This window comes from Alosa sapidissima, chromosome 3, assembly GCF_018492685.1.
Source record: "Alosa sapidissima isolate fAloSap1 chromosome 3, fAloSap1.pri, whole genome shotgun sequence".
NCBI classification, from domain to species: Eukaryota; Metazoa; Chordata; class Actinopteri; order Clupeiformes; family Clupeidae; genus Alosa; species Alosa sapidissima.
Window position 1 is genome coordinate 147,850 of NC_055959.1, and position 144,179 is coordinate 292,028.

Sequence of the window (144,179 nt, forward strand, 5' to 3'; positions counted from 1 at the left end):
TTTGTAAAAAAAAAACTTTCTCTCATCCTGACCACGAAAATTAAAAAAATCGGAAAAGTACGAAAAAATCAGACCAATTTTTTTTTCACTTTTTTTGCCATAGTTCATACATTTCACATGTCTAGATGTGAAATAAAAATAATTTGGACAATAATTGACAGATTTTTAAATTTTTCAAAAATCTGTCTTTTTTCCTGACCACGGACCTTAAATGAAAACTAAGAAAATCTGAAAAGTACGAAAAAATCAAACCAAATTTCTTTCACTTTTTTTGGCATAGTTCATACATTTCACATGTCTAGATGTGAAATATAAATATAATTTGGACAATAATTGACAGATTTTGAAATTTGTAAAAAAAAAACTTTCTCTCATCCTGACCGCGGAAATTAAAAAAATCTGAAAAGTACGAAAAAATCAGACCAATTTTTTTTCCCCTTTTTTTTCCATAGTTCATACATTTCACACGTCTAGATGTGAAATAAAAATAATTTGGACAATAATTGACAGATTTTGAAATTTTTCAAAAATCTGTCTTTTTTCCTGACCACGGACCTTAAATGAAAACTAAGAAAATCTGAAAAGTACGAAAAAATCAAACCAAATTTCTTTCACTTTTTTTGGCATAGTTCATACATTTCACATGTCTAGATGTGAAATATAAATATAATTTGGACAATAATTGACAGATTTTGAAATTTGTAAAAAAAAAACTTTCTCTCATCCTGACCGCGGAAATTAAAAAAATCTGAAAAGTACGAAAAAATCAGACCAATTTTTTTTCCCCTTTTTTTTCCATAGTTCATACATTTCACATGTCTAGATGTGAAATAAAAATAATTTGGACAATAATTGACAGATTTTGAAATTTTTCAAAAATCTGTCTTTTTTCCTGACCACGGACCTTAAATGAAAACTAAGAAAATGTGAAAAGTACGAAAAAATCAAACCAATTTTGTTTTTCACTTTTTTGCCATAGTTCATACATTTCACATGTCTAGATGTGAAATATAAATATAATTTGGACAATAATTGACAGATTTTGAAATTTTTGAAAAATCTGTCTTTTTTCCTGACCACGGACCTTAAATGAAAACTAAGAAAATCTGAAAAGTACGAAAAAATCAAACCAAATTTCTTTCACTTTTTTTTGTTCATACATTTCACATGTCTAGATGTGAAATATAAATATAATTTGGACAATAATTGACAGATTTTGAAATTTGTAAAAAAAAAAACTTTCATCCTGAACACGAAAATTAAAAAAATCGGAAAAGTACGAAAAAATCAGACCAATTTTTTTTTCACTTTTTTTGCCATAGTTCATACATTTCACATGTCTAGATGTGAAATAAAAATAATTTGGACAATAATTGACAGATTTTTAAATTTGTAAAAAAAAAAATTTCTCTCATCCTGACCACGAAAATTAAAAAAATCGGAAAAGTACGAAAAAATCAGACCAATTTTTTTTTCACTTTTTTTGCCATAGTTCATACATTTCACATGTCTAGATGTGAAATAAAAATAATTTGGACAATAATTGACAGATTTTTAAATTTTTCAAAAATCTGTCTTTTTTCCTGACCACGGACCTTAAATGAATACTAAGAAAATCTGAAAAGTACGAAAAAATCAAACCAATTTTTTTTTTCACTTTTTTACCATAGTTCATACATTTCACATGTCTAGATGTGAAATATAAATATAATTTGGACAATAATTGACAGATTTTGAAATTTGTAAAAAAAAAAACTTTCATCCTGAACACGAAAATTAAAAAAATCGGAAAAGTACGAAAAAATCAGACCAATTTTTTTTTCACTTTTTTTGCCATAGTTCATACATTTCACATGTCTAGATGTGAAATATAAATATAATTTGGACAATAATTGACAGCTTTTGAAATTTGTAAAAAAAAAACTTTCTCTCATCCTGACCACGAAAATTAAAAAAATCGGAAAAGTACGAAAAAATCAGACCAATTTTTTTTTCACTTTTTTTGCCATAGTTCATACATTTCACATGTCTAGATGTGAAATAAAAATAATTTGGACAATAATTGACAGATTTTTAAATTTTTCAAAAATCTGTCTTTTTTCCTGACCACGGACCTTAAATGAAAACTAAGAAAATCTGAAAAGTACGAAAAAATCAAACCAAATTTTTTTCACTTTTTTTGCCATAGTTCATACATTTCACATGTCTAGATGTGAAATATAAATATAATTTGGACAATAATTGACAGCTTTTGAAATTTGTAAAAAAAAAACTTTCTCTCATCCTGACCACGAAAATTAAAAAAATCGGAAAAGTACGAAAAAATCAGACCAATTTTTTTTTCACTTTTTTTGCCATAGTTCATACATTTCACATGTCTAGATGTGAAATAAAAATAATTTGGACAATAATTGACAGATTTTTAAATTTTTCAAAAATCTGTCTTTTTTCCTGACCACGGACCTTAAATGAAAACTAAGAAAATCTGAAAAGTACGAAAAAATCAAACCAAATTTCTTTCACTTTTTTTGGCATAGTTCATACATTTCACATGTCTAGATGTGAAATATAAATATAATTTGGACAATAATTGACAGATTTTGAAATTTGTAAAAAAAAAAATTTCTCTCATCCTGACCACGAAAATTAAAAAAATCGGAAAAGTACGAAAAAATCAGACCAATTTTTTTTTCACTTTTTTTGCCATAGTTCATACATTTCACATGTCTAGATGTGAAATAAAAATAATTTGGACAATAATTGACAGATTTTTAAATTTTTCAAAAATCTGTCTTTTTTCCTGACCACGGACCTTAAATGAATACTAAGAAAATCTGAAAAGTACGAAAAAATCAAACCAATTTTTTTTTTCACTTTTTTACCATAGTTCATACATTTCACATGTCTAGATGTGAAATATAAATATAATTTGGACAATAATTGACAGATTTTGAAATTTGTAAAAAAAAAAACTTTCATCCTGAACACGAAAATTAAAAAAATCGGAAAAGTACGAAAAAATCAGACCAATTTTTTTTTCACTTTTTTTGCCATAGTTCATACATTTCACATGTCTAGATGTGAAATATAAATATAATTTGGACAATAATTGACAGCTTTTGAAATTTGTAAAAAAAAAACTTTCTCTCATCCTGACCACGAAAATTAAAAAAATCGGAAAAGTACGAAAAAATCAGACCAATTTTTTTTTCACTTTTTTTGCCATAGTTCATACATTTCACATGTCTAGATGTGAAATAAAAATAATTTGGACAATAATTGACAGATTTTGAAATTTTTCAAAAATCTGTCTTTTTTCCTGACCACGGACCTTAAATGAAAACTAAGAAAATGTGAAAAGTACGAAAAAATCAAACCAATTTTGTTTTTCACTTTTTTGCCATAGTTCATACATTTCACATGTCTAGATGTGAAATATAAATATAATTTGGACAATAATTGACAGATTTTGAAATTTTTCAAAAATCTGTCTTTTTTCCTGACCACGGACCTTAAATGAAAACTAAGAAAATCTGAAAAGTACGAAAAAATCAAACCAAATTTCTTTCACTTTTTTTTGTTCATACATTTCACATGTCTAGATGTGAAATATAAATATAATTTGGACAATAATTGACAGATTTTGAAATTTGTAAAAAAAAAAACTTTCTCTCATCCTGAACACGAAAATTAAAAAAATCGGAAAAGTACGAAAAAATCAGACCAATTTTTTTTTCACTTTTTTTGCCATAGTTCATACATTTCACATGTCTAGATGTGAAATAAAAATAATTTGGACAATAATTGACAGATTTTTAAATTTGTAAAAAAAAAAAATTCTCTCATCCTGACCACGAAAATTAAAAAAATCGGAAAAGTACGAAAAAATCAGACCAATTTTTTTTTCACTTTTTTTGCCATAGTTCATACATTTCACATGTCTAGATGTGAAATAAAAATAATTTGGACAATAATTGACAGATTTTTAAATTTTTCAAAAATCTGTCTTTTTTCCTGACCACGGACCTTAAATGAAAACTAAGAAAATCTGAAAAGTACGAAAAAATCAAACCAAATTTCTTTCACTTTTTTTGGCATAGTTCATACATTTCACATGTCTAGATGTGAAATATAAATATAATTTGGACAATAATTGACAGATTTTGAAATTTGTAAAAAAAAAACTTTCTCTCATCCTGACCGCGGAAATTAAAAAAATCTGAAAAGTACGAAAAAATCAGACCAATTTTTTTTCCCCTTTTTTTTCCATAGTTCATACATTTCACATGTCTAGATGTGAAATAAAAATAATTTGGACAATAATTGACAGATTTTTAAATTTTTCAAAAATCTGTCTTTTTTCCTGACCACGGACCTTAAATGAAAACTAAGAAAATCTGAAAAGTACGAAAAAATGAAACCAAATTTCTTTCACTTTTTTTGGCATAGTTCATACATTTCACATTTCTAGATGTGAAATATAAATATAATTTGGACAATAATTGACAGATTTTGAAATTTGTAAAAAAAAAAACTTTCTCTCATCCTGAACACGAAAATTAAAAAAATCGGAAAAGTACGAAAAAATCAGACCAATTTTTTTTTCACTTTTTTTGCCATAGTTCATACATTTCACATGTCTAGATGTGAAATAAAAATAATTTGGACAATAATTGACAGATTTTTAAATTTGTAAAAAAAAACATTTCTCTCATCCTGACCACGAAAATTAAAAAAATCGGAAAAGTACGAAAAAATCAGACCAATTTTTTTTTCACTTTTTTTGCCATAGTTCATACATTTCACATGTCTAGATGTGAAATAAAAATAGGACAGATTTTTAAATTTGTCAAAAATCGGTCTATTTTCCTGACCCCTGACCTAATGTGAAAACTACGAAAATCTGAAAAGTACGAAAAAAATCATACCAATTTTTTTCACTTTTTTTGCCCTAGTTCATGCATTTCACATGTCTAGATGTGAAATAAAAATAATTTGGACAATAATTGACAGATTTTTAAATTTGTCAAAAATCGATCTTTTTTCCTGACCCCTGACCTTATGTGAAAACTACGAAAATCTGAAAAGTACAAAAAATATGACCAATATTTTTTCACTTTTTTCGACCTAGTTCATGCATTTCACATGTCTAGATGTGAAATAAAAATAATTTGGACAATAATTGACAGATTTTGAAATTTGTCAAAAATCGGTCTTTTTTCCTGACCCCTGACCTTATGTGAAAACTACGAAAATCTGAAAAGTCCGAAAATAATCAGACCAATTTTTTTTCCACTTTTTTGCCATAGTTAAGGCATTTCACATGTCTAGATATGAAATAAAAAATAATTTGGACAACATATGACAGATTTTTAAATTTGTTAAAAAATCTGCCTCTCATCATGACCGCGAAAACTGAGAAAATCTGAAAAGTACGAAAAAAATCAGACCAATTTTTTTCACTTTTTTTGCCCTAGTTCATGCATTTCACATGTCTAGACGTGAAATAAAAAGTAATTTGGACAATATTTGACAGATTTTTAAATTTGTCAAAAATCGGTCTTTTTTCCTGACCCCTGACCTTATGTGAAAACTACGAAAATCTGAAAAGTACAAAAAATAGGACCAATTTTTTTTCACTTTTTTTGCCCTAGTTCATGCATTTCACATGTCTAGATGTGAAATAAAAATAATTTGGACAATAATTGACAGATTTTGAAATTTGTCAAAAATCGGTCTTTTTTCCTGACCCCTGACCTTATGTGAAAACTACGAAAATCTGAAAAGTCCGAAAAAAATCAGACCAATTTTTTTTCCACTTTTTTGCCATAGTTCAGGCATTTCACATGTCTAGATATGAAATAAAAAATAATTTGGACAACATATGAAAGATTTTTAAATTTGTTAAAAAATCTGCCTCTCATTATGACCGCGAAAACTGAGAAAATCTCAAAAGTACGGAAAAAATCAGACCAATTTTTTATCACTTTTTTTGCCCTAGTTCATGCATTTCACATGTCTAGATGTGAAATAAAAATAATTTGGACAATATATATGACAGATTTTTAAATTTGTTAAAAAATCTGCCTCTCATTATGACCGCGAAAACTGAGAAAATCTCAAAAGTACGGAAAAAATCAAACCAATTTTTTTTTCACTTTTTTTGCCCTAGTTCATGCATTTCACGTGTCTAGATGTGAAATAAAAATAATTTCGACAATAATTGACAGAATTTTAAATTTTTCAAAAATCTGTCTTTTTTCCTGACCCCCGGACCTTATGCGAAAACTAAAAAAATCTGAAAAGTACGAAAAAAACAGACAATTTTTTTTTTCACTTTTTTTGCCCTAGTTCATGCATTTCACGTGTCTAGATGTGAAATAAAAATAGTTTCGACAATAATTGACAGATTTTTAAATTTTTCAAAAATCTGTCTTTTTTCCTGACCCCCCGACCTTATGCGAAAACTCCGAAAATCTGAAAAGTACAAAATAAATCAGACCAATTTTTTTTCACTTTTTTGCCATAGTTCATGCATTTTACATGTCTAGATGTGAAATAAAAATAATTTGGACAATAATTGACAGATTTTGAAATTTGTCAGAAATCTGTCTTTTTTCCTGACCCCCGGACCTTATGCGAAAACTAAAAAAATCTGAAAAGTACAAAATAAATCAGACCAATTTTTTTTCACTTTTTTTGCCATAGTTCATGCATTTCACATGTCTAGATATGAAATAAAATTAATTTGGACAATATATATGACAGATTTTTAAATTTGTTAAAAAATCTGCCTCTCATCATGACCGCGAAAACTAAGAAAATCTAAAAAGTACGGAAAAAATCAAACCAATTTTTTTTTCACTTTTTTTGCCCTAGTTCATGCATTTCACATGTCTAGATGTGAAATAAAAATAATTTGGACAATAATTGACAGATTTTGAAATTTTTCAAAAATCGGTCTTTTTTCCTGACCCCCGGACCTTATGCGAAAACTAAAAAAATCTGAAAAGTACAAAATAAATCAGACCAATTTTTTTTCAATTTTTTTGCCCTAGTTCATGCATTTCACGTGTCTAGATGTGAAATAAAAATAATTTCGACAATAATTGACAGAATTTTAAATTTTTCAAAAATCTGTCTTTTTTCCTGACCCCCGGACCTTATGCGAAAACTAAAAAAATCTGAAAAGTACGAAAAAAACAGAAAATGTTTTTTTTTCACTTTTCTTGCCCTAGTTCATGCATTTCACGTGTCTAGATATGAAATAAAATTAATTTGGACAATATATATGACAGATTTTTAAATTTGTTAAAAAATCTGCCGCTCATCATGACCGCGAAAACTGAGAAAATCTAAAAAGTACGGAAAAAATCAAAACAATTTTTTTTCAAAAATCTGTCTTTTTTCCTGACCCCCGGACCTTATGCGAAAACTACGAAAATTTGAAAAGTACAAAATAAATCAGACCAATTTTTTTTCACTTTTTTGCCATAGTTCATGCATTTTACATGTCTAGATGTGAAATAAAAATAATTTGGACAATAATTGACAGATTTTGAAATTTGTCAAAAAATCTGTCTCATCCGGACTTTATGCGAAAACTAAAAAAATCTGAAAAGTACGAAAAAAATCAGACCAATTTTTTTTCACTTTTTTTGCCCTAGTTCATGCATTTCAGATGTCTAGATGTGAAATAAAAATAATTTCGACAATAATTGACAGATTTTTAAATTTGTCAAAAATCTGTCTTTTTTCCTGACCCCCGGACCTTTTGCGAAAACTAAAAAAATCTGAAAAGTACGAAAAAAACAGACAATTTTTTTTTTTTCACTTTTTTTGCCCTAGTTCATGCATTTCACATGTCTAGATATGAAATAAAATTAATTTGGACAATATATATGACGGATTTTTAAATTTGTTAAAAAATCTGCCTCTCATCCTGACCGCGAAAACTGAGAAAATCTGAAAAATACGGAAAAAAACAAACCAATTTCCCCCCCCCCCCCTTTTTGCCCTAGTTCATGCATTTCACATGTGAAATAAAAATAGTTTGGACAATAATTGACAGATTTTTAAATTTTTCAAAAATCTGTCTTTTTTCCTGACCCCCGGACCTTATGCGAAAACTACGAAAATCTGAAAAGTACAAAATGAATCAGACCAATTTTTTTTCACTTTTTTTGCCATAGTTCATGCATTTCACATGTCTAGATATGATATAAAATTAATTTGGACAATATATATGACAGATTTTTAAATTTGTTAAAAAATCTGCCTCTCATCATGACTGCGAAAACTGAGAAAATCTCAAAAGTACGGAAAAAATCAAACCAATTTTTTTTCACTTTTTTTGCCCTAGTTCATGCATTTCACGTGTCTAGATGTGAAATAAAAATAATTTCGACAATAATTGACAGAATTTTAAATTTTTAAAAAATCTGTCTTTTTTCCTGACCCCCGGACCTTATGCGAAAACTAAAAAAATCTGAAAAGTACGAAAAAAACAGACAATGTTTTTTTTTCACTTTTCTTGCCCTAGTTCATGCATTTCACGTGTCTAGATGTGAAATAAAAATAATTTGGACAATAATTGACAGATTTTGAAATTTGTCAAAAAATCTGTCTCTCATCCGGACCTTATGCGAAAACTAAAAAAAATCTGAAAAGTACGAAAAAAATTAGACCAATTTTTTTTCACTTTTTTTGCCCTAGTTCATGCATTTCACATGTCTAGATATGAAATAAAATTAATTTGGACAATATATATGACAGATTTTTAAATTTGTTAAAAAATCTGCCGCTCATCATGACCGCAAAAACTGAGAAAATCTAAAAAGTACGGAAAAAATCAAACCAATTTTTTTTCAAAAATCTGTCTTTTTTCCTGACCCCCCGACCTTATGCGAAAACTCCGAAAATCTGAAAAGTACAAAATAAATCAGACCAATTTTTTTTCACTTTTTTGCCATAGTTCATGCATTTTACATGTCTAGATGTGAAATAAAAATAATTTGGACAATAATTGACAGATTTTGAAATTTGTCAAAAAATCTGTCTCTCATCTGGACCTTATGCGAAAACTAAAAAAATCTGAAAAGTACGAAAAAAATCAGACCAATTTTTTTTTTCACTTTTTTTGCCATAGTTCATGCATTTCACATGTCTAGATATGAAATAAAATTAATTTGGACAATATATATGACAGATTTTTAAATTTGTTAAAAAATTTGCCTCTCATCATGACCGCGAAAACTAAGAAAATCTAAAAAGTACGGAAAAAATAAAACCAATTTTTTTTTCACTTTTTTTGCCCTAGTTCATGCATTTCACATGTCTAGATGTGAAATAAAAATAATTTGGACAATAATTGACATATTTTGAAATTTTGAAAACTGAGAAAATCTGAAAAGTACGGAAAAAATCAAACCAATTTATTTTTCACTTTTTTTGCCCTAGTTCATGCATTTCACATGTCTAGATATGAAATAAAATTAATTTGGACAATATATATGACAGATTTTTAAATTTGTTAAAAAATCTGCCTCTCATCCTGACCGCGAAAACTGAGAAAATCTGAAAAATACGGAAAAAAACAAACCAATTCCCCCCCCCCCCCCTTTTTGCCCTAGTTCATGCATTTCACATGTGAAATAAAAATAGTTTGGACAATAATTGACAGATTTTTTAAATTTTTCAAAAATCTGTCTTTTTTCCTGACCCCCGGACCTTATGCGAAAACTACGAAAATCTGAAAAGTACAAAATGAATCAGACCAATTTTTTTTCACTTTTTTTGCCATAGTTCATGCATTTCACATGTCTAGATATGATATAAAATTAATTTGGACAATATATATGACAGATTTTTAAATTTGTTAAAAAATCTGCCTCTCATCATGACCGCGAAAACTGAGAAAATCTCAAAAGTACGGAAAAAATCAAACCAATTTTTTTTTCACTTTTTTTGCCCTAGTTCATGCATTTCACGTGTCTAGATGTGAAATAAAAATAATTTGGACAATAATTGACAGATTTTTAAATTTTTCAAAAATCTGTCTTTTTTCCTGACCCCCGGACCTTATGAGAAAACTACGAAAATCTGAAAAGTACGAAAAAAATCAGACCAATTTTTTTTCACTTCTTTTGCCCTAGTTCATGCATTTCACATGTGAAATAAAAATAGTTTGGAGAATAATTGACAGATTTTGAAATTTTTCAAAAATCTGTCTTTTTTCCTGACCCCCGGACCTTATGTGAAACCTATGAAAATCTGAAAAGTACAAAATAAATCAGACCAATTTTTTTTCACTTTTTTTGCCATAGTTCATGCATTTCACATGTCTAGATGTGAAATAAAAATAATTTCGACAATAATTGACAGAATTTTACATTTTTCAAAAATCTGTATTTTTTCCTGACCCCCCCGACCTTATGCGAAAACTAAAAAAATCTGAAAAGTACGAAAAAAACAGACAATGTTTTTTTTCACTTTTTTTGCCATAGTTCATGCATTTCACATGTCTAGACGTGAAATGTAAAATAATTTGGACAACATCTGACAGATTTTGAAATTTGTCAAAAGAATTTCTCTCATCCTGACCGTGAAAACTAAAAAAAAATCTGAAAAGTGTGAAAAAAATCAAACCAATTTTTTTCATTTTTTTGCCCTAGTTCATGCATTTCACATGTCTAGACATGAAATAAAAAATAATTTGGACAATATCTGACAGATTTTGAAATTTGTCAAAAAATCTGTCTCTCATCCCGACCGTGAAAACTGAGAAAATCTGAAAAGTACGAAAAAATCAGACCAATTTTTTTTCCACTTTTTTTGCCATAGTTCATACATTTCATATGTCTAGATGTGAAATAAAAATAATTTGGACAATAATTGACAGATTTTGAAATTTGTAAAAAAATATTTCTCTCATCCTGATCGCGAAAACTAAGAAAATCTGAAAAGTAATAAAAAAATCAGACCAATTTTTTTTTCACTTTTTTTGCCCTGGTTCATGCATTTCACGTCTAGACGTGAAATAAAAAATAATTTGGACAATATCTTGAGAGATTTTGAAATTTGTCAAAAATCTGTCTTTTTTTCCTGACCGTGAAAACTGAAAAAATCTGAAAGTGTGAAAAAAATCAAACCAATTTTTTTCACTTTTTTGCCCTAGTTCATGCATTTCACATGTCTAGACGTGAAATAAAAAATAATTCGGACAATATCTGACAGATTTTGAAATTTGTCAAAAATCTGTCCCTCGTCCTGACCGCAGGCCGTATGCGAAAACTAAGAAAATCTGAAAAGTATGGAAAAAATTAGACCAATTTCTGAAAATAATTTTGCCCTAGTTAATGTATTTCACATGTCTAGATTTTGAAATTGGTCAAAAATCTGTCTCTCTGTTAACCAAATATTTCTTTATTAGGGTATGGCAGGCAAAAAATATTTCTCTCATCCTTACCGTGAGAACTAAAAAAATCTGAAAAGTACGAAAAAAATCAAACCAATTTTTTTCAATTTTTTTGCCCTAGCTCATGCATTTCACATGTCTAGACATGAAATAAAAAATAATTTGGACAATATCTGACACATATTTCTGGCTATTAACCCTCTAGGCGCCACTGTCGAGTTTACTCGACAAGATGCGGTACTGAATAAAACGGCCGATTTAGTCAAATAGGGTGTCATATTTCGTTCGACATCCACTCCACTAGGTGGCAAACATGTCATACGTCATCCCCGAGTCCGAAAAAGGTCATGGTTTAAACAAAAGTTTTGAGCTACAGCGTATTGAATCAGTGCGTGCAATACCGGAGCTAGTGTGCGTGTGAGCCACTTAGTCAGAGCGATATTGTCAACGTTAGCGAGTATTTGCATTAGATTATCGTCTAATGGCATCAAAAAAGTTTACCTGAAATGAAGTGTTGGGTCTTCTATTCGCGGACCCTGATTCTGAAGGGGAATATCTGCCTTCAGGAAATGACGGTGATTCGTTTAGTGAGGCTTCAGATGCGTCCCTGCCTTCAATGATGCAGCTGGACAAAGTGAGAGTTTACTCCATAGTTTAGCTTACACCAAGCACAAACGTTGAATCGTTTGCCCAATGTCACTGGTGGGAATAATGTTTCACGGGTTCGGAGTGTTCATCGGGAAGTTAGCAGGGTGTTAGTGGTGTGGCGAACAAGGCTGGAGGTAGCCTAATAGCGCTAGCTTCTGTCTTTTGCCTCTCCACAATCGCGGCGACAGTAACGTGGTGGAGCCTTTGTCTAATGCGACTGGGTATGTTAGACGAGGTCGAAGTGCTCATAGGAGAGTTAGGGGGGAACGTAGTGGCAGTGTGGGGAGTCGCAATGAGAATGACAGTAGGCCTAGTCCGAGCTGCGCAAATTCTCTCCACTCGACGCGCGCGAGGCAGATCTGGCCATGCTGCTCGCATGGTGGAGGTGGTGACACGCTCTCTCCCTCTCCCTCTCCCCCCCACACACACACACACACACACATTAGGTCATGCATAGTCTATCACAAGATGATGGGAATGCCGGCCCTGTATGGATAGGGAGTCATTATCTCTACAACAAAAGGCCTGCTACATAAAAAAAAAAAATGTCAGCCATTTATTAGTAATGATTTACACTGTTGATTTGCTATCTATTTCCCTGATCATTTAGGACATACACTATGTGTTCCTTTTTGTGTGTTCATGTCCTTGTGATGTGTGTGTCTTTGTCAGCTAAGAAAAAAAAACATCAACAAAAACAACAAAAAGAAAAAAAATACTAACATTGTCTCTTGTCTTGTCTCGTCATCTCACTCCTGATCTGTGCCTTGCCGTGGCAAATGAGCTTTTGAACTAAACAGGTCTTGTCTACTTGTGTTTGTGTGTCATCTGAATAATCTATATGTGCCCCATACATGGAATCAGAGTGCCTACTGTATGTAGTAAATGGAAAATCTCTACAGCAAAAGGCCAGTCTACTGCTACATGCATTTGGTTTGTTTCGGCCATTTATTAGTAATGATTTACACAGTTTGTTCACTACTTACTATTTACCTGAGCATTCAGTATTGTGCAATATAGCATACAGAAGGTGAGGGACATTTTGGGGGGAAAGAAGTGGTGCATTTTATCATTCAAACATGCGACTTTTCATGAAAATTCTATAATCCAAGATGGCCGCCACCATATGACGTCATAATATGCAAATTAGATATAAACATTTAATCTCTACATAAACTTTGGGTCATCCTTAATATTTCTCTAATTTACAGAAAGTCTCTATCTCTTATCACTTTTAAGATATAGCCTTTTGAAATGAAGATGTCAAAATTGATCGTTTCGGAAAAAAACCTCTGGCGCCTAAAGGGTTAAATTATTTCTAAACCAGTCTGCTAAAGTGAGGGGCAGTTGCTCTGACCTAAAAAAAAGGGCAATTTCTTCCCTCCCTCCATTTCTTTTCATGAGACACCCTGCTCACAAGAGCCATCTGGTGGTTGTTTGGGTTGTTGCAGCGTCACTGGGGAAATACAAATTAAAGTTGTGTGATCGCGCGTGAGGTCACGTGGGAATCACGCGTGAAGCCGGCCAATTTGAAGTAGTGCCCACTGTAGCCTACACAGTAAGAAAACAGGTAGCCTAGGTCAATCTAGCCTGGATACTAGACTCTCTGACTTCGCAGTGAAGTGACCTATGCAGTGCCCTTGGACAGTCTGAAACTGGAGGCTAGTGGTCCCAATATGGCGGCAGTGTTCCGATTCCATTGGCTTCATTGTTGCTGGGGCGGCAACAATGGGATAGTCTATCCAGTGTTCTTTTTAGATCAGTGGGAACATAGGACCCTTTTTAAAGGTGCGATTTGTAGGATTGTTACCGAACGTTCTGTTGGCCAAAATCAAAACACTGGTGAACGTTCTCAAGACTACCAGACGCGAGCCTCTTCTGGGTTGCCAGATGTAATGAAGACTTAGCTAACGTTAGTTGACCTGCAGCTGCTTTAACGTTTCTCCAACCATGACCCAGCTACACATTACGGAAACAGTGAAAACAAAAATACCTCTCTAACCAACGTAACATATGTAGCTGAAGTTAGCGATGCAGATGAAGTTTAGCATAGGCTACCTGTTGTGGAGAAATATGGCCAGCTCTGCGTCAGACTTGATATTCTTCGTTTGACGAAGACGTCACCATCTCAGGAAGCTCCTCCGATGTCCACTTAATTTGTTTCTTGTTTTAATTTTGAAAATTTGCCTGCCTCTTATAGGCGTTCATGACTACAACTGACAGCTGTTGACAGTTGGCCTTTGCTAATTTGGCAACCCAAATAGGAGGACGCGCTAGCCCATTATTAATACGCTATTCTAGAATTAATCGTTCAAAACATAAACGAAAATTCCAAGAGATTCCGCCCCGTAACTGATTTTTTTTCATGGGTTTTACAGGGTTTCACGGGTTAGAGTAATGTTGTCAAATAGGCCATTACTTCAATTCATCGTGTTTCCTCACTCTCTGACAACATATGGTGATCATTTTTGGAATGGTTACAGTTTATTTTCCATTATTTCCTACATACTGGACCTTTAATGTTCCCATTATCTACCATATTAATCTGGGGAACATACAGTAGGACCCTGGGAACATAGGGGTGCCCCCATAGTATCAATACTGGAGTAAATACAGTAATGTTATTGGCCACTCTCCTTGAGCATATCTGTACCAGAATTGAACTATGAAGTAAACAGCCCTTACCTTGGCTCCGTGTCTCTGTGTGCAATTTGAATGGGCCCACCTCAGTGAGACCATTCCGATGGTTAAAAATGGGGCAGCGTGTTTGGTCTTTACAGGTGCTATATGGATTTATTTTTAAAACATAAAAATTACCTAGAAATAGCAACAGAATGTAAAACAGAAGACTACCTCAACAAACAACTGGAATGCTGACAATGTGCAACGCTATAAATACTGTAAATACAGGATTTTTAGAAGAAAACACATTCAAGCAACTTATCTGATGGATAATATATAACTTCATGGAAATTATGACATGTTTCCACACTTTTCAATAATGGTGTACAGAAGACTCAAGTCATTCATTTAATAGCAGATCTGTGTTTATTGAGTATATAGCATGGTTTAAAAACACAATTTATATGTTGGGAGCTTACACCTTAAATAAACTCAGCCATGGCAAAGCCAATATCACAATTCCGTCATACGATATTTTTCTCCAATAAGGGCTCTTCATAAAAAATCCTCTTAACGTCCAGGGCACTGAGATTCAGAGTTTGGTAGCTTCCATCTAAAATAAGCTCAGCCATGGCACGACCAATGGCAGGAGATTGTTGCAGCCCATGTCCACTAAATCCAGTGGCAAAATACATATTTCGCACCTGATGATGGATTCCCAATAAGCCATTCTGATCAAAGGTGTTGTAGTCATAAAAACCAGCCCATGCACTTGTAACCTGCCACAAAAACAAAGTAGTCCATTAGTCAGAGGCATAGAACATTTTAAACTGGCTACCATCTATCTGTCTATCTGTTGTCTGTTTTACTTATACCCTTTTCCATTTTGGACAGCCATGGGTAACCAGGTTTACCTGTCACTACTAGTTGTATACTGTAACACTGTGTATGAAACAAATAAATCTTTCTCAATCTGAATCATTTGTGTCCTTGAAGGCACGCTTTGTTCATTAAGGCACCTCATCACAGTTTTTAGATTTAAGATTCAGAGAGACATAATGACCAATTTATTGGTCAAATTCCACAAGTCTCCCATTGACATTAGTGCAGCAAGGGCTTACTCTGGTCTGCATAAATGGGGATTTCCCCCCTCCCCCTTGCAATAATAGAATGCGGAAGTTGTCGAATGTTTGCACCTCTCGCTCCGCTTTAACCCTCTCTGGTCAAGCGGAGGAAACTTTTTGTGAATAATCATAGTAGCCTATTTTTCAACCAGGCAAAAGATTCTGAGCCGCTGTATGCTTGTTGGCTGATGACGTTCCGTGAGAAAAAAAAACATACATGTTCTCACAGCTTATGTTGAAATATTGGGCATCTATTGACTTTTGACTTGCAAGTTAATCCATTCAATTTTCCAATACAATAAAGAGTTTTTACAAGCCCGACCGTTCTAATTTCGTTAAAATTTTAACGATGACCAATCATCTAATATCTCAACTGTCCAATGACTGATTTTATTTCTGAAATCTTCCCCCTAATGCTGACAACAGAAGCTTAAATTTGATATGATTGGTTAAGGGGTTTATGGCGCGAAATGTTTTGGATACTTGAAGATGAGTCGTGAAAAAAACTTTTCACTTCTAGTCCATGGGCCAGAGCAGAAGTTGGTATCACCAAAGGTGGCAAAATCTAGCAATGATTTTCGTAATCCTCTATGTCTGAGAGATATGTTTTGGTATGATAACCTTTTCTAAGTGGTAGCTTAGTTGTATTTTTACTAGCTTTTATACCCATACCCAGTACAATTCACAATACATGCCTATGTGTAGGTATAGCTGTATGCAAGTGTGTGGGATGATGCGATATGTCTTAATCTATGTTATATCATATGTAGATGGCATAGGCTTTTAGAAAATATACAGTTTAGATGGATAATTTAGCTTTTAATGAATTACATAAGCTAAAATGTATCCGTCATACACTTTTTCACCTATATAGGATTAGATAGAGGCAAAAGACTAAAAGTGGGTGGGTCAAATCCAAACTCTTGCTATATCACATCTAGAGAGTATAGGCTTTTAGAAAATATATGGGTTAGATAGCTGTGTAAAGTGTATTCAGCTATTTTAGACCCATAACTATTAGCTGTCCATCGAAAATCAATGCATTTCAATGTAATGCAAAATACATTACAGAACTAAGGTATAGTGGTATGGAGGAAGTTGTGAGATGTCTCAATGCACATTATATCACATCTAGAATATATAGACTTCTCAGAAAAACATGCCATGATATTTCAATTCTAAAGAGAATGCATGTAGATCCTGCATAACTATTAGGCCTAAATTCTGCTTTTTCAATTTGTCTGGAACTAGATTTCTTTTCTGAACATTCTACAGTACAAATATAAACTGCCAACTTTAGAGTGTGTTTATCAGAGTTGCCAGATTGGGCGGGTTTTTGAGCGTGAATGGGCGGAAATCACTCAACTCACCTCTGGCAACACTGGTGTTGGTGTTTGTTGGGCCACAGGGCCAGTATGTGGATGGAAGCAGTTTAGTTAGGCTACAGAACAACAATGGCTGTTGTAGTGTTAAAAACAGATTACAAGGTCCTGTTTATTTTTATTTGTGTTATGATTCAGATGTGTGAGAATGAGTAAGGATATGACCAATGACTAGGCTACTTGTGAAAGACTAGATATAATAACCCAACCGGCCCAAGTAAGGTACTAACATCATTATCAAGCAATGATGTATGCTGTAAACCGTACTGTAGACTTCCCCAATTTGTGTGTGAACAAAAGAAAGGACAAAAATTAGGGGCAGCCGTGGCCTACTGGTTAGCGCTTCGGACTTGTAACCGGAGGGTTCGAACACCGACCAGTAGGCACGGCTGAAGTTCCCTTGAGCAAGGCACCTAACCCTTCACTGCTCCCCGAGCGCCGCTGTTTTTGCAGGCAGCTCACTGCGCCGGGATTAGTGTGTGCTTCACTTCACTGTGTGCTGAGTGTGTTTCACTAATTCACAGATTGGGATAAATGCAGAGACCAAATTTCCCTCACGGGATCAAAAGAGTATATATACTTACTTAAATAACATACAGAGATGTAGCCTATGTGTGAGAGAGCAGTTTCAGTTGGTAAGCTAGAATACTGTAGCCTAGAAATCTAGACGCGCCCCTAGCGGCAGCAAATTATATTTGCTGCCAGGGCTAGTCTAGCAACTCTCCGTTGGCTTGTGAGCTCCAGAAATCAAAACTCAATCAGGCCAATGAAATTGTGTATAGAGTCGTTAAGTGGGCTTAACATAATGATTGATGGCAGAGTTGCAATGGTTTGGCTTGAATTCCCTGCTACTTGAAAACAAATAAGATAGATGTTGCTGTTGGCGAACAGTGTAACACGAGTTAAGCTTTTATTAAGTTGGCAAACGTTTGAACTAGCCAATTAGCTCCGCTGGTGGGAAAGGCATGGGACTCATAGCGCTGCCGCTGTCCTATTGCGTGCAGAGGGAATTTGAAAGACAACTGATTATCCCGTCCCTCGGACTGAGCACTGCGAACGGTGAGTGCCCAGACCCTACATTTTAATGTGGGTCTGGCTCGTCAGGCTAAGAATACTGATGAGAGTGGCAGAATACTGATGATGCACAGTCAAGCCACAGCTCAAGCCACTGCACTCTCACTCTCTTTCTCTTCCTCACATACACACACACATACTTCACATACACAAACATGTTCTCTCCCTCACATACACACACACTTTTTCAGGGCCGGCGCTAGCCATTTGGGTGCCCTAAGCACAAATGCTTGGTGGTGCCCGTGGTGTGGTGTGTTCCAAAGTTAACCTTACCAAGAGTTGTTCCCAATCATCATTTCATTACGTTGTGAAAGTGTCCCTTGTAGCGTTACTTTTTCACTACACAATTAGATCGTTTGATCATAATTGATAACAAACGCCAAAAAAGCGTGCTGAAATGCAAAGCAAACTAGGCTAATAGGCTAAAGTTACCTGACTATATCTCTGATGGCTCAAAGAAATAGCAAACCCAGATTAAGCATAATCAGAAATAGCATTGCTAGCTAGCAACCTGAGGATGGATTGCTAGTCTTATGCACCGATTGCTAACGTTAAAGGAAAGTGTTGAATTGCATTCAAAAACCCATAATCCATATCCATATCCACAACGTAAAATAACTAGCTAGCCAGCATCAAATCATTTGCAATGTAGGCCTAACACTTGAACATGAACATGGCTAGTAGGAGCTTACGTTACAAAGTGTATTGACGGTAGTAGTATTACCTGGCATAAGCATAGGCATGCATACACGCAAGGGCTACAAACCCTTTTTTTATTTATTTAAAACATTGTCTTAGCTGCAAGCGCGAGCATCATCCCGCTGTCTCTTCTTTTTCCTTTTTTCCGCCCCCGACTCTTAGTGCCTTTTCAAGGCGATGTCTACTCTCTGCCAAAATTTGGGATTGAGGAATAATCGAACAGACCACTGGGAGGTGGGGGAGGGGGGCACCAGAGGGAGACTGGAGAGAGGGCTGCACAGGAGATTCACCTTTTTCTCGACTAATTTGATCTAGGCCTATATTACTTTTGTATTGCTTTTGCATATTAACATGCTTTAGACATATTTTATTTGTTATTAACACTAGTAGCCTATTGTGGTGATTTTTCACGACCCAGATTTTTTGGTGCCCCCCCAGGCACTTGGTGCCCTACGCGCAGTGCGTGATGTGCGTGTGCGGAGCGCCGGCACTGCACTTTTTCACTCTCTCTCACTCACACACACACACACTTCATATATTCCCTCTGTCTCTCCCTCTCTCGCACACACACAGTCACACACACTGTTGCTGAGTAGGAAAAGGCCTAATTTTAGCACATCATTCCTGATATATCTCTGTTGCTTTTAAATTGTTGTACATCCCAGAATAGAGAAGCATGGCAGAAGGAAGTAGTGGTATTCAGGAGGAGTGTTTAATACATTGTTCAGATGATAAACCTTGTGGCACCTACTGTATGAACATAAAGTCATGGAACACACTACTGAGAGCAGCTGAAATAAGAGCCTATCGCCCCATCCTTGATCTTGCTAAAGATCTCCCTGAGGGTAGAATACCATCCATATTGTATCACAGAAAATGGCGTAGCATCTTTACTATAAGGAAACTGCTTGACAAGATCCTTGCAAAAGACATATCTGCAGAACTGTCTGTCACAGAGGACCGAAAGGGAAGGTCCAACGACTTTAAGAGTTTATGAGGCCAAATGTATACAGGTGCTGGTCATATAATTAGAATATCATCAAAAAGTTCAATCATGTCAGTAATTCCATTCAAAAAGTGAAACTTGTATGTTATATTCATTCATTCATTTATTATAATTAGAATATCTTCAAAAAGTTCAATCATGTCAGTAAATCCATTCAAAAAGTGAAACTTGTATGTTATATTCATTCATTACACACAGACTGATATTTCAAATGTTTAATTATTTTCATTTTGATGATTATAACTGACAACTAATGAAAATCCCAAATTCAGTATCTTAGAAAATTAGAATATTACTTAAGACCAATACAAAAAAGTTTTTTTTAGAAATGTTGGCTAACTGAAAAATATGAACATGAAAAGTATGAGCATACAGCACTCAATATTTAGTTGGGGCTCATTTTGCCTGAATTACAATCCGGCATGGCATGGAGTCGATCAGTCTGTGGCACTGCTCAGGTGTTATGAGAGCCCAGGTTGCTCTGATAGTGGCCTTCAGCTCTTCTGCATTGTTGGGTATGGCGTATCACATCTTCCTCTTCACAATACCCCATAGATTTTCTATGGGGTTAAGGTCAGGCGAGTTTGCTGGCCAATTAAGTACAGGGATACCATGGTCCTTCAACCAGGTACTGGTAGCTTTGGCACTGTGTGCAGGTGCCAAGTCCTGTTGGAAAATGAAATCTGCATCTCCATAAAGTTGGTCAGCATCAGGAAGCATGAAGTGCTCTAAAACTTCCTGGTAGACGGCTGCGTTGACCTTGGACCTCAGAAAACACAATGGACCAACACCAGCAGATGACTGTGGAAACTTTATACTGGACTTCAAACAACGTGGATTCTGTGCCTCTCCTCTCTTCCTCCAGACTCTGGGACCTTGATTTCCAAAGGAAATGCAAAATTTACTTTCATCAGAGAACATGACTTTGGACCACTCAGCAGCAGTCCAGTCCTTTTTGTCTTTAGCCCAGACGCTTCTGATGCTGTCCACTCTTTGTGAATCTCCCCCACAGTTTTGAATGGGTGTCTATTAATGTGCTTGGACACAGAGCTCTGTGAACAGCCAGCCTCTTTAGCAATGACCTTTTGTGTCTTGGGGTTTTCATTAGTTGTCAGTTATAATCATCAAAATGAAAAGAAATACTGTAAACACTTGAAAAATATCAGTATGTGTGGAAGAAATGTATACATTATACAAGTTTCACTTTTTGAATGGAATTACTTAAATAAATAAACTTTTTCATGATAATCTAATTATATGACCAGCACCTGTATTTTGTGACAAATGTAGCAAGTATTTGAAAGGTCAAAGGACAAAAGAGAGTCTAACAAAATGAGTTAAGACCAGTGTTGGGAACGTTACTGTTACAAAAAAAAAGTTGATATATGTCAAAGATTTTGGATTTTTTGAGCAGTTTTGAGCAGCCAGTTGAAATGAGTAGAACAGGTGTTTGAAGCAATATTTATTAGATAGATAGATAGATAGATACTTTATTGATCCCCAAGGGGAAATTCAAGATATATTGCACATAGACAGACCTAGTTGACTTCAGCCTGTGTCATAGGTTTTTGTTATGAGGCAGAAAGATCTAGCTTTTGCTGCTTGGAGGACTTTGCTCCGAGTCCTTCTTTGCTAGTGGATGGCGAGCTATCATCTGTGGTGGAGGTATCGGTGTTTTTGGCCACTAGCTTTAGATGCGTGTGTGAGATGCTTCATTAAATTAGAGTTGCTTACAACGGATGTCGACAAAGTCTTCGCTCCTGGACATAATGTACACATTACATGCACGTTCTTGCCTTGATGAATTTGAAGTAGTGCTTATATCTCCACCTTGAAAAGGCCAACTTTTCGGATTGCTCCTGACCTCTGCTGTTTCTTGAATCTCTATTTTAGCGGTTGCGTGTGTGTGTGTGGCACGTGTGCTGGCAAGTGTGTACAAACACTGGCTCTGATTGGCTATCATGAAACATGACTCTGCCTTAGCCAATCATAATCGCTTACGTCGTTATTAACCCACCTCCTCACTAGCTGTGAGCCAGGGTGCATGGATTACACCAGAGCCTGTTTACGGAGAGCCGGATCACTCCCTATTAACGCCATTGTACCTGCAATATGTTGCAGTTCCGCTAGGGGCGATCACGAATAAGTGCAAAAACAATGGGGGTCTATGGAGCTAGACGGCTAAATTTGTCTCTTTCACCTGGTTGTCGTTGAGAAATTGAAGATTCGATTGTGGTTTCTGCAAGCTCAATATGGATTATAGGTCAAAAGTTGAATGGACGAGTAGTCACGTCCTTTCGATTTCTTACAGGTTGGGTCGTTGTTGCCCACAACACACTAGCTTTCTGCTAATGAATGAAGTCATTGACACATTTGAAAGGCTTTTTAGAACAAATAAGTGACTCAAAAAATATAATACTCAGCGGTTTGTATTTTCTCTGCCCCCTCTTTTGACTGCAACATTCGAATTTCTGGGCAACAAATTATATCCCGAGAAAAGTAGATTTGAGGGGTACAGCTCCATAGGCCTCCATTCATTCTGCACTTATTCGTGAGCGCCCTCATGTGGAACCAGAAAAGGAACTGCAACCAGTTCAGAAACCGGAAGTTTCCCGAGAGTGGCGGTTCTCCCCTTATTAGACATTCTCTGATTACACACAGTTTATTCAATCAATGCATAGTAACGCACCGCATGTAACGTCCAGTAACGTTAACGGCGTTGTAACGACGGGAAAAGTAATTAGTTAGATTACCCCATTAGTGAAAAAATAACGTCGTTACCTAACGCCGTTCTTTTAAACGGCGTTATTCCAAACACTGGTTAAGACCTGATGACAAAATCAGAAGAGCAGCCGTCAGGAAAGGTTACAAAAGAGTACTATCCATAGCCAGTCGTGACTTAGTAGCAGCAGAAGGCCATTACCATAGATCCTGCTACAGGGCGTACACAAAGGGAGATTCAGACATAGACAAAGATGAAACTAACTTGACCTGCAAATGTGTACGGACCTGCAAACTTCCAGACTGCTCCTGTCTTTCAAACAAATTAAAGTGCACGGAATTGTGTAGGTTACAAACTTGTAGCAATCAGATGGAGGAAGAGGATGATGAGGAGAACATAAATGCCAGTCTGGATGAATATGATGATAGTAATGAAGATTAAAAATATATTTTTGAGTCCTCATTAATCTTGTCTTCAAACGTTTGAGCACATCAACCTATAAATTCCACTGTAGCCTAAAGTTGAGCCATTTTTGCAGCCAAGACATTATGGTCTCTAAGCCAAACATGCCTATTCAGCCATTTAATCCATATATTTTCTAAAAGCCCATACTCTCTAGATGTCACAAAACATGAGTTTGGACTTGATCCACCCTTTTCCATCCTTTTGCATGTATATATTAATGTATTATATAGGCGAAAATGTGTACTTTTATAATGAGTAATTTTATTTAATTTAGCCTGCATCATTAATGAAAAACTAAATCATCCATCTAAATTTTATATTTTCTACAAGCCTATGTCATCTAGATGTGATATAACATGGATTAAGACATGTCCCACCTTCCTCCAGACTTTGAGGCACCCATATCTGTACATAGGCTTGTATTGTATAATTTACTCTGTGCAGGTATAAAAGCTAGGAAAAATACCACTAAGCTACCACTTAGAGAGGGTTATCATACCAAATAATGTCCCTCAGGCATGGAGGATTACAAAAATCATTGGTAGATTTTGCCACCTCAGGTGATACCGATATGTGATTTTTTAGGTCCTGGCCCATGGACTATTCAATCGTACATGTTGACATGCACCGCCAGATGCCACCTGCACTTCGTTGGAGTTTACCTCGACTGGAAACCACACAGCTGGATAAACTGAGGTAATATGTTTTTACATCGTTTCTAGTTATGGTTAATCTTAATTTGTAGTCATAAAATCATGTTATTTGACAGTAATATGCTTTCTCATCAGCGTCAACATTATGGCATAGCGGTGGCTAAGTGCATCGTCATGTAACTTTAGCTAGCTGCATTACTCTGAACTGCTTGCAGTATTCTCGTTTGCTTTTGATATCAGTTATTTTCATTTGACAATTTTATTTAAAAACCTGTTAGTATATAACCTGTAAGTAAGTTTGTTTTCTAGTACCAATTTGCTTGTTAGGTAAGCATTATATTGGCAAGTCAGTATAGCATACCAAGGCTGAATAAATCAATGGGCGCCCTGTTTCTAAGTTGAACATGACATAACATGACATAACATGAAATAATTTGAGCGATATTTTTACTCCTCTCAATATGTAGTTATAGAAAACAAGATGTGAAATCGCGGATTCTGTCAGAAATGTAGTGCTAATTAACTTATTGCCTCTCCTCAGGTTGTTACCTCACTAGGCAGTTTGTAGTGAACTGTTTTACCTTGCTTCTAAATGACAAAATCAGACGTGCTTGTCTCAACATTTTCTAAGATGGCATGACTTGATATTCTACTCTTCTCAATATGTAGTTATAGAAAATATGATGTGAAATCACATATTATGTCAGAAATGTCATTATTGCATTTCAGCAGTTAGTTACTAGGTGAAATGTAATCTGTCTTTATCTTAATGCCAGCCAGGCAATCAGATTTAGGGTAGCTAAACCCATGTGTAAAAAAATGACTTTTCATACTTCTAAATATGTTTGAGTTACTCAGAATGCTTCAATAGTTTAGGCTACCTCTACTTGTGTATGAATGTGTCCAAATGCGTCCTTCTCCACTGTGTTAAAATAAACAATTTCTTTCGTTATCGTTATAGGATCAGAAGATATCTGTCTTTCACTGTAAGGCTTGTATTTCATGATTTGCATTTAGCAAAAGCCCCAGACAGCAGCAGAGAGGTAATCAGGATTCGTTATTTGTAAAAGTTGTTTAGCCTACTTCGTTGGACTGTGCGATCGCAACCCCTTACTTTCACTTTCCGCTGCACTCGGCAAGCCGGTAGCCTAATAACGTGGGATGAGCAGTGTATGAGGTTGCGGAAAAACATGAGGTGGAGAAAAACATTAAATATTTAAATATCGCAAGTTATATCGTTATCGCAGTACTCAATAAATATCGCATATGTAACCCCTTCTACTTGTCTGCGTTGTGTTTTCCCAAGAAATGGCAAGGAGACGTGGAACCAGTTCGTCATTTATTGACCTGGCATGAGAGATAACACTTGAGGGATTCCGTAGCAAGGCAGCAGCATGTATTTTAACACAGTATGCGCTGGCTCTAATCCTCAAACTATATAGTATTTATGAATAAAGTAAAAATGCAATACAGATATACTAACAAATTGTATAACATGTACCTGGCATGAGAGATAACACTTGAGGATTCCGTAGCAAGGCATTTTAACACAGTATGCTAATATGAGAGGGAGAAGAAATATTAGCTATCCACACGTGTGATTTGAAACTTCGACGTAAAATGTCTTCTATTGTACAAAAACACTACACAAAATACACAGGTTACATTGGCAAAGGAAGTGCATAACACCTCGAGACCATTGGTGTTGATTTGGAATGTTTAGTAATGAATTCTAATCTAATTATGTGGGAGTTCTGTTTACATACAACTTACCGCTGGCTCTAATCCTCAAACTATGAGGAAAGCCACGCAGTTTTACGTGTATGACCACTAGAGGCCAGTACTCAACCAAGTGTTACCAGTATGTAAGAAAACAACTCAAAAATGAGTACAAGTGGAAGAAACCAAATAATCACTGTTACACATATCGAATGTTTTCCTAATATCGTGCAGCCCTAATTTCAAGTTTGGCAATGCAGAATCTGATGTTGAACCTAGGTTTGGTAGCTACAGCCAGAAAGACTTTGCCGAAATTGTGTGTATATGTGTGTATGTGTTTATTCTCAACAGGCTTGTTCTATGTCAGGGGTGGGCAACTAATTCCCCCAAGGGGCCACATGACAAACTGGGACTGTTGAGGAGGGCCGGACCCAAAATACCGAACTCAAGTCTGAACTCAATTCTGTCCAATTCTATTCTGTTCTTGTATAACATTAAGTAAATTATATGGTTTTGTTTACTACTCGTAAGAACAGATGAAAATGTGAGGGAGCAAGGAAAAACAGCAATAGGCTATTTAACCTATGTCCAGTATTTAATCCTCATTCTCGAAAATGATTTTTTGACATTTTTTTTTTTTTCAGTTTTCAAAGACTGATATAAAAAAGTACTACAATATCTATATAATTAGGCTAGGCCATGAAAATGTGAAGGAGTCACACAACCATAGGCCTGTACCACCATTTCATCAACACTCAGCAATATTTCATCATTAAATCATTACCATCATTAAATTAACTCTATGCCGAATTAGACTATGAAAATGTGGAGCAGACAATAGTAGGCTGTCATTAGTTAATCAACATGCACAAAGAAAACTATTTTAAAAATGTAGGCTATGTTTTTGCTTTAACTTATGCACAAAACTGTGATTGGTCAACTCGCCCTGTGTGTTGAGCCGGCTGCTTCAAGCAACCTGTGGGTAGTAGCATCATACTAGTTCGCTAACATAAGCTTTGCAAATAAACTCAGACATATTTTGGTTACAGTGACGGGGTTATCCGAATGTAAACTGTCTATCTGCCAGTAACGTTTTAAAATTAACACTTCGTATCGCCAACAAACAGCAGGAGTTCGTTCTGACAACCTTTGCGGTGGTGAGCGACGCAGTAAGAGACACAAAACTTTGAAAGGTTTACGCCGACTTAAAGGCAACTGCATTGTGTCGACGCAGAAGCATAAATTCTATTCACCAGCACATCAGTGAGGGTGTTTACATCGTATGCATCCACGCACAAATGTATGGGCGTACAAATAGCAGTCACTTTCAAAATAAAAGCAACGATATTGATTTGCGTGCATTATCTCGATTCTAGGCTCTTGACTATTGTTCTTTCACGGACCTTACGCGGGCCGGTCAGGGAAAGCCCACGGGCCGGATGTGGCCCGCGGGCCGTATGTTGCCCATGTATGTTCTATGTAAATCCACTTACAAATGTTTAGAACACATTGATTTTTGAGTGATGTTGAAGTTGATTGTATTCCTAGCTTTTCATAAATAATACAGTTTATAGATGTATATCATTTTCATGTCTCTATTTTCTATGTCTCTATTCAGAATTGATCTTCAATAAATATACAGTATACTTACTTCCTGTATTACTGGTAAGGTACATGTTTTTCTTTTATACATCATTATTATTGACTGTAGCATTTGCTTATATACAAATAAATGGTTTATTCTTATGGACCAAATAAATCTAAACCATTGTGTCTGACTTCATTATTAGTTTTTATGCATACTTTTATGTTTTTGGTGAGAAAGAGAATGTGAATTCTGTCAACATTCTAAATCCCGTTTCCTGCATTTTTTACACTGATCACTACATTTATCATAACTTTTGAAAGGTTAATGATATTCCAATTCAGTCTTTTTTGTTAAATAGCCCACAACTTGCTGAACATATCATACACTCTATATTGTTCTCTATCTCGTATAGAAATATGATGAAAATTCATTTTTATGTGAATGAAATTCAATTTTAACGAATTTCAGTATACATTTGGAGAGGATTTTCAAAGACTGTTCATTTCTATATCAACATTACCATATGTATTTTACATCATTCGATAGAACTGACCCTTCTGATTACAATGGTATGTATATCCCATTGATGGTATGTATTATACTCAAGAAATACGTTTTTTTGTGTAAGGAGGTCATCCAGCACCAAAAAGGGAATGTTCGACACGGGCACGAAAGGGTTAAAATAACTTTTTCTTAGTTTTACATTGGTTATACCACTTGATATGTAAACTGTATGAAACTGTAAACTATGAAAGTCCAACTAAGTAGCTATTTGTTTTATCAATATTTGAGGAAGATTTACACTCAGCTGTAACTTTTCACTCAGCAGACTCTCAAGGTCACTTGGGGATGAGGCACTATCCTGTTTACTCTTTTCCCTCTTCACTTCAACATAAACGTTCTATGAATGCAGTTGTACCACCCTGACATTTCAGATATGCAAATTTCCAGACCCAAGTTTGGTAACATTTTATTTTAAGGTCCACATGTTAGCCACTGATACATACCTAATTAATTCCTGTATTAGTGACCTCTAAGGCATGTGTTAGGCAACATTAATCATTTGTTAGGCGTGTATTCACAAATGTCTTGTTCATGACAAATTAGGCCTTTGTTCTTGATATAATCTTAATAATGACCTAGTAAGCCTTGATCTTTACTTACTAATTAGTAGTAAATACCAAAAGAGAATATGTATAACCAAAGTCCTTATAGGCAAGTCCCTCCACTCGGCGGCCATATTGCAACGCTTTTTGGGCACTTATCGGGCATCTATTTTGGTAGAAATGCGCCTGCGCAAGGCTTCACGACATCAATCTTGCTCCAGCGGCGAGATCACAACACATGATTGGCACGATGTCTTCACAACACACCACATTATTGGATCAATGTATTCACAACACAGCACGATTGGCTCAATGTATTCACATGTCGACGTTTTGCCGCAGAAGGGGTGTGATATGCGTAGACAACTGCCATATTGTTGTTACAAGCTAACCCAATGCATTTCTATGGAGGACTTTTGGAGTGCTGTGTCTCCTCATAAGAAAGTCTCTGGTATAACCCACTAGTATACTGTCTAAATAAATTCCAAATAATGGGAGAACAATTGTAGAATAAGCAAGTATATGGCTCAACCTCCCTGCACTTCACTGCCCAGGTTGCTGTGTCAAACAGCACTTAACAACTTAGTGATTGGTTCCCATTCTAAAGTGGAAACTGGTCCCTTAGCAGCAAGCACATTATCATCAGTAATATCTATGCAGTATGTACTTACTAGTCATGAATTGGTTCCATATTCTGAAGTCAGGCATTACTCTCCCTCTGATAAAAATGACATGATGGGAACAGTCTAGAGACTATACAAGGAGATGCTTTGAAATTTTAATACTAAAACGGGTAAAGCAAGACAATTGTTCCTCTCTAACATCATAAACCGGAACATGAACAATGCTTGAGTCCTAAGATAAGATAAGATAAGATAAGATAAGATAAGATAAGATAATCCTTTAATTGTATCCCAAAGGAGAAATTTGCTTTGTTACAGCATCCAAGACAGTGAAGGAAAAAAACTTACAGACAAACGCCCCCCCCCCCATACATTATCAGTAAGACATGCAACAATACACATTCCTTGGACATGCTCCCCTGCACTATACCTGTTTGAGCACATGTGGGGAAAGCACAACCACTGTGTACAGCCATATATCACAGTAACAGACAATCTCATCATCCTAGTCCTGCACTAATGCTAAAATACATAATAAATAAATAAATAAATAAATACAACAAGTGTATAAATAAATACAACAAGTGTAGTGTAGTGGGCGGTGGTAGTGTAATGGTTAAGGAGCTAGGCTAGCATGCAGTAGCCTGAAAGTTGTCGGTTCAATTCCCGGCTTCCACTGTTGTGCCCTTGAGCAAGGCACTTAACCCCAAGTTGCTCCGGGGACAGTGTGATCCCTTTTAATATAGCTGACATATGTAAGTCACTTTGGTCAAGAAGTGTCTGCTAAATGTAATGTAATGTAACAATCCTGTTCTCGACAGTGGAAAAACTGACCCCCCCTCCCCCCAACTAGGACCCAAGCTCATCTCCACCATCAAATCAGACTGAACATAATATCTCAAACACATATCACTCAGCAACCACAACCAATAACTACAGAAGCATTAAACCTGATGTCTAACTTCAGTTTTATCAATACTGAAACTCTTAATAAAACAGTACAAAGTCTCACCTCCTCCACTTGCACACTAGATACTCTACCCACCGCCTTTTTAAAATGCCACACGATAGCTTTAGTTCATGTGCAAGACACTTTGCTTATGGAGTAACTTTGCACTTTACCCGTTATTTTAGTTTAGGGCCCTATGTATGTTAATGGTAAAGACTTGATTAAACCAAAATACTTTCATAAGCATGGGCATAGGTTTAGATGGGGACCATGGTAACTAGTGCCAATCAATATTTGACAAAATTGTCCCCACCAATATTTTTGGCTGAAACCAAAGGGGGTTTATCTATCTACCTTACAGTTTTTCTCAGTCACTTTGCTGCTTTTCTCAGATCAGAATGAAAATTCTCATAACTATTAGTTCAACCTCCACAACGTTTAGTCATTTGTGCACATCATAGTAGCAATTTCTCCTTCCTCTGAACAAATTGCAAATGCTTTTGGACATGTATCAGTTGCTTTGTCATGTCAGTCAAAATGAACTATACTTATGGATGCTGAATCTTCTGAATCAGCAGTTAAACTTCTAAAAAGAGAGTGTAGGAAGACTGAAAGAAAATGGCGTAAATACAAACTTCAGATCCACTATGAAATCCATAAAGAGATGCTCCGCACATATAACTCTGAAATATGCAAAGCAAGACAGTCTTTCTTTTCTAACATTATCAATAGAAGTTCAAATAACACTCATATTCTATTTTCAACTGTTGATAAGTTAACAAATCCCCCCTCACAATTAGCGCCTGAACTTCTCTCAACTAATAAATGCAATGAGTTTTCATCTTTTTTTAAAGGTAAAATTGACAAAATCAGACTCAACATATCTGATCAATTACAAATTCAACAACCTGAACTTCCAGCAACAAACAGAGGGAAACTAAACTTGATGTCAGAGTTCAGCTTGATAGACTACGAAACACTTGAAAAAACGGTACAGAATCTCAGCTCTTCCACATGTGTCTTAGACACTCTGCCTACCAATTTCTTCAAAACTGTTTTTCACCTCATAGCGGCGGACGTCCTTCAAATTGTACATGTATCACTGCTGTCTGGCACTTTTCCTAAGTCACTGAAAACAGCTGTTGTAAAGCCACTTCTCAAGAAGAATAACCTGGATGCCTCCATGCTAAACAATTACAGGCCCATATCCAATCTACCTTTTATTGGCAAAATTATTGAAAAAGTAATCTTTAATCAATTAACCACCTTCCTAACATCAAATGGGTATTTTGATTACTTTCAGTCTGGTTTTCGGGCAAATCACAGCACTGAAACAGCTCTCATTAAAGTTTCCAATGACATACGCCTCAACACAGATTCAGGTAAAACATCAGTCCTAGTGCTACTGGACCTTAAGTGCAGCATTTGACACTGTTGATCACAATATTTTACTACACAGACTAGAACACTGGGTTGGATTTACAGGCATAGTTATCAGCTGGCTAAAATCATATCTACAAGAAAGGAGCTTCTTTGTTGCCATCGGAAACTGTACCTCAACACCAACGTCCTTGACCTGTGGTGTTCCCCAGGGGTCGATCTTGGGGCCACTATTATTCAACCTCTATATGCTCCCACTTGGACAAATCATTCAATAATTTGATTTCATATCATAGCTATGCAGATGACACACAAATTTACTTAGCTCTATCACCAAACGACTATGGTCCTCTTGAATCTATGTGTCAGTGTATAGAACAAATCAACACCTGGATGTCTCAAAATTTTCTTCAGCTGAACAAAGAAAAAACTGAAGTAATTATATTTGGTAAAAATGAGGAAAGACTTAGGGTTGCCACTCTCCTTGACACAAAAGGGTTGAAGGCAAAGGATACTGTTAAAAATCTTGGTGTATTAATTGACAGTGATCTAAATTTCAACAGCCATATGAAAGCGATAACTAAATCAGCTTTTTACCACCTCAAAAATATTGCCAAACTCAGAGGGCTGATGTCAAAACATGACTTAGAAAAACTCATTCATGCATTTATCTCCAGCAGGGTTGATTACTGCAATGGACTGTTCACAGGCCTTCCTAAAAAGACTATTAAACAGCTTCAGGTGATACAAAATGCAGCAGCTAGGACTCTAACAAAAACTAAAAGAACTGACCACATTACTCCAATTCTTAAGTCCTTGCACTGGCTTCCAGTAAGTCACAGAATTGACTTTAAAGCACTATTGCTTGTTTATAAATCAGTAAATGGAGCAGGACCTAAATACTTGTCAGACATGCTTCAGCAGTACACACCTTCTCGTCCTCTCAGGTCCCAGGTGAAAAACCTGCTAGTAAAACCTACAGTTAGAACTAAACATGGTGAAGCAGCTTTTAGCTGCTATGCGGCTCAGCTGTGGAACCAACTTTCGGATGACATTAAAAAGGCCCCAACTGTAGCCAGTTTTAAATCTAGACTTAAGACCAAACTGTTCTCAGATGCTTTCTGCTAACTGTGCCAAGTTACAAATTCTGAATCTGCCTTGATAATTATTCTACTTTGTCTTTTATTACTTTTTTTTACTACTTTTGCCTTTGTTTTTGCTTACTAATTATTCTTTATTTTTAAATGATTTTACCTTGTGTTTTATGTTTTCTTTTTATTATGATCTTTACCTTTTAACTATTCTTTGACTATATTGCCCTTCTATGCTTTTATTTGTTATTATTGTTTGGTTTTGTTTATGTAAAGCACATTGAATGACCTCTGTGTATGAAATGTGCTATATAAATAAACTTGACTTGACTTGACTTGAATAGTCATTCCCAATAAAACTAATAGTCTTCATTGCTTGAGTCATTACATACAAAATTGGTGAACTAGTTATCAAATTCTGTCACAATGCTGTAGAATGGTGTAATGGTGTGTAGTGTGTGTGTGTCTGGGAGCGGGGGTTGTTATGGTGTGTGTGTGTGAGGAGGGGGTACCTGCAGGGGCAGTGTGTTCATTAGGGTGATATGGGCGACACACTGCCAAACGGGAAAAGGAGGGATTTTTTTTCTAACCAATTCTATCACGGCAACAGTCATTATCAGTGCTCTAGACATGTGATCTGCCATTAAATGGCACTGTCCAATCAGGCTAAAGTCGTGCTTCAAATGGTCCCATCCCTTTTGGGGCGATTTCAGTCAGGTTGAAAATCGCACAGAAGTCTCTCATAGACCATTTTTTTCAAATATCAGAGCTTTCAATACAATCTCTATGGGTTCCAGGAGAGCTTGCACTAATGCACTTTCTTCATACGTATGTAACTAAGAAAAGAGCAGGTAGCAGCTTCAATCAAGTCACATATTGTCAAGATGGCTAGCGTTCAGTGCAACTCGATTGTCTCTTTGAAAGAACTTCCTTTTAATCGGTGAACGAATCACAATAAATTGGCAACAAAACATTTAAGACCTCCCAGACCTAATTTAAACATTCAACAGGTTTCTATTAAGGAGAGAAAGTCCTACACCCGAGGATTTTCCATAAATTGGTGCAGACGAAAAACCTGGCTAGCAGGCTGCAGCGTAGCTAATGTAGTCTTCTGCTACCCCTGCCTACTCTTTCACCCTGAAGGCGGTTCGGCAGATAGCACTGTTTGGACAGCGACTGGTGTAACAGAAGCACCATCTCTCTGAAAAGATGAACTGTCGAAGACCCATATGGATAGCTGTTGGAGATTTTCTGCTTTCGGTAGAGTGAACATTTCCCCTCAACTGGATGAGGGATACTGGCTAGCTGTCTGTCGCCATAATAATGAGGTGAGCAAGAACCGCTACATCTTCAACCGGCTAATCCAGTGGGTGGATCGAAAAATTGCCTTCCCTGAGAATTTTTTCAGGAGCCGTCACTGAGTACCTGTATGTGTGTGTGCTACAGTGAGAGTGTGCGATTCTCTCTGTATGTGTGTGTGTGTGTGTGTGTGTGCGTGCGTGCGTGTGTGTGTTTGCTCCTGAGTGTGTGCGTGTGTTCGCTCCTGAGTATGTGCGCATGTTCATACGCGTGTGTGTGTGTTTGGGGGTATAGTGAAATGGTGTGTGTATGTGAGAGGGGAGAGGGGTGTACCTGTGTGTGGTGTGAGTGGGGGTGCAAAGTGGCAAGTGGAAAAAAGGGGGGTGGGGGGGGGGCGGTGGACGGTTAGACCAAACTTACTTTTTTGTAAAATGGGCAAAAAAGGCTTACCTTTAAACATTCAAAAGCAGGAACACGATGGGCCAAGTTTGGCCAGATTTTTTCATGGAAGAAATCATGGTCAACATCAAGGTTTGTAGAGTTTGGCTCTTCTACCTGAAAGAGCAAGATTATTTACATCTAACCAACACCACACACACCTACAAAATTAGAACTATTTATTCACCTCATCGGGAGACAGTCCAGTGATGTAGTTCCCTCCAAGTCCCTCCCTTCTGAGGTATACTCCTGAGTAATCAACTAAGAAAGGGGTGTCCATTCCTGGTCCGTGTGGACAGTGTACTACATAGATGTATCTAAAAACACAATAGCAAACATTAGACAGGAGCATATACAGTACAACCTCAAAGATATTAAATATTTTCATTGTATGTAATTATAAAATTAATCATACATGCATGAAGAATTTGTGGCACTGACCACACTTGTACAAATGGTCATTAACATATTCACAAAACATCTTAAGGCTAAGATTTAGGAGAAACATCTAAAACATCTTTCACATTGTGAAATCACTCATCAAGATCACTCAAGATGACTCATCACTTTCAATCATAGCATCATAATGGACGTAGACTTTGCGTTAACTTTGAAATCCAGCCTAACCAATCGCATTGTTCAGGGATTACTAACGTTACTTTGACACTAGCCTTTGCAAACTGATAATACACCACATTGTCAGTAAGAAAACAATGTATGGATGATTCCCCAGTTATAGTACTTTTCTTGTGTCTGGAAGAAAAACTAACACACATTTCTTCTTCCTTTGTTTTTATCACACTTACCACATACTAAGGGTAACTTTTAAGAAAATGACTCAATCATTGTTTTTAGTATACTAGTGCAGTGCTCATTCAAACATGCTATTCCTGTAGAAAAAAAAAACAATTACATGCCTTCATAGCAGAGAAAAACACCATTCCAGCTTATAAATAAACATGCAGTAAGCATAATTTGCAGCCTAATTTAATAACTTGATAGAGAAGGCAACCCATGTACATGCCCCCAGAGTGTAGCGCTGTAGCTGCCAGGCTGCATTTGCTGCTGGCTGTAGTAACTTGAGCTAGTTTTTGTAACTTGAGCAATTTTTTCCGTACCGACAGTATTCAGTGATCTTGAGAAACGGAGATCTATGTGAAAACCCGCCGGATAATTGGGGGCCTGCAAAGGCACCCCGTTGAGTTACTAGCTTTTCCTATTATTATTCTGCCATTGGAGTGTATGGCAGCCAATAGAACACCTTGGTAAAAAGTGCTGAAATTTGGCAGAAAGTTTCGGGACTCTCCACTGACCACTCACGCTCATTTGCGGATCTCTAAACCCAGCCGTCTAGCGCCACCAACGGGTCAAAATTAGGCCGAAAATTGAACCGCTGGGTTGAAAGTTATGAAATTCGGCGCACTGATTCAGGACCGTCCCATGATCACTTTCACCAATTTACAGAACTCTATGCCCAACACTCTAACGCCACCAATGGGTCAAAACTAGATTGCATTCATGCATGAGACCATTGAACGGTGCATCCGATTATCAGAAATCAGGCACTGCTGGAATCCATGGACCAACCTGAGTTCAATGACTCCTATTACGTCACTTTCCACCGTATTGGACCTCCGCCATATTGGATTTAGTCCAAACTCTACGAAAAGTTTCAGTGGTCACAAATTTCATCTGATTTTCACGGAACTTGGCGGAGATGATCTTCTGCCCGAGCCGCACAAATGATACTTGCCAGATTTTTCAATTTCATTTTTGTTTGCCATTGGCAGCCAATCAAATATGGCGACGAAGCCGCCAAACAGGAAGTGGACTAATATCTCCGTGACGCTTTGAGTTAACACAGCAAAACTCGATAACATTAGTCAGGACACTTTCTCAATCACTCACAGCAATTTTTATGTATATATATTGAACGCTCTAGCGCCACCACCAGTTCAATGTTGGACATGCAGTCATGCGTGTGATCCTTGACTCTTTTGTCTGATTTTCACAATTGAGGTAGCATCTGAATCCTTGGACCATCCCGAGTTCATCGACCCCTATCCCATCACTTTCCGCCATATTGGACCTCCGCCATATTGGGTTTAATACAAACTCTATGAAAAGTTTCAGCAGTTACAAATTTCATCCGATTTTCAAGGAACTTGGCGGAGATGATTTTCTGACCGAGCCACACAAACGATACTTGCCAGATTTTTCAATTTCAAGTTTGTTTGCCCGTGACAGCCAATCAAATATGGTGACGAAGCTGCCAAACAGGAAGTGGACTAACATATCGAAGACGCTTTGAGTTAATATACAAAACTCGATACTATTAGTCAGGACACTGTCCCAATCACTCACAGCAATTCTTATGCATATACATTGAATGCTCTAGCGCCACCTGCAGTTCAATGTTGGACATGCGTTCATGCGCGTGATCCTTGACTCTTTTGTCTGATTTTCACAATTGAGGTAGCGTCTGAATCCTTGGACCATCCCGAGTTCATCGACCCCTATCCCGTCACTTTCCATCATATTGGACCTCCGCCATATTGGATTTAGTCCAAACTCTACGAAACTCTACTCTTCTGATTTTCACGGAACTTGGCGGAGATGATCTTCAGACCGAGCCGCACAAACCATACTTGTCAGATTTTTCAAATTCCACTTAATTGGCCCATGACAGCCAATCAAATATGGCGATGAAGCCGCAAAACAGGAAGTGGGCTAACATCTCGGAGACGCTTTAATGTATGAAGTCCAAACTTGGTACAGGGACTTCGTATCTGATTGTGAGGACACAGTAGGAAATTGGCATCATTTGGCCACTATAGGGGGCACTGTAATACAGGAAGTGGGCTCGTATCTCAGCAACTCTTCGATGTATGAAGTCCAAACTTGGTACAGTGACATATTAGCTGATTGTGAGGACATGCAAGGAAAGTGGTCTCATTTAGCCTCTAGAGGTGCTGTAATAAAGAAAGTGAGCTCACATCACATATGGTATGATGCTTGCATGAGAAAAATACAAAACATCAGCAATTATATGGGTGCCATTGTTTTGGGATGTTTCCTTCATGTAAACATCATATACTGGTAGGCAAATAGAGAAAATATTGGTAACACTTTATAATAAGGTGCCATAATAAATAGCATTACCTAACCCTTTGTTAATATTTGTTAATTGTTACTAAAATATCTATTTGGCACAAGTTAATAGTTTTTTCATCATTAATTAAATAATAGTTGTTTGCATAAACATGTATGTCTGTATGTTAATGTTTTAACAAATAGAAAACAATCTATTAACTTTAAAAATATTGTATTAATATTTGTTAATAGTTAACTAAATGTCTTTTTGTCACTAATTAACAGTTATTTCTTACATCATTTAAATGTTAAATGTTTATTTACAAACTATTTGTTAGCATACAAGTTAATGACATATTATTTAACTAATAGTTATTAAACTGTGCTTCTGCCAATCACAATATGAACCAATCCTCATAGGACCCTTACAATAAAGTTGGTTAAGCTTAATTAATATATTAGTAATGTATAGCTACAGTACTCTCCAGAATTATTGGCACCTCTGCTAAAGTTGACTAAAAACCGGTATAAAAAACAATCTGTTGGTGATATATTGTAATCTCACAATGAAAAAAATGTGTGGCATTGCAACAATGTTTACATGTTTACAGAGATATACTGTAAGGTTGGTTGCAAAGATTAACATGCAGTATGCTGTTACGACTGACTGACACACGCGCACACACACACATTTTTGAAATCATACGCACTTTAGGCTATAGTCTTTATACATGGGTTTAGTTAATGATCGGGTTAATGATCGGGCTATAATAAGACCACACTTTAATAGTGATTGGTGTAAACCGGGACATTTTAGCATTCCAACAGGCTTTTGACTCAGGACACGCAACTCAAAATCGGAGCTGTCCCGGTTAAACCAGGACGTTTGGTCAGATTCTGTGTGAGTTGAATAACTTGCCTTTTCAGATTAAATGTGCATACTGTCTAATGTTTTGCGCATAGCCTAGTTGCTGTTGCCTACTAAAATGCCTACTAGCGCTGGGAATCAAAATACTTCCAGCGCTAGTAGGCATTTAAGGCATTTAGGCTAGTAGCACCATAGTAGGCTAGTAACACCAGAATATATAACATGTTAATTAAGGGGAAGACATAAAATGTACTGAAGCATTTGAGAGCACATTGTATTAAGTTGAAAGCTAGATAAGAGTTAGATAGATAATATAGATAAGATTACCGGGCAGTTCCAAGGCAAGGCATTTTAACTTTTAAAGTTTAGGCAAGCCATCTGCAATTAGAATTATGCCTAGAAGTAATGAAACTACAGATATTGATAATAAACTAAATTAGTGTTGTCACGATACCAAAATGATGACTTTGATACGATACCTGCCATAAATATCACGATGCTCGATACTGAAAAGATACTATTGCGAAATCCTAAGATATCTGGAAAAGAAAAGACTTGTACCTCCTCCAAGTCTATTGAGTCATTTGTGTTGAATTCGGTGCACTTTTGTAGTGTGCAGGTCAATTCTGGGTTCTAAACTTCTAAACTTCCTACATAAGTATTATTTTTTAGTCAGTAAAATAGTAGGCCTACTTTGTGTGATTAAGTCCTTTATTGTTTGTTATAGTTCATTTACATTGTGTTGTGTTTTGGCAATAAAGTAGCTTTAAATAGCCAAACTAGGCTAGGTCAGTGTTGAAATTACTGCATGCAAATCACTGAATACTATGCAGAGGGGCCTAATCTTTAGGCCATCTGATGTACAGTAAAGGCTACCCTAGACCTTCCCGTGTTCATGGAATTTCTTTGACAGTTGCAAAGGGAAAAATTTGAGGATAGTCTTCTTTGCGCCCAGTGTACAAGTACGACGTTCCAACCACTCAGGTCTTCGTCAGATAGGCCTACACCATTACCTGTTGGAATATATCTGTGTGCATTCCTACATTAAGTCTATTTCTTTGATTAATTATTGTTTTCATTACGGCTGTCTGTTTAATTGCGCTTAGATTTTTTAGAGGGGGTGGTGTTTTTAAGTGTAGCTGGACTAAGTAGATTCTTAACGTTAGCTTTACTGAACTCAACTCGTTTTTTTTCTGGAGCTGCGTCCGTACTTGCTGTAAGTTTTATAGTAATTGTATGGGAGTCTTGTGTTGTTAAGGGATTTGTTTATGTAGTTGTCATAGTTACAAGTTGGTAAACTAGTTATTAGCCGTAGTGGGTAGCAAAGATTCTAGAGCGCTACGGGTCTCACGTCGCTCTCAAGATCAGTCGCGTGCTGCCCTCTTTTGAGCTTGCGAGAGGCTTAAGATGCACAATTGCGCAGCCTATAATAAAAAGTAAATAATGCTTAATTAAATAAAGGCATGTGCGTACGCAGCCTATAAGTAAAGAAAAGACCCCTGCCATAATTTGAGGATTTACAATAGGCCTAGATGAGTAGGCCTAAATAATAGGACTACAGCTATTTTATAACTCAAGCAAATTGTTTTAACATATAATTGCACAAATTAAGTCCAACGGTAAGATTCATCTGGACGTGTTTTAAGTTGGCTGCAGCCTGTAAATAGGCTAATGATTTTTGAAAACGAACTTCTGTGGTCATATGCATTTTACATAGGCAAGCAGGACAATTTGGGAGTTTTTTACTGCATGGAAACGATACAATAGCCTAGTGTCAAGCACGGTTGTGTTTAGCCTAGGCCTACCATTTGCATTTATTTAAGTATCTATTTACCAGTGCAATAGCTACTTCTGTCTAAATAATAGGCCTATTTACCTCTCCTTATTTAGTGTAACCTTGGAAAAAGATCAATCGGGCCTTTCACACTGTCAGTTCTTGCAGTTCATTACTGAGAAAGAAAAAAAAAAACAGCTGGTAACGTTAAAAACAGCTGTTCAGGTGGGCTCATAATTGGAACTGTATATGAAATTTTGCGCTGAGCTTATTAAAATGGCGCCCTGTCAGGCTCAGAACGTACTTCATACCTATGACGTAACTGATCTATCTTCCTCCGCTCTAGAATCTTTGGTGGGTAGTGGTAGTTGATATTGTTTTCATTACGGCTGTCTGTTTAATTGCGCTTAGACTGGCCTTGGTGGCGTGAGTTTTTAGAGGGGGTGGTTTTCCGCGTGATCAGTTAGGACTAGCATTTAAAGTGGCTGTGCTGGAGCGCCAGCGCTCGTGTGCAGCCGTCCTCGTGTGAAGACTTACTCGTGTCAAGACGAATCGAGTCTACCTGCGACGGACACAAGCAAGGCACCTCTCAGATAAGTTTCACTCTTATCTCACCTTGTCTTGTTAGCTGACAATCCTTCTAATAATGTGCCTTCAACATATCCCTGTATCCAGTCAGGTTAATAAGCGCACTGATGTTGAAAGGCAACAATCCGTTCAGCAGGCTTGTCCTACTTTTTCTGTAGGGTTGTGGAATTGCCAATCTGCAGTGAATAAAGCGGACTTCATTCCTGCTCTGGCCTCACAGTTATCGCTTCAATTGCTTGCGCTTACAGAGACATGGATTAGGCCAGAGAATACTGCCACACCTGCAGCGTTGTCGACCAATTATGCTTTTTCGCATACCAGTCGTTTGTAGAGGAGGCGAGACAGGCTTTCTCGTCTCTGATGATTGGAGGTTTACACAGTTGCTGCCTGCTCAGGTCCACAACTCGTTTGAATATCATGCCATCATGATAACTGAGCCATACCAATTATACTTGGTGGTTATTTATCGCCCTCCAGGACAACTTGGGAACTTTGTGAATGAGTTGGACATTCTGTCTGCTATTCCAATGGATGCATGCCCATTATTAATCCTTGGCGATTTTAATATTCATTTGGATAACTCGTCTTCAATTGACTTCCTTTCCTTACTCTCCTCATTTAATATCACACATGTCCACAGTCCTCCTACTCACAAGGCTGGTAAAGATCTTGATTTAATTCTGGTACGTAACTGTAATACAGACAACGTTTTGGTTAATCCATTACATATCGGATCATCACTTTATCAGATTCTCTGTGCGTCTCCTGGATAACTCAGCAGCTCCTCCTCTGACAATTTCGTTCCGGCGTAATCTCAGAAGCCTCTCAAGCGACCATTTTGCAACATTAGTAATATCTGCTTTACCTACTCCTAGCTCATTCTTGGCACTTGAGGTTAATGACGCTACAGAGACTCTCTGCTCTACACTGGCATCTTGTCTGAATGCAGCATGTCATCTTTCCTCAAGACCTACTCGTTCTAAACCTCGTCATCCATGGCTGATGAACAGTATAGTCTCAGTACGAAAAGAACTTAGAGCTGCTGGGTGGAAATGGCGTAAATCCAGAGATGGAAATTATCTTAGTAACTACCAGTCTTTGCTGTCATCCTTTTCATCCACTGTTACACTTGCAAAAAAGGCATTCTATCAAAGCAAGATTGAGAGCGCCACTGACAGTAGAAAACTCTTTTCTACTTTCAAATCTCTTCTCAATCCTTCACCACCACCATCAACTACTTCACTGTCAGCAGATGACTTTGCAACATTTTTCACTGAAAAAGTTGCTAAATAAAAATAAGTACTCAGTTTGATGCTCCTATAAGGAGGGATTTGCCTTGTGTTAGTATGACCGCATCATTGGACTCTTTCTCTCCTCTTGATGAGGAAGCAGTCTCTCAGCGAAGTCGTCCAACAACATGCCCATTAGATCCTGTCCCGTCCACTCTTCTACAGTCTATCTCACCCGTATTTAATGCTTCACTCAGTTCTGGAATAGTTCCTTATTCTTTTAAACAGGCTAGGGTTACACCTCTGCTAAAGAAAAGTACACTTAATCCAACTGAGGTGAAGAACTACAGACCTGTCTCCCTTCTTCCTTTCATGTCAAAGGTTTTGGAGAAAGTGGTCTTCAACCAAGTTTGTGACTTTCTTCATCAGAATAATCTACTAGACCCTATGCAGTCTGGTTTCAAGAGTGGTCATTCTACTGAAACTGCTCTTCTGTCTGTGACTGAAGCATTGAGAGTAGCTAAGTCCTCTGCTCAGTCATCAGTATTAATTCTACTAGATTTATATGCAGCCTTTGATACTGTTAACCATGACATTCTCCTACAGTGGGCATCGCTTTCAAATGGCCACTTCAGTCGCGCATTACGGGGCGTGAAGCTGCGTGAAGCTTTAGTACCACTTTCATTGACTGCTTGACATGTCATTTTTATTTTTCTGTACAATAGACAAATACATCTGCTTTATGCCACAGAATTACATTCATATTTGGCTGACTGCAGACGCGCCACTTACCTCCCCATATTCCAAGATTAAGATAGTAGCCTATACAAAAAGCACTTCATACTATCATAAATTTTTTTTTAAAACGAATAGCTATTTGCAATTTGACAAAACACTGGTCCTCATTTTGCGAATGCGAGGACGATATGAGCCTGTTGCATTTAGTTAGATGTCCGAGTCACGCATAATGTTTGAAAACCACTGGCTCGTAATCACAATAATTTTGCCTACATTTTTGTGAGTAGCATAGAGATCGTTAAAAACAATAAAGTATGGCTCTCCGTTTGGGACATCGAAAACGTATATTTTTAATAGACTACCGTCGAAGATGCTGACTTGCAAAAGCCTCGGGATAACACGTTATCTCCACTATCATCAGTAATGCCCCTTGATCAAAGTGGGGAATGAAATAAAAGTTTGAGAACCACTGGCTTAACAAGTTACCTGCAGTCCAGAACACAGAATCTGTTGCAATATTCTGATGATCGGCGATGATATCGGCAAATGTTTGTTTTCCAAAGTAAGAATTTCAATTCACCATGCACCTTCGACAATGAATAGCTCATTACACTTGTTACTGTTAAACGTAGGCCTACCTGGTATCATTACAAACATTATTCTGTGTCCTAAAACTGGCATATTTTATGGCATTGTGTCATGTAAGTTCGTTGCAAAATCTAGAGAAATGTGTGAGGTGGTCAGCGGGGGACAATTGAGACACACATTGGATTGTGTTATTACTTGAACATTCCACACTATCCACAGCTGTGGTAGGCCTATCAGGGGCAGGAGGATTACTGTTAGCGCAGGCTTTATATAAAATTCTTCAACAGAAGGCCTCGAATGTTGTCTTGTTTGTGGAGCGCTTTGCTTCGCTTCTGTAATCTCGGCCTCATTGAAAATGAGGGCTTCCCTCAATGACCCTGAGAGAATAAATAAAGGTTGAATGAATGAATGAATGAATGATTCTGTGGTTTGCTCAGTCTACAGTAAATAACAGACCCGCCAGAATGTGCGTTATGATGCTTTTTTACGAGCAAGATGTTTTTGGTACCCTACGCACACTGCATGTTCTTAAATAACAATGATCATCAGTAATATTCGACCATTAATTTGGGTAAATGGGCAAGCGTGACCACCTTGATTGGCTGATGATTGTAACACGGGCATGATTCCAAACACCTCCCTTACGATGATGAGTGACAGGTGACAGGTCTTGGAGTTTTCTCTTAAAAGTTATTCACAAAGCCTTTCAGACAACTCCTAAACTAGGAGTGAGTCTTCGTGGCTATGGATGACGTCATTACTCATGCACGAGCTTGACTGAAGTGACCACCTTGATTGGCTGACGATTGTAACGCGGGAATTCCAAACACCTCTCTTCCGATGATGAGTGACAGGTGACAGGTCGGAGAATGCGTGCGCTACACAAGTAGTGCGAAGGACGGAAGATGATTAATAACTGAATAAAAAGGCCTAGCCTAAATGAATAAAGAGTAAGGCCAAACAAATAGCCTAGTAGCCTAATGAAACATAGGCCTATGGATTGATGCAGTAGCCTACCTTTGCAACATTATTAAATTAATCTGTCACCATATGCCTAGGCTACGTTTGCAAAGAGGAGAACATTTTAATTTGATTCACAATGAAAGTTTACATTTCATTTACATGTGAACAATGAGTAGTTTTGGTTGTTGTTGGTGGCGTTATTGCATCCCTTTTATGAATGAAAAATTGTTCCCTCGCGATTGGAAGCTCCTGTTGCGCATAGGCTACGCATTTCAAAACATCGCAACGTAAAATGCCACAAAAAAGCTGTTTATGAATAGGTCTTAGTGAGTTAGGAGTCCTCTCGACTTAAGCTGTCCCAGAGGTGCTACTTTTAGGTCTAAAATGCTTTGTGAACTACTTTTTGTGAAAGTTTAGGTTTACTTTAGTTTAGGTTTAAACTTAAACTAAAGAGTCCTAAAGTTAGGAGTGAAACGCCCATTATTTTTAGGAGTTGCTCCTAAATTCGCCAGGTAGGAGCTACATTTAGCCTTAAAATTCTTTGTGAATACGGCCCTGAATAAAAAGGCCTAGCCTAAATGAATCAAGGCAAAACAGCCTAGTAGCCTAATGAAACATACGGATTGATGTAGTATCTTTGTAACATTATTAAATTATTCTGTTACTATGCCTATGTTTGCAAAAGAGAACATTTTAATTTGATTCACAATAATGTTACATTTAATTTACATGCTGACAATGATTAGCCTTTTGGTTGTTGTTGGCGGCGTTATTGCATGTTAGTTATGCCTACAATGCAAAGTTGCTTCCTCACGATTGGAAGCTCCTAGCTGCATAGGATTTCAAAACACGGCAAAATGCTGCAGGTTTGTGAATAGGTCTGTGAGTAAGGAGTCCTCTTGACTTCTTTTAAGCTGTCAGAGGTGGGAAGGTGTGATTTGTTGGGGGCAGGGCCGGATGGGCACAAATGTCTGGTCCCAGCCAACGTGAATCGGGTGGTTAATAGGCCTATCGTGAAGATTTTTCCTGCCATCTAAGAGGCACGAGCGCATCTGTGAGGCCAAGCCTCACCAAGTAGCTTGTTTGTTTACAACTAACATTCCATTTAATTAAACTGCTTTATAGGCTATGCCGAAATAGTTTAATTATTAATTATTATTATATATTATATATATATTATATATTAGTGTCGGGTGAATTGAAATGTTCTCAAAGTAGATGGCTGAAAGCTGCTTGGGATCCCCCCCGTCAAGCAATATAACCATACAAACGCGCTTCCTGCACTCATTGTTTCAAAAGGAGTAATTTTGGCTTTGTCAGAACTGAAGAGCTGTGGACAGCACGGCACGGTATGCCCAATGAAAATAAATTAACGCAACGCAACACAACACAGACCCCGCTTCTCTCGCGTCAGTCACTGACAGTAACCTAGAATAAATGCATGGGGGACTTTTCAACACTTCCCCATGACAAAGACATCGTAAAACACTGAAAGTTAATATTTTGTCACTAGCAACATACATCTGTCCTTTGTTAAATGTATTATGTTCCAAGTAGCCTATGCGTAATTCTGCTTCATAAAGTTGAACAAATACATTTGCTTATTTCACAGAAAAATATAAATAGCCAGTTAGGGTCTACAGTGCAGAGTTGGTAAGTTATGGTAGGCCAACTTGCAGTGAACATACAAACAGGGGAAATTCTTTCTCTTGTAGCTGAGTAGCCTCAGGTGCGCACGTAGACATAAGGCCGAACATGCAAGTGCCAATGAATCGTGCTCTCACGACAATCACGCCGTTAAACTTAAATAGGTTAACAACAGGGCAACACAGAGACAGGCCCGATGGCAGGGCTGTTATGAGAGTATTAAAATATGGGATATTCTACGGGAAAACATTAAAACGGCAAGACAGCGGGGGAAAGTTAAAATATGTGATAAACACGGAAAAAGTTGGCATGCATTGTTTCGGTCTTATTTGGGATTATTTGTCATATTATTAATCACATATGATTATTTGTGAAATTGTGCAAACAGGCGCAAAACATTTGAAAAGGAAGGACTGGTAGCATGCAAGCTCACGGGAAAGATTGATGTAAGAACGTTATCACAGTGTGTGGCTGTGGCGCGGGCGGAAGACAGCGACAATTGGCAGGGGAGGGTCATGTCTTTTTTAACAATTCTGTCGGAGGGTCATTGAACAATTTCTAGCAGGCAAGAGAGGGTCATGCTTGCAACTGAAGCACTCAAAATTCCTCCGGTGCCCCCTTCAATAAATAACGAACAGTCCCTAGATTGCTGCTGGGCTAATATGTCTTGGTTCATGTCTGTTAACAACTCATTGCCATCAAACGCATAGCCTCTCGCGGTTGCACCCATTACAAACAAACATGCAATGTGAACGTCTGGGATTGGGGAGAGCACTAAATGCTCTACTGAATAAGCACGAAGTCAAACCTTTAAATGAAAAACACTCTTTAATAATCAAAAAAAAAAATAAACCGCTAATGAAGTAAACTTTGTTGTGACCATCAAAAATCGTTTATCGCCTGTAACTCCGTGATAACAGGACGTAACAGGAAGGCATTTGGCTGAGCAACGGAGGTTAATATGCTCTATATTTTGTCCAAATGATGTCTGTCTATTATCGTTGCACTCTGAGAAAACCAGAATGTTTAATTTGTCCTGCGTTTTTTCTACGGCTGCAAACGGGATTCACTCGCAGTTAACCAAATATTTCTTTATTAGGGCAGGGCAGGCATATTTCTGGCTATTAAATTATTTCTAAACCAGTCTGCTAAAGTCTGTAGTGAAGTCTGTGTAGGGTTTTCCAGGCTCCATTTCTTTTTACGAGACACCCTGCTCACTTGAGACATCTACCGGTTGTTTGGGTTGTTGCTGCGTCTCACTGGAAAAATACAAATTAAAGTCGCGTGATACCGCGTGATCCCGCGTGATCCCACGCGCGGACTGCGAGTGAAGCTGGCCAAGTCAAAGCACTGCCCACTGTATCTATACTATCTGAACTAGGAATTTCTGGAAAAGCTCTTGACTGGTTTAAATCTTACCTTAAGGCGAGACACGGCAGGTGAAAACATCGTTTTTTCATGCACTGGTCAATTTCGAGATTTTGAGCTAGTATGTTACCTTGGCATGTATTCTATCACACTACTACAACAAAAAAGTCCGATTTACACATTTAGTTGTTTATTTCATTATATTGTGTCTACTCGCGCCTGTATATTTCTCCTAAATTCAGCAAAAGTTAGCATTCTAACCTTGCATGCACTCCCGCGACCGTGGTCCAAAACATAACATGTTTGAAGAATGAACAATGAAGATTTCTACAGAGGGGTTTGTTGATATATTATTCCTAGCCTGACTTACATGACATTTTATGCCTAAAAACATGGAAAAAAGCAATTTTTTTAGGGCTAGTGACATAATTTTCTGATTTACAGGATAACAAAAGTAGATATTCATAAATCCCTCTGTAAATGTTTTCCCATCTAATATCTGAACACAATGAAAACATAATTTTGAACTTGGCTGTATCCAATGCTCAGGTTTCGTGCCTTGTATGTATGCAAATTAGCGCATATTTAATTAGATAATGCCTAATTTTCATATGTAAACATTAAATTACAGCAAACTTGTAATACATTTTTTTCTCATATTAATGTAAGTAATCAACTGGGGAAGTTTCATAGTGATATGTGCTTGTTAAAAATGTTACCCTATTCACCTGTAGTGTCTCGCCTTAAAGGGCGTTCTTTCAACGTGTCTTGGCAGGGACAGGTGTCTAAGTCTCTTGACCTCACCACAGGTGTGCCTCAGGGATCAGTATTAGGACCCTTACATGGATTTGACTATCACTGTTATGCAGACGACACTCAACTTTACCTGTCTTTCCCACCGGATTTCTAAGGATATTTCAGCCTGGATGAAAGATCGGCACCTTCAGCTTAATCTCTCAGCTAAAACAGCTATTCCCCAACAGATTAACATCCAGCTTGACTCAACTTCTCTGACCCCAACTAGATCGGCACGAAACTTGGGCGTTGTAATTGATGACCGACTTAACTTCTCTGAGCATATAGTAGGGCTGCACGATTATGGCCAAAATGATCATCACGATTATTTTGATCAATATTGAGATCACGATTATTTATCACGATTATTAATTAATTTTAGTGACAAAAATATTTTTTCCCTAAACATATTGGACTTGCTATCTGGCTCACCCAAATTCTTCCCCTCACATTTACTCCCCTAAATTACTGCAAATATAGATTTGACTGCGACTTCCAAACTTCCAAACAACTTCCAAACAAATGTTTTGTGCGTGCTACTTTGTTAATATTTGGGAAAACGTTAACAGCCCACCTGGAATCCTCCCAACGCTCCCCATTAGCCACTTAAGCTCTGCTTCTTGTTCATGAGTTTACTGTAATCGTTTAGTCCAGGGGTGTCCAAACTTTTTGACTGAAGGGCCACATTGGGTTTTGAAAATTGGCCAGCGGGCCACACACAAATAATAATAATAACTAGATGTACCGCCGAGCGGTACAAAATATGACCGCCGCCCAGTCCAGCACATTTTTTCCACAAAAATAAATCACGCTGAAAGGCCTATATGATTCTAACTGTCTCACTAAATTGCATTATCCACACTCAATTCTCACTGGTATCTGCTAGACAACAAGTACCAAAACATGATTAGTTCATAGATTTCACATGTAAAATTCATTTTATACAACCCCACCCCCATCTTGCCTGTTCATAATTCTGAGAAATTCTTGAATTGTGTGCATGTGTGCGTGTACATGTTTATGTGTGTGTGTGTGTGTGTGTGTGTGTGCGTGCTTGTGTGTTTGCCTGCGTATGTGTGTTTGTGCATGTGCATGCATGCGTACATATGTCTACTGTGTGAGTATGTGTCATACGTATGATTACTGTGAATGTATGTGTGTGCATGTGTATCTGTTTATGCACATGTGTGCACATGGAATGGGTTAAAATTACCCCTGGAGGCAAACATACAGAAAAAATTGGTCATCCTAGGCCCTATGGTTCTCAAGATATTCACAGAAAACTGTGTCTGCCCTACCCTCCTTTCGGGGGGTCCAGTACAGCGGGGGGGCTACAGATCAAAACAAAAAATGATGGTTCCATGCTATCCATGTGGGGTTACATGCCCACCAAGTTTCGTGTACCCCGGTCTTTCAGTGTCCCGGGAATCCTTGTTGGTGTACGGTCACTAAATGTACACATAAATTATTTTATTGTAAGGCCCCCCATGAACGAAAGTTCACAAAACTTGGCATGCATTCGGAGGGTGTCATAATGATCCTAAACTTTCAATTTCGTGCAGTTTTGACCATGTCAGCCAGAGATATTGTGATGAAAACACCTCATTTTTTGCTTTTTAATTTTTAACTAGGGTGGGCTATACATGAAATAAGTGGTAATGGGATGGGTTGACATGCCCCCTTAAGACCAACATACAAAAAAAGGTGGACCTCCTAAGCCCTACGGTTCTCGAGATATTCACAGAAAACTGTCTACGGCCACCTACAGGCCAGTTGGTGTATAGTAACATAAATTAATTTATTGTGTGGCCCCCCATGAACGGAATTCCACGGACGGCTTGGCGTGCATTCAAAGGGTGTCATAATGATCCTACACTTCCAATTTCGTGCAGTTTTGACTATGTTAGGTCACAGATATCTGCGATTACATCACCTCATTTTTTTTACTTTTTTGTGTTTAACTAGGTGGCGCTATACATGAAATGAGTGGTTATGGAATGGGTTGACATGGCCCCTTGAGATTAACATACAAAAAAAAATGGTCCTCTTAAACCTTACGGTTCTCTAGATATTCACAGAAAACTGTGTCTGCCCTACCCTCCTTTCGGGGGGTGCAGTCCAGCGGGGGGGGGCTACAGATCAAAACGAAAAACGATGGTTCCATGCTATCCATATGGGGTTACATGCCCACCAAGTTTCGTCTACCCCGGTCTTTCAGTGTCCCAGGAATCCTTGACGGAAATTTGGACATGCGAAAAAGGAAAAAAAAAAAAGAAAAAATCTGACTAAACCTATATGGCTTCGCTGCGCGGCGGTCATAATAATAATAATACTAATAATAATAATAATAATAATAATAATGTTTTGTATTATTGACAAAATTATTTTGTTGTAGAAAATTATTTTTTTAAGAAATACTGTTAATTTGATGCTGTTTAATTAATTTATAAATGGTGCACTGTCACTTTAAGACTCTTTGCCAGCTCCACTCAAATAGTGCTGTGCCCTCTCACAGTTTATAAATGGTCAGTAGTGGGAACTACTGTTGCCATCGCCCTCTCTCCCACGCTCAAATGCGTCCCCAATTAAATGGACTAGCATAACGTAGTTAGATCTGCTGCAATGGAGATACTATGTATCTCGATGTGACAAGCTGTTTTGACATTGACATTGTAAACGTTCTCTAAGAAGAGTGTAAAGCAGTTTGTAGTAAAGTTAACCACAACGTCTTCTATCGCTGGAAAAAAATAGCGAGCGGCCTATGATAAACTAATAAATGCTCGGCGGGCCGGATTAAAGTGCATGGCTGGCCGCAGTTTGGACTCCCCTGGTTTAGTCATTAGTTGATATTTAAAACACTGACGTGTAGGCTCCATTTTCATTATTGTTCACTCGTTTTGAGTAGGCTGTGTCTTGAAACGCATATGCATTGTAGGTTGCACATGTAGCTTATAAAAAATACATGAATAAAATTGACCTATAAACTGCGACAAGTTTCGTCAAAATCGGACAAACTTTATGACCTTTGATTCCTTTTAAGTGTTTTTGATTAAATCCAATATGGCGGAAGATCCAACTTAGCGGAAATTGACGTCATGGGGTGCGTTGAGTTCGGCCTCATCCAAGGATTCCAAGTATACCTCAATTTGTATGGTTGAAACTTTAAGCGCATAGATGTAATGCAAAATCGGACACATTGGGGGCGCTAGAGCACTTGACATTACATTACATTACATTTAGCAGACACTTTTTGACCAAAGTGACCAAAGTGACTTACATATGTCAGCTATGACATGAAACTTAGTTCAATTAATCATACGACTACCGAATCCAAGCAGTTGAGCAGGAGTTGTCATGGCAACCCACTCTTGCTACATTATACACACACCCAATTAACCCCCCCCGTCCCACACACACACATATACACAGATAAACTTCCTCCACCACACACCCCAATGGCTCCCCACAGACACGCACACCTCAAACATCACCAAATGTATTGTGCGTCCTCAGGTTGTAGTCACGAGTCCACATATCAAGTTTGGTGTCAATACAAGAAAGTGTTACAAGATAATTATAGCGCCCCTAGTGATCAAAGGTCACCCCACTGGGAAAGTCAGACCACAACCTCATTCATCTCCAGCCAATGTACAAGCCCAAAGTACAGAGGCTACCAGTTCCCACACGCACCTTCAGGAAGTGGACACCCGAAGTGGATGAGGCTCTGAGAGACTGCTTCGAGTGTACTGACTGGAGTGTGTTACAGAATGGAGAGGACTTGGAGGAGGTCACACAGTGCACAACTGACTACCTGAACTTCTGCATGGACATTGTTGTTCCCACCAGAACTGTACGCTGCTTTCCCAACAACAAGCCTTGGATAACCAGCAATGTCAAGACCCTTGTCAACAGGAAAAAGATGGCGTTCAGAGAGGGGGACATGGCAGAGCTGAGGCGCGTGCAAGGGGAACTCAAATTCAAGCTGAAGGAAGCTAAGGAGGATTACAGAAAGAAGGTGGAACAGAAGCTGCAGGAAAACAACTTGAAGGAGACATGGGACTGCATGAAGGTTATCACTGGCCTGAAGAAGAACAGCAGCTCTGTGGAGGGGGACCTGCACAGGGCGAACCAGTTGAACCACTTCTACAGCAGGTTTGACTCCCCTGCTCCAGCTCCAATGGCGGTGGTCTGGACACCATCCCCCAGCCCCCACCCTCACACCCCCTCAATACCAGCGCAACAGTCACCTCCATCATCACAGGCTATCGTACCCCCACCATCACTGGATTTTGCACCCCTCCCCCACATGGTGATCACGAACAATGAGGTGACAACGACCTCAGTCAAAAGCCATCAGACACACAGATCCCAGATGCACCCCTCCCCCTCCACTCCCCTTACACCCCTCACCATTACAAAGGATCAAGTGACAGTCCAACTTAAGAAATTGCGCAGCAATAAAGCAGCTGGGCCTGACAGACTGTGCCCAAGGCTACTCAAGGCCTGTGCTGCTGAACTGGGGGAACCACTGAAGCACATCTTCAATTTGAGCCTACGCCTTGGACAAGTTCCAACACTGTGGAAGACATCATGTCTCACCCCTGTCCCTAAGAAGCCACGCCCTAGTGAGCTTAATGACTACAGACCTGTCGCTCTTACATCACATGTGATGAAGACAATGGAGCGATTGGTTTTAGGCATGCTCAGACCCCAGGTACGCCATGCACTAGACCCGTTACAGTTTGCTTACCAGGAGAAAGTGGGCGTGGACGATGCCATCACTTATCTTCTACACAGGACACATTCCCACCTGGACAAGGGGAAAAGTGCAGTGAGAATCATGTTCTTTGATTTCTCAAGTGCTTTTAACACCATCCAGCCCCTCAGATTGGTAACCTGGATTACAGATTACCTGACCGAGCGACCACAGTTCGTCAGACTGAAGAACTGTCTCTCTGACACTGTGATCTGCAGCACCGGAGCGCCACAGGGAACTGTGCTCTCTCCAGTCCTGTTCACCCTGTACACATCTGACTTCTGCAACAACACCGAGTCATGCCACATGCAGAAGTTTTCTGATGATACTGCAATTGTGGGGTGTATCAGGAACGGGCAGGAGGAGGAGTACAGGAGCCTGGTGGAGGACTTTGTGCAATGGTGCAAACTCAATCATCTTCAACTTAACACTTCAAAGACCAAGGAGATGGTGGTGGATTTCCGCAGGTCTAAGCCCACTCTGCTACCAGTTCACATTGATGGGGTCAATGTGGAGGTGGTTAGCACCTACAAGTATCTGGGTCTCCACCTGGACAATAAACTGGACTGGTCAGCCAACACTGATGCACTCTACAAGAAAGGGCAGAGCAGGCTGTACTTCCTGAGGAGGCTGCGGTCCTTCAATGTGTGCAGTAAGCTCCTCAGGATGTTCTACCAGTCTGTTGTTGCCAGCGTCCTCTTCTATGCAGTAGTATGCTGGGGTGGAAGCACAAGGAAGAAGGATGTGGGGCGAATTGACAGGCTGGTAAGGAAAGCTGGCTCTGTAGTGGGAGCTGAACTGGAGTGTATCACTTCACTATCTGACAAAAGGACCCTGAACAAACTGATCAACATCTTGGACAATGAGTGTCACCCACTCCACAGCACTATTGTTAAACAGAAGAGCCTGATCAGCTGGAGACTTCGCTCACTGCCTTGCACAACTGACAGACTGAGAAAGTCATTTGTCCCCAGGGCCATTGAACTGTTCAATGCCTCACTTAAGGGAAGAGGAGAGATAGACTTCTCTGCATAGTCTGTCTGCCTCTTCATCCCCTCCATGTTTGGTACTGTCTGTCCACTAGCCACTTGTACCACTGTCTTTATGCCTCACTGTTTGCGTGCTATATTAGCACATTAGCACATATGCATAACCCCCCCTCCATGCCACAGCCGAACTGTGGCCACACTTATACATTTTCTTAAATAGTTAAATATATAGATATATAGACTTTCCTTTACTTTATTTCTGCATTGTTGACTTACTCATTTGCACTATCACCATGACCACTATCACCATTGCACTACCACCATGACACTCATTCACACAGAGCACCTTAGAGCACCTTACCATACCTTACTATGCACAGAGAATCACAGGCTAAGTCCCTGCCTCAGTCATTGCAAGCGCCTCTGATTTATTAATCACCACTATGTGGATACTGTTTTTAGAATTGATTTAGATTAAGTGTTAGTATAATTTGTAATTTTGTTATTTGTATTTTAGTATATTTTTATATATTGTATTAAGTGTTAGTATAATTTGTATTTTAGTATATTTAGCATATTCTTTATCTTCTACTGTCCTTACTGCTTAGTTGTGTTTTTATATTATATACTTTAATTACTCTTCTGCTGTTAAAGAATGTGTTTGTCTTGTATGTATGCTGCTGAGACCTTGAATTTCCCCTGGGGATCAATAAAGTATCTATCTATCTATCTATCTAAATATATTGTGCATCTTCAGGATGTGTTCCCGAGTCTATGTACCAAGTTTGGTGTCGATACGAGAAAGTTTTGCTAATTATAGCGCCCCTAGTGGTCAAAGGTCACTAAATGTATTGTCCTTATTCAGGATGTGGTCCCGAGTCCAGGCACCAAGTTTGGTGTCGATACGAGAAAGTGTTGCAAATAATAGCACCCCTAGTGGTCAAAGGTCGCTAAAATTATTGTATGTCCTCAGGATGTGCTCCCGAGTCAATCAGCCAAGTTTGGTTTCGATACGTGAAAGCATTGCTGAAATATGAGCCCAACTTCCTGTGATTATAGCGCCACATAGTGGTCAAAATTTACCACATTTCTTGAGTGTCCTCCTGATTAGGTCCTGTGTCCATATACCTAGTTTGGTTTTGATACGTGAAAGCATTGTTGAGATATTACTTCACTTCCTGTTTGGCGGCTGTGAAGTAATATCTCAACAATATAAACTTTATGACCTTTGATGCCTTTTAAGTGTTTTTGATGAAATACAAAATGGCGGAAGATCCAACATGGCGGAAATTTACGTCATGGGGTGCGTCGAGTTTGGTGTCATCCAAGGATTCCAAATATACCTTTTTTTTTATTTGCAAACATCATTGACATTACAGAAAATGCAACACTACGACATGCACAAGAATACTACATACGACAAACAGATGTACATTACATAAACACATACTGTAACTTAACAAGACATCACATTGACTTGGCTTCCACAAACATAACACAACATAACATTAATAACAGAAAGGCTAAGGATGATTTGCGTCCAGTATGATTACAGATATGATTATCAGGGATGAAATTGATGACCGGAATGAAAAGAAGGGAGGAATGAGGTGGTGTTGGGATGGGGGTGGGGATGGGGGGTGAGGGGTAGTGAGTATGTGAGGATGTATGTGTGTGTGTGTGTGTGTGTGTGTGTGTGTGTGTGTGTGTGTGTGTGCATGTGTATAAGGCTGGCTTGCTGTTGGGCCAGGAGGAGAGAAGCTGGAACATAGAGAGGGAGGGTTTCAGAGGAGAGGAGTTGTAATTATTCTATTAAAGATAAGTATAATAATAGGAATAACTGATTGCCTGGTTGATTGCCTGACTGATTGCCAACCTGGGCACCCATTAATGGCCACAGTTCCACCCAGCCCCCGCAGTTATACTGCGACGAGCTGACAGAGGGGAGGACCTGCGTGCCACCCATCCCCCCAGGCCCCCAGCATATGCACACATCCCCCACTACCACGACCAACCACACCTCGCCCCAGACCTTCACCCATCACACCACTCTTGACCTAAATATGTACAGTATGTGAATGGCTAGGTTGAGGGATCTATCTAGAGTGTAGCATTAAAAGAAGTGGGCATGCATGGTGAATATCTGTCAGGATTTCCCCATGCACACCACACTTACCCTGTGTAAGATGTATGCCTCCTCAATGTGTGCATTAAAATAAGTGAGGCATGCAGATAGACACCTGATGAGGCATCTACCTGCACTCCACTCTTACCCTAGCCTGTTTTGTAGTTTTTGTTTATGTTTGATGTATGTCACCTAACATGTAGTGCAATTAAAAGAGAGTAAAGCGTGCTGTGCGCTTCCAGGACAAGGCGTGTGCATGAGCGTATGAGGAGGGTGCACACCGGGGGCCCAGGGCCAATAGATAACCCACAGGACCCAACCAATGCCAAAACCACACAGCGACCCGCCAGGACCGAGTCTCCCAAGCCATCCAATGGGGCCCCGTCAGAATAACGATGGGAGAGGCAGAGAGAAAGAGTGAAATTAGTAAAGTTATCAGAGAATGTAAATAAAAGGGGAAGGGAAAGAAGGGGATGCTATTTATATTACTAATAATAATAATAATAATAATAATAATAACAATAATAGTTCCAGCTACCCTCCCCTGCCCAGTGTTCGATGATATGTGTATCTGTTGATGAAGTGTGTTATGATGGTGTGGAGATGGAACTCAGGCAAAGAGGGTCAGGACTTTAAGTAGGTGATAAAGGGGTACCAAGGAGAGGTTGTATCCTGAGTATTGATTAAGTTTGTAGTTGATAGGTTTTCTAATGATATATAGTCTGTTAACAAGTTTTTCCAATGAGTGATGTGAGCTTTGTTCTTAAATTTCCAGTTCATGAGGATTGTTTTCTTGGCGATAGTCAGCGCTACCAGCAGTGTTTTATTGCAGGAGTTGCTTAAATTGACTGTGGATGTATCACCAAGTATGCATAAGGAAGGGGATGCTGGGATGTGACAGCCAAAGATGGAAGAGAGAGATTTTGTGACACTCACCCAGAAGTGGTTGATTGGAGTGCAATGCCAAACCGCATGAATGTATGTATCTGGGTTATTTTGTGTGCAGTGAGAGCAAAGATCCGAGCCAAACCCCATTTTAGCCAATTTATGTGCAGTGAAGTGGAATCTGTGAAGAACCTTGTATTGTATTAGTTGTAGATTACTATTCTTTGTCATGAGGTAGATGTTTTTGCACATTTTGGTCCAGAAGTCGGCACCGGGAGTAATTGATAAGTCTGATTCCCATTTGTGATATGGCAGGCCAATTGTTTTTTCTGAACGAGATATAATTTTGTAAATTTGGGACAGTATTTTTTTGGGAGAGGGAATATTAAGCAGCTCTGAGTTTGGTGGGGGAATGTCAAGGTTAGCTGTCTGGATGTTAATTTTTCCTAGGATAGATGATTTAATTTGCAGGTATTGTAAGAAGTGTTTACTCTCGATGCCGTGCTTCTGGACCAAACAGGAAAATGAGGCCAGATTATTGTCTCTTGAAGAATGTGTTGAAGGTGAGTGATGCCCTTTCCCATCCATGTGTGAAAGTTAAGTGTTTTTTTTATTGACGGTGAAATCTGGGTTATTCCAAATTGGGGTGCGAATTGATGGTGCTATAGGTGATGTGGTGAATCTCCACCAGGCTGTCAGAGTAGCTGAAATTGTTGGGGCTTTGAAGGATGGATGTTTTTTGACCGACTGACTGCAGAAAGGGAGATCTGAGATTTTAATTTCTTTACAGATAGTTTGTTCTAGGTCTAACCAGGTGTTGTCTGAGGGGGTGGGGTGTAGCCATTTGTGGATGAAGTGGAGCTGGTTGGCCAGGGCATAGTGCTGGAAGTGTGGGGCCTCTAGTCCTCCCATTGCTTTTGGTTTTTGGAGAGTGGTGAGTTTGATCCTTGGGGTCTTATCTTTCCAGTAGAATTTAGTGATTAATGAATCGAGAGACTTAAACCAGAGGGTGGAGGGCAAATATACCTTAATGTTCAAAATGTGGTGTACGGTTCAAACGTTAAGTGCATAGATGCAATAAAAAATGTTGGTGGCGCTACAGCACTCCAAGTGCAGACTTGAAACTTTGATAAATTAAAGATATGACTGTACCGAATCAATGTGCCGAATTTCCAACTTTTTACTGTATGGTTCAATGGCAAATTAGCGTTTCGTTATAATAATAAAAAGAATACGTAGAATCACTATGGGTTGCCTCGCAGCTTCGCTGCTTGGCCCCCAAAAAGAAACAATAGCAAACACAATGGGTGCCTTCGCAGCTTCGCTGCTTGGCCCCCAAAAATCCGACCTTGAAGGTAAGCAAATTTGTTTTGAGAAAAAGGAAAATATCATAAAGATTTTTTTTTTTACAAAAACACATTGCTCACAATTATTGGCACCCCTGTTTATAATACCTTCTTAAACCTTCCTTTTCCAATAAAACAGCTTGTAATATTCACCTATGACACCCCATAGAGTTGGAAAATACAACGGAAGAGATTTAAGTCTGTTGGTTTTTACAAAATCTCTCCAGATCGTCCAGATTCCTAGGTCCACACTTGTGCATTGTCCTCTTTGACTCATCATGACCAACATTTAGTATCTTGGCAGAGATTGACAGATTTCCTTTAAAATTGTTCAGGTTTTTAATGTTTGTGATACCATGCACCTTAATTAGATTCCCAAGGCCTTTGGGAATAAAAAGCCCCACAATAGAACAGCCTCTCCACCATAATTCTCATTAGGTATGGGGTTCTTTTCAGTATAGTCATTCTTCTATGTACGCCAAACACACCTAAAGTGTTCCTAGCCAAAGAGCGCAATTTTCATGTCATCCGACAATAGACCACACATCCAGACAAAGTCACTGTACCATTCAGTAACTCCTGCCGTTTACATTGGTAATTAAATGACTGGACAGGCGTTTACCTAGGATGCCCTCTAAATGAGCCATTAGCAGTGAGGTCACTTTTGAAGATTGTTTGGGGGACTTAGTGACCCCAAAATGACACCTTGGTCTGTAACTCTCCTATAGTGGTCCTTATGGAATTTTTTGGAATCTTACCATCCTCCATACTGTGCGTGGGGGCGAGATAACCATGGGTCTTTGTCCAAGCATGTTTGTTACATTTCCAGTTGATTAGAACCTTTTAATCATTGTTTTAACTGTAAACATAGGCATTTTCAACAAAGTACCTAGTTTTTATAGACATTCGCTGACTTACAAATGTCAACACACTTTTATTTAAATTTAGTGTATTCTCTTGTCTTTCTGATGTTGAAAAATGACAAGAGGATTTAGCCTCTGTGTCACTTTATTTTCATACCTTAGTGAAAAAGAAAGTAATTAACTACCTCTGAAAGTTCACAGACACTCTGATTAATATAACTAAGTTGAAATTAGATAGGGAAATGCTTCTGTTTTGTATGTAAGATTTTCTAGGGGTGCCAATAATTGTGAGCAACGTGTTTTCGTTCGTTTAAAAATATTTATTATTTTTTCTCAGAATAAATCTTCTTCCCTTCAAGGGTGGATTTTTCCTTGTTGTTTTCATTGTGAGAGTACAATGAATCATAAAAAGATTATTTTGCATGCCTGTTTTTAGTCAACATTACCAAAGGTGCCAATAATTCTGGAGGGTACTGTATCTAACAGCTCGGTAAACGCAATGACGTCCTGCCAGCTGCTGCATCTTCTGGTGAGACTGCCAGAGTAGCCACGAGACGAGAAGTAGCCTATGACATGACACGGAAACTTTCGCCTATAGACCTATTCATTTCTGGCCAGCACCGTTCAACAATCACATTGGGCAAGGAAAGTAGGCCTACAACTTAATTTACAAGCAAAGAAAATACACTGGAAATCGAGCACAGAAGTTAGAAAAAACCTAGCATTTGTTTGTAGCCTCAATGTTGCAGGACATGACCCGAGACGGTCGGCTGAGAAAACAGATAGCCTGCTCTGTCGCTCTGTCCGAGTGGATATGCCTAAATATAGGTCTACCCGCATTGTTTTTAGGTTACATTGTCTGTATGGTGAAGTGATAACCAGACTTCTGGAAATGCAAAGCAGAAGAATATTGGGCAATATTGGTGGTTGCATGTTAGATCTGAAGTGAATTGGGTCACGAATCGCGATAGTCTGTCATTTTTAATAAATGGGTCCCCAGAAAAAAAGTTTGGGAAACACTGCTGTCCACCACCCCCTGCCGACTCAAGACACTGCTCTTGTTTGCATGCCTGCCCTACCCCCACCTCCCAGTCTCTCCAGCTCTGCATCCCATTGACACCCAACGACCTAAGCCACCATCACTTCACACTCTGCCCCCGCCTGACGCCTCCTTGCCTGTGCCTGTTGAGGTGTCCACGACCATGGCAGCCTTGAGGTGACAACGACTTCAGTCAACAGCCATCAGACACACAGATCCCAGATGCACCCCCCCCCCCCATCATCACAGCAGATCAGGTAAGAGATCAACTAAAGAAACTTCGCCCCAAGAAGGCAGCCGGGCCTGACAGACTGTATCCAAGGCTACTCAAGGCCTGTGCTGCTGAACTGGGGGAGACACTGAAGCACATCTTCAACTTGAGTCTACGTCTCAGACATCATGTCTCACCCCTGTCCCTAAGAAGCCACACCCTAGTGAGCTTAATGACTACAGGCCTGTCGCTCTAACATCACATGTGATGAAGACAATGGAGCGACTGGTCTTAGGTATGCTCAGACCCCAGGTACGCCATGCACTAGACCCGTTACAGTTTGCATAACAGGAGAAAGTGGGCGTGGACGATGCCACCACTTATCTTCTACACAGGACACATTCTCACCTAGACAAGGGGAAAAGTGCTGTGAGAATCATGTTCTTTGATCTCTCAAGTGCTTTTAACACCATCCAACACCTCAGACTTGGGGACAAGCTCTTGCAGATGGGTGTGGACGCTCACCTGGTAACCTGGATTACAGATTACCTGGCCGAGCGACCACAGTTCGTCAGACTGAAGAACTGTCTCTCTGACACTGTGATCAGCAGCACCGGAGCGCCACAGGGAACTGTGCTCTCTCCAGTCCTTTTCACCCTGTACACATCTGACTTCTGCTACAACACCAAGTCATGCCACATGCAGAAGTTTTCTGACGATACTGCAATTGTGGGGTGTATCAGGGACGAGCAAGAGGAGGAGTACAGGAGCCTGGTGGAGGACTTTGGGCAATGGTGCAAACTCAATCACCTTCAACTCAACACTTCAAAGACCAAGGTGGTGGATTTCTGCAGGTCTAAGCCCGCTCTGTTACCAGTCTCCATTGATGGGGTCAATGAAGAGGTGGTAAGCACCTACAAGTATCCGGGTCTCCACCTGGACAATAAACTGGACTGGTCAGCCAACACTGACGCACTCTACAAGAAAGGGCAGAGCAGGCTGTACTTCCTGAGGAGGCTGCGGCCCTTCAATGTGTGCAGCAAGCTCCTCAGGATGTTCTACCAGTCTGTTGTTGCCAGCGTCCACTTCTATGCAGTGGTATGCTGGGGAGGAAGCACAAAGAAGAAGGATGCTGGGCGACTTGACAGGCTGTCTCTGTAGTGGGAGCTGAACTGGAGTGCATCACTTCAATATCTGACAAAAGGACCCTGAACAAACTGATCAACATTTTGGACAATGAGTGTCATCCACTCCACAGCACTATTGTAAAGCAGAAAAGCCTGATCAGCTGGAGACTTCGCTCACTGCCTTGCACAACAGACAGACTGAGGAAGTCATTTGTCCCCAGGGCCAGTGAACTGTTCAATGCTTCACTTAAGGGAAGAGGAGAGATAGACTTCTCCGCATAGTCTGTCTGCCTCTCCACCCTCTCCATGTTTGGGTACTGTCTGTCCACTTTTTACCACTGTCTTACTGCCTCACTGTTTGCTTGCTATATTAGCACATATGCATAACCCCTCCCTCCATCCCACAGCCGGATTGTGGCCACACTTATACCTTTACTTAATATAGTTATATATATATTTATATATATATATATATATATATATATATATATATATATATATATATATATATATATATTATATATAGTTTTTCTATCGTTTTTTATATTACCTTGCCTACTCTCTTATATGTCCATATTTATTTTAGGCTGGTCTCTAGACTTTATTCTTGCACTTACTCATTTGCACCATCACCAAGACACTCACTCACACAGAGCACCTTACCTTACTATGCACAGAGAATCTGCCTCAGTCATTGCAAGCGCCTCATGATTAATCACCCTCTATGTGGATACTGTTTTTAGGACCCTTACACTATCTATCTATCTATCTATCTATCCATCTATCTGCTGTAAGCTACAGAATGATACTAAAGATCACCTCGTTGAAGTCATACAGTAGACTAGGCTAAATCAGAGCCTACTTTTTCATCAAGCTGGAGCCAGAGATGATGGCCTTTGGCGAACAGTTTAGGCCTACTCAAAATGAGTAAAACCAAATTTGGCGAAATCTCACACTTTTTTCCCTTTCCACTTTGCAGAGTAATTTGATTAATTCCAATCGCAGGAAAGAAAGACACACAGTTTTCTTGTTTAATTAATTTGGTAGTCTTATTATCTGCTAGGCTATAAGCCTAATGCAAAACCATTTTCTGATATTTTATAGATTGGCTATATGAAGATATCGATAGGCATAAACAGGGTGCCCATTACGTGAGACACACGCATTTCAATTCATTCACACGCTCACACGCCACACCTTGCTCTGACGATCACACGCCACACCTTGTATTGCCCGTTGTACCTAAATTAAAAACTTTCAGATGAGAGCCACCAACCCCAGTGCTGGAGCCTACCATCCCCCCTCATATGAGGCGGACTTCTGCGCTTCTGCTACGGCACTAGCTCCCCTCCCCCAGCTTATTTCCATGACGGTGGCCAGCAGAGACAGGCCAGCAAAATCTTCACAGTGGACCAACAATCTACCTCAGAGTGCAGTGCCCATAATTTGCATCGAACAGTACAGGGGTCAAAAAACACTTAAAGTGTCGTGAATATTTTCCTTTCCATATTAAAAATTCCAAGGGACACGAATCAATCAGAAGGAGATAGTAGGCTATACAATATATAAGTACTTTATTATAAATATTCGCTAAAACGAATAGCAATTGTTATAGAAAAATTGGAAAAGAAATACACACTTATTCAAAACAACGAATGAAGCGGATCCTTGCTGTCCATGAAAACAGCATAGAGTCTCGTCTAGTCTAATCAAAAAATGGAAATAACAGGTCTTTGAATTGGCATGCAAAATTAGACTGTTATAGGCCTATAGTAGCAAATATGGTAGCAAATAGCCTGGTGATGAGACAGCTTTTAAAACATTTATTTAATTCTCGCTGGAGAACGGGCTGTTGCGCAAACAAATGAATTTCCACACAGCGAAACACCTTGCGAATTTCGGCCAGCTTCGCCTCGGGGGCGTTTTTAACCTTTTGACTGCAGTGTCAGCAAGCGAGCTAATTAGGCTAATCGGCTAGTTCAAACGTTTAAGTACTTAATGAAGATATCCAGGGGTCTTTATGCCTCGACTAAGTTGATGTTGCCTATAAACAACAACTCATGTTCATAGAAACAACAAGGTCAATAAGACATCATATTTTTCATACCTGTGTTGCAGCATGTAGCCTAGCTGTCTAGCTAGGTTTACAATGCAATCCAATGTCCGAACATAAGTTCGCCAGTAAGCTAGCTAAAAAGTTTGAGTGTTTAAACTAACATATACAGTAGTGTATTTAGTGGTGTATGTGCTCTGACTAAGTTTGTGTGGCATATAAACCGCAATACGTGTTGATACAAGTGTCAATGTTCGTGTAGAAACATTTTAATCACATACAAATTTTCGTGTTACAGCTCAGGTAGTCTCCGCCATCTTGTTCAGACTTTTTTATAACTCCCGCCTCCAAACACAAACATGCAGACCTGATTGGTTCTCGAATGATCCTCATTTAAATAAAGTTAAACTTTCGCCAACTTCGCTCTCATTTCGCCCAATCAGGGCGAATTTCGTCTCCATTCCACCTCAATGAGAGCGACACGAAATTTCGGTGTGTGGAAACCCACCGTTAGGGTGAATTAGGGGTCAAAGCTATGGTTTTGCTAACCCATTCGCACAATAAATAATTTCGGAAAGGTTCTCTCCATTGTTAACGTGCAACATTTCTCCATGTGGATGTGGGGTAGTGTCAAGCAGTGAAGTGATAGCCTATTGCAAGTAGGCAATGTTCAGACAGAAGACGGGCACTGCTTTCTCTGTTAGTATTTCTGTCCCTCCGAAAACTGTGTTAAAATGGTGTTTTTAGCAGTCAAAATGTGATTTTCATGAGCTTAACCAGTAAAACAAACATAAACAAAACAGCCAGATACCTCTTCATAAAATAACAAAGACACCTTCAAAAGTTCTATCGTGAGACTGCATGTCGTTTGGAGCAGTGTATCGGTAGGCTAGCCTATATTAAAAACAGAAGATTTTCCGTTTGCTTCGGGATATAGGCCTACCGCTAATTCACTTTTGGATTGTTTGATTATAGTGCTAACTGTTGGGACTGTCACAGGAGACGTAGTGTAGGCCTATCAGCCATCGAAATGAAAGCTCATCAGGGGGTAATATTGTGGAAACAAAAGTTGGGTAGGCTAAATGTATGGTATACTGTCGCATACTGGCGCGTATAGAGCATGACCACTTACCGTTTTCTGGGTTCAACTGGTATAGGAGTCCCTTCCACCATTCCCTGCGGACCAAAGCCAATACCAACCATTTCTGCTACTTTTCCAGAATTGGCACCTGCTGCATTGATCACAACAGTACACTCTACAGGCTGGAATTCTATACTGTTTGGCATCTGCACCTAGCGAAGGGAGATAACATGAGAAAAATAAATAGTACTATCATTCAATCATGAAAATTAAAGTTGCCATAACTGGATGTTTAACATACATTTGCATGAGTAATCCTTTTGATGTGGAGTCTTCCCATCTCTTTGTTTTCTACTGAGTGAACTCTGTGATTAAAACCTGGTGAATAGAAAAGATCCTACATTTTAGATTATTTGTGTACCATATATTAATTTTATAAATGTTAAAAATGACAGTAAACAATGACATAAAAATCAGTTTTTGAAAAACTCAAATATCGAAATCAGTATTGGCCTTCAAAATCCCATATCTGTCAGGCTTTATAGGAGATGGAGACACTTTGACATACACACGGATGCACACACATACACAAGTTAGACAGGCCATATGGGTGCGTTACGTTACAGTCAATCAAGAAAAAAACTCGCACACCATTATTTGCCGTTGAAAAATAAATAAACAAAGTGTTTAATCCATCAAGCCAAGGTGCTACCAAGTGAGGTGATGTACAAACGTTTTGGTCCTCAGACCTTCATCAGTGCAAACACTACACAAAGGTGTGACGCCTATTTATAGTCCGCGTCTACTTGGTGGCAGATCTGTCAATCAACCTGACCACTAGCTAGATAGGTTGAATTGTAGGCTCAAAGAATCATGATGTGATTGATGTCATTAGTACAGTAGACAGTCTGACCCAAGATAATGAATGAATATAAAAAACTCCTATGCTGGGTGTTCGATATGGAGCGATCTAGATGTCCATGTTCGCATGCTCGTTCCAGGGCACTGTCAAGAATCTCGGAGGTATAACCTCGTCCACGGAAGTCCTTGTAAAGTGCTTTGGACTCAACTTTGAAGTCATCATCTCTATGACAAATGCGTCTAATGCGTAAAAAAATTACTGTAAGGGAATCCCTTCTTGCTGTTCATGTCTGTGGGTTTCTTGTATAAAGTGGTGTGTAGGTTACGGGTGTCTCGCACTACCCAGAAAAAATGTATGTGCTTGCGATCAAATTCAAGACTGAATTTAATGTACTCTATAAGCCCATTAAGATAGTCATTAAATTAATGAAGATATGCCTCTGTACCCTTCCAAATAAAAAATAAATCATTTATATAATGCCTGTAAAGAAGTATGTTGTCAGAAAACAGATTGTCAGCATGGATGTGGTGATGCTCAAGGTAAGCCATGAACAGATTAGCATAATCAGGGCGAAAGTGGCACACATGGCAATGCCACCACAAATCTGTATGAAGTAGAGGCTACATGGTGACCAAGAAGATGTCGACCTCATCTAAACTAACTTTATTAATGGTGTCTATGAAATCACCTGTGTCTCTCAGGTAGGACGGTAAGTTGGTGACCAGGGGTCTGATGTGTGCATCAATAAATTTGGAAAGGGGCTCAGTGACACATACACATCCACACGCACAGACACACACGCATGCACACACATGCAAACACACACAGGCACACACACACACTTACATGCACGCAGACAGACAAAGGGACACACGCACAGGCACGCACATACAAGCATACACAAAAGTTGCAAGAGTAGGGGATGGAGTAGGAGATGGAGACAAATTGACAAGCCTGATTTATTTTCGTGGAGAGGATGTACAGGACTAAGCGACAGTCATATTTTGTACTGCTATGCGGTACATCTAGTTTTAATTATAAGGGGACACATTCAATTGTTCTGATCACTACATGCAATACTCCCTATCAATTTACAAAGTCAAAGTAAACTTTATTGTCAATCAACCATGCAACAATCTGTTGCACAGCGGACACAAATTGCGTTTCTCCACACTCCATGTGCTGGTTTGTAACAACATTGTTTTTAAAAAGAGGTAGTGCACAGACAGGTACACACACAATCACAACAAAGACAAGACAGTTGGTATTACACAAAGACAAATAGTAGAGACAGACAGGACAAGGTACTGTACGACTTGGGTGGAGAAGGGTCTTTAATTATACTGGTGGCTTTATTACAGCATTGGGACAGGTACAAGTCCTGGATGGATGGAACGGCTGTTCTAGTGATCTTCTCTGCTGTCCTCACCACTCTCTGCAGGGCCTTCTGGTCGGCAACAGAGCAATTGCCATATCAGACTGAGGACTGCTGGTAAGGATGCTTTCAAGGGGTGAGGGCAGAAGGGGGAAGGTCAGCTGTCCTCATCCAGCGCAGGAAGTCGAGGCGTTGCTGCCCCCTCTTGACAAGGGAGGTGGTGTAAGTGGAGCATGTCAGGTCATCTGTGATGTGCACCCCCAGGAACTTGGTGCTTTTCACAGACTCCACAGCACTGCCATTGATGGTGAGTGGGGGGTGTGTTTCTTCCTGTAGTCCACAATGATTTATTTTGTTTTGTTGACATTCAGTAGAAGGTTATTGTTGTCGCACCAGTTGATGAGTTGATGTACCTCCTCTCGTCATCACCACTGATGAGGCCCACCACTGTTATGTCATCTGCATACTTGATGTGGTTCGAGTTGTGTCTGGCACAACAGTCAAGGTTCAACAGCATGAACAGCAGAGGGTTCAGCACACTGCCCTGGAAGTCCAGTTACCAGTTGCATAGTGGAGTGCTGGTGCCTATTGAGCCAACCAATAGGCACCAGCACTCACCAGTTGTTGGGGATGACTGTGTTGAAGGCAGAGCTGAAGTCAATCATATGCATACGCACTGTCCCTGAGCACACACCCAGGTAAGTTGCCGGGTCCTGCAGCTTTTCTTGGACCTTAACCTTTAGTAAGGTCCTCCGCACGTCAGCTGGATTCAGATGAAGTACCTCATTGACTGGGCCGGGAGGGGGCTTTTGTTGGTGTGGTGGTGTTGTTTGCCTCAAACCGGCTGAAGTAAATGTTGAGTTCATTGAGGAAGTCCGTGTTTTCCTCGCATGGTGGGGGTGTGGACCTGTAGTCTGTGATTGACTGGATGCCTTGCTACAGACCCCTGAGGTCTTTAGTGTCTATGAAGTGGGATTGGGCACGCTTGGTTGCTCTCACGCCACAGTTCAGGATGGCCCTGGCAGATCTGAGAGCGACTTTGTCTCTGGACTTGAAGGCAGCATTCCGTGTTCTCAGGAGTGCACGCACATCACTGGTGAACCAGGGTTTTCCCCTGGTTGTGGTTTTCCCCCATGTTTTTGGTGACAGTCTGTAGCGGTATAGTGGCCTTTAGGAGGAAAAAGTATTTTTGGGTGTTGGGCGCCAGACAAACAAGAAGTGTCACAGAAAAAATAGTAAAACAAGACCACTACCTCTACCAGATTTAACACAGCAGCTAGAAGGTACTAGGCTAATGCTAAACCTTTTCGGCTAGCTCAGGTAAATCTCAGGGAAAGCAATAGGACACAGTCAAGAATATACCAAATGTATTGGTTAACAATGGGCTTCGATAATCAGCAGGGGAATAATGACAAGACCCATATGAAAAGAAATAAGGTAATTGTGAATCAGAAGTCAATCACTGGGATAAATTATAAAATAAAAATAATGAAAAAGAAATCAAACAATTGAGTCAGCAGTCAATACCATTCCCACAAAACCCCAGGCTCATGTTCATAAGTAGTTCATAGCACAACTCACATTCATCACATAATGCATTTCAAAGTAAGATAACTTCAGTTCAGCTATTAATTCACTCCAACACAACCAGACAAAATTGCACACCCGACACCTTTAATTAATGGATGAGGTCAGTGACTGATTAGTCAGTTATTGGGGAACTTGATTGCACTTGGAATGTAGCATCAGACTCACTGTGAAATGTAGCAAAGCCTATTTATAGTATCTGAATCCCGAGGTAATGCTCCAGTGTAGAAGAGCCTATTCATAGCATCAGAATCCCCGAGAAAACACTACGGTGTGGAAGAATCTATTTATAGTAGCCTATCTAAATCCCCAAGAAAAGGTTCCAGTGTAGAAGAGCCTATTCATAGCATCAGAATCCCTGAGAAAACGTGATGGTGTTGAAGAATCTATTTATAGTATCTAAATCCCCGAGAAAATGTTACGGTCTGTATCTTCAGTCACGAACAACGACCAGCAAGCAGAAACGTCAACCACAAAAACAGCTAGGCCTATTGAACAGCGTGTATGTAGCAATTAGTCACCTGAGAGAGAGAGAGCCAGTTCACAGAGCAACACCCGGTAGTCCACTAGTGCTTCGATATCCCAAGTTTACGAGCCTCCGTATACTTTGAGCCGCTACTATGGTAGAGTCGTCCTAGTCTCCCCGCAAGCAAATTGGCCGCCAAACAAGACTCTCAATACAGGAAGTAATCGTGGCTATATTCTATAGAAAGCAGACTAGGTCAACCACAGCCAGCCAATGACGTTTAATCAATCAGACTAATAATCAACGGAGACAAGAAAAGTTTAACATTCAAGTAGCAAAAATAGCACGTTTATAAAAGAGAGAATATCAAAGATATCAGCATAAGTTTAGAAAATAGTTTAAGCCTATTCTTGCATAGTAAAGGATAAAGATAGCTAACTATTAAAGAGAAATGGGCAAAGACTGTTTAAGAAAATGGGTGGGCTTGGTGAAGGCTCTATGACATACGCCACAGGTTACATCATCCATGCACTTTGATATACAGTGGGTACCAGTTAAGGTTGGACGGGTTCCTTCATGAATCACTCACCCCATTTTCTCAATGGCACAAACTGGAGTTGACACAAACAACCACAAGGCTTGCCAATACCTGGAGAAGATTTCTTTAAGGAAAATGAACGGCTAATATTTAAATTTATATGGAGCAACAAAAAAGACAAAATAAAACGTTCATACCTGTATAATGATTACAGTATAGGTGGAATTAAGCTTTTGAATCTGAAGGCTTTAACTCTATCATTGAAAGCTTCTCTGATACCAACATACTACCATAATCCTGATTGGTTTTCAACAAAACTCATAAAATTAGTTCATCCATTATTCAACAGAAGCTTGTTTCCTTTTCTACAAATACAGCCTGGGTACTTTTCAATGATCAGTCATATATCTGCAAAGATGTCTGTTTTTCAGTCGGAAGCACTTCAATGTTGGCTTTATTTTCAGTATCATCCACCGGAAAACAGTGAGCAGGTAAGACAGCAGCTGCTATGGTTCAATTCAAATATGTTAATAAACAAACACACATTTTGTTTTGAACAAATGCTAAGAAAATGAATAATATTTGTCAATGATATAATTAATGAAAAAGGAGAAGTTATGACATTTAAAGAAATAACAGAGAATAACAGAGAAATAACATGGAACAACTTGTACTATTCAGCAATACAACCAATTATTAGGATCTCTGCCACTAACGTGGAAGAAGATCATTAAGAAAAAAAAGGAATTCAACTTAGTATGTAGACCCAGTATGAAAATTACATCATGGATTAAAAAGGAAAAAATAAATAAGCTGATATATAATTTTTAATTGACAAAAAATAAATTAGTAGCTATTCCATACAGGACATTTGAGCAATGGGAAAATGTTGTTGATGCACCTATACCTTGGACTCGAGTATTTAACATAATATATGAGACAACACTTGATGTAAAGATTAGATATATGCAATATAAATTAATATATAGGTTCTTAGAAACTCGACAAAAGTTTAATACTTGGGGATTAGTTGCGTCATCAACTTGCCGCTTTTGTCAAGAGGATGATGAATCTGTAGAACATTTATATTGGTATTGCTCCATAGTTGCCCTTTTTTGGACTGAGGTTACAAAATGGTTGTCCTCATGTAATGAAGATTTTCAGTTGGATTTATGCACAGTACTACTGGGTGACTTGGAGAAAAATGGAACTAGTATAAAAAATATTGTTATCTTTTTGGGGAAATTATTTATAATTAGAACAGAGGAGCTAAAATGCCTTAACCTACCCAGATTTAAACAATATGTTAGGTCTTACTCGATGACAGAGTGCTTAATGGCATATGATATGGACAGGAAACAATATATGGAAAGATGGGTAAAAGTTAATGAAGCAGAAGGATGGGATAAATAGAAGATCTGGGTAAGATTTGCGATAATATACATTTTGATATCGGGATGCTGTTTCTTTTTGGGGAGTAAAGGGGGTGGGGGGTTACATCTTTTGTGTGTGAGTGTGTTTTTTTCCTTTCTTTCTTTCTTTCTTTGTCCTTTATGCCCATTTGTTTTTTGTTGTAATTTGCTGTAAAAAGAGATGAAAAAATAAAGGGAATAAAAAAAAAATAAAAAAACAACCACAAGGTGTCACTTGGGAGTTCTGCCACTACTATTTTTGATGCGACTTGACTTACTGCTTCCATGACGCAGTTTCCAAGTCAGTCCAAGTCAGTAGAACAATCAGAGACAGTTGAGCCATTACCAAACATATAATACAATAGCGTGAGTTTATATATCTAATCAGGGGCGTCGCCAGTCGATTTTGCCGGGGCTTCAGCCCCAAATGTTTCGAGTGTAGCCTCGAATGTATTTTGCAAAGTTGACTAGCAAATATACCATTATTCGGATCATGCATTGGAACTGTGAGAAGAGGTGGACCTATTTGTCAAATATAAAAGCAGGACACAGGTTTCCTCTCACTCTCCTTCATGCAGCAGATCTAACTTGAACATTACCTTAGGCTACCATAATTTGTGCTGCTTAGAGCGCGCGCACGCACAAGAGAGAGAGAGACAGAGAGTCAGTCAGTTCCAGGGTTGGGCATGTCATTGTTTGCATTTCCTATTTAGTATAAGAAAGTTATAAGGAAATCATAAGGGCAACAAGGCAGGGGCGCCGGAACGAGTTTCAAAGTGCAGCCCAAAATCGTGTGCGCTGTATTTTCTCTTTCTTGAGCAAACAAAATGTGTGCAAATAGCCTGCGTAACTCTGCTTCATAAAGTTGAACAAACGCATGTGGTAATTTTATAGATAAATAGAAATAGCCTACTGCCATGCAGTTTATGGGGTAGGCCAACTTGGAGTGAACTTACACACGGGAGATTCTTTCTCTAGTCGTAGCTGAGCAGAGTTGGGTGTAACGTGTCATTAATCACGTTACAGTTCCTATAGTGTGCGAGCAAAGATATTCAGAATTCTGGGAGGGCAACAAGAATATTGCAAAAAAATAAATAAAATGAATCAGAGTAGGCTGTTTGTTACCTTACTACTGAGTGGGAAACAGTGCACAACTAACTAGCTAATGACTACTCTGATGTCAATCACACCACGAATTGATTCCAAAAAAATATGTTAGGCTATAGGCTACAAGCTAGGACTGCCACTGTTTTCAGTGTGAAGAAGAGCATCTAGTATAATTAATTACAGAAGGAACACAACTCACAAGCGCACTCAAAGCAGTTAAATGTTTTGCAAGTTGTGTGCGTGTCATCATTCAACATTGTGAAGGAGGGTGGGCGAGCTGGGCAGCGCTTCCATAAAGGTCTCTTTTAAAATGTCCTGTTACAATTGCAGCTGCTTCCGATTGTTGAATATTTAGAAAGTAGCCTACATGACGGCATTTTTGAGCTAGTGAGAGAGTCAGATTTTTGTCTTCTGGTAGTAACTTGCTAATTAAAGGGACACCAGGCAACGTTTTCGTGTTAATTAATCATCTTCGTAAGTCGGTATATGGTTAAATGACTCATTACGGGGCGAATGAAGGCTCTCTCGCCCGCCCCTACTGCCTGTAGGAAGAATATCCCACTTGCAAGTTCGGTGTATCCTACCCACCGACCACAACAGGATCAGTTTACAGCACAGAGGCAGAAACGCAACGCTAGAGATTGTTGCAAACGTGTGTATAATGGCAGAGCCGGCGAAGAAGCAGCGAAAACCCTTGACGGAAGATGCAAAGAAAAGGAAAAGAGCTTCAGACCGAGCGAGGGGGGGTTTCGTAGAGAAAAAGCATCAGGCTTGCCTGGTGTCCCTTTAACTAAAACAAGACTTGAGTGATATCACACATTTGAAAAGAAAAATATGAAGGCAACAAGTGGCGGCAGAGTGAGGGATATTGTGTCCTGTTGCTGTAAAGGACAAGCCCAATCGCCTATTTCTCAGTTGTGTAATAAAAGCTGTATCATCATGCAGTGGTCAAAGTTTGCCAGGGCGGATAAACATAGTTGTAAAGGGCATGAATAAAAAAGGCAAAAAACGTCCTTTGCCGAACCCAAAATTAAAATAATTTTATCTTAACGAAATAACTCTAAATATCAGAGTGGGATAGGTTGGGATATTGTATAAATTTTACTTAAATTGCAACCGCAACATGCCCGATTGCCGTTAAAACGACAACGAAAAATATATCAAAGCACTTTTTGCTTTTGAATGTAGCACGGAAAAATGTTTAAACAGCCGGACAAATGATTTAGCTAATTGATTATAGCCTGTAGGCCTACACCAGCTATTGTTGAACATTTACCTGTACAGGACATTGACAGTAGCCCAGCCTAACAAGCAGATGTTGCAAAAGACGCAATTAATCAGAAATAAATAATGTAATCTGCATCACTTTATTTAACAAACTGCAAGCAACAAGAGGGTTGAGTTCACTGTGAGGCCAAACCCAAGAGCAGAGCCTATCTGTTAAGGCAGTCGATAGGCTACATGGGAGCGTACCTATGTTCCCCGCTTTGTATGGGACCGGGGAACATAGGACCCTTTTTTAAAACCCTAACCATAACCCTAAACCTAACCCTTTTTTAATCTTTTTAAATTATTTCTTTGTTATTTTATTGCATGTTTTGTCTCCATCCACCCATAACATACCATGTCTGCCACGGTTCCCCTTCCCAAACACCTAGCTAGACCCACTCATAGACATCCCCCCCTTAGACCCCAACCCCATCCTAGACCCCCCCCCCCTCACACTTACAGAAATGCAATTTCCAACCCCACACAGAGAGGCTTTCCTTTACAGTACCCTACCCACTCCTACCTTCACATAACACGTCCTCTCCTACCTATGCCCCCACTCAACACCAGATACATTCACACACATAGACCCCCTAGGCCCACACACACATATGCATCCACCTTAACCTCCACTAGACCCCCCTCTTCACACACACGCACACACCCCACTCCACCACCAGAAATGTACACAAACACTCTCAGACATGAACCAGATCCCCTCACACGCCAACAAGCCAAACAATACTTTAAATTAATCCAAGTCACACATCACAAACAGATCACACACACAGCTCTGGATACACACACTTTCCCCACAGGCATGTACAGACAGGTCACCAAACTCACAGAATTCATCAAACCAGCCGCCCCCACACCCCAGACACTAGAACTACTCAGAAACAACACAACACAGTGGATGGAACAGAACATGCAAATTTTACACAACCACTACACCTCACAAATTTTAAATTTTACTACATCTTCAGCACCTTTTAACAACACAGCTTTTCAAATAGCGTGTGGCTGGGCCAGGAAGAGGTACCAGAAAAGATTCACAGACTCCACTCTTCCCACAGTTCACCTGGCCCTCAACCCCCCTACTCCAGCCCCTTTGCCTACACCCCCCCTCCTCCCCATACCCCCCCATCTACTTTAACATGCCTTGATTTTCCACCACTTTCATCCACAACTTCACCATCACACACAACCACAGACACGTTAGCTCAAACACTTCCCAACCCTACTTCCACTTCCCCTCCCACTTCCACCCTTCCAACCATACACAATCACAACACACCACCAGGATCCACCAACTTACAGACTCACACACATACAACACTGACAGCTGACACACTCACTACACCACACTTTACACCTCCACGCACTCCTGCTAACACAACCACACACCTTTCCCCCTACATAATATCACAAGCACATACAGCAGAGCCACTACCCCAGCGTCCCACATTGAGAGTCACAACACAGTTTCACCACACAACACACAGCCAACCTGAAACAAACACTACCCCCACCACCACACACTCACCCAGGTCAACACATACACAACCCCCCAACCACTTAGTAGTACACACCCTCGATAATATAGTTTCCTTGTCCCCACAGCACCCACCAGAGGAGGAGAGGGAGACTCCGGCGCCTCCGCAGCTGGAGAGGGCGATGACGAAAGGGCGGACTCATCAAGTCAAACGATTTGTCACAACCGCAGCTGAGCCCTCTCCATCAAAAGCTGTGGGACCGCCGGAGACACCCAACCCTCCTATCCCTTCCACACCCCACACCTCACCACACACCATCTCCAACCTCCTCTTACAACCCACACCACCCACTACACACCTCTTCCACCCCACTTACCACCGTGCCCTCAGAAACAAACTGGAAGAATGGTCAATTTCAATACACAAACCACTAGTTTTCATAGGAGATTCCAATCTCAATAGGATTCCCCCCTTCACCCATCCCGATATACAAATTGACAGTTACCCTGGAGCCACCACCTACCTCTTTGCCAAACTCTTACAGAAAACCACCCCCCTTCCCCAAGTGAAGTCGGTGGTCTTGTCAGTGGGCCTCAACAACAAGGACCATGACCCCAAAAACACCAGCATCAGACAGTTCCTCATCCTCTACAAACATGCTTCTACAGTTTTCCCCAATGCAATCATACACATTCCCCTCATTAATTTTTCACCCCGCCTCACTACCCAACAGCAGGCCAATCTCACTCACATTAACAACTTTATAACTTCCCACTTCCCCCACATCCCCACTATCCCCCCAGACACCTTCCACACCACCCAAGATAACATACACTGGACACCCCATACAGCTCATAAAATCTTTACACATTGGTGCCAATATTTACATTTTCAATAACTCCACCCATAACCCTGGCCCCCCCAACTCCCACCCAAATTAGTTAAGCACATTCACAGGGACAGGCGGGCACTCAATTCCTTTCTCAGACACCTCCCTCCCCCCACCACCAGCAACCTCACACTAGCGGAAAAACAGGCCATTTCACAACTCACAAACAATAAAAATATAGTCATCAAACCGGCGGACAAGGGTTCCAAAATTGTTATCATGGACACCCATCACTACCTCACTGAAGCACACAGACAGCTCAACAACACCCAGTTTTATACACCCATAGCACAGTCCACCCAACCCGCAGCACAGTCTGAAATCCGCCGGTTAGTCACCTCACTTTATCAACAACACTTCATTAACCATAAACAAAGTATATTTTTACAAGGACCGGACCACCCCCGACCACGACAATTTTATCTCCTCCCCAAAATTCACAAACCCCCACACACTTGGACAGTTCCCTCTCAGGTTCCTCCTGGTCGTCCCATTGTGTCAGATTGCAACAGCACCACATACAACATTTCCATCTATATTGACTCCTATCTTAACCCCCTTTCCAACAGACACCCTTCCTACCTCAAGGATACATACCACTTCCTCACTAGGCTTCGACCCATGGCAGTCCCACACCACACTCACCTCTTCACTTTAGACGTAGATAGCCTTTACACCAATATCAACACCCCCGCCGGATTACAAGCAGTTCAAAACACTTTTCAAAAATACCCAGACCCTCACAGACCGGACACAATCCTCCTGCAACTTTTAGAAATCTGTCTCACTCACAATGATTTTAACTTTGACAATAAACTTTACCTACAAGTACACGGGACTGCCATGGGTCAACGCTTTGCACCTTCCTACGCCAACATCTACATGAGTGAGTGGGAGCAGGCCGCCCTGGCCAAGTGCCCCCTTCAACCCACCTTTTATTTTCGGTATCTGGATGACATCATTGGAGCTTGGCCACACCCCCTACAGGATTTCAACACTTTTTTAGACACCTTAAACTCACATCACCCATCCATCTCACTTAAGGCCACTATTGACCCTCACCAGATTAATTTTCTAGACACCACCATCTTTTTCACCCCTATTTCACCTACACATAAAACTTTTAGCTCCAAAGTTTATTTTAAACCCACGGACACTCACTCACTTTTGCACAAGCACAGTAATCACCCAAAACACACGTTTAGATCCATAGTTAAATCACAAATAATCCGCTTTCATCGCATCTGCTCCTTTCCCACAGACCTTCACTATGCCATACAACAACTCTTTCAAGCCCTCCGTAAGAGGCACTATTCTAAACGTTTCCTCCGCCACATTAAGCACTTGACTTTGGCCGGCCTTGCTCCCACTCACTCATACACCCCAAACACTTGCCCATCACCCACTCCCACACCAGACCTTCCTCTTAACCCCAACCCGGACCCCAACCCAGACCCAGATCCTAATCCTAACCCTTTTCCTAACCTTAACCCTGACTCTAACCCCTACCCCTTTCCTAACCTTAACCCCAACCCTTTTCCTAACCTTAACCCCAACCCCAACCCTTTTCCTAACCCTAACCCCAACCCTCTTCCTAACCCCAACCCTGACCCACCCCATCTCCTGCCCCTTATTGGCACCTACTCACATGGCAAACAACACCTTCACCACACACTGAAACAACACTACTGATTTCCAAACAACACACCCCACCTTCCAACACCACACACTCATTTCTGCATATAGACGCAATAAAAACCTCAAAGACCTCCTCATACGCACCACCTTCACCCGTCACTTACAACCACCACCCCCTAAAGAAAACTTACACTTCACCCCTCACCTATTCATCACCGATATTCATAGTCACTGTTCTGCACCCACCAATCCACTAAACTTAGACACTCCCAATTTAGTATATGTTATCACCTGCACTCACTGTCACATGTTGTACATCGGGGAAACTGGACATACACTTCGCATACGCCTCAAACAACATCTGCACAACATACATAAAAATACACTCAACACTTATCTCGTCACACATTTCCAGACGCACAACATCACACATTTGAAGGTCTGTGGCCTTGAAGGGAACCCAGGCTGGACAATTTTACAGAGGAAAAGAGCAGAGAGATTGTGGATTTTAAAACTTCAAACACTACACCCACAAGGTCTTAATGAAAAATTAAATTAAAGTTTTAAACCACTCTGTGTCTTTTTTACAAGCTCCTCTCTTTTATTTTATTTTATTTTATTTCCTTTTAACTTTTATTTTATTCTGTTTTATTTATTTTATTTGACTTTTAGATGGGATTAGTGGGGCGGGGACAACTGGCCAGTGCATAATGGTCCAAACAACCACTCACCAAAGCAAATTTTAATTATAATTTCCTAACCCCGAGCGGGGAACATAGGACCTGGGGAACATAGGGATGACCCCGGCTATATGGTAACGAGCTGTGTGCGCCTGGAAAGATGATAGAATATGCTTTCTGAATAGCACAAATGTTCTTCCCAATCGTTTCAATAAAACAGGCTAAGTCAAAGACAGAAAACTATGACACCATGGTATAGTCTTTTTTCCATTCAGGATGCGTGGGAGAGGGATAAGGCTTTCATGGTGGACCACGCACTTCTTCTTGTGTCAGGAACTCTTAGTCCGTCCATAGCCCAGCTCCAGCAAAGACGGCTCTGGTCATCCCATACCCTCCCCCCACTTCCTGTAGCCTACTATTATGAAGACCTGCGGGGAGTAAAACGACTTGTTGCCGTTTTGGGACATTTAAGCTTTTTCACGTCAAGCCCCCCTCCCCCAACCCCTTCTTTCACAAGCAGTGGGGGAGCGCGGGGCACAAAGTAACACTTTTTGGCTTTGGCTAAATATTTCTAAAATCATTTGAGTTTCACAAGTCATATGTTTTAACAAGCAACACTTGTTATTGAACTAATAACAGACGTGTGCCGAAAATGTACTTTATTTTCCATACGGAGAAATAACATATGCAGAGTCTAACCAAGGTCAATCTTGCCAAGAAAAGCCCTCAAACCTTAAAACACATGAGGCAAAAGTGCAAAACATTACAAAACTAACTAAACTAACACGCGCATATTTTTGTATTGCAATCATTGTAGCAAGTTATGTGTTAAAAACAAATGCTCCCGTTACCCCGCAGAAGTTTCAAAGTAGCCTACACCCAGAAAAACTGTTTGCTACTGGGATACGTTTAGTTAATTTACTGGGCTATCTTTTAGCTGGGTTAAAACCAGACTCATTGCAGAACACCTCATCGAATGTCTGTAGTAGGCTACATCTTTGATTCAATAAAAAAGATTTCTAAAGGAAAACCGTCGCATCATTACTCCCGCCTAGATTCTAACTCAGAACTGCCTGAAAGTTGCAGACCTGTTCTGGAAATACGTGCATTAACCCACTCGACCGTCAGACAACGCTATAGCTGCTTCGAGTAGGCCTATTGGGTAGGACTGTAGCCTACACTGGTTGCTGTGGCAGTCTTGAGTGACCGAATTAGTTTTCCTTTGTCATATGAATGCTGTCATTTTGTTAACATTACTGTTAAGGAGATGCTGTAGGCAAAGGCTATATTTCAACCTCGTTAGTGTAGTAAAACAAATCAGAACTATTCACGAGGTTTCTGGGCAGCATATTTATGTTCTGTTAGCAAGCAAACTTCTCAAGACTGCTGACAAAGTAGCCTACTGCCAGCTGACGAAGCTCTCATTTTAAAACATTACTGAGAGACAGGCACTGTACAATCAAGAAATCTTGCCACTGAATCCAAAACTATGTTTAACATTATGTACAAAGCTTATAGGCTACAGTGGACTAGCATGTTGCAGGGGCTGCTAAAAACACAGAGAAACGCACTGAAAACTCGGCCAAGCACAGCCCTTGCTGTCGAATGCTCCGTCCGGTTCGACCGTGGAACGCCACAGCGGACTATGCTGTCCCCAAGCGGCTGCAGTTGTACTTACATTTCACCCAGCTGCGTGAATCACCTTGATGGTGAGTTCTGATGTGATAACAATGGGTAGTGGGCAGTGGAATAACTATTGGTTTCCGTTTGTGGTGACTGCTGACTGAGATAAGGGATGAGATTAAATAGATCCTGGAATTTAGCCTGGTCTGGAGCAGGCTAGCTCCACAGAATAAATCGCCATGGTGACTTATACCATAACATATCCTGCTGCCCCCTATCCCGCTTTTGTGTAACTGGATCACGGATAAATTGAGCTAGGATATCCAAGATATCCTGGCTTAATCCCTTATCCTAGTTTTGTGCAATAGGCCCCAGTGCTCGTAAGTAAAACGTTATTGTCAACTCAAGGAAGTGTTATGTTATACAGGTTTAATGCATTCGCTAGCCTAGCAGGTTTTATTTCAGTTGGACAAAGCTAGCACTCGCTAGCCAAGCTAAATTCATGCCATGAAGCTAAAATTAGTTGATAACGGCTGTCATGTTATGGACGAAACCTACTAGCTGTTAGCCAATCTGAGTCAAGCAGCTTAGCTCGTTGAATATTAATGAGAACTGGCGCACGCCGAGTCTTCCTGCAGGCTTTTAATACCATGCTAGAATGGCTTGAAACAAGGTAACCAAGGCATGTTTTCCGCACATAATGTTAGAGTCCATGGTAGAACTTCAGACATTACCACAAAGTAATGAAATATGTGTGGCAGAGCATCTTTAAGATGTTATAGTGGCAATGCAAAGTCTATGGGGAAAAATAAGGTTGTTTTTGTTAATATCTCAAAAAGTATAAAGTTTACAAACATGAAAAATACATTCCTCAAGTGTCCTTTTTAAGACCTAAGTTACAAAGTTTGAACGAAGTTTCTATGTTAAACAGTTGAAGCTGAATTAAAACACAGAAACTTGGTGGGAAGAAGAAGACTTCGGATAACAGAATAGTGCATTTTAATGCACTGTAATGAAAGTGTTTTTTAAGCATATACATACTTGTTCTAGGTGAAGCACTGCTATCTGAGTGGAATGATTTGCACTGGTTTTATTTCTGCAAATCCCAAGTAGAATTGCTTCCCTGAATAACTAGAATGTATTTTCGAAGAACTGCAAAGTGTGTTTGCAAAGTGTGTTTTGCCGTTCACTAACGGGCAGAGATGTAAATGTCAGGCTTCAGAAAGTAAAAGTCCTGCCATGTATTGGTTCTACCTGTGTGCTTAACACAGGTGATTCCACTGATTAGCTGATCTACCTGGCTTAAGAGTTGTGCTAATTACAATCAGCTGATTAAGTGAATGGTTGGAACAAAAATGTGGCAGGATTTTTACCTTTTTTAGTAATTTTACTTAGCCTAGAAATCTTTGCTGCACACTGCCCCCCCCCCTCCCTACATACACAGCACATTGTCTTCAGGATCTTCTCCAACACACATCCTCTACATACTTACAGCACACTGCCCCCACCTACACACTACACACACACAGTCACTGCTCCACTCCCCTCCCGCCCACACACACATCTTCACGGTCATCACTCACATACATCATACATACAGTACTCTGCTTGCAATAGTAAGTCCCTGCCCCCCCCCCCTACATACACAGCACATTATTTCATCAGGAAGCTTCTCCAACACACATCCCCAACATACTTACAGCACACTGCCCACACACACACTACACACACACACACACACACACAGTCACTGCTCCACTCCCCTCCCGCCCACACACATCTTCACGGTCATCACTCACATACATCATACATACAGTACTCTGCTTGCAATAGTAAGTCCCTGCCCCCCCCCCCCCCCCCCTTACATACACAGCACATTGTCTCATGAGGAAGCTTCCCCAACACACATATTGCACACTGCCCTCTCCCCACATACACAGCACACTATCCCATCTCCCCTGTCATCCCCCCAACACACACACCAAGACCCCTGGCAGTTGGGTTAGCCCCTTGAGCCGTGGATCTGCCCAAGGTTTCTTCCTTGGTAAGGGAGTTTTTCCTTGCCCCTGTTGCTCTTGGGTTCTCCTTGTTGGTGCCCCCCACCCAATCCCAATCCTCCCTCACCTTTTTTATGCAGCCCTTGCCACTTAATCTACTAAACCCCTCTTCTACTGCACTCTTTACCCCCCCCCCCCCCCCATTAATGCACAAATAGGCTGACACCAGACATAATTTCACTGCATTTCTTACTTCCAGTAACTATATGCATGTGACAATAAACTTCCTTGTATCCTTGTATCCTTGTAAATCTAGACGCGCCCCTAGCGGCAGCTGCCAGGGCTAGTCTAGCAACTCTCCGTTGGCTTGTGAGCTCCAGAAATCAAAACTTAATGAGGCCAATGAAATCGTGTATAGAGTCGTTAGGTGGGCTTAACATAATGATTGATGGCAGAGTTGCAACGGTTTGGCTTGAATTCCCTGCTACTTGAAAACAAATAAGATGGATGTTGCTGCTGGCGAACAGTGTGACACGAGTTAAGCTTTTATTAAGTTGGCAAACGTTTGAACTAGCCAACTAGCTCCGCTGGTGGGAAACGCATGGGACTCATAGCGCTGCCGCTGTCCTATTGCGTGCAGAGGGAATTTGAAAGACAACTGATTATCCCGCCCCTCGGACTGAGCACTGCGAACGGTGAGTGCCCAGACCCTACATTTTAATGTGGGTCTGGCTCGTCAGGCTAAATTTTACTAATAATGGGGTGTGTGGCCTGTTTAAGAGTCAGATTTGTCAAAATATTACTCTTATTTAAAACAACCTTGTCAGGCCACTGGGTAAGACAACAATACACATACAGTGGGTCCCAGTTAAGTTTGGACGGGTTCCTTCAGGAATCACGCACCCCATTTTCTCAGCAGAAATGGCACAAACTGCAGTTGACACAAACAACCACAAGGTGTCACTTTGGAGTTCTGCCACTACTATTTTTGATACGACTTGACTTACTGCTTCCATGATGCATTTTCCAAGTCAGTAGAACAATCAGAGAAAGCTGAGCCATTACCAAACATATATGATAATACAATAGCGTGAGTTTATATATCTTATACCCTATTTGTCACGGTTACTTATAGATTTGATAGTGTAACGATAAGCGCATGAGACTTTCAGCGGGGGCACGGGAACTTAAATTGATCATGGTAGTTTAAGCTTACACTTGACAAAACATTATAATATGAAAATGTAGATGCAATTGTTGTAAGATGGTGCAGCTCCTTTAAGAAAGCACCGTGTGCAGGGATGGAGAGAGAGAAAGCGAGAGGGGATATGTGTTAGAACTTAGATGCATGTGGAAAGTGCTGAGACTGGAGCGAGTCATATTCAAAATAATGCAAAAAATAAATCTGCAGATAAAACCAATTATCCTCATTCATTGCAACCGCAGCATGCCTGCTTGCCGACGTTCAAACGAAAAAGATATCAAAGCACCTTTTGCGTTTGAATGTAGCACGAATTTAAACAGCTTGACAAATGATTTAGCTAATTGATTATAGTCTGTACAGCAATTGTTGAACATTTACCTGTACAAGTACATTTAGCCTACAGACCAATTTCCATAGTGCACATCTTATCAACAGTTTGAATGTCGTGTGTGTTTCTGCATTGACAATACCGTTCAGCACAATGATTCATGCCCAATTAATTTCCCCTGTTAAAGTGTTCGCCTTTGTTACACTATTTGGTTTCATGATGTAGCCTATGATAAACACCATATGGCCAAATACTCAGCTAATGTTATAGGCTATACAATTTCCCCTCTTAAAGACAAGCTGGTGTAGCTTATTAGACTAGGCTACTATTAAAATGCACCGACGGTAGCCTTGGCTATGTGTAAAGTAAGCTATCGCATGATTTCATGCACGTAAGTTCATGCATCTGTCAAGTTCGTACAGGGCCTCGCACCCCCTTGCGACAGCCCTGCAGCTCCTCCTAAGACAGCGAGGAAAAAGTTAAAATACGCGAATACCGCGTTGGCAGGTTTGTTTCGGTCCCAGTGATTATTTGTGAAATTGTGCAAACGACAGCCTTTTCAAGGCATTTCAAGGAAGGAGTCGTAGCATGCAAGCTCCCAAATTGACCCAGTAGACAGAAGGCATCAATAGCCTAAATTGTTGGGACTGGGGAGGGTCATGCGTTTTTTCTCAATCACTTTGGAGGGTCATAGAAAAATGTCTTGCTGGCGAGGGAGGGTCACGTCTTTTTTGACTAACGCTCCCAAAACTCCTCCGGTAGCCCCTTAAATAAATAACGAACAGTCCCTAATTGATTATAGCCTGTAGGCCTACACCAGCAATTGTTGAACATATACCTGTACAGGACATTGACAGTAGCCCAGCCTAACAAGCAGATGTTGCAAAAAAGACGCAATTAATCAGAAATAAATAATGTAATCTGCATCGCTTTATTTAACAAACTGCAAGCAACAAGAGGGTTGAGTTCGCTGTGAGGCCAAACCCAAGAGCAGAGCCTATCTGCTAAGGCACTCGATAGGCTATAACGAGCTGTGTGCGCCTGGAAAGACAATAAGATGCTTTCTGAATAGCACAGCGAAGACGGCTCTGGTCATCCCATACCCTCCCCCCACTTCCTGTAGCCTACCATTATGACTTTGCCGTTTTGGGACATTAAGCTTTTTCACGTTAAGCCCCCCTCCCCCACCCCCTTCTTTCACAAGCAGTGGGGGAGCGCGGGGCACAAAGTAACACTTTTTGGTAGACAAAGGAGGGTTCTCCGCGCTTCTGTCGTTTGGCCACAATCCGGTGCAACCAGGCCAGGACAGATATTTTAGAGCAGGGGTGTCAAACTCATTTTCATAGAGGGCCACATCATTGAATTTATAGGTTACTGAGGGCCACATAATCGGCGAACATGTGCATGGTGCAACCATGAAATCGGTATTGCAGTATGGCTTATTCAAAATTGGTGTGTAATGGTCCTAACCACTTTAAAACAGTGTGGCTGAAATAAAAAAACAAACAGCCTACAACAGTAACATTTTTAAATGCAACTTCTAGGCCTACAGTATTAGTTAACAACTGATCAATATGCATTCATGGACTGACATTGATGAGAATATAAACTGCAGTTAATAATGTGCATAACAATGTACATAACACATATCACCACTAAAATTAACTGTGGCTAAGAAAGGTACTGTGTGTGTGTGTGTGTGTGTGTGTGTGTGTGTGTGTGTGTGTGTGTGTGTGTGTGTGTGTGAGAGAGAGAGAGAGAGCTATGGTACGTACACCCACCCACCCCCACCCCCGCAAAAACAAATTCACATGTGTACAATATTTGTCCGTTTCCCGGTTTTAGGTCCGTGCATTGCAAAAAAAGTAGCCTACATAGCATAACAATATCCACATGCAATAATACAACAACAACGTCTACGATGACCTATTAATTTGGACAAATTGATACAGCCCTATAGCTAAAGTTACCTTAAGTTTTGTTCTAGCGTACCGTGACGTCTGGCTTTAAACAGCTGTAATCTAACGTTCTGACAAGCACACCAATTGCCTACCTTGTTCTTGCCCATCTGGAATAACTCCTCTAGCTTTGCTGTCTCCATCCTTTCTGTTTTCGTTGTTTAAACTTGTGATATCCATAACTAGTGAATTAGCCCAACATTGTGTGCTGATAACCATATATAGATAGCCGAGTAAAAGAAAACAACAAGTAGCCTAGTCATGTGCCTGCGTGCGTATTCTGTCTTTAAAGTTTAATAATGTTCTGCACCTTTTACTAAAGAATAAAGAAAATTAAGAAGACATCTGAGCTGCACCGGCGTCTCTCCTTCTCTCTAACACTTTTTGGCTTTGGCTAAATATTTCTAAAATCATTTGAGTTTCACTAGTCACATGTTTTAACAAGCAACACTTCTTATTGAACTAATAACAGACGTGTGTCGAAAATTTACTTTATTTTCCATACGGAGAAATAACATATGCAGAGTCTACCAAGGTCAATCTTGCCAAAAAAGCCCTCAAACCTGAAAACACATGAGGCAAAAGTGCAAAAAAAATCACAAAACTAACTAAACTAACACGCGCATATTTTTGTATTGCAATCATTGTAGCCTACAGTTGTGACAGCGCGTAACAGTCGTTTTACTCCCCGTATGCGCTCATGATAAAGAACGTTTAACGTGTCCCAAAAACAGCTATCAATGAATCACCAAACGTCTTATAAACAAGTATTGCCAGGAGCAACACCTTGCAAAAAATGATAACAATAGGCCTAGGCCTTTATATGGCTCTGCTCCTGCCTAGATTCGAACTCAGAACTGCCTGAAAGTTGCAGACCTGTTCTGGATATACGTGCATTAACCCACTCGACCGTCAGACAACGCTATCTGCTTCGAGTAGCCTATTGGGTAGGAATGTAGCCTACACTGGTTGCTGTGGCACAGTCTTGAGTGACTGAATTCGTTTTCCTTTTTGAATGCTGTCATTTTGTTAACATTACTGTTAAGGAGATGCTGTAGGCAAAGGCTATATTTCAACCTCGTTAGTGTAGTAAAAAAAAATCAGAACTATTCACAAGGTTTCTGGGCAGCATATTTATGTTCTGTTAGCAAGCGAACTTTGGCACTGTACAATCAAGAAATCTTGCCACTGAATCCAAAACTATGTTTAACATTATGTACAAAGCTTAGGCTACAGTGGACTAGCATGTTGCAGGGGCTGCTAAAAACACAGAGAAACGCACTGAAAACTCAGCCAATCACTCGGCCACTCGGCCAATCACTCGGCCAATCACAGCCCTTGAATGCGCCGTCCGGTTTGACCGTGGAACGCCACAGCAGACTATGCTGCCCCCAAGCGGCTGCAGTTGTACTTACATTTCACCCAGCTGCGTGAATCACCTTGATCGTGAATGAAGTGTCAATTTTTAACTGGGACCCACTGTAATAGGGACACAGGTCCAAATGTAGTGTTTTCCCCTTCCCTAGATATTGTAAGTTGCTCTGGACAAAAGTGTCTGCCAAATACCATAAACAAACATTAACATAAAAAATCAGAGGCTTTTCTCAAGTACAAACCTGTGACTTCTCCAAAGCACTGTTCAACCCCCATTGACAACGCTTTGCGTCTGAAAGCATAGAGGAGTGTCCAAGGGTCAAACCAGCCTTCATTCTCAAGACCTAAAATAAATATAAACAAACAGCAATGTTTGTAAGTTATGTTGAGGCTATTCAGTGTTTAGACTAGGTTGAAAATGTTTGATATTTGAAGCACAAAGCTTACCATAAGAGGCTAATGCCACTCCATCAGTATTAATCCACGGAAACATGACTTTGAGCTGCGTTGGAGACAGAAGTTTGACTTTGGCACCAGCATGTCTGATGAAAGAGAAGTTCTTGGATGAGTACTGTATAAACAGTAAAAAAAAACAATCTGGCAAAGATCCATTATAGATAATACACTTCTGCTGCTCTTACATAACTTGCACCACTATGCCACTTGCTTACTTAGGTCAAACAGAACTACCTCAGCCATTTATTGGCCTGACTTTACACTACTATATTGACTGTCTATGCACAATTGCACAATTTCAACCCAATTTTGCTGCTCTTATTTATTTATTTATTGTATGTGCCTTCTTATTTACTTTTTATTGTTTACTTGAATGTTATGTTTGTCTGTGGACTTAATTGGTAAAATTATGTCTTGTCTCCACCGTGGGATAGTGAGAAACGTAACATATCTCTTTGTATGTCTTGGCATGTGAAGAAATTGACAATAAAGCAGACTTTGACTTTGATAATATTCACATGAGCAATGTTTCATCAGCAACCACATTAGCAACCCTGTTTCCAAAAAACAGGGTTGCAAATTAGAGAATTGCTGATTAGAGAAGCTATAAAACTGGCCTTCCTTTGAGCTAGTTGAGTATCTGGAGCATCAGCATTTGTGGGTTCGATTATACTCCGAGCGCCGCCTTTGAAGCAGGCAGCTCATTGCGCCGGGATTAGTGTGTGCTTCACCTCAATGTGTGTTCACTGTGTGCTGTTTGTGTTTCACTAATTCACCAATTGGGTTAAATGCAGAGACCAAATTTCCCTCACGGGATCAAAAAAGTATATATACTTACTTATACTTATACTTATACTCTCAAAATGGCCAGAAAAAGAGAACTTTCTTCTGAAACTCAGCAGTCTACTCTTGTTCTGAGAAATGGAGGCTATTCCATGTGAGAAATTGTACAACGGTGTGTACTACTCCCTTCAGAGAATAGCACAAACGGTCTCTAACCAGAATAGAAAGAGAAGTGGGAGGCCCCAGTGCACAACCAAGCAAGAGGACAAGTACAGAGTCTCTAGTTTGAGAAATAGACGCCTCACAGGTCCTCAACTGGCAGCTTCATTAAATGGTACCCGCAAAACACCAGTCTCAACGTCCACAGTGAAAATGTGACTCTGGGATGCTGGCCTTCCAGGCATAGCGGCAAAGAAAAAGCCATATATAAGATTAGCCAATAAAAGGAAAAGATTAAGATGGGCAAAAGAACAGAGACATTGGACAGAGGAAATTTGAAAAAAAGTGTTATGGACAGACAAATCTAAGTTTGAGATCATACATTTGTAAAGATGCTGGAGAAGTGCCTGACGCCAACTGTCAAGAATGGTGGAGGTAATGTGATGGTCTGGGGCTGCTTTGGTGTTGGTGAAGTGGGAGATTTGTACAAGGTAAAGGGGATTTTGAATAAGGAACGCCATCACTCCATTTAGCAACCTCCTATGTCCAAATCCTATGGACAGCGCTTGATTGGAGCCAATTTCCTCCTATAACCGGACAATGACCCAAAGCACACCTCCAAACTATGCAAGAACTATTTAGGGAAGAAGCAGTCAGATGGTATTCTGTCTGTAATAGAGTGGCCAGCCCAGTTACCAGATCTCAACCCTATTGAGCTGTTGTTGACCGTATGGTACGTAAGAAGTGCCCATCAAGCCAATCCAACTTGTGGGAGGTGTTTCAGGAAGCCTGGGGTGAAATTTCTTCAGACTACCTCAACAAATTGAAAGCTAGAATGTCAAAAGGTCTGCAAGGCTGTTATTGCTACAAATGGAGAATTATTTGACAAAAGCAAAGTCTAAAGGACAAATGAATTATTATTAAAAATAAAACTCATTATTTCTAACCTGCTGAAAAAGTTGCTGTGTGAAGAAAAAAAATGAGGGACATTTTTGATTTCACTTTATTTATGCATCATTTCTGTATTTATGGCATGTGGGGGCGTGGCATCACGATGGTTGCTTTCCATCATGATGTCGGTCAACCATCATGATGGACGATAATATCGTCGAGCGGCACAACCCTAGTCCCCCACTCCTGCAACCCCCAACGTGGGTCCCCATCCCTGCCCCCCACTCCTGCAACCCCTGCCAAACTGCAAGTCTAGTAAAAGTCCTTCTAGGCAAGTCCCTTGGGAGCCATATTGTAATGCTTTTTAGGCACTTATCAGGCATCTATTTCAGCAGAAATGCGCGTGTGCAAGGCTTCACGACACTAACCTTGCTCCAGCGGCGAACACATGATTGGCACAATGTATTCACATGTCAACTTTTTTGCTGTGGAAGGGGTGGGATATGTGTAGACTGCTATATTGGCATTACAAACTAACCCCATGCATTTCTATGGAGGATTTTTTGAGTGCTGTGTCTCCTCATTAGAAAGTCTCTGGTCTAGTCTTATGCTGCAATCCATTTGTATCGTACACCCCCGCCTTACGCACGAACGTGGCGTAATTTCCCATCTTGTAGCACTTATAGCGTTCCCGTTTGTCTTTGTGGGGAAGAACATGGATGCCACCAGGGCAGCAGACTCAGTAGTGCTGGACGCTTGCCTAGAACACGAGAGCAAGCTTGTGGCTCATCTGAACAAGCTACGTGATGATTCAAACTTGCATTCATATTCCAGCTTCATCACACTTACAATTTCAAGTTCTGTCGCATGTATTTGGAATGCAGCATTACATCCTCTCCCCTTGGTCATACAATAAATACAACGCATGTGTAGTGTCTGATGTCAGTTGAAGTATTTACATTGATGTGCTCAGCACTGGTATTGCTTTTCTTCTTGAAGATACAGTGGGCAGTGCTTCGACTTGGCCAGCTTCACTCGCGGTCCGCGCGTGGGATCACGCGGTATCACGCGACTTTAATTTGTATTTTTCCAGTGAGACGCTGCAACAACCCAAACAACCGGTAGATGGCTCAAGTGAGCAGGGTGTCTCGTAAAAAGAAATAGAGCCTGGAAAACCCTACACAGACTTCACTACAGACTTTAGCAGACTGGTTTAGAAATAATGTAATAGCCAGAAATATGCCTGCCCTGCCCTAATAAAGAAATATTTGGTTAACTGCGAGTGAATCCCGTTTGCAGCCGTAGAGATGCAGGACAAATTAAACATTCTGGTTTTCTCCGAGTGCAACGATGATAGACAGACATCATTTGGACAAAATATAGAGTATTAACCTCCGTTGCTCAGCCAAATGCCTTCCTGTTATGTCCTGTTATCACGGAGTTACAGGCGATAAACGATTTTTGATGGTCACAAGTTTACTTCATTAGGGGCTGTTCGTTATTTATTTAAGGGGCTACCGGAGGAGTTTTGGGAGCATTAGTCCAAAAAGACGTGACCCTCCCTCGCCAGCAATACATTTTTCTATGACCCTCCAAAGTGATTATGAAAAAAATCACTGTCAACTTTTTCCGGGTTTATCGCCTACTGTATTTTAACGTTTTCACATATTTGGCCATACGCCGTTTATCATAGGCTATCACGAAACCAAACTACAAAGGCGAACACTTTAACAGGGGGAATTAATTGGGCATGAATCATGCTGAACGCTATTTCGCTACCTTAGAATAATAAGGTTCTATCTGCGTTTTGAGTAGGTACAACCGGGACGATTGAAACGGGGACGAATGAAACATTCCGGTTTTCTCGGAGTGCAACGATGATAGACAGTCATCATTTGGACAAAACATGGAGCATATTAACCTCCGTTGCTCAACCAAATGCCTTTCTGTTACGTCCTGGTATCACAGAGTTACAAGCGATAAACGATTTTTGATGGTCACAAGTTTACTTCATTAGCGGTTTATTTTTTTGGATTATTAAAGAGTGTTTTTCATTTAAAGGTTTGACTTTGTGCTTATTCAGTAGAGCATTTAGTGCTCTCCCCAATCCCAGACATTCACATTGCATGTTTGTTTGTAATGGATGCAACCGCGAGATAGGCTATGCGTTTGACAATGAGTTGTTAACAGAACCAAGACATATAGCCCAGCAGCAATCTAGGGACTGATCGTTATTTATTGAAGGGGCCACCGGAGGAATTTTGAGTGCTTCAGTTGGAAGTTGCATGACCCTCTCTTGCCTGCTAGAAATTGTTCAATGAATGAATTGTCTTCCGCCCGCGCCACAGCCACACACTTTGTGATAACGTTCTTAAATCAATCTTTCCCGTGAGCTTGCATGCTACCAGTCCTTCCTTTTCAAATGTGTTACGCCTGTTTGCACAATTTCACAAATAATCATATGTGATTAATAGTATGACAAATAATCCCTGTGCACGGGGACCGAAACAATGCATGCCAACTTTTTCCGTGTTTATCACGTATTTTAACTTTCCCCGCTGTCTTGCCGTTTTAATGTTTTCCCGTAGAATATCCCATATTTTAATACTCTCATAACAGCCCTGCCATCGGGCCTGTCTCTGTGTTGCCCTGTTGCTACCCCTTGCCCTTCCAACGAAACAGATGTCTTCAAATCATCGTTTTCCTTGCTTGAAGGCGAACTTAGAGTGATGTCAACCTATTTAAGTTTAACGGCGCGATTGTCGTGAGAGCACGATTCATTGACGCTTGCATGTTCGGCCTTATGTCTACATGCGCACCTGAGGCTACTCAGCTGCAAGATAAATAATTTCCCCTGTTTGTATGTTCACTGCAGGTTGGCCTACCATAACTTACCAACTCTGCACTGTAGACTGGCTATTTATATTTTTCTGTGAAATAAGCAAATGTATTTGTTCAACTTTATGAAGCAGAATTACGCATAGGGTACTTGGAACATAATACATTTGACAAAGGACAGATGAATGTTGCTAGTGACAAAATATTAACTTTCAGTGTTTTACGATGTCTTTGTCATGGGGAAGTGTTTTTCCCCATGCATTTATTCTAGGTTACTGTCAGTGACTGCCGTGAGAGAAGCGGGTTCTGTGTTTCGTTCATGTCAGTGACTGACGCGAGAGAAGCGGGGTCTGTGTTGTGTTGTGTTGCGTTGCGTTAATTTATTTTCATTGGGCATCCTGTGCCGTGCCGTCCAACGCTCTTCAGTTCTGACAAAGCCAAAATTACTCCTTTTGAAACAATGAGTGCAGGAAGCGCGTTTGTATGGTTATATTGCTTGAGGGGGGGGGGGGGGGGGGTCCCAAGCAGCTTTCAGCCATAAGGCTACTTTGAGAACATTTCAATTCACCCGACACTAATATTCAAAATGTTGAAAACTATTTCGGCATAGCCTATAAAGCAGTTTAATTAAATAGAATGTTAGTTGTAAACAAACGAGCTACTTGGTGAGGCTTGGCCTCACAGATGCGCTCGTGCCTTAGATGGCAGGAAAAATCTTCAAGATAGGCCTATTAGCTAACCACCCGATTCACGTTGGCTGGGGGGAAGGGGGGCCATCAGACAATTGTGCCCAGTTAATCCGGCCCTTCCCCCAAAAAATCACACCTTCCCACCTCTGACCGCTTAAAAGAAGTCAAGAGGACTCCTTACTCACAGACCTATTCACAAACCTGCGGTTTTGAAATCCTATGCAGCTACAGGAGCTTCCAATCGCGAGGAAGCAATTTTGCATTGTAGGCATAACTAACATGCAATAACGCCGCCAACAACAACCAAAACTAGGCTAATCATTGTCAACATGTAAATTAAATGTAACATTATTGTGAATCAAATTAAAATGTTCTCTTTTGCAAACGTAGGCATAGTAACAGAATAATGTAATAATGTTACAAAGATACTAAATCAATCCGTATGTTTCATTGGGCTATAGGCTATTTGTTTTGCCTTGATTCATTTAGGCTAGGCCTTTTTATTCAGGGGCCGTATTCACAAAGAATTTTAAGACTAAAAGTAGCTCCTAACTGGTGAATTTAGGAGCAATTCCTAAAAATAATGGGCGTGTCACTCCTAACTTTAGGACTCCTAATTTTTTCACAAAAAGAAATTCACGAAGCATTTTAGACCTAAAAGTAGCACCTAAGTCTGGGACAGCTTAAGTCGAGAGGACTCCTAACTCACTAAGACCTATTCATAAACAGCTTTTTTGTGGCATTTTACGTTGCGATGTTTTGAAATAGCCTATGCGCAACAGGAGCTTCCAATCGCAAGGGAACAATTTTGCATTCATAAAAGGGATGCAATAACGCCACCAACAACAATCAAAACTACTCATTGTTCACATGTAAATGAAATGTAACGTTTCATTGTGAATCAAATTAAAATGTTCTCCTCTTTGCAAACGTAGCCTAGGGATATGGTGACAGATTAATTTAATAATGTTGCAAAGGTAGGCTACTGCATCAATCCATAGGCCTATGTTTCATTAGGCTACTAAGCTATTTGTTTTGCCTTACTCTTTATTCATTTAGGCTAGGCCTTTTTATTCAGTTATTAATCATCTTCCGTCCTTTGCACTACTTGTGTAGCGCACGCATTCTCCGACCTGTCACCTGTCAGTCATCATCGGAAGAGAGGTGTTTGGAATTCCCGCGTTACAATCGTCAGCCAATCAAGGTGGTCACTTCAGTCAAGCTCGTGCATGAGTAATGACGTCATCCATAGCCACGAAGACTCACTCCTAGTTTAGGAGTTGTCTGAAAGGCTTTGTGAATAACTTTTAAGAGAAAACTCTTTAACTCTTTCTAAAATCTTTAAGTGCGATTTAGGAGTAGCCTACACCTAGTAGTAAGATAAAAGCCTTTGTGAATAGCCCCAGTTATTCATCATCTTCCGTCCTTGTGTAGCGCACGCATTCTGAGACCTGTCACTCATCATCGTAAGGGAGGTGTTTGGAATCATGCCCGCGTTACAATCATCAGCCAATCAGCCAATCAAGGTGGTCACGCTTGCCCATTTACCCAAATTAATGGTCGAATATTACTGATGATCATTGTTATTTAAGAACATGCAGTGTGCGTAGGGTACCAAAAACATCTTGCTCGTAAAAAACGCTCATAACGCACATTCTGGCGGGTCTGTTATTTACTGTAGGCTGCGCAAACCACATGCCTTTATTTTGGGCAAGCCTGCCTTCATTCATTCATTCAACCTTTATTTATTCTCGGAGGGTCATTGAGGGAAGCCCTCATTTTCAATGAAGCCGAAATTACAGAAGCGAAGCAAAGCGCTCCACAAACAAGACAACATTCGTCATCATCGCCGATCATCAGAATATTGCAACAGATTCTGTGTTCCGGACTATAGGTAACTTGTTAAGCCAGTGGTTCTCAAACTTTTATTTCATTCCCCACTTTGATCAAGGGGCATGACTGATGATAGTGGAGATAACGTGTTATCCCGAGGCTTTTGCAAGTCAGCATCTTCGACGGTAGTCTATTAAAAATATGTTTTCGATGTCCCAAAAGGAGAGCCATACTTTATTGTTTTTAACGATCTCTATGCTACTCACAAAAATGTAGGCATGGGGACATGATGAAGTAGGTTATCCAACTGTCGTGTGTTAAATTATTGTGATTACGAGCCAGTGGTTTTCAAACATTATGCGTGACTCGGACATCTAACTAAATGCAACAGGCTCATATCGTCCTCGCATTCGCAAAATGAGGACCAGTGTTTTGTCAAATTGCAAATAGCTATTCGTTTTAACTATTTTTTTTATGATAGTATGAAGTGCTTTTTGTATAGGCTACTATCTTAATCTTGGAATATGGGGAGGGAAGTGGCGCGTCTGCAGTCAGCCAAATATGAATGTAATTCTGCGGCATAAAGCAGATGTAATTGTTTATTGTACAGAAAAATAAAAATGACATGTCAAGCAGTCAATTGACTACATTGCAGTCAAGAAGTAGGGCAAATTAATTTACGAAACCAAAACGTGGGTCATAGTTGTCTAAGCCTCTATTGCGTAGCCTGTTAAAAACGTCGCCAGATAGTATTAAATAGGCAACAACATTGTTTTCTGCAGAAGCCTACCCAAGGCTACAGATTAATTCTGAACAGTTATTTCTCTACTGGCTCAATTATCACACCACTGTTTTGATTTGCGTAGTTGCGTTAACCCCAACACTGACAATAATGTAGACTGCAAATTTCGATTTCGATTTTCGTGTAGTCAAGCCTTACGCCATACCCAAGTAGCCTAAATCGAGGTAATGTTTAATTATGCATGATTTATTTTGTTATTGAATTCGTAGGCTGGGATTACTCTCGGCAACAATTATGTAAGGGACGGCAGGCAGAGCGATGTACAGTGGGCATCGCTTTCAAATGACCACTTCATTCGCGCATTACGCGGCGTGAAGCTGCGTGAAGCTTTAGTACCACTTTCAGCCACTGTGCGTCGCTCTGCCACTGTACATCGCTCTGCCTGCCATCCCTTACATAATTGTTGCCGAGAGTAATCCCAGCCTACGAATTCAATAACAAAATAAATCATGCATAATTAAACATTACCTCGATTTAGGCTACTTGGGTGCTTAAGGCTTGACTACACGAAAATCGAAATGTGCTGTCTACATTATTGTCAGTGTTGGGGTTAACGCAACTACGCAAATCAAAACAGTGGTGTGATAATTGAGCCAGTAGAGAAATAACTGTTCAGAATTAATCTGTAGCCTTGGGTAGGCTTCTGCAGAAAACAATGTTGTTGCCGATTTAATACTATCTGGCGACGTTTTTAACAGGCTACGCAATAGAGGCTTAGACAACTATGACCCACATTTTGGTTTCGTAAATTAATTTGCCCTACTTCTTGACTGCAATGTAGTCAATTGACTGGTTGACATGTCATTTTTATTTTTCTGTACAATAAACAATTACATCTGCTTTATGCCGCAGAATTACATTCATATTTGGCTGACTGCAGACGCGCCACTTCCCTCCCCATATTCCAAGATTAAGATAGTATGAAGTGCTTTTTGTATAGGCTATTATCATAAAAAAAAAATAGTTAAAACGAATAGCTATTTGCAATTTGACAAAACACTGGTCCTCATTTTGCGAATGCGAGGACGATATGAGCCTGTTGCATTTAGTCAGATGTCCGAGTCACGCATAATGTTTGAAAACCACTGGCTCGTAATCACAATAATTTAACACACGACAGTTGGATAACCTACTTCATCATGTCCCCATGCCTACATTTTTGTGAGTAGCATAGAGATCGTTAAAAACAATAAAGTATTGCTCTCCGTTTGGGACATCGAAAACGTATATTTTTAATAGACTACCGTCGAAGATGCTGACTTGCAAAAGCCTCGGGATAACACGTTATCTCCACTATCATCAGTCATGCCCCTTGATCAAAGTGGGGAATGAAATAAAAGTTTGAGAACCACTGGCTTAACAAGTTACCTATAGTCCAGAACACAGAATCTGTTGCAATATTCTGATGATCGGCGATGATATCGGCAAATGTTTGTTTTCCAAAGTAAGAATTTCACTTCACCATGCACCTTCGACAATACCTGGCCTACCTGGTATCATTACAAACATTATTCTGTGTCCTAAAACTGGCATATTTTATGACATTGTGTCATGTAAGTTCGTTGCAAAATCTAGAGAAATGTGTGAGGTGGTCAGCGGGGGACAATTGAGACACACATTGGATTGTGTTATTACTTGAACATTCCACACTATCCACAGCTGTGGTAGGCCTATCAGGGGCAGGAGGATTACTGTCAGCGCAGGCTTTATATAAAATTCTTCAAAAGAAGGCCTCGAATGTTGTCTTGTTTGTGGGGCGCTTTGCTTCGCTTCTGTAATTTCGGCTTCATTGAAAATGAGGGCTTCCCTCAATGACCCTCCGAGAATAAATAAAGGTTGAATGTATGAATGAATGCAGGCTTGCCCAAAATAAAGGCATGTGGTTTGCGCAGCCTACAGTAAATAACAGACCCGCCAGAATGTGCGTTATGATGCTTTTTTACGAGCAAGATGTTTTTGGTACCCTACGCACACTGCATGTTCTTAAATAACAATGATCATCAGTAATATTCGACCATTCATTTGGGTAAATGGGCAAGCGTGACCACCTTGATTGGCTGATTGGCTGATGATTGTAACGCGGGCTGGCGGGCATGATTCCAAACACCTCCCTTACGATGATGAGTGACAGGTCTCAGAATGCGTGCGCTACACAAGGACGGAAGATGATGAATAACTGGGGCCGTAGGCTATTCACAAAGGCTTTTATCTTACTACTAGGAGTAGGCTACTCCTAAATCGCACTTACAGATTTTAGATTGGAGTTTTCTCTTAAAAGTTATTCACAAAGCCTTTCAGACAACTCCTAAACTAGGAGTGAGTCTTCGTGGCTATGGATGATGTCATTACTCATGCACGAGCTTGACTGAAGTGACCACCTTGATTGGCTGACGATTGTAACGCGGGAATTCCAAACACCTCTCTTCCGATGATGACTGACAGGTGACAGGTCGGAGAATGCGTGCGCTACACAAGTAGTGCGAAGGACGGAAGATGATTAATAACTGAATAAAAAGGCCTAGCCTAAATGAATAAAGAGTAAGGCAAAACAGATAGCTTAGTAGCCTAATGAAACATAGGCCTATGGATTGATGCAGTAGCCTACCTTTGCAACATTATTAAATTAATCTGTCACCATATCCCTAGACTACGTTGGCAAAGAGGAGAACATTTTAATTTGATTCACAATGAAACGTTACATTTCATTTACATGTGAACAATGAGTAGTTTTGGTTGTTGTTGGTGGCGTTATTGCATCCCTTTTATGAATGAAAAATTGTTCCCTCGCGATTGGAAGCTCCTGTTGTGCATAGGCTATTTCAAAACATCGCAACGTAAAATGCCACAAAAAAGCTGTTTATGAATAGGTCTTAGTGAGTTAGGAGTCCTCTCGACTTAAGCTGTCCCAGACTTAGGTGCTACTTTTAGGTACTACTTTTAGAGTCCTAAAGTTAGGAGTGACACGTCCATTATTTTTAGGAGTTGCTCCTAAATTCGCCAGTTAGGAGCTACTTTTAGCCTTAAAATTCTTTGTGAATACGGCCCCTGAATAAAAAGGCCTAGCCTAAATGAATCAAGGCAAAACAAATAGCCTAGTAGCCCAATGAAACATACGGATTGATGTAGTATCTTTGTAACATTATTACATTATTCTGTTACTATGCCTACGTTTGCAAAAGAGAACATTTTAATTTGATTCACAATAATGTTACATTTAATTTACATGTTGACAATGATTAGCCTAGTTTTGGTTGTTGTTGGCGGCGTTATTGCATGTTAGTTATGCCTACAATGCAAAATTGCTTCCTCGCGATTGGAAGCTCCTGTAGCTGCATAGGATTTCAAAACAGCAGGTTTGTGAATAGGTCTGTGAGTAAGGAGTCCTCTTGACTTCTTTTAAGCTGTCAGAGGTGGGAAGGTGTGATTTTTTGGGGGATGGGCCGGATTAACTGGGCACAATTGTCTGATGGCCCCCCTTCCCCCCAGCCAACGTGAATCGGGTGTTTAGTTAATAGGCCTATCGTGAAGATTTTTCCTGCCATCTAAGGAGTAATTTTGGCTTTGTCAGAACTGAAGAGCTGCGGACGGCACGGCACGGTATGCCCAATGAAAATAAATTAACGCAACGCAACAGAACACAACACAGACCCCGCTTCTCTCGCGTCAGTCACTGACATGAACGAAACACAGAACCCGCTTCTCTCATGGCAGTCACTGACAGTAACCTAGAATAAATGCATGGGGAAAAACACTTCCCCATGACAAAGACATCGTAAAACACTGAAAGTTAATATTTTGTAACTAGCAACATTCATCTTTCCTTTGTCAAATGTATTATGTTCCAAGTACCCTATGCGTAATTCTGCTTCATAAAGTTGAACAAATACATTTGCTTATTTCACAGAAAAATATAAATAGCCAGTCTACAGTGCAGAGTTGGTAAGTTATGGTAGGCCAACTTGCAGTGAACATACAAACAGGGGAAATTATTTCTCTTGCAGCTGAGTAGCCTCAGGTGCGCACGTGTACATAAGGACATAAGTGTACATTGCATGTTCGGCATAAGGCCGAACATGCAAGCGCCAATGAATCGTGCTTTCGCGACAATCGCGCCGTTAAACTTAAATAGGTTAACATCACTCTAAGTTCGCCTTCAAGCAAAGAAAACGATGATTTGAAGACATCTGTTTCGTTGGAAGGGCAAGGGGTAGCAACAGGGCAACACAGAGACAGGCCCGATGGCAGGGCTGTTATGAGAGTATTAAAATATGGGATATTCTACGGGAAAACATTAAAACGGCAAGACAGCGGGGAAAGTTAAAATACGTGATAAACACGGAAAAAGTTGGCATGCATTGTTTCGGTCCCCGTGCACAGGGATTATTTGTCATACTATTAATCACATATGATTATTTGTGAAATTGTGCAAACAGGCGCAACACATTTGAAAAGGAAGGACTGGTATGCAAGCTCACGGGAAAGATTGATTTAAGAACGTTATCACAAAGTGTGTGGCTGTGGCGCGGGCGGAAGACAATTGGCAGGGGAGGGTCATGTCTTTTTTAACAATTCTGTCGGAGGGTCATTGAACAATTTCTAGCAGGCAAGAGAGGGTCATGCAACTTCCAACTGAAGCACTCAAAATTCCTCCGGTGGCCCCTTCAATAAATAACGATCAGTCACTAGATTGCTGCTGGGCTATACTGCCCTACAAAGGCAAAAGACCTTAACTCGCCAGAGTGTGAAACTGAGAAAAATGACTTTAAAGTTTTTTTGTTGTCCAGCCAATTGTATGATAGGTAGGACACTGAAAATTTGCCAAGTAATTGTCATAATGAATACATGTATCTACATGGAAAAAAAATCAGCTCAAACTTGACCTTTGACCCTTATTTGGAAGTTACTGTACTCTGCCTTTGCATTATCTGCAAAACAATAATGGGTCATACAAAGGCAAAATACCTTAACTTCTAATTTATTGACCATTTGGACTTTTATCACTCTATAGAAACATTTATATGATAACAATGATAGCCTTAAGATAACATTTAGTGAGTTTTGTCTAGTAAGGCTTAATATTAGGCCTCCATCAACAGAATATTACAAAATAATGAGAAGGCTGCACTGGAACTTTTTAAAACTTTATCATTGTACTTAATTTAAGTAAAATAACACTTTAAGAGGCAGAAAACCAAAAAACAGCCACAAAATGATCCAAGCCAATGCCATTGGAAACGTATGCAATTACAGGAATTTTGCTACTCATGGACACATAATAATTTACTGTCTGTGTCGTGCGGGCGGCGGAGGAGTCACACATTGATTGGATTTCTTTCTTGACAAATTAAAGGGACATCGACTTAAGGACATGCTGTGTAGTTTTGTTCGTATGGGAGTCAAATATTTTGCAACCAACACTGTCTAGCTTTAGCTAATAGCTTACTCATAGCGACACTTAAAATTGAATGACAACATCCGAACAACGTTGCACTTTTATAGATTTTAGGCTAGCTAGCCTGCACATAATTAAATTGCGAATGGGCTTGCTGAAAACTTGTGATGGATTTAAACAATGGATTTGTCTTCTCAGTGGATGTTGTTTTCCATGGATTTTTTTAAAGGTAAGCTGCGATCTAAGTTCTATCTGCTGGGTTAGTTTGTGTGCGACATGTTCTCCTCGCCGGGGAGGGACGGGGAGGTGTATCGTGAGGCGTCCCCAACCCACTCGCTTTGTTTTCTGCCAGTGAGTGGACTTGCAGATTGGCGGGCAGCTAGCCACCCTGTATGGCACGAGAAAATGTGTACTAGGCTACTAGTTAATAGTATCCAGGCTTTGAGACATTTATGGTGTCTTGCAGTTGCCTGGCACAACATCTATCATGTAGGCTATTTGTGGATCAGGAACAGTTAACTAGCTAACTAGGCTACATCCTAGCTGAATTTCACAAAATCTGAAGTAGTTAATGCTAGATAGTAAAACAACCACTGCAACATTTTCTTTTCACTTTATTGAAGTGTGGCTGAAGTGCTTCAATTAGGCCTACATACAATACATAGGCATAAGACACTCTGCCTTTGTTTTACCCACCACCAATGTAAATATGGTTTGCTACGCTGAAATTACGGTGCACTGTAACTTAATTCCAGCGTTCTATAGAGCCGCGAAACAAAGCTAAAGAACCACAACTGATGTTACGGGCTATGCCTTGGCTTACCCTCTGCTTTTTGAAGTTACGGCAAAAACAGCATCTTATTTTGATAAGAAAACAACAAAATTGACTCAAGATATTTGTCCACATGATAAAATTGATGCCCATTGTTCCAAAAATGACAAAAACTCATTTTTGATCAAATTGAAGTTACGGCCTTTTGCCTTTGCACGGCAGTATATGTCTTGGTTCTGTTAAAAACTCATAGTCAAATGCATAGCCTATCTCGCGGTTGCATCCATTACAAACAAACATGCATTGTGAACGTCTGGGATTGTGGAGAGCACTACATGCTCTACTGAATAAGCACGAAGTCAACCCTTTAAATGAAAAACACTCTTTAATAATCCAAAATAAAAATAAACCGCTAATGAAGTAAACTTGTGACCATCAAAAATCGTTTATCGCTTGTAACTCCGTGATACCAGGACGTAACAGGAAGGCATTTGGCTGAGCAACGGAGGTTAATATGCTCCATGATTTGTCCAAATGATGACTGTCTATCATCGTTGCACTCGGAGAAAACCGGAATGTTTCATTCGTCCCCGTTTCAATCGTCCCGGTTGTACCTACTCAAAACGCAGATAGAACCTTATTATTCTAAGGTAGCGAAATAGCGTTCAGCATGATTCATGCCCAATTAATTCCCCCTGTTAAAGTGTTCGCCTTTGTAGTTTGGTTTCGTGATAGCCTATGATAAACGGCTTATGGCCAAATATGTGAAAATGTTAAAATACAGTAGGCCTAGGCGATAAACCCGGAAAAAATTGACAGTGATTTTTTCATAATTACTTTGGAGGGTCATAGAAAAATGTATTGCTGGCGAGGGAGGGTCACGTCTTTTTGGACTAATGCTCCCAAAACTCCTCCGGTAGCCCCTTAAATAAATAACGAACAGTCCCTAATGAAGTAAACTTGTGACCATCAAAAATCGTTTATCGCCTGTAACTCCGTGATAACAGGACGTAACAGGAAGGCATTTGGCTGAGCAACGGAGGTTAATACTCCAAATGATGTCTGTCTATCATCGTTGCACTCGGAGAAAACCAGAATGTTTCATTTGTCCTGCGTCTCTACGGCTGCAAACGGGATTTACTCGCAGTTAACCAAATATTTCTTTATTAGGGCAGGGCAGGCATATTTCTGGCTATTACATTATTTCTAAACCAGTCTGCTAAAGTCTGTAGTGAAGTCTGTGTAGGGTTTTCCAGGCTCCATTTCTTTTTACGAGACACCCTGCTCACTTGAGCCATCTACCGGTTGTTTGGGTTGTTGCAGCGTCTCACTGGAAAAATACAAATTAAAGTCGCGTGATACCACGTGATCCCACGCGCGGACCGCGAGTGAAGCTGGCCAAGTCGAAGCACTGCCCACTGTACAGTGGCAGAGCGACGCACAGTGGCTGAAAGTGGTACTAAAGCTTCACGCAGCTTCACGCCGCGTAATGCGCGAATGAAGTGGTCATTTGAAAGCGATGCCCACTGTACTTTCAAATACAACAAAATAAAATCACGGACAATCCAAAATCTTAAAAAGGCTGATTTATAAACTTGAAACTTAAAAATGAAAGTATACAATGAACCGTTCACCATATAACTCCCCCATGATTTGTATAGAAAATCACGGGTTCAAGTCAAGTTTATTTATATAGCACATTTCATACACAGAGGTCATTCAATATGTTTTACATAAACAAGCGCAAACAGTAATAGCCAATAAAACCATAAGGGCAATAGTCAAAGAATAGTTTAAAATGTAAAGAGCATAATAAAAAAGAAAAGGCACAAGGTAGAATAATTAATAGACATATTCAGAATTTGTAACCCAGTAGTAATAGGAAGTACATTCGATCAGTTAGCAGAAGGCAGCTTGGTACTAAGTCTAGATTGAAAACTTTTTCAGTCTGACAGTTGGTTCCAGAGCGGAAGCACATAGCAGCTAAAAGCTGCTTCACCATGTTTAGTTCTAACAGCAGGTTTTACTAACAGGTTGTTCTCCTGAGACCAGAGAGGTTTAGAAGGTGTGTACTGCTGAATAATGTCTGATAGGTAATTGGGTCCTGCTCCATTTAGAAATTTATAAACAAGCAGCAGTGTTTTAGACTTACTGGAAACCAGTGCAGGGACTTTTGCAGGGAAAATTCTATGTATTTCTATTCTATGTATTCCTCTACAAAATAGAGAAAATTCTATGTATTTAGCACCCTGAGTCCCTTTTCTGGTTTGTTTGGGATGAACTAGAGTGTTGGACAACTAAATTTTGATGATTGGTCCTGTCTCGACTTTTCTGACTCATTTTGAATCGTCTTTGACTACTTCAGAGTGGCTGCATGCACAAACATGTCCTTAAAACAACCCTTAACGTTAATTTTCAAAACCGAGTGGTTAGTGGTGTTCGTTGATGTTCCAAAACAAGTAGCGTAGCGAAATAAGTCAAGTCAAGTCAAGTCAGATTTATTTTTAAAGCGCATTTAACATGCACATAGTGCAATCCAAAGCGCTCCACAAAGAAGACACATAACAACAAGACAAAAGATGCAGGATGTAGTTGCCAGCGTACCCATGACATCAAGACAAGACATACATTTAAAAAATAACAAATACAAAAAATGCCGGACGGAGCGGCGTAGTCGCCAGCGTACCCGTGACACCAAGACATACAAGACAGACAACAAAACAAATAAACAAATAAAAAAAAGAAAATATATTTTCAAAGGGGAAAAAGTGATGTTAAAATTAGTCCAATTTCCAAACCAGCTGAAAATGTCCAAGGGCAATGATGATCCGTGAAAACTGCGCACAGAGCTGTGTCTTCACAACCGATGCAATGCCAAGTTCTTTAGCAACTGACCAACCCGGTGAATTCACTGGCAGCCTGGAGATAACGTTAACGTTAGAAGCTAGGCCTGCTAGACTGCAGTCTGGAGATGATGGAAGCACAGTCCAAAGTACTGAGCGATCGTGTAGATCCGCAATTCGGTGGACTTAACAGTAAGGTGACCAGATTTCTGAGACAAAATCCGGGGACATTTTCAGTTGAGAAGCGTAAAACATGTAATATTTTAATCTTTGTAAACTTAAAACGGGGACACTGTCCCAGGGGCGTCACTAGAGCTGCATTAGTCCACAAGTCCCCCTAGGGGGGTTGGGGGGCATGCTCCCCCGTAAGAAAAGTTGGTATATTTTAACGTTTAAATGCATCAATCTGGTGCACTTTGAAAATAAATTCAGAGGTTAGACTTCATTATCTATGGATGGAAATATTTGTGTTGTAGCCTAAACTTGCACTTCATAATTTTAACCATGCACACACAGGTGGAATAATTATAATATTGCAATAAGTTATGATATTGCCCAACCACAAAGCATATTTTCTTCACAGTTTCACAGTTAAATGTCCAAAATAGTATTGGCTACATTTCAGCACTCCATGAAATTATATCCTAGTGGCAGTGTTGTTCAGATAGTTAATCTAGCTAGTTATCTTGGTCATTGTATTGCCTACTGTATCTTCTTTTTTCAGGAGAGTCTGTGCTATACCCATATCTGAGAATGTATGATGTGATACTATTTGTCTTATGTAGCCTAATAGGGCCTATTGTCAGTCTTATATCAAGAAAAAATAACTCACGTCTCATGATTTTTTTCCCTTTATATTTTTGTCATTAGGAAGCATGCCAGTAGAAATATAGGCTACGTTGATATTTGTAGGTGATTGTCTGGAATCTGGCAAATGACAACCATTATGGTGGGATAGGCCTACTCTAGCTAAACAATTTACAAATAATTTTGTACGGACATAAATAGTTTACATGAGAATAGGCCTACATTATAATTTTGGCCCAAAGTTGGAGACCATGTAGAAATTTGTTGCAATTTCAAAACCGGAGTCAGGAACTGCTTGTTGTAGGCCTACGCTAGAGTTGTTACATAAGTTCATTGTTAATTTTCTCGCGAACCATTTATCACAGCAACTTGCCGCTAATATCATTGGAAAGCTTAGATTCTGTCCGTTCACGTGATATCTGCGTATGATATGCATGCTATCTGTGTGACGAGTAGGTTTCTCCGCAATTTTAGTTTAACCTGGACTTGAGCAGCTGGCACGTTCGTGATGAATAGTTTAATAATTCCCCCGCACAAGTGGTTTCATTTCAAAGATTCTACCAATCGAAATAGCCTACCAGAAATATGGGCATTCTAGAACATCTCTGAGGTCTGAGCTGAGCGCTTGCTTTGACTGGCTTGAGCCTGTGCGTGAAGGGTGCGCAACTGTACGTTTGGTCAGTGCTTTCTTTATTTATTTTATTCCAATTTCGGGTCTGTCAGTCACAGTGAAAACCGGGGACTTTTCCGGGGACAGCTCCAGCCGGGGACAGGTCACCGAAATCGGGGACTGTCCCCGGAAACCGGGGACGTCTGGTCACCCTACTTAACAGCGACCGTTTGTTGCTCCGTGAGAATGCAGCTCTTCACCGTTAACGTTAGTCAGCAGTTGGCAAGGCAGCTCGCAGGTCAGCAACAGCTCGGCGGCCACGGTAGATCTTTCGTAGAGTAGAGCCTAAGTCCGGCTGTCCCGAGATCCCCTCGACCAGACAGTTAAAATTCAGCTTCTGTCGTGTTTTATTTGGCATTTTGTAAAATCCCACTGATTTCTGTTGGAAGACTCATTGCACGTTGATATTACTGCGCCACTTGAAAGGGAAACGGGGGCTGTTTACATTTGGTTGTAGTCTTTCCGTGAGACCTTCTTTTACTGTCTATGCTTCAGGCTCAAATATTGAGCGGAAATTTATACGCTTGTTAGGTGTCTGAAAATTAGTTCCACAATAGCAAATATAAAAAGACGGCTGGAAATCATACATTGCGCCGATATATTTGATTTTAATAATCCACGAACACCACTAACCACTCAGTGAGTTGCACAGTTTTGAAAACGAACGTTAAGGGTTGTTTTAATGACATGTTTGTGCATGCCTTTAGGCAGCCAAAGGCGATTCAAAACGAGTCAGAAAAGTCGAGACAGGACCAATCGTCAAAATGTCGGTGTCCACCACTCTAGTTCATCCAAAACAAACCAGAAAAGGGACTCAAAGTGCTAAATACCAGAATTTTCCTGTCAGTGCTTTTAGTTTTTGTGAGAACCCTAGCTGCTGTGTTTTTTACCTGAAGTTGTCTGGTGTGAAAATGTTCTCACTGGATTTCCCTCCCTGAACATTCCCTCCTCACACAAAAAACCTTATTTCTCACATGACCTCAAACAAAAAAACTTATTTCTTGAGTATAATACATACACACATACCATTGTAATCATGAAATCATGTTCTATGAAATGATGTAAAATACATATGGTAATGTTGATATAGTAATGAACAGTCTATGAAAATCCTCTACAAAAGTATACCAAAATTTGTCAAGATTTCATTTCATTCACATAAAAATGTGTTTTTTTTTTTTATCATCCCTGCTGAAAAAAAACAGCCTGGCCAGCTTAAAGTGGTTTGCTGGTTGACCAGCTTGTTTTGACCACCCTATGATGGTTGACCTGCTAGACCAGCAAAACTCTTGCGAAAACATACCTTCGGCTGGTTTACTCAGCTTATGATGGTAATTCAGCTGGTTTTGCTTTTCGCACCACCTCAAGATGGTAATTTTAGCTGGTGTTGCTGGTCTACACTGCTGGTTTAACTGGCCATGCCAGCTTATGTTGGTCATTCTAGCAAACCAGCATGACCATCTTACACCAACAATGTCAAGCTTGACAGGCTGGTCACCAGCATGACCATCTTGCACCAGCTGTATCCCATACGACAGGCTGGTCGATACTTTCTCCCTAACACAGCATGTACAGGGGCCAACACACTCTCTTGGCCATACCCTCGACCTTGTTATCACAAAGGGTCTCGATGTCTCTACAGCTGTTAAAGACCTGGCCTTATCTGATCATTTTTGCGTGTTCTTTGATGTGTCTATGTCCCCACACACTCAAAACACAGCTATGATGGTAAAAAGGAGAATCATAAATGATCAGACAAGTGCTCTCTTTGAGCAAGCACTTTCACTAAAGTCAAGTCAACTGTCAGACTCTGAAGACTTATTTGATCACTTTAATGCAAAAATGGCAAACATTATGGATGACATTGCTCCATTACAATTCAAGAAAGTTAAGGACAAACAGAAAGCACCATGGAGGCAAAATCCAGCAGTTAAACTTCTAAAAAGAGAGTGTAGGAAGACTGAAAGAAAATGGCGTAAATACAAACTTCAGATCCACTATGAAATCCATAAAGAGATGCTCCGCACATATAACTCTGAAATATGCAAAGCAAGACAGTCTTTCTTTTCTAACATTATCAATAGAAGTTCAAATAACACTCGTATTCTATTTTCAACTGTTGATAAGTTAACAAATCCCCCCTCACAATTAGCGCCTCAACTTCTCTCAACTAATAAATGCAATGAGTTTTCATCTTTTTTTAAAGGTAAAATTGACAGAATCAGACTCAACATATATCTGCTCAATTACAAATTCAACAACCTGAACTTCCAGCAACAAACAGAGGGAAACTAAACTTGATGTCAGAGTTCAGCTTGATAGACTACGAAACACTTGAAAAAACGGTACAGAATCTCAGCCCTTCCACATGTGTCTTAGACACTCTGCCTACCAATTTCTTCAAAACTGTTTTTCACCTCATAGCGGCGGATGTCCTTCAAATTGTAAATGTATCATTGCTGTCTGGCACTTTTCCTAAGTCACTGAAAACAGCTGTTGTAAAGCCACTTCTCAAGAAGAATAACCTGGATGCCTCCATGCTAAACAATTACAGGCCCATATCCAATCTACCTTTTATTGGCAAAATTATTGAAAAAGTAGTCTTTAATCAATTAACCACCTTCCTAACATCAAATGGGTATTTTGATTACTTTCAGTCTGGTTTTCGGGCAAATCACAGCACTGAAACAGCTCTCATTAAAGTTTCCAATGACATACGCCTCAACACAGATTCAGGTAAAACATCAGTCCTAGTGCTACTGGACCTTAGTGCAGCATTTGACACTGTTGATCACAATATTTTACTACACAGACTAGAACACTGGGTTGGATTTACAGGCATAGTTATCAGCTGGCTAAAATCATATCTACAAGAAAGGAGCTTCTTTGTTGCCATCGGAAACTGTACCTCAACACCAACGTCCTTGACCTGTGGTGTTCCCCAGGGGTCGATCTTGGGGCCACTATTATTCAACCTCTATATGCTCCCACTTGGACAAATCATTCAAAATAATTTGATTTCATATCATAGCTATGCAGATGACACACAAATTTACTTAGCTCTATCACCAAACAACTATGGTCCTCTTGAATCTATGTGTCAGTGTATAGAACAAATCAACACCTGGATGTCTCAAAATTTTCTTCAGCTGAACAAAGAAAAAACTGAAGTAATTATATTTGGTAAAAATGAGGAAAGACTTAGGGTTGCCACTCTCCTTGACACAAAAGGGTTGAAGGCAAAGGATACTGTTAAAAATCTTGGTGTATTAATTGACAGTGATCTAAATTTCAACAGCCACATGAAAGCGATAACTAAATCAGCTTTTTACCACCTCAAAAATATTGTCAAACTCAGAGGGCTGATGTCAAAACATGACTTAGAAAAACTCATTCATGCATTTATCTCCAGCAGGGTTGATTACTGCAATGGACTGTTCACAGGCCTTCCTAAAAAGACTATTAAACAGCTTCAGGTGATACAAAATGCAGCAGCTAGGACTCTAACAAAAACTAAAAGAACTGACCACATTACTCCAATTCTTAAGTCCTTGCACCTTGCACAGAATTGACTTTAAAGCACTATTGCTTGTTTATAAATCAGTAAATGGAGCAGGACCTAAATACTTGTCAGACATGCTTCAGCAGTACACACCTTCTCGTCCTCTCAGGTCCCAGGTGAAAAACCTGCTAGTAAAACCTACAGTTAGAACTAAACATGGTGAAGCAGCTTTTAGCTGCTATGCGGCTCAGCTGTGGAACCAACTTTCGGATGACATTAAAAAGGCCCCAACTGTAGCCAGTTTTAAATCTAGACTTAAGACCAAACTGTTCTCAGACGCTTTCTGCTAACTGTGCCGAGTTACAAATTCTGAATCTGCCTCGATAATTATTCTACTTTGTCTTTTATTACTTTTTTTACTACTTTTGCTTACTAATTATTCTTTATTTTTAAATGATTTTACCTTGTGTTTTATGTTTTCTTTTTATTATGATCTTTACCTTTTAACTATTCTTTGACTATATTGCCCTTCTATGTTATTATCGTTTGGTTTTGTTTATGTAAAGCACATTGAATGACCTCTGTGTATGAAATGTGCTATATAAATAAACTTGACTTGACTTGACTTGACTTGGTCAAACCAGCATGACCAGCTTCCTCAGATGGTCAGGCCAGCATATTCAGCTGGTGGCCTAACCAGCTACACCAGCAAAGACCAGCAAGAGCTGGAAGAAAACCAGCAAAGACCAGCTAAAACCAGCTACCAGCATAAGTTGGTTTCTAGCTGTTTTTTTCAGCAGGGATATTTCCCTACAAGATAGAGAAACATATAGAGTGTATGACACGTTCAGCAATTTGTGGGTTATTTAACAAACAAAAAAACTGAATTGGAATATCCTTAATACACATACACACAAACTAACACACACAGTCACACAGAGGAGGGTAGGGAAGGGTGGGGTGGGGAACCCGAAGGTTGAACACAGAAGACTCATTACGAAACGCATCCCCTTCTGCAGAATGGCAAATCTGACAGCAATTTTGTTTACCAATAAAACAAAGTCGCCTACTGTTTCACTATTTTAGTTACAAGCTATTTTAGTTTTATTATGTAAGTTTTTTTTATAACAAAGCCAACAATTTTTCTGTGGCTCCTCCTGTACAGGGATATGTAATTGATGGAAATGTGACAGAGTAGTAATTGGAGCAGCTGAAGGCGAGGCTGAAATTTCGACGGAAATGCCTGCCAGCTGTCGTGATAGATTTTCTCGAAAGTTACCTGCCAGCTGTCGTGATAGATTTTCTCGAAAGTTACCAAACCTTAACCTGACCCTAGCCAGATGAATTTCGTTCCGCTTAGCTCTGCCTAGCTTCACTCACATCCATCTGGGACCTCTTCCATTGAGAGTGATTTCTGCAACCGACTTTATGGTTCAGCCAATCAGGACGCAGGGCGGGAGTTTCATAGATGTGACCTAGCGTAGAAGCGACTGTGAGACTGTTATTAGCGTCACGGGTTGGCTTTGATGTGAGTGGTTGAAGTAGCACGTCAATAGATGACGGACAAGTGGCTTATTCAATCATATGCAAGCATTTTTTGATTAGGCCCAGCCTTCTGAAGCAACACTTCAATGGATCGGTTCCAGATGGATGAGTGGAGCTAGGCGGAGCGAAATTCATCTGGCTAGGGTCAGGTTAACCAAACCTAGGTTCAACACCTGATTCTGCATTGTGCTGCCAAACTTGAAATAATAAGAAAATACTGACAATGGCAATGTCCACAAAGTGGAGAAAAAGCGTTTTCCACCACTTCTGCGTCTTTTGGAGTACACAATATGTCACAATTTGGTCAACGCCCCCTATTTGTTGTAATCACTTAACACAATAGGCCGACTTACAGGTCTTTTGTCCCAAACTGAATTGTTCTTCACTAGTCTACATGCATCAGTCAAATCATCCACATTGTGCAAATTGGACAGGCAGGTTACTTAGGCAAGTGTCCTTCCACTGTACTTAGACCAGGGGTCGGCAACCTTTTTTGCCTGGAGAGCCACTTTGACCAAATTTGTTTGACCAAATTTGTTTAATCTCAGAAGAGCCACATAAAGACGGTTACAAGAAAATAGTTTGGATATTTAATGTACATTTACTTACATTCAACAGAGGATTTTTAAATAGCCTACATTTTCTACTAGTTTTAATGTGCAAGTAACTTGAAATGTAAAGTGGAATGACAAAAGTATAGGCCTTAAGCTTCCCATGTAAGTAACACCACCCCCTATTTTTCCAGTGTCCTTTGTCTGCAAAGTAACATCATAGTTAACAACACAACACTCAATTTCCGTTGACATGTCATTTAAAATTGAACATTAGGCCTACCAGAGATTAGATTTGGTGATGGCCTTGGAGTCTGGCTGGCTCATATTCAGTGAGGTGAAGTTTCATGCAAGAATCGAGGCTGTCACCATTTAAGGGCAACTCCACGCAAAACTGTCATATCCATAACACCAACTAAATATCATGGCATTGTGTTGGCGTTATGGGTGTGACAGTTTTGCGCGGAATTGACCTTAAACGTGAGCGCAGGATTGTCTTTATATTTTTCATATGTGAGAAAGATTTCTCACATGCAAGTGGAACCGAACAGGGTTAACACAGCAATAGGCTACTAACTCGTTGCAGTGTGCGATATATGACGGGCGTTTCAGAATCAGTCTTCGGATGGAAACGTTCCTATTTCAGCCTTGTGTTCGCGCTCACAAGCTGTGGTCGCTGACGTTTCCTTTTTGACATTTTCCTTATCTAGCCTACAGCAAGCACACACATTAACAATAACAATTAAAGTGTTCTCGTTGACTGAAATGGAGGGAAATCGGTGATTTTGTTTGATACTGACATGGCAACGAACCGCGAATGTAACAACAGAGAGGGTTAAAGCGGAGTAATCAAGGATCTTTGGTAACAATATTGTGCAGCTAGGGTTACGCAGTCAAGTGAGGTGGAAAGTCATATAGGCTAAATTACTCAGATATACTTACAATATTACATTTTGAAAATGAACAAACTAAAATAAAATACATTTTAATTAAATACTCATTAATTCATTTCAAAAGCTGAGCCGCATCAGAGAGATCAAAGAGCCGCATGCGGGTCCGGAGCCGCGGGTTGCCGACCCCTGGCTTAGACATTACCTTCTATTCTAAGCCACCTCATGACATTATTTTTGAGGTGATCTATCAAATAATGCAGTTTCCTAAGACGATCTCGATTGTTTTCTGTAGCTGGATCTACTACATGCAGAACAGCCAATATTGCCTTAAAACGATTACAACATAAACAATTGGCCCATGATCCCTGCAGAGACTTGGTTCCCCAGTAGCAATGGATATTATGGAGAAACCTGTTAAACTCTTCTGGGGTCTCTTCTCCCACACTGTTTGCATACGACGGCCTACTAAGCACAGCTCCCACCCCTTCCGGTTGGTAAAACCACGTCTGAGACAATAACGTGAGTGAAGAATAACATAAAAAGTCTATTTCACACAGTGTTTTTAGTGGCAGTCTGCACCACCCTAGTCCACCTTCCATCCCTTCATGGTCTTCAGCATTTTGAGCGCAATCTCATCAGCAGTCAGCTACCTCTTCCTCTTCTGGCTTGCAAGAAGGTCTGTGTAGGTCTTGTCATCCTTCACCTGAAACAACAGCAAAATCATACAAATATAATACCTTTATTAAAATCAAAAATAAAATCACAAAACTGCAGAAACAAGAAGAGGTAGCCTAAACTATCGAAGCATTCTGAGTAACTCAAAATATTTGTAAGTATGAAAAGTAATTTTATTACACGTGGGTTTAGCTACCCTAAATCTGATTGACTAACTAGCATCAAGATAAAGACGTAGTAACTATCTGCTGAAATGCAATATTGACCGAGTATGTGATTTCATGTTTTCTATATTGAGAGGAATAGAAATATCAAATCAACTTTTTTTTCATGTCAGAGAACGTAACTTCCATGGTAACGTCCATGGATTTATTCAGCTTTGGTACTGTATGCTATACATGACTTGCCTAACAAGCACATTGGTACTAGAAAACAAACTTACTTACAGGTTATAACAGGTTTTTAAATGAAACTGTCAAATGAAAATAACTGACATCAAAAGCAAATAAGAATATTGCAAGCAGTTCAGAGTAATGCAGTTAGCTAAAGTTTGCTATGCCATAATGTTGACGCTGATGAGAAAGCATATTACTGTCAAATAACATGATATTAGGACTACAAATGAAGATAAACCATAACTAGAACTGATGTAAAAACATATATTACCTCAGTTTATCCAGCTGTGTGGTTTCCAGTTGAGGTAAACTCCAATGAAGTGTAGGTGGCGTCCGGCTGTCCACGTCAAATATACCGACTTGAAGTGATACTATTTTTTCATGACTCATCTTCAAGTATCCAAAACATTTTGCGCCTTAAACCCCTTAACCAATCATATCAAATTGAAGCTTATGTTGTCATGCTAAAGTCATTTTGGTCCGTCATAGTTTCAAACTGCTAATTTGACTAATTAAAATGCCAGAACGTGTAAATCACGTAAGAGCCCCAATGGTTAAAAAACAACCCCTACCTTTGGGTCTGATAGTTTGTTTCCATAACATGTGCCCCCTTTTCACTTGCTATGAAGAGGTACCCTGAGTGGTTGAACTGCAAGTCCACAGGATCTTCATTGAGGACACCAAGATGATCCTGCACAATATGAAATAACAGTGAAAGACAATTCTGACTTCTGGCACAACATTGCATTTGAGTATTGAGATAATCTGCATTACAGAAACAGTGTAAAATAATCTGCATTACATTGATATTCTTCAAGAAGTCAGCAGATGCTAGGGAGAGTTGTATGTTCTCTGCCAAAGAAAACTGTTGCCGAATTCCTCCAGCTGACAACACAGTAGAGGCCTGGGCATACTAAAGCAGAATAGTAGGTAGAAAAAAAAACAATGAATTTTATTATATCCATTCATTCATTCAAATTTATGTATGCAGGTTGGAAAAATGCTTACCGTAGGGTCCTTCTCCACAACTAGCACTCGAAGAGAGTCCCGTGGTTTTGTTCTCCTCTTTAGCCAGTAGGCTATCGACCATCCCACAACGCCCCCACCAACAATTAAGATATCCACTCTCTCTGGAGGGAGCCCAGGTGTCATCTCATAGGGGCTCCAGTTACTACCTGGTAGAGCCGCTGCTGCCTTTTTGCGCATATTTTTCATGTGAAGCTCTAGGCCTGAAATTATACAAATATGTATAGTTCAACTAGAAAATGTAATTTCGAGGAAATTACCAGTGCATGAAAATGACAAACATATATTAACATAAAATGCAAAACAAACCTTTATTTGTAAACAGTTGTGGGCAGAGGAAACATTTGATGGGAGTCATAGTTGATAGTCATAGTTGACAACTGACAGTTGAAATGGCTGAACAATTAAATAGTTGAGTAGTTTAAATAGTTATTTAATAGTGAATTATTGTAGTGAGGACATTTATTTTGAAACAGTTGTGGGCAGAGGAAATAGTTGAACAGGATCTGTAGTCTTAAGAGAGCCAGATTGTATGCTTAAAGCCTGAGACAGAGTAAATAGTTTAAAAGTTGAATGGAGATAGTGTAATGGATGTTGATAGACAGAAAGTTGAATGGATGTTGATAGATAGTTTAATGGGTGGATGAGTGAATGGTTTGAAGAGGATGAATGGATAGAAAGTTGAGACAGAGTAGATAGTTTAAAAGTTTAGTTAGTTTAATGTAGATAGTGTAATAGATGTTGATAGACAGAAAGTTTAATGGATCTTGATAGGCAGGTTGTTTAACCCTTACCTGTAACCTGTGGTAACTCTATACAAAACATATTGATCTCAATGGTGCATTTTGCCCATGTGATTGTGTGTTGTTAAAAAGAAGGGATCATGGAGAATAAAGAAAAAATATTTAAAAAAATCTTTGTATATTCCCACAAGGTGTTTGGATGCTCTGAAAATGAGAACCAGACTTGTGAGGTCTGCTGTTCAGACCCTGAAGGAATTTATTTTCTGTTCATTGCTTTTTGTGAGAGTGTTTCTACTTATCTCAGTAAGGAAAATAAATCAAGAGCCTATGTTGAGTACAAATATGTCTTCTGAAGGCCTAAACAGAGCCCAGCCAAAAACTCTGAGGGACAGCTATTACCATGGAGGATCATTCAGACCAAATGTGACTATTTTGCTACATACTATTCCTATTTATGTACCAGCATGCAAAATTTGAGCCTCCTACATGGTTTAGTTCTTGCGCTATGGGCTTGTGAACTTTGACATAAAAAAAGAAGCCGAACAAAATCGACACCCGCCTCCCCCTGTAAAACTGGCTGTATCTTGGAAAGTAGATAGATAGATAGATAGATAGATAGATAGATAGATAGATAGATAGATAGATACTTTATTGATCCCCAGGGGAAATTCAAGGCCTCAGTAGCATACAGACATCACACACACATTCACTAAGAGCAGAAAAAAGTAATTAAAAGTATATAATATAAAAAACACAACTAAGCAATAAAGACAGTAGAAGATAAATAATGTACTAAATATACTAAAATACAAATGATACTAAATAACATTTAATCTAAATCAATTCTAAAAACAGTGTAGTAACAGTGTAGTATTTTTTGTCACTACAATGACCACAATGCTTTGGGTTTGTCATGGTTATGTTGTGTTGGAATACTGTACATGTCAACCAATCAAATGTTAGTTTGTTTTTATTTGAATTTTATACTCAGGCAATGATTATTTGTTATTTGATTATGCCCGCGAAATCGCGGGGAATGTGAAGGTTCCATCTCCTCAGAGAGGAGAAGGCTCATCAGTCCCGGTCCGAGTTTTGCACTGGAGTGAGAGAGGATACTTTGCTGCCTGTAGTTTGTGGAGACCATTGGACAAGTTCATAGGCCCACTTACTCCGTAACATCGGTGCATCGTACTGTACTTGTTTACTCCTTAGATTTTCTCTTAAGTTACCGGTCAAGTGCTGGTCAGACTTTCCGCTAGCTATTTGTTCAGTGCTATTTTGTAGCTGAAGCCATCCTGACCTAACCTGACCCTCGCCAGATGAATTTCGCTCCGCCTAGCTCCACTCATCCATCTGGAACCGATCCATTGGAATGGTGTTTCAGAAGGCTGGGCCTAATCAAAAAATGCTTGCATATGATTGAATAAGCCACTTGCCCGCATCTATTGACGTGCTACTTCAACCACTCACATCGAAGCCAACCCATGACGTGTCTCACGGTCGCTTCTCCACTACGTCACATCTATGAAACTTCTGCCCTGCGTCCTGATTGGCTGAACCATAAAGTCGGTTGCAGAAATCATTCTCAATGGAAGAGGTCCCAGATGGATGTGAGTGAAGCTAGGCGGAGCTAAGCGGAACGAAATTCATCTGGCGAGGGTCAGGTTAATCCTGACCTGGGTAGCTGACTTGCTAGCTCCTGTTGCATTCTCCTTCGGAGACGGACTCGATTTGCCTCCGGTGCTGGGCCCACTGGAGCCAGACCTCCCAGGCACGACTGCGTTTTGCCTCCGGTGCTGAGCCCACCAGAGTGCCAACCGCCAACTACCCGCTGCTGCTGTTGAGGTGTGCGGGCTGACTGCAGCAACATCCTCCACAGGAGTCGCATTCCTCGGCTAGCTGGGACATAGCTGGCTCCCATTCCTCTGAGTCAGGACTGGCCAACCTTTAGCTAAAGTCTGTTAACCTTAACGTCAACGTTCGAATGAATTGTTCACTCGCTGACAGTTGTCAGCTTTTTGGTTGTCACGTTTACGACGTAGCTATTATTATTAAATAAACATATGATTATTATATTACATTATTTCCAGGGTGTATTGGCAATTCATTTAACTACATTCACCACTAGTCTGAGTATTATTTTCACATTGATTATTTAAATTCTGTAGGAATACACTATACACGAGCTATAGGGTAAGTGTAGTATTTTTACAGTGGAGGCACCGCGCTATTGAATTTATTGTCTGTAATTGTTAGCCTACTGGTATTCAGGAATCTCAGCCAGCTCACCATTCTACCGCTGAGACCTTCAGGATCTTGTTTCCGCCATTGTGTTATGTATTGTAGCGAGTGCCTATGCACACACCCGTTAAGAAGGGGTTACATAATATATATATATACACACTGGTCACTGGTATTTTGATGTTTTGTGACATCAAAATAGGGTCACCCATAGAATAGAGGTCACATATCTAGCCTATGTAAACCTATGGGTGACCCTATTTTGATGTCACAAAAGATTGGCGACCCCGATTATTCAGAACATGTGAGAGAGATCGCATCTCTGCTGTAGTATCATCCAGTCGAGATCGGTAGGCCTACTTTAAATTTCCACCAAATGTCCTAGCAAGCTTAGCTATTCATATGTTTGGCTAACTTTGCTCCCTTGTTTTGCTACTTTGTTTGAACGTTGATCAAGCATGATTACGTCCATCAAATATCTCACAGGCTGTTTAAGTTTATTTTTATGTAGAGCTAGGCCTAGCTTGATTGTGACGGATTTGTTAACTTGAATATCATAATTTGTATGTCATACTGGTCATTTTGTAAGATACTCAGTATCTCAGCCGACCCCAATAACTTAAGGTGACCAGATTTCTGAGACAAAATCCGGGGAGAAGCGTAAAACATGTAATATTTTAATCTTTATAAACTTAAAACGGGGACACTGTCCCAGGGGCGTCACTAGAGCTGCATTAGTCCACAAGTCCCCCTAGGGGGGTTTGGGGGCATGCTCCCCCGTAAGAAAAGTTGGTATATTTTAACGTTTAAATGCATCAATCTGGTGCACTTTGAAAATAAATTCAGAGGTTAGACTTCATTATCTATGGATGGAAATATTTGTGCTGTAGCCTAAACTTGCACTTCAGAATTTTAACCATGCACACACAGGTGGAATAATTATAATATTGCAATAAGTTATGATATTGCCCAACCACAAAGCATATTTTCTTCACAGTTTCACAGTTAAATGTCCAAAATAGTATTGGCTACATTTCAGCACTCCATGAAATTATATCCTAGTGGCCGTGATGTTCAGATAGTTAATCTAGTTATCTTGGTCATTGTATTGCCTACTGTATCTTCTTTTTTTCAGGACAGTCTATAGCCATATCTGAGAATGTATAATGTGATACTATTTGTCTTATGTAGCCTAATAGGGCCTATTGTCAGTCTTATATCAAGAAAAAATAACTCACGTCTCTTGATTTTTTTCCCTTTATATTTTTGTCATTAGGAAGCATGCCAGTAGAAATATAGGCTACGTTGATATTTGTAGGTGATTGTCTGGAATCTGGCAAATGACAACCATTATGGTGGGATAGGCCTACTCTAGCTAAACAATTTACAAATAATTTTGTACGGACATAAATAGTTTACATGAGAATAGGCCTACATTATAATTTTGGCCCAAAGTTGGAGACCATGTAGAAATTTGTTGCAATTTCAAAACCGGAGTCAGGAACGGCTTGTTGTAGGCCTACGCTAGAGTTGTTACATAAGTTCATTGTTAATTTTCTCGCGAACCATTTATCACAGCAACTTGGCGCTAATATAATTGGAAAGCTTAGATTCTGACCGTTCATGTGATATCTGCGTATGATATGTATGCTATCTGTGTGACGAGTAGGCTACTCCGCAATTTTAACCTGGACTTGAGCAGCTGGCACGTTCGTGATGAATAGTTTAATAATTCCCCCGCACAAGTGGTTTCATTTCAAAGATTCTACCAATAGAAATAGCCTACCAGAAATATGGGCATTCTAGAACATCTCTGAGGTCTGAGCTGACCGCTTGCTTTGACTGGCTTGAGCCTGTGCGTGAAGGGTGCGCAACTGTACGTTTGGTCAGTGCTTTCTTTCTTTTTTTTATTCCAATTTCGGGTCTGTCAGTCACAGTGAAAACCGGGGACTTTTCCGGGGACAGCTCCAGCCGGGGACAGGTCACCGAAAACGGGGACGTCTGGTCACCCTACAATAACTTCCATTCCCGAGTCCCGACCCCAAGGTTGGGAAAGATGCAGCTAGTAGAATAGCCTACAACCATACAGCCAACCATAAGGCTAACGTTACAGTCTAGTGCCACCTTGTATTACTTAGCAGCTGGTTCTGACCGTTTAAGCTTAGCAGCTAATGCTAACTTCTAAGACAGTAATCTTACTTTTTAAAAAGTCACTTCGTGTTGATACTCCGGTGCTGACATGTCGGGTCCGATGTGACCAAATGCGTGTGTATGACCATACCATCTGCATTGACACAGCTTGAAAGTGATGCCTTCTTGAGATTAACCTCTGCCAAGATGACATTGTTGGACCGATTAACTACTGAAACAGTAGAGGTGAAAGTAAGCCTGTTCTGTCAACTCGGATACACACGCTTCGTTCTTTGATAAAGTAGCCTAGTGAATTTCAGGAAATCGATCGTATTAAGTAGTGTGAAACTAGCGACAGTAAAGAAAATTCCAATATGGCCGCCATTCGCGAATCATTCAAAATAAAAGTCAGAACATAGTCATTACTTTTTCAATGAAAAAGTAATGAATATGTTTAAAAATTATTAATTTAAAACTGTATTGTGTTACCAAAGGGAAAGTAAATTTAGAAAATAATTAAATAAGACATTTAAATCGAAAATACACATTAGAATGCTATATTTTTTCAACGTCAATATAATTAAACTGTGTGGATGTGAAAACAATAAGTTGTGCATATGTAAAAGGGGGGTGAAATGGAATCCTTATAACATGTACTTTCAGAATATATATAGATATTTATACCAAGTTCGCCTTTGTAGGTTACAGGCCATACTAACTCTGTACCGAGTCATATACTTTAGGCCTGTCATTGACATACACTGTTGAACTTCAAATTGTGTGGCTGTGAAAACAATAAGTTGTGCATATGTAAAAGTGGGGTCAAATGAAATCATTATAACATGTACTTTCAGAATATATATAGATATTTATACCAAGTTCGCCTTTGTAGGTACCAGGCCATACTAACTCTGTACCGAGTCATATACTATGTCTACCATTGACATACACTGTTGAACTTCAAATTGTGTGGCTGTGAAAACAATAAGTTGTGCGTATGTAAAAGTGGGGTCAAATGAAATCATTATAACATGTACTTTCAGAATATATATAGATATTTATACCAAGTTCGCCTTTGTGAGTGCCAGGCCATACTAAGTGTGTACCGAGTCATATACTATAGGCCTGTCATTGGCCCACTGTTGAACTTCAAATTGTGTGGCTGTGAAAACAATAAGTTGTGCATATGTAAAAGTGGGGTGAAATGGAATCCTTATAACATGTACTTTCAGAATATATATAGATATGTATACCAAGTTCGCCTTTGTAGGTACCAGGCCATACTAACTCTGTACCGAGTCATATACTATGTCTACCATTGACATACACTGTTGAACTTCAAATTGTGTGGCTGTGAAAACAATAAGTTGTGCATATGTAAAAGGGGGGTGAAATGGAATCCTTATAACATGTACTTTCAGAATATATATAGATGTTTATACCAAATTCGCCTTTGTGAGTACCAGGCCATACCAAGTGTGTACCGAGTCATATACAATAGGCCTTTCATTTCACCCCCCTTTTACATATGCAAAACTTCAATGGTAGACATAGTATATGACTCGGTACACACTTAGTATGGCCTGTAACCTACAAAGGCGAACTTGGTATAAATATCTATATATATTCTGAAAGTACATGTTATAATGATTTCATTTCACCCCCCTTTTACATATGCACAACTTATTGTTTTCACAGCCACACAATTTGAAGTTCAACAGTGTATGTCAATGGCAGACATAGTATATGACTTGGTACACACTTAGTATGGCCTGGTACTCACAAAGGCGAATTTGGTATAAACATCTATATATATTCTGAAAGTACATGTTATAAGGATTTCATTTCACCCCCCTTTTACATATGCACAACTTATTGTTTTCACAGCCACACAATTTGAAGTTCAGCAGTGTACCAATGACAGGCCTATAGTATATGACTCGGTACACACTTGGTATGGCCTGGTACTCACAAAGGCGAATTTGGTATAAACATCTATATATATTCTGAAAGTACATGTTATAATGATTTCATTTCACGCCCCTTTTACATATGCACAACTTATTGTTTTCACAGCCACACAATTTGAAGTTCAACAGTGTATGTCAATGGTAGACATAGTATATGACTCGGTACAGAGTTTGTATGGCCTGGTACCTACAAAGGCGAACTTGGTATACATATCTATAAATATTCTGAAAGTACATGTTATAAGGATTCCATTTCACCCCACTTTTACATATGCACAACTTATTGTTTTCACAGCCACACAATTTGAAGTTCAACAGTGGGCCAATGACAGGCCTATTGTATATGACTCGGTACACACTTAGTATGGCCTGGCACTCACAAAGGCGAACTTGGTATAAATATCTATATATATTCTGAAAGTACATGTTATAATGATTTCATTTGACCCCACTTTTACATATGCACAACTTATTGTTTTCACAGCCACACAATTTGAAGTTCAACAGTGTATGTCAATGGCAGACATAGTATATGACTTGATACAGAGTTAGTATGGCCTTGTACCTACAAAGGCGAATTTGGTATAGATATCTTTATATATTCTGAAAGTACATGTTATAAGGATTTAATTTCACTCCCTTTTTACATATGCACAACTTATTGTTTTCACAGCCACACAATTTGAAGTTCAACAGTGTGTGTCAATAGAAGGCCTAGTGACTTGGTATTGCCTGGTACTACAAAGGCGAACTTGGTATAAATATCTATGTGTATTCTGAAAGTATATGTTATAAGGAGTCCATTTTACCCCCTTTTAAATATGCACAACTTATTGTTTCCATAGCCACACAATTTAAAGTTCAATAGTATTGTGTATAGTATGACAGGCCTAGGGTAGGCTATATGAGTCCGTATAGAGTTAGTATGGCATATACCTATAAAGACGAATTTGGCATAAATATCTATTCTGAAAGTACAAGGAGTCCATTTTAGCCTACCACCCTAAGTTTGAACTAAGTGTTATTTGATAATAGTGTTATTTTAGGTCTTGTTAATGAAAAAGGTAATCCTTCCACAATTATATTAATGCAAAGTATAATTGTATAAAAACATTAACTTTAAATCGATGTATAGTACATTATTATCCCCTTTTTCTATGTTTGTTTTTGTTCCCCTCTCTTTTAATAGTAGCCTACATCATGAGATGGAGACGTTTGTCCAGAGAATGTCCTTAGACGGGCTCTGGTTTGTCTTGCCTTGCATTGAGAAAGGTGTTGCGTGAGATCACTTCCGTTCAATTACAAGGATGTTAGCAAGACAATTCTGCTACAATTACAACATTTGCACATGCATTTACATAGGCTAAGTTTCAGCAACATGTTTACATTTCGTGTAAACCTTTGAAAAATACTCTGAAAACCGAATTTTAACCTACTTTATCTGATCGTTCATCTGTACCTTTATTTTGACGCTTTTCGCCGCCATATTGCCCGCTATTGTCGCGTACTGTCGCTTACTGTCGCTAGCTCCACGGAACTATCGTATTAGACAGAAACTTCTTCTTCTGTTTCATGGCAGATTACTTTTTTTTTTTTAAGTATACCGCCACCAACTGTACAGGAGTGTGTAATACCATGAACGTCATAAAGTCTAGGCTTATGTTAATTCAAAATAAACAAAACAAAAACAAAACAAAACAAATGAGAATAATTATATTAGACAGAAAGGTATCCACCATATGCACAAGTAGTGTGAAACTAGCGACAGTAAAGCAAATTCCAATAGGGCCGCCATTCGCGAATCCTTCAAAATAAAAGTCAGAACATATTCATTACTTTTTCAATTCATGAAGACGAAAATTATTAATTTAAAACTGTATAGTATAAGTAAAGTTAGAAAATAATTAAATAAGACATTTAAATCTAAAATACACTTTAGAATGCAATATTTTTTCTACACCAATTGTGTGCCTGATAAAAGTTGTGCATAAGGGGTGTGAAATGGAATCCTTATAGCATGTACTTTAAGAGTATATATATATATATATATATATATATATATATATATATATATATACCAAATTCGCCTTTGTAGGTACCAGGCCATACTAACTCTGTACCGAGTCACAGGCCTGCCGTTGACACACACTGTTGAACTTCAAATTGTGTGGCTGTGAAAACAATAAGTTGTGCATATTTAAAAGGGGGGTGAAATGAAATCCTTATAAAATGTACTTTCAGAATATATATAGATATTCATACCAAATTCGCCTTTGTAGGTACCAGGCATGGGCGTAGATTTGCGTGGGGTCCGAAGGACGTGTCCACACCAATATCAACTAGACGTACCGCATAGCGGTACAAAATATGACCACCGCTCAGTCCTGTACATCCGTTCCGCGAAAATAAATCACACTTCAATTTGTCTCCATATTTTACTCCATCCCCCACTCTTGAAACTTTTGTGTATGCTTGTTTGGCATGCCTGAGTGTGTGTGTGCGGCTGTACAGAAAGTAGCCTACTGGTGCTGAAAAGGTGAATAGATTGTAGAATAGCCAAAGAAGATGTAGCATTGTTATAAAACCTTTAAAATCTCTAAACAATCACAAGTAGGGCAGTTAATCACAGTTCATCCATTGCAACTGGATTGATGAAAGGTCACTTACACCTGTAGGCTACATTGTATTTGGGAAAAGCAAAAGGTATCAGCATAATGTTATTTATTTATTTATTTTTTATGTATTTATAAACAAAAACATCTCTGTCAGTTCCATGCCGTTTTCAACAGCTATCAAAAACAAAGGTCATTTTTGGATGGATGGATTTTTTGTGAATGTTTCTTCTTCTACATAAGATTTGTGTCATCTTTAGTTCATGTAATACTTTATTGTCAATGCACAAATTAAGTAACAGTAGTCTGAAACGTTATTGTTAATGCACAAATTAAGTAACAGTAGCCTAGTCTGAAACGAAATGCTGTTTTACATCTAACCAGTGGTGCAAATAACTGACATGTCCAAATGGGCCTTGATGAAATGCGTCGCTAGACTGTTCATACACATTTTAACGGGCCAAAGTTGAAGAGCTTTTGTCCGTTATTGTTCGTGCAAATATAGGCTGATTCATGTTCCCTTGCATTGTTTAACTGAGGTCCATGGCTAGTCTGGCTTTCATCAGACCAGGCTCAATCTTTTAAGAAATCAAAAAATAAATAGCGGGCAGATCAGCCTGGGTTCACCCAGCCTAGTCCATAGGCACCCGATATTGTTTAATTTTCCGATTGAGATATACACGCTCTGGCTATTCTAAATGCAAAAATGCATCAGGGAGTTATGACAAAACGGTAACTAACAAACTAGATCCTAATAGAAAGCTGTTAGCTTCCCTAAGCTACAGGTAGGATTATAAGGTAGGCCTATTTACAACATAAATTGTCAATAGGCTATGCTGGCGACACAAATAAAATCTCCTTTGGAAACCAATGGCTTACACCTTACAGTATCAAGCGGACTTAAACGGTCATATCGTGGCGAAAAGTTGTAACAACATTCACGCAGCTCCATGAGTCAAGGAAAGCGTGAATGAAGTAGCCACTTCTAAATGGGACCCACTACACAGTAGCTTAAGGTGTTTTGCTAAAGCAGCCATAATGAAATGAAGGTGTCATTGTTTGGATACTTCACACACACGTGCTTTTTAATTTCACAGACTACAACTACCAAGCTGTAATCAAAGCACATCGATTCCCCTCTCACACCCTGCACGCACTTAAAACAAAATAAACAGGCGTCTCAGTCTCACGCATGTATAGGCAAAACTGTATCAGACCGGTGTAACGTTGGTAAATCTTCCATTGCACAGAATGATTTTGTAGCACGTGCAATAAATGACAGTCAAAAGATACAAACAGTGCTGCTATACATTTGCTTGGTATAACCGCATTTATAGTTTTCTACAAATGCAATCAATCAAATGCCTCCATCACTCAACCAACGCTAACGGTAACATTACCTAGGTCCTTATTGATATTACAAGATTAACGTACCTGCAGTAAAAACCAAGCATGTCCGATAAACATCCTCAGATTTATTTCGGCTTCAAGAAGAAATGGGAATTACACTTCATGTGAACATCGTCCTATCCTTATTAGATGTTCGCTGCGGTAAATTGCTGCGGTCCCCCCGGGGACGAAATTAAAATTTTCCGTAAAAGTCTAGTGGGGCTACATACCCACCAAATTTCATGTACCCCGGTGGTTCGGTGTCCCGGGTATCAATGACCAAAAATTCAGGGAGTAGATGACGGGAAAAATTCTTGAATTGTGTGCATGTGTGCGTGTACAAATTTATGTTTATGTGTGTGGGTGTGTGTGTGTGTGTGTATGTGCGTGCTTGTGTGTTTGCCTGCGTATGTGTGTTTGTGCATGTGCATGCATGCGTACATATGTCTACTGTGTGAGTATGTGTCATACGTATGATTACTGTAAATGTATGTGTGTGCGTGTGTATCTGTTTATGCACATGTGTGCACATGGAATGGGTTAACATGACCCCTGGAGGCAAACATACGGAAAAAATTGGTCATCCTAGGCCCTACAGTTCTCAAGATATTCACAGAGAACTGTGTCTGCCCTACCCTCCTTTCGGGGGGTCCAGTCCAGCGGGGGGGGGGGGGGGGGCTACAGATCAAAACGAAGAATGACGGTTCCATGCTATCCATGTGGGGGTACATGCCCACCAAGTTTTGTGTACCCCGGTCTTTCAGTGTCCCGGGAATCCTTGTTGCTGTACGTCACTAAATGTACACATAAATTATTTTATTGTAAGGCCCCCCATGAACGAAAGTACACAAAACGTGGCATGCATTCGGAGGGTGTCATAATGATCCTACACTTTTAATTTCGTGCAGTTTTGACCTTGTCAGCCAGAGATATTGTGATGAAAACACCTAATTTTTTGCTTTTTAATTTTTAACTAGGTGGCGCTATACATGAAATAAGTGGTAATGGGATGGGTTGACATGCCCCCTTAAGACCAACATACATAAAAAAGGTGGACCTCCTAGGCCCTACGGTTCTCGAGATATTCACAGAAAACTGTCTCCGGCCACCTACAGGCCAGTTGGTGTATAGTAACATAAATTAATTTATTGTGTGGCCCCCCCATGAACGGAATTCCACAAAACTTGGCGTGCATACAGAGGGTGTCATAATGATCCTACACTTCCAATTTCGTGCAGTTTTGACTATGTTAGGTCACAGATACCTTCAATTACAACACCTCATTTTTACTTTTTTGTGTTTAACTAGGTGGCGCTATACATGAAATGAGTGGTTATGGAATGGGTTGACATGGCCCCTTGAGATCAACATACAAAAAAAAAATGGTCCTCCTAAACCCTACGGTTTTCGAGATATTCACAGAAAACTGTGTCTGCCCTACCCTCCTTTCGGGGGGTCCAGTCCAGCGGGGGGGCTACAGATCAAAACGAAAAACGATGTTTCCATGCTATCCATGTGGGGTTACATGCCCACCAAGTTTCGTGTACCCCGGTCTTTCAGTGTCCCGGGAATCATTGACGGAAATTTGGGCATTTGAAAAAGAAAAAAAAAAAAAAAAGAAAAAAAAAAAAAATCTGACTAAACCTATATGACCGCCGCGCAGCGAAGCGGCGGTCATATAGGTTTAGTCAGATTTTTTTTTTTTTTCTTTTTTTTTTTTTTTAATAATGACTGAAATGTCTGAAATGTCCCCACCAATATTCAGGTTGAAACGGGGGAAAAGCACCTCATGCGGTACACAAAAGGTTAAATAATTTCCCACTTCAGTACCGCCACCCAAAATACGTCTTTGAGACAGGTCTGTTTTTTGATTGGCTTAGCTCCCTGTAGCCTATGCTGTTGATTAGAAGTTTTTGGCACACTTGGCTGCAAAGAGCTCTATAATCTTTGCTTGGCTGTCGATTCAAGGATGTCGGGCAAGAAAAGAAAGGTGGAGGACATAAAGCTATTTCAAGAAACAAAGTCTAGGCCTAAGTCATAATATTGTGCGTTATTTCAAGACATAGAAATGCCAGAAATGTTTTGGTTTTTTGGTACACATTTAGTTGACAGTGCTATATGTATAGCCTATTAAATGGACGTTGGAATCAACCAAATACCAGCTAGTTCAGCTATATCGCGCTAGCAGATTTGTGTACTATGACAATGGTTACTAAGGAAAGGAAATGCATGCTTTTAACCAGCAATGCTATAAACTTAATGAAAATGGCACGAGGATGTCAGTGAAAACAAATGCATTTCTATGGGCTTGACGTGCTGGAGATGAACATGAATGCAAAACATTGTTTCCAATCGTTTTCTCACTCATAATGGCAATCGATTTGTTACTTTGTCAGATGACAGAAAAAGCAACCCAGCCGCTCCCTTTATCAGACAGCTGTGATGTGGCAAGGTGTCCCTACATGCCCCTAAAATGTGGATGACAGACCTACTTAGTATCAGAATGATCTGTCCTTAAGACTCATATGATTATCAACAGCAACAACAAACCCTTTGCCTACAACATTTTCTTTTTTTTTTTTTTTTTTTATTTGCAAACATCATTGACATTACAGAAAATGCAACACTACGACATGCACATGAATACTACATACGACAAACAGACGTACATTACATAAACACATACAGTAACTTAACAAGACATCACATTGACTTGGCTTCCACAAACATAACACAACATAACATTAATAACAAAAAGGCTAAGGATGATTTGCGTCCAGGATGATTACAGATATGATTATCAGGGATGAAATTGATGACCGGAATGAAAAGAAGGGGGGGGGGTGCGGATGGTAGCTCTAAGAGTGTGAATGAGGTGGTGTTGGGATGGGGGTGGGGATGGGGGGTGAGGGGTAGTGAGTATGTGAGGATGTATGTGTGTGTGTGTGTGTGCGCATATGTATAAGGTTGGCTTGCTGTTGGGCCAGGAGGAGAGAAGCTGGAACATAGAGAGGGAGGGTTTCAGAGGAGAGGAGTTGTAATTATTCTATTAATGATAAGTATAATGATAGGAATAACTGATTGCCTGGTTGATTGCCTGACTGATTGCCAACCTGGGCACCCATTAATGGCCACAGTTCCACCCAGCCCCTGCAGTTATACTGCGACGAGCTGACAGAGGGGAGGACCTGCGTGCCACCCATCGCCCCAGGCCCCCAGCATATGCACACATCCCCCACTACCACGACCAACCACACCTCGCCCCCAGACCTTCACCCAACACGCCACTCTTGACCTAAATATGTACAGTATGTGAATGGCTAGGTTGAGGGGTCTATCTAGAGTGTAGCATTAAAAGAAGTGGGCATGCATGGTGAATATCTGTCAGGATTTCCCCATGCACACCACACTTACCCTGTGTAAGATGTATGCCTCCTCAATGTGTGCATTAAAATAAGTGAGGCATGCAGATAGACACCTGATGAGGCATCTACCTGCACTCCACTCTTACCCTAGCCTGTTTTGTAGTTTTTGTTTATGTATGTCACCTAACATGTAGTGCGATTAAAAGAGAGTAAAGTGTGCGGTGTGCTTCCAGGACAAGGCGTGTGCATGAGCGTATGAGGAGGGTGCACACCGGGGGCCCAGGGCCAATAGATAACCCACAGGACCCAACCAATGCCAAAACCACACAGCGATCCGCCAGGACCGAGTCTCCCAAGCCATCCAATGGGGCCCCATCAGAATAACGATGGGAGAGGCAGAGAGAAAGAGTGAAATTAGTAAAGTTTATCAGAGAATGTAAATAAAAGGGGGAGGGAAAGAAGGGGATGCTATTTATATTACTAATAATAATAATAATAATAATAATAATAATAATAACAATAATAATAATAACAATAACAATAATAGTTCCAGCTACCCTCCCCTGCCTAGTGTTCGATGATATGTGTATCTGTTGATGAAGTGTGTTATGATCGTGTGGAGATGGAACTCAGGCAAAGAGGGTCAGGACTGTAAGTAGGTGATAAAGGGGTACCAAGGAGAGGTTGTATCCTGAGTATTGATTAAGTTTGTAGTTGATAGGTTTTCTAATGATATATAGTCTGTTAACAAGTTTTTCCAATGAGTGATGTGAGCTTTTTTCTTAGATTTCCAGTTCATGAGGATTGTTTTCTTGGCGATAGTCAGCCTGTTTTATTGCAGGAGTTGCTTAAATTGACTGTGGATGTATCACCAAGTATGCATAAGGAAGGGGATGCTGGGATGTGACAGCCAAAGATGGAAGAGAGAGATTTTGTGACACTCACCCAGAAGTGGTTGATTGGAGTGCAATGCCAAACCGCATGAATGTATGTATCTGGGTTATTTTGTGTGCAGTGAGTGCAAAGATCCGAGCCAAACCCCATTTTAGCCAATTTATGTGCAGTGAAGTGGAATCTGTGAAGAACCTTGTATTGTATTAGTTGTAGATTACTATTCTTTGTCATGAGGTAGATGTTTTTGCACATTTTGGTCCAGAAGTCGGCACCAGGAGTAATTGATAAGTCTGATTCCCATTTGTGATATGGCAGGCCAATTGTTTTTTCTGAACGAGATATCATTTTGTAAATTTGGGAGAGTATTTTTTTGGGAGAGGGAATATTAAGCAGCTCTGAGATTGGTGGGGGAATGTCAAGGTTAGCTGTCTGGATGTTAATTTTTCCTAGGATAGATGATTTAATTTGCAGGTATTGTAAGAAGTGTTTACTCTCGATGCCGTGCTTCTGGACCAAACAGGAAAATGAGGCCAGATTATTGTCTTGAAGAATGTGTTGAAGGTGAGTGATGCCCTTTCCCATCCATGTGTGAAAGTTAAGTGTTTTTTTATTGACGGTGAAATCTGGGTTATTCCAAATCGGGGTGCGAATTGATGGTGCTATAGGTGAATCAGTGATGTGGTAGAATCTCCACCAGGCTGTCAGAGTAGCTGAAATTGTTGGGGCTTTGAAGGATGGATGTTTTTTGACCGACTGACTGCAGAAAGGGAGATCTGAGATTTTAATTTCTTTACAGATTGTTTGTTCTAGGTCTATCCAGGTGTTGTCTGAGGGGGTGGGGTGTAGCCATTTGTGGATGAAGTGGAGCTGGTTGGCCAGGGCATAGTGCTGGAAGTGTGGGGCCTCTAGTCCTCCCATTGCTTTTGGTTTTTGGAGAGTGGCGAGTTTGATCCTTGGGGTCTTATCTTTCCAGTAGAATTTAGTGATTAGTGAATCGAGAGACTTAAACCAGAGGGTGGTGGGCTGGGTTGGAATCATAGAGAATAGATAGTTTATTTTGGGCAGTATTGTCATTTTGATTACTGAGATTCTGCCCATGATGGATAATGGGAGGTTCTTCCAGCGTTGAAGGTCATCATCTATTGAAGTGAGTAGAGGGGAATAATTTAGGCTAAATAAGTCTGACAGCCTGGGGGAGACTTTTATCTCTAAGTAAGTGATATAGTTAGTGCAGAGTGGGATAGGTGAAGAGTTGGCTGTCACATCCCAGCTGTTGGGATGTAATGGGAGAACTGCAGATTTATTCCAATTGATTGAGTATTCAGACATTTTAGAGAATGTGTCAATGAGTTTGATGGTTTCTTCTACTGATGTTGTGGGGTCTTGAAGAAAGAGAAGAATGTCGTCAGCATAAAGGCTGATTTTGTGATGCATATATGGAGTCTGGACACCTTTGATGAGGGGGTTCTGACGGATGGCAGCTGCTAGGGGTTCAATGAAGATTGTAAATAGTGAGGGGGAGAGTGGGCACCCCTGTCTAGTTCCCCGGTGAAGAGTGAAACTTTGTGATGTTAGTCCATTGGTGATTACTGTGGCTGAAGGAGAGGTATATAGAAGTTTAATCCAGTTAATGAACGACTCCCCGAAGCCAAACCTCCCTAATGTGGAAAACAGGAAATTCCAGTTCACCCTATCAAAAGCTTTTTCTGCGTCCAGAGTTGCTATGATGGTATTATCTTGAAAATTTGTAGAGTGATACATTATATTTAACAGTCTGCGGGTGTTGGTGGATGAAATTCTACCTTTAATGAAGCCTGTTTGGTCTGGGTGGATAATGGATGGGGTGACCTCTGCTAATCTGTGTGCTAGCATTTTTGCGATTATCTTATTGTCCACATTGAGGAGAGAAATTGGTCGGTAGCTGGATGGCAATGTTGGGTCCTTATTGGGCTTGAGGAGCAGTGAAATTGAGGCTGTGGTGGAACTAGTTGGAAGACGTCCTTTCTGTTTTGATTCATTAATCATTCTGATGAAAAGTGGAGCTAAGATGGTCCAAAATTGCTTGTAGAACTCAGCAGGAAAGCCATCCGGACCTGGTGCTTTATTATCGGGCATCTGTTTCAGAGCATCAAACAGTTCTTGTTGAGTTATAGGTGATTCTAGGTTTTTTATTTCGGTCTCATTGAGTTGTGGTAATTCGATGCTGTTTAGGAAAGAGTCTATGAATTCCTGGTTGGGATTTATTTCTGAAGAATATAGCCTACAACATTTTCTAACTGTTTACGTTTTATATTTAAAAAAAAATTATTAGCTATCAACCATCCTTAAACTGAAAACAATAAAACACAGAATTCTGCTTTGTTTGCAATTTAATATTATAGGTTAGTATATTTAACTATCAGTAACATGTGACCATATCTCAACATATCTGTGCACATACCATTTAACCATACTGAGACTTATCTGAGATCTACACTGAGACATTCTGAGAACTATATTGTTGTGTGAGTGTAACAGAGGTCGTAATTCGTCCGCCGCTCATGGCCCTCGAACCCGCCACCTCAACACACACCGGCATGGGAGTCGAACGCTCTAACCACTGAGCTAAAAGCCCAGGCTTCCAACTCAGCGGTTAGAAGCGTTCTTAAGGTTAGGGCTGTGAGGATTTACACGGGCAACTACCACGCTAGCTCAGTTCGCCTCCGTTACACTCACCTCCCTAAATCCTCACTCCCATGATCCGGGTCACTGTTGTGAAAAATGAGTAACTCAAGTTATTTGCTTTGCTCAAGATCATGCAATGCATATGTGTAGATGTGATTTTGGCCGTTTTTTGACACATTTTGACATTTTCAAACCCCGACCTGTGAAAACTAAAAAAAGTCAACAAGAAAAGTTCATGTTGCTCAAGTTCATGCATTGCATTTCTGAAAATGTGAATTGAAACAGAATTTGGGTGTTTATTTAAAAAAAAGTTTAAAACTTTAAAAATTCTGCCTCTGCCTCTCTGTCAAGTTCATGTAGCCTATTGTACATTTGTAGGTTTGAAATTAAACTGAATTTGGGTGTTTGTTGACATTTTTTGAAAATAAAGAAAAATCTGCCTCAGACCTGTCCTGAAAAAAACTCAAAAATGCCTTTCTTACATGAGGTCCAACCACCCTATCATATTGCTACTAATTTGTAGAGGGCCCTACAGAATAACCAAGACTATGGGACGCCCCACATGCCCCTAATTTATCAGAAACTCTTTTCATTTTTATTCAAATCTAAATACATATTACAACCTGTATGTACCTCTGAAACGTACTGACGGTAGTGGATTGTTCCTTGGGGTAATAGATAGAAGTGGTGGCAGTAATAATGCCCCACCTGGTGACAATACTACATTATTTTTTTGGTAATAAAAACACCTAAGGATTACACAGTGTATCTTTGAAAATACACTCTGAGCTGCAGAAGAACATTGGTGACAGCATTCTAAACAATGCTCACGACTTTTTAGGACTGTCTACTTCATATGACTGTCTACTACTCCATATGATTATAATATAAAATTCAGATTGGCAGCTTGTAAATAGACGCCAAATGTGAACACAATCTTACACTCACTACCTGCCTGGCTGCTTTGACTGGCTTTTTATGTGAATACTTTCGACAATTTTGCTAAAGATTGGACAAAATGTGTGGCCTGTGAAAAATGTTAAACTTTTTTTTAATATATAAAATCCAATACAACGGAATTTGACATCATAGATTGAACTTCACTTGACTTAGGAAGGTAATTATCTGATCGGACCCCAACTTCTCCTGTGTTACAAATTAAAACTGAAAGTTACAAAATTGACATTAGGGAACCAATTTACTCTATTATAAACTCTACTATAATTATTAGAAAATTATTTCAGCACTTTACCTGACAAAGGTAATCTATTCTAAAAACTGCATAATCAAGGAGGGAGGAGGGACATGGTGGGTTTACTCCCTGTCTTCATTGTGTGGATGTAGCTGTGGCAGCATGCTCTTAGGTAGGATTAAACAGTACATGACACAATGAGCCAAGATCTGTCTGAAAATGAGATTACAAATTTGTAACACCTCGACTGAACCTTCATACATTCTGCAGAACATGTTTCTCTCGCCACAGTAAGTTGTTTTCTTTTTATTTCTGTGTGTTTCTTCTTTGAGAAAGAAGAGGGATGTTTCAACAAGGCATTTCAGCATGCATGAGTGTGATTTTGTGTGATATAAATATTTGTCTGATGATGTCTGCATGAGTATAAAGATGCATTTTTTAAGAGGTTGGATTGCTAAACTGAGCATAATCTGTTGAAGCAACTCATCCTGTCACACATACTGAAGTTGGCATGTGTTACATCTTAAATGACACGTAATATTCATTTGGTTTGCATTGACCTTCCAAATATAATGTTGATGGCTTTAATCCATTATATATTTATACTTGTTATACTATAATTTGAAAAAATCATATTTATGGTTGGACAGAGACAGTTTCTGAAATCTGTGATTTGTGAGTCTGTTTATACTTTGTCTATTTAAGCTGTTTTAAGTTTACTTATGTTTCTTCAGTTCAAATTAACATCCTATGTTATTTGTTATATTTGTATTTTCTAATGTTATTTCATCCAGTTTTATACTTACTGTGTGTGTGTGAATTCATGCCTTTCACAGAGTGTCTTTCATAAAACAAGGATTCTGCATTGAGGATGTCTGAAGATGTGTTCACTAAGTCTGTTTAAGTGTATAGTTTGCATTTTAAAATTAGGGACTATTATCTACAGTCTATTACTCAGCACAGAAAGTCAGGAAAAGGGAAACATAGTATAAACATATTTTTATACAATAATAAGAATGATTGCAATAACCTAGATTTAAAGGTGATACAATAAATGCATGATAATCGACCAAAAACAAAATTCTGACTATGCAGTAACTTATTTGCCTCTTCTCTCAGTTCAGGTGTCACTGCAATAGCATCACAGACTTCAGTGTGAATAAATAATCATGGTCATGGACTGGAAGAAACAAGAAAGCACTTGAATTGAAAAATGTGAAGAGTGCAAAGAACAGTCTTGGAAAGGAAACAAAAATACAGCCCATGAAGACACCATTGGATCAGATACAAAGGATGATAAAAAAAATAATGGAAATCTCTAAAGAAAAAGGATGTTACAAATCCCTGAGATACAGTCTCCATGGGTCTTCTTTTTTGGCTCAATAATCTATTCTGATTGCACTGGAAGTAAAAACTGGCAAGAGTCAAAATGCAATAGAAAGAACACCCAAAACTCTCCCCAGGACCTGGTGCTAATGAAATGAAATATGTAGCTGCAACAGAAGATGTGACTAATGATTCAGGGCCTCTAATTCAAGGACTAAGCCAATATGGAAGAGCAGATGATTCAGATATATGTGAATGTGAATGGCACTGATCGGCTTAATGTCTCATATGATTATAACTCAACACATTTAAAGGAGACCCCAGATACATATCAGTTCTACATCATCAGCCTTTTCCTCTCCTGTCTCTACACCATTTTCCTTTTCCCAATTGGGTTTATTGGTAACATCCTTATCTTGGTGGTGACCCTAAACCACAGGGACAAGATGACCATTCCAGATCTATATTTTGTTAATCTGGCTGTGGCAGACCTGATACTAGTAGCTGACTCACTCATTGAGGTCTTCAATCTGAATGAAAAGTACTATGACATTGCAATCTTGTGTACATTCATGTCCCTCTTCTTGCAGGTCAATATGTACAGTAGCATTTTCTTTTTGACATGGATGAGCTTTGATCGATATGTAGCACTTGCCAGCTCCATGAGCAGCAGTCCCTTGCGGACAATGCAGTATGCCAAACTCAGCTGCAGTCTCATCTGGATGGCTTCCATCCTGGCCACGTTGCTACCCTTTACCATTGTCCAGACACAGCATACAGGTGAGGTGCACTTCTGCTTTGCCAATGTCTTTGAAATTCAGTGGCTAGAAGTCACCATTGGTTTTGTGGTTCCCTTTTCAGTCATTGGCTTATGCTACTCCTTAATAGTACGCATTCTTATGAGAGCACAAAAGCACCGTGGGCTATGGCCACGCAGACAGAAGGCACTCCGTATGATTGTGGTGGTTGTACTGGTCTTCTTTATTTGTTGGCTCCCCGAGAATGTTTTCATCAGCATCCAGCTTCTCCAGGGCACGGCAGACCCATCACAACGAAGTGCCACCACACTGTGGCATGACTACCCACTGACAGGTCATATTGTCAACCTTGCAGCTTTTTCAAACAGCTGTCTGAACCCAATTATTTATAGCTTTCTGGGAGAGACCTTTAGGGACAAGTTGCGGCTCTTTATTAAACAGAAGGCCAATTGGTCTGTGCTTTATCGTTTATGCCATCATACCCTGGATTTGCACATCCCTGTTAGGAGTACTGAAGTTTCTGAAGTGTAGCATTGGCTTACTGTGCTGAAAACAATTACCAGTTTACAAATAGTTAACCATGTTCACAAAGGCAAAGTAAAGATTTACAGATGTGGTTGAATGTAAGATGGACACAGTAAAATGTAACAACACTGACTGTGCTGATGAGCAGTGATATGGTAAATTGATTATTATATGACAAACCTTATTTTCCACTGTGTAAAATAAGTAGTAGAAATTGCCCTGCAAGAGGGCTATGCAAAAATGTATACTTAAGTTCAAGTATCAAGTTTAATTTTATTACCATTTTAACAACACAGGTGATTGATAGGAAAGTAACACAACAACCTTGTGGGAAATGATCTTATTTGCCATCTACTCTAGAGATAGATAAGAGGATATACACCCTGCTCAGCATAATTAGCATAATTTACTTGAAGTGGGTTACCCCAATTAGCCTATAGCTAGCCTATAGCTAAAAGCGGGGCTATGCTAGCCTAATGGTGTCAGACCTGGTTACCTGGTTAGTCTCTAGCACAAATAAGAGAAGGGTATATTATATAATTCTGGGGTAGACAGCAAATAAGCTAATTCTCCAAAAAGCTAGTGTGTTCCTTTAAAAGCTTTAAACATAGAAGGCTTTTATATTCTCTTATTATCTAGCACAGGTGTAAGATAAACATAGGCTATAGTTTAGTTAATATGGCTGATTGATACTGGTTAATGGACTGTTAGTTCATTGAATAGGTAACTGAAATAAGCACATTAGGTGAAGAAGTATATAAGGTTCTAATTTCAGATGTCTGTCTACATTGCCCTCAAGAAAACTGTGGGGGGGGGGGGGGGGGGGGGTCAGGTGGCAAGCAGAGAATATGGCAGGATACAAACGATTCAAAGTGCTGGCTGTGATGAATGCATCTATGATTTCACCTTTTTTCCTCAACAAATGACATTCCACATTATGCAAACACTGAAACATTAATATAAATTGTAATACTGCAGTACCTTTCTGCCTTGACTCCATGATGTTTTGCTTACAGTTTCAGAAACTCAGAGACAGGATTTTTATTCCTTGCATCTGCATAATATTGAGTTACCTGTGCTTATAGCTCCCAATGGTTAATTTAAGATGTTCTATGGATCATGTTCATTTCCTTCATTTTGTGAACCATCCATGTTTAATTCTCAGTTTTCAGATTCACTTTATTTAACTGTCCTTATATCAAAATCTTAGACCTGAGGATCACATCAGGTTTTAATGCTATATACAACATGTGTACAGCCATCAACAGTATATGATAGACCTAACCCTAACCTTAATAAATTGTGTAATAACATACACATACACCAGTACACTACTAATTAATTTGTTTTGTTCAAACAAACAATACCAATTAAAAGCAATGCATTAACTTAAATTAGTGTAACTACATGCTAAAGCAATTTAACACGGGCACATACTGTGTAAATACATATGCAGATATGAGAACTTTTAATAGCTTTCACTATTTTACACCCATACATCAAAGATGTACAAAGGTGGTCAAAACTATGTTATCACAGTCAACTATTATAAACATTAATTATTCTATCATTTTTGCTTGCGTCTCCATAGACATGATTGTATCACAGGTTTTGACAATGAGGTTAAGAGTAGATGTTTGTGTATACAGTACTGACCCCTGCTGTGTATGGGAAACTCAGTAACCAAGATTTATTTTTCCAGCTGTGATGGTCCAGCCTGGGAAATGAACACTGACCATTGCTTAGATAATTGCTTAGTAAAGAGGGGACATAGGTGAAAATGTAACAGCTAGTCATTTACATTTGTCATTAGTAAATTAAGTAAACATTTTCTTATGGAAAATGTTACTTTGGTCAACTGCAACTGTGCATTGGTGAACATTTTGACTCCCTTTGCATATTTCTTTGTGGCGCCACATACTGTACACCGTGTGGCCTTCTACAGTCAATTGATGAGATGAATGTGTGTAGTTCACAGCCTATATAAAATGATGGTTGGATGGTACGATACAAATAGAGGGTTGAGTGAAGGGAATGGTGAATACTGTATTGATTTTCATTTGAATGAATATGAATAAAAATGTCTAGACACAATGTGATGGGACCATAATGTTACTGTCAATTGTGTACATGTTTCACAAACTGAATAAAAACACATACCTTAAAGAGTGTAACTTTCAAGTTCAGTGTATGGAAAACATTCCACTGAGGTCCAAGCAGAACTTACATGTGTGTATGTATATTAAATGCTACAAAGGTAACTTTTTCTTCTGCTTTAATTTTATTCCCCAAAACAACTGAATTGATACTTGAATTACTCAGGTTTTTACATGCAAAATTATTTTGAAACTATGAGATCAACTCCATAATGAGGTTGACTCAAGACCGTGCAGCTGTAATTCTTGGAGAATGTTCAGGACATGGAGTGAATGACGTCACTGAAGATAAACATATTCAATTTTGATGTGGTGAAAACAGATTAGCCTATAAAATATAGTTCTTTCATCAAACCCAGCTAGTGAGAAGACAATTATCCTTCTAAGTGTATAATATTTGTGAATGGGAACCATTAAGGTGTTCCCTCTAATAGAAATAAGTCTCATATTGACATGGACATGACATAGTAATCTAAAATGGGGTTTGTTGAACTGAACAGTATTACAATATTAGCTTGCATGCTGACAGTCATATACCATTGGCTTGATTTATTTAGGCAAGTTCAAATAAAATTCATCACAACACCATGGATTAGACAGCTGTTGGAAGGCAATTAAAAGAAGAGAGACTGAATGAATAGTCTTGTGTTCTGTAATAGGGGAAGCTGAATAATGAATATGACCTGTAGGCTAATTACATTTGCACATTGAAATAGAACAGGCATTATATTTTGAACACCTGTCTGCTGCTATGTTTAATATGAAGTAAATTATAGCAAGTCGTGTTGAACCAAGTCAATAAATATCTATTTTAATATACAAATTATTTCAAAATTGTTTATCATGAAGAATGACTTTAAATATACATCACAAAAAATGTATGCACATCTTAGGGGCAGAAAGCAGCATGAAGCAGCATAGCACTAACAGAATAGTGCAGCACTCTCCATGAAAAAATAAAAAGTAGTTTTTAACTGAAACAGTGATGATTAGAGAATGTTCAATCTTTCTAAAGGAATGCATGCTTTTTCCAAAAAACAGTGGAGGTTTTGTTATATTACTAATGAGATGAAAGACAAACTCTGAAATTACATGGTATTCTCATTGAGACAACTAGAGTATACAAACCATGCCAAATCTAGGTTATAGCAGCCAATTATTAGGTTAAGTTATAACGTTGTGGCAAGTCACTGAGCATCTTTTGCCCGTGGCTGCGCACGCAGTAATGTTGGTAATCAGGAAACCCATCTATACTAAGCGTACTGATTTAAACTGTGTATAAACTCACTTTGTAGTTGACTATTGGCTCCTGGTAGCAGCCTATACTAACCTATACTATAGGCTACAAGGGAAGAGATTCGGCTGTTTTAGATAGTGATCCCACAATAATCACAAGAGAAGATGCCCTATTTATGCCACCTTCGCTTGTTCTCATTAATCCCAGTCAAATGTAATTTTCAACCAACAGTTATGTTCCCTCACTAGTAAAAATTAAACTTTTGGATTGAAAATTTGCCTTCACTGGTGTGGCTAGCAGGCAACATGCAGGTAGGCCTGCAAACAGTTGCATGGCTGCATGGTGACTTTTACTAGGCAATAGCTGTGTCAGTTTCAAACAATCTTCTCTTGAATAATGTACATTTTCAATGGACATGTGGTACCTTGGCCAGCCTGTATATTTAGAATTTAGGACAAGGTCTATGCCATCCTAACTTGGTAAATTCTGAAATAGCAAAATTCCTATCCTTAGATAAGACAAGCAAATCTGTTATTATTATAGGCCTATATCCCGAAGCAAACAGAAAACCTTCTGTTAAAGCAACACCAAAGAACTTTTCCTCTGCCGCACGCACACTATTTGTTTATCCAGCAAAGGCTTTGCAAATAACGATGTCCATAGACAAGGTAGAATATGTTGCATGATTTTATGAAAGTACGATGTATTGCGACATCATGCAAGTCAAATTTGTAGTTTCTTATGTCTCATTCCATCGAACTACAAACCCGCTACCCGATTTGGCAAACTTACATAGTGCGGTTATAGCCGATAGAGGGCAGCGAAGCGAATGCAGAAGTGACGTTCACCCTGTTAGGAGTTGATGAACCACTGAAACGATTGGAAACATTATTTTAAGGTATAAAAAACTCTTTGGTGTTGCTTTAATATAGGCTACCAATACGCTGCTCCAAACGATATGCAGTCTCACGATAGAACATATTATTTTATGAAGAGGCATCTGGCTGTTTTGTTTATGTTTGTTTTACTTTCATAAATAGTTAAGCTCATGAAAATTAAATTTTGACTGCTAAAAACACCATTTTAATGCAGTTTTCGGAGGGACAGATAGATAGATAGATAGATAGATAGATAGATAGATAGATAGATACTTTATTGATCCCCAAGGGGGCAATACCGACAGAATACCGACAGAAACACCAACAGAGAAAGCAGTGCCTGTCTTCTGTCTGAACATTGGCTACCTTCAATAGAGTGTCCCAGTGCCTTCCGTTTTACTTCCGCTACAAGGGACCTATCTTTCAAAAAAATATGAACGGGAGTTAATGGAGAGATAACAATTATTTTTTGGTCCAGTTTGAATTGTGCCACGAATTTCACATATGATGTGTGTGAATTTAAAAGATAATTTTTCACGTCAAGAAAGTACTGTTGTTCGATAGACTTCAAAAGTTATGTTGGTTTTGTGCGAATCCGCTCAGTGGACTACATCTCTCGTCTCGAACGATGTACGTCACAAACGTAATTAACGATAAGATTAGCTGTTATGCTAGTTAACGGTTGCATCTTGCTGCCTGCTATGTCACTTAACAGTATCTAATGTACAGTCTATGGACGAATACAACTTACCTGATGTGTTTAATCCTCTGACTCATGGTATTTTCATCGGCAAGGAAAGCCCAATTAAGACCTGTTGCTGGTATGCTTGTACAATCTAGTGTGGCTGTGAATGAGCTAACTAGCACGACTGATGGGTTTGTAGTCATTGGAATTACGATATTTCACAATGTTGTAATTCTATAGTTACGAAACAAACTGCAAATGTCTTTACATGAAAAATTGTCTTTAAAATTTAAATTGACAAACATCATATGGGTAATTCAAGGCACAAGTCAACCGGGACCAGAAAATAATTTCTTTTTCGCCATAGACTGGCGTTCAAAATTTTTTGAAAGATAGGTCCCATGGAGGCAAATGGAAGTGGCATCACTGGGACACTCTATAGGCTATCACTTCACTGCTTGACACTACCCCACATTCACATGGAGAAATGTTGCATGTTAACAATGGAGAGAACCTTTCAGAAATTATTTATTGTGCAAATGGGTTAGCAAACTATAGCTTCTGGTGAACGGAGATGCAGATCACCCTAATTAATGTGTTTGTGCTAAAGCCCGTTCTCCAGCGAAAGTGAAATAAATGTTTTAAAATCTTTGTCATCACCAGGCTATTTGCTACGATATTTGCTACTATTGGCCTACAACAGTCTAATTTCGCGTGCCAATTCAAAGACCTGTTAGACTAGACGAGACTCTATGCTGTTTTCATGGATAGCAAGGATCCGCTTCGTTCGTTGTTTTGAATAGCGTTTGTTGCTTCTACACACGTCATCTCCAGGTTCAGTTTTGCGCAGACGTGCACATACATTGAATGAGCGCTGACACCACTACCCCCTAATTGCATGTCTCTTTAATTGATAACACTAAATTAAGAAATATTTTCTAATCAGGAAAATGTTTTTGTTTCTTTTTCTTTCGGTGCGCGGTTCCATAATAGGCTACCATTCTATTGTGCCGCAAATTATCTTACATAATAACGGCAATCTCGTTGTCGAGGAGGCCCTAAGCCTGTAGATCAGAGAAAGCCTGCTCTGGGAACAAAACACAGTTGCCTGTCTAGTGTAGCTATGGGTCTGTCTATAAGGAAAATGACAAGTGTCTTAGTGTGCTTTGGGGGACCAACGTCAGTGGGTCACGAGGCCAGTGGCTACCCAACTTTTTGGGAAAAAAAAAAATTAAAATATCTCTCATTTCCCGACGCACCACAAAACATCTTGCCTATTCATGTGGGGCTTTCTATAGTTTCATTAGGCTACGGGCTGTATCGTGAGAAACAGCAAGAACAGAATAGGTTGATGTATTTCACTTAACCCGCTCTCATCACTATAGGCTATGCTGGCGACCCAAATAAAATCTCTTTTGGGAACCAATGGCTTACAGTAGGCCGATCAATCACACTGCCGCTTGCAACACCTCTGAATGCAGACCGCTGCCCTGTTTACCGGCAATGCTTACGTAAAGGGCAACGCTTCTACCTATCTCTGCCAAAACGCTTCACACGGGAATTGAACCCCGGATTCCCACGTCTCAGCCTCAACTCTAACCATTGAGCCATCTACTTCCACTTTTCAGAGTTTGCAGGCACACTAACCCTTATACTTCATAGGCCTGAGCGTCACAATCACTACATTTCTGTTCGCCAACAAACAGGCGGTTGTACATACCTGTCAACATTTAGCTTTCCAAAAACGGGAGATTTTTTTTTTTGGGGGGGGGGTTAGTGTTTATACCAGATCTGTGTTTGCATATTTAATACGTTTCATACACGTGTTTCAACACTACATTTCGGTCGTTGCTTTTACCTTACCATTACCTTACGCATGCCAGTTATGTATCCACCAGCTGCCTGCATGCAGCCTACTTCCAAAACTCCAAAGCTGCAGCTGTCAGATTTGGTTCCGAGGGCACAAGTTCAGTGTATCAACAACACTCAATAACAGTTTATGTGATGTGTTAATCAATTAAATTCCCAACAATTTCACAACAGCTAGTTCTGGAGTAGGCCTAGGCCATTCAACTAGCCCGCTTGCACAACGAGGCTGCGCAGTCGGCACCCGCTTCCTTATTTGGGTTTTGGGTTGCCTGGTTTTAGCCTATGACAAAACGGTTGAAATTAAAACTAAGTGATCGTGTATGTGTAGGGTGTATTTCATACACAATCTGGCAACCTGGGAGATGTCAGACTAATAGAAAAAATGAATGGATCAATGATTTTAAAATGAAGTTTGATGGCCATGCAAATTACGGGAGTTTTCCGGGAGAAATAACAAAATGGGAGGGTGCTGAGAGATGACCTTGAAATACGGGAGAACCCGGGAAAAACGGGAGTGTTGACAGGTATGCATTGTTGTGTTCACTGAACAAAGATTATGAAAATAAAACAAAACTTTTCCATCTAAGATGTTGCCGCCCAGGTCCCTCGGAAGGCGTGGAATGTTCCCCTGCCTCCGCCATTTCGGAACGATGGCAGCGAGACCTTCCAATTGTGGGCCAGATGTTACGAGGTAATTCAGGAGGCGCGCTACAGAGACACTGGAATGGCGTCAGAGTTGCCCACTAGATTACCGCCTGAACTTTTCATTGTTTGCAACACGACGTTCGTTTGCTTCAACAAAGACACATTTACAAGAGGCTTTTGGCAAAACAGACAGGCCTTTCCTAATTCACGTAGCAGGAGGCCAAATGAGGCCATTGAGGTGTATGCTGCTGATGTATGTAGATTGGTGAAAGAGGCTTTTCCAGACTTTGAGCCAAACGCTACAGAATATATGAAGCTCACATGTTTTTTGGCTGTGCTGGATCAGGAACTTCAGATTAAGTGTCATGAGCGAGGAGTAAAAACATTCCAAGAGGCTTTTGATATTGCCACTTAAGCAGAGCGTGCCCGACAGGCTGTTAAACTACTCCCACCAACAGCTGCAAGTCCATCAGTCAACACAATCTCAGATGATACGGCACCTCTTCATAAAGTGGTACAAGATCTCACAGACACTGTCAGACACTTGAGCAAAGACTTAACTGACCTAAAACTGACGTTTAATGCCCAAACCTTGAAGTCACGCCACAATGCATATTCACCAACTCGCCCTCAGAGATCCCCTTCTCCACGGGGCGGAGACCAAGGATACTCCCCGGCAGCACAGAGATATGGTCGCAGTTTTTCACCCATCAGTCACATGAGTTGTCGTAATCTGTCTCCTAAGTGGCATCACAATTGGTCTGCACGCCAGAGTGTGGACAATCGCAGACAGGACTACTATCCACACTCTCCACACGGGGGGGAGATTCCCAGAGACCACTACCACTACTCCAAATCGTCACCTGATCATCACCCAGACTACTCTGATGAGGAGGTGTCATGGCCTCACTACAGTGAACCAAGAGGGAACTTCAGAAACCGTCACTACAGCCCAAGTCCAGTGCGCAAGCGGGTCTCTTTCCGAGATGACAGGAGTGATCATCAACATCATGAAGGTGACCATGGGTATCAGGATGGCTATCGGCAGGGAAACTTCAACTAGCTGACGCAGTGGGGCATCCGTCAGCTAGCCTCAAACTAGCCCCAGATGGTAATTCACTGAACCAAACTTTTTCTCATTGTGCAATGGTGCCACCTTGTGGCCGACAAAATACACTGCACAAAAATTCTGCTGTAATAGACAATGACAATTGCAACACTTTCGTCGCCTACATAAGGGGAACAGTAGAAGGGTCTGATATGCATATTATGCTGGACACTGGTTCAAGCATTTCCTTTATTAATGATAATATAAGAATGTCACTTCTATCATTGAACAAAAGGCCTCTCAAAAAGGACTTTAACAGGGCAAAATTTGGACACACTTGGCACTGTGAACATTGTTGTGCGTCTAGGCTCACTGAATTTGCAACATGAAGTACAAG

General features: G+C 39.7%; 2 protein-coding genes and 1 long non-coding RNA gene across 3 annotated transcripts; 1 reads left to right on the forward strand and 2 right to left on the reverse strand.

The window, feature by feature from the left end:
- Nucleotides 1-15,093: 15,093 nt before the first annotated feature.
- On the reverse strand, nucleotides 15,094-118,919 carry foxred1 (FAD-dependent oxidoreductase domain containing 1). The gene is made up of 11 exons (XM_042086220.1): nucleotides 118,639-118,919; nucleotides 113,438-113,658; nucleotides 113,232-113,342; nucleotides 113,002-113,120; nucleotides 86,381-86,475; nucleotides 86,176-86,277; nucleotides 64,432-64,508; nucleotides 64,182-64,342; nucleotides 34,192-34,321; nucleotides 34,017-34,121; nucleotides 15,094-15,465 (listed from the first exon to the last, which is right to left on the reverse strand). Exons 1-11 carry the CDS (start codon nucleotides 118,781-118,783, stop codon nucleotides 15,211-15,213), a joined length of 1,521 nt encoding a protein of 506 aa, XP_041942154.1. The 5' UTR covers nucleotides 118,784-118,919; the 3' UTR covers nucleotides 15,094-15,210.
- Nucleotides 50,653-57,495, reverse strand: LOC121705323. Its single transcript, XR_006030763.1, has 3 exons — nucleotides 57,437-57,495; nucleotides 54,627-54,743; nucleotides 50,653-50,669 (listed from the first exon to the last, which is right to left on the reverse strand). It is a non-coding gene; the product is annotated as an uncharacterized LOC121705323 (long non-coding RNA).
- Nucleotides 118,920-134,169: 15,250 nt separating the features above from the next.
- gper1 (G protein-coupled estrogen receptor 1) lies at nucleotides 134,170-135,270 on the forward strand. Its single transcript, XM_042086227.1, is given in 1 exon segment — nucleotides 134,170-135,270. A coding segment is annotated over 1 exon segment (1,101 nt).
- Nucleotides 135,271-144,179: the final 8,909 nt, after the last annotated feature.

What these genes read in the sequence shown, in the direction of transcription:
- foxred1 (XM_042086220.1), bottom strand. Translation starts at nt 118,783, where the DNA reads ATGTCATCTTGGCAGAGGTTAATCTCAAGAAGGCATCACTTTCAAGCT. An exon ending in ACGAAGTGACTTTTTAAAAA is followed by an intron (nt 113,659 to 118,638) that starts GTAAGATTACTG and finishes GTATAATTTCAG; the next exon opens with GCCTAGAGCTTCACATGAAA. An exon ending in AAAGGATTACTCATGCAAAT is followed by an intron (nt 64,343 to 64,431) that starts GTATGTTAAACA and finishes TCCCTTCGCTAG; the next exon opens with GTGCAGATGCCAAACAGTAT.